Source organism: Rhinopithecus roxellana, chromosome 20 (assembly GCF_007565055.1).
Source record: "Rhinopithecus roxellana isolate Shanxi Qingling chromosome 20, ASM756505v1, whole genome shotgun sequence".
Classification (NCBI taxonomy): Eukaryota; Metazoa; Chordata; class Mammalia; order Primates; family Cercopithecidae; genus Rhinopithecus; species Rhinopithecus roxellana.
The window spans coordinates 21,725,407-21,869,585 of NC_044568.1; the positions used below are offsets into that span (position 1 = coordinate 21,725,407).

Here is a 144,179-nt window from a genome sequence, read left to right on the forward strand (position 1 = left end):
AGGAGGCAGAGCTTGCAGTGAGCCGAGATTGCACCACTGCACTCCTGCCTGGGTGACAGAGTGAAACTCCATCTAAAAAAAAAAAAAAGAAAAAAAAGAAAGAAAATAACAAGGAATAGACTTAGATTTTGGTATGTTAGATAACTAACCTAATTTCTGGCAGGAAGAAGCTCTTCACGTTTCCATGAATTTGAGTGAATTTTAGTGGGACATCCACATAGGACAAATACTACTCCTGGAATCCTTGAATAACTCTGGGAGCTTTCAGATCCCTGGGGAGGCAGGCCCGACCAGTCACCACAAATGTGGTTGCAAATATATTAGGTTCCAATGATAGAAATGCAAAGAAATTTTGGTGACCAATTATACGTGTGATCCCCAGGTAGGTTACCCATATAACCTCTGTCTACTTAAGTAGTCATGTCTTCTACTTAATGCAGTTGCATCACATGCATTTGCATCATATGCACCTGCTATGCCTAGCATCTTCGGGGTAGGGTGCAAACAAATCATTGAAAAATCAAAGAAAAAAATGGAACAAGAAAGGTAATAAAGTTTTCTTTTGTTGATGAATTTGGGGCAGTGTTCAAATATATATATATATATATATATATATATATATATATATATATATTTTTTTTTTTTTTTTTTGAGACAGAATCTCCCTCTGTTGCCCAGGCTGGAGTGCAGTGTGGTGATCTCTGCTCACTACAAACTCCACCTCCTGGGTTCAAGCAATTCTTCTACCTCAGCCTCCCGAGTAACTAGGATTACAGGTGTGCGCCACCACACCTGGCTTTTTTCTTTTTTTCTTTCTTTTTTTTGTTTTCTATTTTTAGTAGAGACATGGTTTCACCATGTTGCCCAGGCTGGTCTTGAACTCCTGACCTGAAGTGATCCACCTGCCTTGGCCTCGCAAAGTGCTGGAATTATAGGTGTGAGCCACTGCGCCTGGCCCATCCATACATGTTTTTATGGAAAATGATGGCATATTCAAACAGAGTAATTAAGTAAAGTTTAATGAAAGACTATTTATTAAAGACTATTACTTTAATAAACATTAAAGTAAAGTTTAATGAAAGACTGTGAGGTTGGTAGAACTAGGGGTGGTGTGGTGCCAGGGACAATTAATATTGAGAAGCCCTTAACACCCTTCATTACACACAGGATCTGATTTTCCAACCATATTCCTGTCAACCAGAGATTTTCCCTAAATAATGTTGTAGAGACTGGCAAACATATCAAAAGACTTTGACTAAATAGAGATCTGGGAAGTCAGAGGTTTCTTCCCAGGTCCTTCCTTCCAGTGCTGTCTGTAGTAGACAATTTTAGTGTAATGTCATCCAAGTTTATCCATGTTGCCGCATTTGGAAGGATTTCCTTCTTTATTAAGCTACATAATATTTCATTATATTTTATATATATCATAACTATCATAATTATATGATGAAACATATTAATGACATAAAGCACCATTTCTTTATTAATTTATCCATGAATGGACACTTAAGCTGTTTATAAATCCTTGTTATTGTGAATAATACCGCAATGAATTATAGCATCTTGTTAGTTTCCAATTCTGGATTGGAGATTGATTTAGCTTTCTATCTTTATCTCCTTGGTATCTACTACATTTGCTCTTAATGAACATTTGTTAATTACTGAACAAATATGGAAGCATCTGGAAGCTATTCCATGATTTTTCCAATGAATGTCAGACCCAGTATCACTCCCTTGAAATAGATTCTTCCTCTGCAACTCTCCTCCCCTGCATTACCAGGGTGGTGGTGTAGTGAAGTTTGGGTCGCACCTTAGTTGTTTGGCTCATGGTCTGGTTTGCAAGATGAGAAAATAAACCATCCTTTTTCACTCTTACGCACTCTCTCTTGAGGTCTCCCTTAGTGGTTAATGTATTTCTTTCAGCTGAAAATACAAACATAAAAATAAATGATCTTATTAGCTTGTAATTTTCATCTCCTGGGTCTGCTTTTAGTGCCTAAGGGAGAATTTTTCCCTCTAAGAGAAGTCTAAATTGGTTCTGTTGCCCAATATGAGCCACGTGCTCCAGCAAATATCTCTATCAATGACTAATAAGATAGCCCATCAGTAACTATATGGTGAGTGGAACATTCATTCATACACAGGTACCTTGTCTGTTTTGCCTGCAGTAAATTCCTCTTTTAGGGAATTTTTGAAATTACGCCTTTAAAGGAAAATAAGGTCTCTAAAGATAGCCAAGCATCAAGAAATATTGCAAAATAAAATTGTATTCTGTTAGATATATATTCTTACAATGGTCACATTTTATTTATTTTTCTAATATTCTTATTACCTATTCTGTCTGACAGGCAGGAATTCAAAGATGTCCTTGTCTCTTATCATTTGCTGAATGTAACATTTACCTGTTCTCCAGCAAACAGATACAAATAAATCTAAGTCAAATTTAATAACATGTGCAAAGTGCCAAGTCCTGTGTTCATATATAAAATGAGGGAAAATGTGCTAAGCACTTTAAGGCAGGTCGACAGAATTGTGTGAGAGTTTGGAGGAAATCCTGCCTTGAATTGTAGAATAAATCGATGTTTTAAGTCAATAAGACACAGGTTTCAAGCCAGGATATGTATTTCCTAGTTGGTAACTTTGAGCAATATGATTGCTTTGCCTGTTTCCTGAACTTAATAATCAGAGACAATGTTTGGTATAAAGAATTGTTCTGACACTTACACATTGTTGGTGGGAGCATAAATCAGTTCAGCCACTGTGGAAAGCAGTTTGGAGATTTCTCAAAGAACTAAAAACAGAATTACCATTCGACCCAGCAATCCAATCCATCCTATCACTGAGTATACATCCAAAAGAAAATATGAATAAATGTTTCTACCAATAAGATACACGCCCTCATACGTTAATCACAGCACTATTCACAATAGTAAAGACATGAAAGCAACGTAGGTGCCTATCAACAGTGGATTCAATAAAGAAAATGTGGTACACTGACACCAAGCAATACTTACACAATTATAAAAAAGGAATGGAATCATGCCCTTTGCAGTGACATGGATGCACCTGGAGAAGATTACGCCAAGTGAATTAACACAGGAACAAGAAACCAAATACTGCATGTTCTCACTTACAAGTGGGAGCTAAACATTGAGTACGCTTGAACATAAATATGACAATAATAGACACTGGGGCTCCTAGAGGGTGAAAGGAGGATGAGAGGCAGAGCTGGAACTACTAATATTGGATACTATACTCAATTAATGAGTGAGGGATTCAGTTGTACCCCAAAGCTCAGCATCATGCAATATATGCCATATACCCATCTAACAAACCTGCATATGTACCCTCTGAATCTAAAATAAAAGTCAAAACTGTATTAGAAAAATGTATATTCTGAGACTTAAAGAGATGTTATTTTCAAGGAACCTGACAGAGCACTTGGCCTGTAGCAGGTGACCAGTAAATGCCAGATGGAATCTCCTTCTTTCATTTGCGGGGCTAAGAAGACATTTGAATTGGTTTTTGAAGCATGTGTCAGATTTCAAAGTAGAGACCATGTTGATAGAAAAGATTTCACAGTAGGCTCATTTGATATAAAGGTTCTTTATTAGTTTCTTTATTTATTAACATAATAAGTTGTTAGTGTGGAATACCAGATAAGACTGCAGGTATCCAAGAATGCTGCAGTATAATCTCTTATATTTGACTTTTACTTGTTCTCACTCTCTCTTTCTTTCTCTTTCTCCCCCACTTAATTGACAAAAAAAAAAAAAAAAAAAAAAAAAAAAAAAAAAAAAAAAAAACACACACACACAGAAGAAAGGAAGTGACACAGCTGAGAAAAAATAATTCTCTCTTAAAACTTTGTATAAATATTATGAGTCAAGTCATCACTGTAATTATCTTGGTGAGCAAGCATTATAAACCATTCTATTTGAGAGAGCTCAATAACCATTTATGCCACTTTATTAGAGACATAATAATTGTCCTCTCTTTTCTCATGCCTGTGACCCACTGCCTAGCTTGACCTCGTAACTATCACACTCAAAATGTTTGCTGAGTTAGTAAATTTGGGATTGGATTTAATTTTCCTTCTCTTCTTAGGTTCATTAAGTGCAAGCCAGTTATACTATTGTCATGAAAAGTCTAATGCTGTTAATTTCTGATATACATGGTAAATAGGGTATTTGCATTCAGCCAGTGTTTGGTCTAACTTGCTGTCTCTTCAAATGAGGATTGTATGGCGAAAGTCCCTTCAGAACTAAATAGCATTGATTTTTTTTCCTCTTACAAAAGCAGCAGCGAATATATAAACTCTCCTTCCTTGGTGAAATGTTTACATGCAAGACATACTGCCTGTGTCTGTTTCTAAAACACATACTCCCAGCCCATTAGCTGTATATTTAAATATTTTACAGATTCTATTTTTCTACTAATTGACCTTCTGACTAAAGCAATTTGTGATCAGTAAAATAGTCAGCAAAATTAATGTGTCGATTTAATATGTTTAAAGAGTTTAATCAAAGCAGTTCTTCTCAGTGGAAAGCTATCTGCTATATTTTAGGAAGTTAGCAAAATGTTGATACTGAAAAGACAGGATAGATAAAAGAAAACACACACAAAGAAACTATAGCAAAATATCAGTCATGAATACAAATATATTAATATGAAGAAAATCCTAGAAAATCCTTCTCATTTGTAGGTACAGCTACATCTATATGATTTCTCTCTTACCAGATGGAGTTTGCTGCCCCTCCAAAATATTTTAGTGTTTTAAAATCTGTCCCTAAACATCTATGTAGCTCTAGATGTAATAAGAATAAAAAGGCCAATGTCTATCTCAATTGATGTAATATATTTATCATAAAGGTTTTTTGTGTGTGTCCGTGTGTGTCAAAGGATAAATATGTTAACTCCTACTTAATAGTACATCATTAGTGACAGTCAAATCAAGAAGAACAAAAAACAAATTTGTGCCAATGCAATTTTTAACACTATTGCTTAAATTCTTAATAATATAATTGGAAAGGAATAAGGAAACCAAAGAGTAACATGAAAAGACAAGTATAAGAATGTATAAAAGATTATATATGTATATGTATAATTATATTTGTGTTTATATATAATTATATATATAATTTCCATATATATGTTGACATATATACATATTATATTCACTTGAAAATTAGAGAAAAATAAATATAAACCCAATAAATTCTCACTTCCATAATAGAGGTGGACGTCAATACCAGGCCAATTCACCATGTATGGAAACCTGAGGGGGCTGATTGCTCACATCACTGGGTTTCAGGTTCTAAATTATTTGAAAAGGAGACACTAGGGTCAAATATATAACAACACATGTTCTGGTTTATACCTAAACTCACATGGAAGTTTCTCCCTGAAAGAAATTTGCGCCTACAATCATAGTCAAAGCAGCAGGACAAATACTGGCTTCCATCCACTGCTGTGACCATTCTCATAGGCTGACAGAATAGTAGAGGAGATAACATTTATCTTTGACCTCTGGGTAGGCAGGACCTCAGAAAGCCAAAAGACAAAAATCACTCATGAGCTCCTACCAAAGAATTTCTCATCAACGTATCACCTGATGGGAAGGAGAGAAAGAGAGAGAGAGCCAGAGAGAGAGAGAGCCTGAAAACAGAGAGCTCACTACTTTTCTGTCTTGGGAGACTGATATGGTTTGGCTGTGATCCCACCCAAATCTCACCTTGAATTGTAATAGTCCCCACATGTCAAGGGTGGGAGCAGATGAACATAATAGAATTACGGGGGCAGTTTCCTCCATACTGTTCTCGTGGTAATGAAAAAGTCTCGTGATAGCTGATGGTTTTATAAATGGGACTTCCCCTACACAAGCTCTCTCTTGCCTGCTGCCATATAAGAAATTCCTTTGCTGTTCTTTTGTCTTCTGCCATGATTGTGAGGCCTCTCCAGCCATTTGGAACTGTGAGTCCATTAAACCTCTTCCCTTTACACATTACCCAGTTTTGGGTATGTCTTTATTAGCAGTGTGAGAACAGACTAATACAGAGACCTATCAGGGAAAATAGAGTTGGGGCAATAGAAGGTCGACCCAAGCATCCCCTGCTTTTCCACAGAACTCCACTTTGTGCATGGTGAAGATATAAGAAATGTTGACAATTTTATAAAATTCCCTCTACTGAGAAACAATCAACCATATCCTTACCCAAAAATGGTATCAAAATGTATGGGTTCTTGAGTCCATCAGACCCTGTGTAATAGATTCAAATGTACATACATTGTTTAATATGTCTCCCATTAAGAGGTGGGGTCTATATCCCTTAACCTTATTTTATTTCTGGGCTCGACCTATGACTCTCTTTTGACCAACAGAGTATGGCAGAAGTGAGGCTATATCTTAAGTCTTTCGGAATTCTTACTCTGGGAGAAATCAGCCATCATGTAAGAAGTGTGACTTCTCTGACATTGCCATGCTGTGAGGAAGCCCAAACTAGTTACATGGAGAGAGAAAGAGAGAAGAAAGTATATGTGTGTGTGTGTGTATACATATATATATGTATATATATATGTGTATATATACATACACATATGTATATGTATATACACATATATGTACACACACACACACACACACATACCTGGAAGCCTTGGCTGTGAGACTCATCCTAGCCAAGATATCAGACAGGTAAGTGAAGAAGAAATATTGGGAATTTGAGACCTAGCAGATACGATGTGGGGAAGAACTGGAGATAGAGCCAGAGCAAGGGCTCTAAGCATATGATCCCAATGGAGCCATCTCCGACATTTTCAACTCTTTAAACCATGCCAACTGAGGCCTTCATCATAGTGGAAAAGGGATAAGCTGTTCCTATTGCACCCTGCCTCAATTCCTAACCCATAAGATTGTAAGCATACTAAAATGAGATTTGCTTCATGCCACTAATTTTGGAGATATTTTGACATACGGCAATAGGTGACCAGAACAGGTGAGTTTGAATTGTTGCTTCACTACTGCTATGGACTGAATTTTGTAATCCCAGAATTCTAACCCCTGATGTGACTGCATTTGGGCAGTTAGCTTTCAGAAGGTAATTAAGGTTGAATGAGGTCATAAAGGTAGAGCCCTGATCTAATAGGATTAGTGTCCTCATAGGAAGAGCTATCAGAACTCTCTCTGTCTCTCAATTCCTTTCTGAGGTCAGGCGTGGAGAAAAGATCATGTGAGAATAAAGCAAGAAGGTGGCCATCTGCAGGCCAAGAAGAGAGGCCCCACCAGAAACTGATTCTCCCAAACATTGATCTGGGATTTCCAACTTCCAGAACTGTGAACAATAAAATTCTGTTGTTGAAGCCACCCAATCTATTGTATGTTATTATGGCAATCCCAGCAGATTAATACAACTACCTATTTACTACGAGATCCAGGGCAATTATTTAAACTTTCTTAGTCTTTATTTTCTCATCTGTAAAATGAGAAAAAAAAAGATACTAGTTCTTTCTCATGCCACTGTTGTGTAGATTAAATGAGATAATGTATGTGAAATCCTAAACACAATACCTGATACAGAGCATAAAATACATTTAATTTAATTATTATTTTTCAGTATGTTATGCTGCTCAAAAAGTGAAGAGTCATGAGAAGAAATAGAACCATAACACTAGTAGACTTCATAATAAAATTTATACTGAAGTCAGAAATACTCTTACTATGGAGTTTCAAAGCAATTCCACATTAAAATAGTCTGAAAAATAGGCTTCATGATACCATAGCAACGTTTCAATTACATACTAACAGTTAACGATAGCATTATATTGCAGAATGGCTTTATGCCTCTCTAAAAGGGATAGCATTGTTATTTCATGGGGAAACTGTGACCTTGGTTTATTCTGATGAATGTAAGAAAGGAAGGAAGGAAGGGGTAAGGAGGAAAGAGAAAGAGAAGAAGGGGAAAGAAAAGTAGGGAAGAAGGGATTCTACCAGGGAAAAGTCATATTCAATGTGAAAATTCATTTGATATGTGCATTTGGAGCTTGAAAAACGAAGACCATTTGGCTCAGTAATTATCATTTAAAACTTTGTTCAAAAGAAATATAGAAGAGTCTTTTTATAAAAGGATATTCATTATAGTATTACTATATCAACAAAACATTGAAAATCACTTGAAATATTCAACAATAATAATTTTTGGTTAATCTCATAAAGAATATTATTATTTCATCAATCATTTATGTTTATTTAGAGTGAATACATAAAAATGAAATAATTTAAAATCAGTATGCCTAATAATAAACATATGTATGTGAAGCTTATACATAACTATGATTGGGAAGTAATTACCAAAGTATTAGCAGCGGGTTTTCAAGGATTAGCAAAATTATTGGTAATTTGTTTTATCTTTTCCCTCTTCTATATTTCCCAAATTTCTATCATGAATATATACTTATTTTATATTATAAACACATAAACAAAAACCAAACTCTCTCTACTTTCACTTAAGCAATAGCAACTTATAGAGTCATAAAATCATTTACTATAGACCTTATAAAACAAAACCCTGAGTAAAATTTCCATTGTTGTTTTTTCCCCAGTAAAACTTATCTCTCGTCTTCGAAAACCTTTCTGACAGCTTCACTGGAGATGTTAAAAAATAAAAAGATTTAAAACGGAAAAAATACAGCTTTTCTCCTTTCTTCATCAAGGTGTGTTGGGAGAAATCTTCAGAGAATTTTAGTGCAGCTCAGATTAATCTTTGTTTTTACCTCCAGATAAATAACTACATGCTACTGTCAATCATATTAAGCTATGAGAAAAAGAAGATTCTACTGAGCATATTCTCATATATTTCATTATTCATTTCCAAGGTATAGCAACATTTTTAAAGAGTTGTTTATTCAACTCTCATGCGGCCCATGCGTTACTTGACATCAGAACTTAAAACTATACGTGTTGCTTGAATCAGATGCCTACAATATTCTAGGGGATGGATAGACTCAACCTCATTGATCTGTTTCTGTGGCCCCTCTATGCCAGGAATCCTCACTTTGAATTAACCTTTCAGCAAACACAAGCAAATATTTGTAGAGAACTTTCTTGCCTGTCCAGAACTGTGACAGTCTCTACGGAAACAAAATTTCGGGAGATACATATTGGCTGCCAGATTTTAGCAACATGATTCTGAGATTACTTTGTAAAAATTATTTACAAATCCTTGCTAATATGAGTGCAGAGGAGACAGATAATCTTTAATGAGCATGTCTTTTCTCTGTATATGTTACACTAAAGATATTGAACTTGTCTTGCAAATGATGTCTTCTTTTTAGTTACTGCTTTTGAAGGTCGAAGTGTTGCCCTGTCTTTTACAGGGCTACACTTACTTTCTTTTTGTCACTATTTAAAGGTGTCTGAGCAATTAGCCTCGCTGGCCAAGCTTGTGTGAAATCATACTTATTCTTGCACAACTAGGTACTCAGTCAGGAGCATAGATAGGGTCTGATTTGGAAACTACCTCATAAAAATCTAATCAGAGACCCGCAAGTGATTCTCACAGATGAACAGTGTTAAGACATTAATCTGCATTCATGCCCAAAATGTAGTTGAAAACTTCTCTATGGTAAGTCACTTGGAAAAAAAAAAAGTATTTAGGCACTTGTTACAAGTGTGAAAAAGTTAATGCTAGGACCCCTTTATGAATAAAGATACTTTCTACAATATTAGTGGGCAACAGTAAGAGAGGAATGTCGTATCGCTACTGCCCTTCCTCTTTCTTTCCAAAGGGATTGGAGATGGGACTTAAGGCTGTTATAATATATAGTCTTCCTGATCCTTAGTCGGCACTTCAAAGTGTCCTCCAGAGACGTTCTTTCTTAATATCTCTAGGATTGAGACAGATACAATGCTCTATGATACACTTAGGCCAGGGAATTTACTTCAAAACCATAGATAACTGTTGTTTAGCTCAAAGGGCTGGAAGTAAGAAAATGAGGTCCCTATTCTTACTCATGAGTTACCATGCTTTTTGTTTTTGGCAATGAGTCCACTTAGCCCTTCTGAGCCTCAGTTTCACCATCTGTAAAATGAGGATAACAGAGCTGGTAGCAGCAACATGTGCCTGTAGTGCCAGCTACTTGGGAGATTGAGGTAGGAGGATCCTTTGATCCTAAGAGTTCAAGTCTAGCCTGGGCAATGTGGGGAGATCCTGTCTCTATTTAAAAAGATCTATTTATCTCCTATCTATCTATCTACCTACCTACTACCTACCTACCTATCATTTTTTAAAAATAAAAAAGGAAGAAAGGAAAAAAATAATATAATAAAGATAGCTCCTTCAGGCACTCCAGGTATTTGCAGATGTTAAATGAGATCTCAGCTTAAAGCCACGTTGTAGACTGGGACTCACTACATCATTGTGAGGAGATTTAATTAGGTTTACTATTAACCTGTCTTCTCCTTGGTACACGGTAGTTACTGGAAGTTATACAAATATTTTAAAAAATGGAAGAACCTCTCAAATAGATATTATATAAGAAAGATTCAATTTGGAGATCTCCTGTTAATAGGGCAGAATGTAATGTTTGCAAACCAAAGTGAAACTGTTTGCCACACTGCATTTCCTTTTCAAGCCCGTGCTTGAACCATCGGCACTCACTTATGAGCCCTAATCACTGTGGGTGGAGAGCAGAGTGGCTGCATTCTGCCATTGATTAGAATGAGATTCAATTATCAAATGAAGGTTTATTAAAGCATGTGCTTTTTTCACTAACCTCTTCTCACTACCCGGCAATTCTCCTTCCACGAGAAACACCGCCTCTGGCAGCATTATAGACAATGTTAACTTTTTATGTGCATGGGGGCTGAACACAATTTCTAGCCAGTATGTGAAAAGTCTGGAAGAAAAACACTTTTATAAAAGGAAATGAGTTTTAAGATGGAAGAATGAGATTTCAGTGTGACAGGGGTACAATTTCCTGCCTTGAATAAAGGAACAGAGCACCAATTCCTTCAGAGTTGCAGGTGACCCCAACTTGGATGGAGGATACAAAAGTAATCGCCCTCCTCCACCGTGGAATGGACCCTTCATTTTGAAACCAGGCTGGTGTGCTGATTAGTTCTGCTAAGTGACTCTGAAGAGACCCATTTGTTTAGCACTATGTGTAATTTTAAAGGAAAGGACATGTCAGCAGCAGGAAGGAGAGTCAAATGAGGTCACTCGTGAAATAGCAGGAGAAATCCACGGGTGCCTCTGCCTTGTTTTAATCTACTCCATCACTACTGACCTCTGCTCCTGAAGACTGATGCACCAGCTAAATGGAATCTTCATGTTCTCATTCCACGAATGACCAGGCCGGCTCCTCAATGCCCTCAGAAACAGATATGCATTTCTCTATTGCTGGGGACACCACAGTTAACCCTTAATGGTATAAGGCAGTTTTCACCTGCAGAGTCTCCGTTGGTACCTGATGGTTCCCTCATAGAAGGGAACCTCATATCTCCGATATGATTTTGCTGTCTGTGCATGGTAGAATAAAGTGCATGTCACTCTTGTAGAAATGGTAGAATATCCTAAGCTGACACTTTCGAGGTCCTAAACCTGACAAGCCAAGAAAGAAACTGAGCACACTGCCATTTTACAGATTACTCTCAAACTTAAATTGGTTTATGACCTTAAAATCAGGTCATAACCTGTCCTGTTTCAAACCAAGTCAATTGAATCAATTGTCATGTAAAAACAGCAGTGTAACACATGTTGCATTCTTGACTCTGATACTTTTTGTGTAAGAAGAGAAAATAATAATAATAATAAAATAAACTCCAAATGGTGAGCCACATTGTTCCCTTCTCCACAATTCCAGGATATTGAAAATGTACCAGTATCATGGTCATGATCATCTTAATTAAAAGTCTCTGGTATAGGTTTTCTTCCGATCAGTTTAAGAACCTGTGGCCAAAGACCTTTCCTTATTCATCTCCATTTTCCCAGGGTTGTAGCAGGTTAGTACGTGGCAAGCACTCCAAAGTTTGAACTAAACACATACATATTAAAAAGAATGAGTTTTCAGAGTATAAACACACAAATTAAATAGAAAACTGAAGTTACCACTCACATAGTTTTATGTGCTATAACCTTATATTTTCTATATAAAACTCTGATCTTTCTTCCCCGTCTGCTATTTACTGCCTCTGGTTATCAGTTTGTGGAGCACTTCTTTGTGAAGGTTATGATGGGCCTCACTGTTTCCGGCATTTCTGAGACACTTAAAAGGGGTTGAGTGTTTTGTTTCTTTAATACTATTATTAATAACCAAAGACTAAATATCAATAAAGACCAAAACGAGTGAAGAAAGTGGCAGCCTTTTTATTTGCAAACATGCACGCACTCTCGGGCGAGGTTCACGAGGCCGCGGAAAAGGGGCCAGTGAAGTCGCGCTGGCGCTCTCGGGTGACGTTCTCAAGTCCACAAGTAAGAGGGGCCAAGAAGGTCACACTGGCTCCTGCCGGAGGCGGACTTCTATGCATTGTTAAGGGAAAGGGGAGGGCCGTGGGTGGGACAGGGGCGTTTCCATAGGCGTGGCTAGGTAGGTTTCGGGTTTCCCAGATTGACGTCACGTGGCGCATGCTCAGTTGATCTGCACTTTCCCGGGCGCGGGCTGCATTTTCCCGTGCGCGGGTATGTTGGTGATGAAGAACCCGGAAGCAACAAGTACTGCTCCATCTTTTCACCTTCCTCCATCTTGTCCCTTCTCCCTCACCTAAACATTGAGAAATGTAAGTTGTGTGTGGGTCAGAGTCAGAGGGTGGGTAGGTCGGTGGGGGTGTAAGTTCTTTTTAGTTGCCTATTTTTCTCAGGGAACATCAACCAAAAACCAATATAGGGATTCACAATTTAGTTTTTCATTTCCTTCCTTGTGGCATTCAATCTGTGTCTCAGCATTTGCTGGGCCATGTGGCTTTCATAAATAAATCGTCAAGGATTTGAGAATGGAAATATCCCCCAGATGAGGACTGCCTATGTGAATTTTGTGCATACTGCATGTGGAGGCCACCTTTGTGGAAGGAAAAATAGGCACATAGAAAAGACCCTGGTGTATAAGTTGCCATGGGTAAGAGTCAAATCCAGCATCTGTGACTCAGCAAGGTTAGCATAATCACTTTGGGCCTCGCTTTCTTTGTCTATACAAATGGAGATAATACTTGCTTTGGGAAAAGGATTTGCATGTGTATGAATTTGTTTTTAGTGGGCTGTAGGGCACAGGGTGGTAAATGTCACCTTGGGGTATGGTTTGTCCCACCTCCCATGGAATGTCCATTCACATTCTAATCTTCCTGGAGTGGTTTTATGGAACATTTTCTTTTTCTTGGAGTTGCTCTTGCTGCCAGCAGCCTCTTCAGGTCCACTGCTGACGGGCACCTCTTCAGAAGAGAATTTGTTCTTTCTGGGAGATGCTCCTGTTGTTTGCCTCTTTGGGATCCCTACCTATTTCTTCTTTGGGTGAAGATTTCTTCTTCCTAGGAAGACTTGTGCTGCCAGTGGCCTCTTCAAGATCGCTGCAGATATAATTTGGCTGTGTCCCCAGGCAAACCTCAACTCAAATCATAAACCCCATAATCCCCACATGTCTAGGGAAAGACCTGGTGGGAGGTGATTGGATCATGGGTTGGTTTACCCCATGCTGTTCTTGTGATAGTGAGTCAGTTCTCATGAGATCTGAGATCTGATGATTTTATAAGGGGCCCTTCCCCCTTCACTGCTCACTCCTCTCTCTCCTGCAGCCTCCTGAGAAGATTCAGCTTTGCTTTGCCTTCGTCTTCCACCGTGACTGTAAGTTGCCTGAGGCCTCCCTAGCCATATGGACCTGTGAGTCAAGTAAACCTCTTTCCTTTATAAGTTATCCAGCTCAGGTATTTCTTTATAGCAGCGTGAAAGCAGACCAATGTAGCTACTGTCCAAATCCTCCTTGGAAAAGGTGTTTTTTTCTTGGATTTGGAGAAAGAGGTAGATGAGTCTTCCATTCCATTCTCCCAAGGAGCCTCCTGAGGCTTTTTCTTTTTTCTTCTTTTTGGGTTTTTCACTTCACTCCTGAACCACTGCTTTCTTCATGACTTCCAGATTATTTCATGGAATCTGGATTCCACAAAATTAAATGTTCCAATGCCAATGTACTTGTTTATCATTTCATTCAGTATTGTCAGCATTTAGAATACTCTAAGCTTTTTGTGAGTTGAAGAAGTAGTGGCATGGAAAAGCAAACCTGGAACCTACTCCTATGTGGTTTATGGTTTAGCTGAAAAAAAAATAAAAATAACAATAAATATAAATATATATATATCAGCTATTGTATAATGACAATCAGAATATATGTTTGGGAGAATGAAAATAGATATTATGGAAACAGACTGTTCACATGGAAAAGTCTCTAAGGAGGCTGACCTGAAAGAGATAACACAGCTGGTCCCCTTTCCCTAAGCCAAGGTGAGGTGTGCAAAATGAATGGACACATTCCAGATGAATAGGAGTAGGGAAAGTGCTTCAATCAAAAAGGCCAGCAAGAGTGAAGGCCCCAGTATAGCACCTTATGGTGGAGGCTGAGAAAATAAATGGGCAATACGGCAGTCAGGTATCAATGGAAGGTGGATGGTTGCTAGGCACGGGCCAGCCCTCGTAGGCTTTGTAGACCATGTTGAGTATTTTAGTCTTTATATCAAGACTGTATAGCAAATGCTCACTCCCTTTCAAATGCACTTGCATTATGCTTCTCAGTTCTAAATAGAAACAGAAATGTGTTTCTTCAGTCATATTTATGTGATTGTTTCAGTCCAACTGAATGATCTACAGTCCAGCCTTTCCATTCTGAGCACTAGTCTTGAAGGAAATTCTTCGTGTAACATTTCAAAGCAGAGTGTTCCTGGTCTTTTAGAATCCCAGAATTGGAAAGGTTGTGCACCATCCTCTTCCAAGAGTCCTGTGACTGGTTGGAATGTGCTGAGCACAAGAGGACCGTACTATCATGCAGATCTCCTGGGTCCAGATCTTCTTCCTCTGCCATTTGGTTTCTTCTCCCCTACTATTCTCTCTCTCATCCTCTTTCTGGGAATCCCCACAACGTTAAACTGAACAATCAACAGTAGAGCTATGTTGTCATTCCTCTATTATGGATAGAGAAGACTAATACATAAGACAAACAGGACACATGAACAAATGAAAGCGTAAAGAAGGATTGGGGAAATGAAAATGGAAAGCTGGGCACCAGAAGAATTGATCTTCCAAAATCCTAAACCTACTTAGGTAGCAAATCTAAATAATTCTATCATTTTAACCTTTTTAAGAATGTTCCCTCCTCCCGTTTTCACTGCTATTACCCTTGGTCAGACTCTCATAATTCTCCCAACAATCTCTGTTATAGAACTTTGGCCTTGTGTCAGTCAAGCTAACCCATATTCCTTATGCTGTCAGTTTATTCTTTCTGCAATACAAACCGGATCCTGACCCTCCCCTGCCTAACACTCCTTGATAGCTACCTTATAAAATGTGTTGCATTCAATACATGGACTTACGCTGGTAGATCTGCATAATGAGAGGCTGTAATGGATTACATTATGTGGTGTGAAAGAGCCCAGTGCAGTGGTGACTCTGACCTTCATACCTTCTTCTTTTTTTTTTTTTTTTTGTTGAGACAGTTTTGCTGTTTTTGCCCAGGCTGGAGTGCAATGGCACGATCTCGGCTCACCGCAACCTCTGCCTCCTGGGTTCAAGGCATGCGCCACCATGCCCAGCTACTTTTGTATTTTTAGTAGAGATGGGATTTCTCCATGTTGGTCAGGCTGGTCTCGAACTCCCAACCTCAGGTGATCTGCCCGCCTTGGCCTCCCAAAGTGCTAGGATTACAGGCTGGAGCCACCGCACCCAGCCCCTTTCGTACCTTCTTATGCCCAAACAGCAGTGGACTGTGGCATTGTGGTGGAGCTCACAGGATTATATTCTATCTTAATGAAGATGATTAACCCTGGAATTGTACTAAGCACTTTATGTACATTATTTTATTCTGTTTTCATGACGATGCTTTGAAGCATGTGGTGTTATTATCCTGTCAATGAAAAGAATCAAACTGTAAAATATTTGAAGAGATTCATTCTGAGCCAAGTATGAGTGACCATGGCTCGTGACACAACACTCAGGGGATCCTGAGAACATGTGCCTGAGGTGGTTAGGGCACACAGCCTGGTTTTATACAATTGTGGAAGACATAAGATGTTAATGAAATACATTTAAGATGTATACTGGCTTGATTCAGAAAGGAGGGACAACTCAAAATGGTGGCTTTCAGGCTATAGGTAAATTTTTAAAATTTCTAGTTGACAGTTGGTTGAGTTGTCTAAGGACCTGGGATCAATAGAAGGAAAATGTTTGGGGTAAGAGAAAGGATTGTGGAGTCCAAAGTTTTGTTCTAGAGAGGAAAGCTTTTAGCTAGCAGGCTTCAGAGAGAATAGATTCTAACATGTTTTCTTACTGGATTTAAAAAGATGCCTGACTCTTAGGTGATTATCTCCTGAATATGGAAAGAAAAAAAGGGGAAAGGGGATTCTTTACAGAATGTAGATTTTCCCCACAAGAGACAACTTTGCAAGGCAGTTTCAAGATATGACAAGGAAATATATTTGAGGTTAAAATATTTTGATTTCTTTCTTTATTTGTTATGTGATGTTATACCAGGGTCAGGTTGGAAAACAGGCCACATTATATAGGGTTAAATAAACCCCTCTGATGAGACTTTATAGTTTGTAGGGTATGGCCCCTCAAACCCCTTAGGTAGGAATTTGAGCAAGAAAAAAACAAGTGAGGCTTTAGTTCTCAGTCCTTACTTTATAGATACAGAAACTGAGGTTCGGGTATTGCTAAACTTCCCAGGGTCACACCATTAGTAAGTGACACAGTCTTAATTTAAATACAGACAGACAATCTCCAGAACATAGACGGTTAACCACTGTTCCATGTCCTAATCATTTCTATTTTTTTAACTTGTAGACAAAGGTTAATGTGCTAAAATCAAACTGGAGGTTATAAGCCATATAATCAAATATGATTATACCACTTCACAGAAATTATCCCTAGTTTTACTGACTGCAAAATTATTTGACTTGAAATAAGTTGGTAATATGGTTTGAATGTGTCCTCAAGTTTATGTGTTAGAACCTTAATTCCTGAAGCAACAGTGTTGAGAGTTGGGGCCTTTAACAGATGATCATAAGGGCTCTACCTCCACTAATGAATTAACATTGCTGTGGATCAGATTAGTTACTGTAGCAGTGGGTTCCTGAATAAAAATATTGAGTTATACCTGCTTTCTGGCTCTCTCTGGAGGACTCTTTTGCCATGTGATCCCTTCTTCCATGTTATGATGAAGCCAGATGAGGCCCCATTAAATTGAACTTTCCAGCCTCCAGAACTTTGAGCTGAATAGAATTGTATTTATTATAAATGATGCAATCTGTGGCAGTGATAGCAACACAAAATTGATAAAGACAGAAAATTGCTGTTGAGACATAGGTCTGTTACTGTAAAAAATTCCTGAATATATGGAAACAGTTTTGGAACTAGGTAATAGAGGCTGGAAGAATTTGGAGCAGTAGGCTAGAAAAAGCGTATATTGCCACAAATGGAACATTAAAGGCATTTCTGGTGAAGGTCTATGCAAAGACAGGAGCTGTAGGGAGAGCCTAAATCTTAGGGATTACTTACGTGGTTGTAATCAGAATGTTGGTAAAAATATGGAACGTAAAAAAAAAAAAATTCTGATGAGGTGTCCATGAGGGCATGGACAAAATCCTGAATTGTGTTCATGATTTTCCTTTAGGAATATCTTATTGGAAACTGGAGTTAAAAACTATCCTTGTCATAAAGTGGCAAAAATCTTGGCTGAATTGTTTCCATGCCCTTGGGCTTATGGAAGGTAGAATATAAGAATAATGAATTAGGAAACATGGCAGAAGAAATACCTAAACAGGAAAGCATTCAAAGTGCTCCATGGTTACTTTTGGCCACTTACAGTAAAGTGAGAGAAGAGATAAATTATTTACAGGTGAAATTTGAAATAAAAAATGAAGCAGAATGGAAGATTTTAAAAACTCTGAGCTGAGCCATGTAAAAACTTAAAAAAAAAAAAAAAACGTCCGGTTGTGGTGGCTCATGCCTGTAATCCCAGCACTTTGGGATGCCCGAGGTGGGAGCATCATGAGGGCAAGAGATGGAGACCATCCTGGCCAGCATGGTGAAACCCTGTCTTTACTAAAAAGACAAAAATTAGCCGGGCATGGTGGCATGTACCTGTAGTGCCTGCTACTCAGGAGGCTGAAGCAGGAGAATCGCTTGAACCCAGGGGGCAGAGGCAGCAGTGAGCTGAGATCGAGCCACTGCACTCCAGCCTGGTGACAGATCGAGACTCCGTCTCAAAAAGAAAAAAAAAAAAAAAAAAAAATCACGTGCTGGGGAGAATACTAAGGATGTGGCCAAGTGGCTACTTGCTAAATAGATTAACAGGTATAGAAGGAAGCCATGTTTTATTCATCAAGACAATGAGAGAATGATCCCAAAGGCACCTCAGAGATCTAAAGGCAAGCTAGGACCCTGAGGGCAAGTTTTCCAGAGAGGCACCTGTGGGACCTCAGCATCACCATGCCCATAACCTCAGGACTCTGCCGCACACATCCAGGCACAGCACTCCTTGGCTGCCCCAGATGTGGCTCAAGTGAGCTCAGGTGCATCTCCTGCCCAGCTCCAGAAGTTGCACATTAAACCTTGGCAACATCCTCCTGGGGCTTACTCTGCAGATGCATAGATTACAGGAGCTGTGGAGGCAAGAAAACCTCTGCCTAGATTTCAAAGGGTATATCAGATATCTTGAGGGCACAAGCAGATGCTTCTCATGGGGCGGAGTCACCACAGAGCATCCTCACTAGGGAAATGCATAGTGGAGTAGTGGGAGTTAGGTAGCCCTGAAGACCACGGAACTGTGGAGCTACCAGCGTGCAACTCCAGCCCGGGAAAGCTGCAGGTGGGAGACTCCAAGCAGTGAGAGCTGCTGGGTGGGCTGAGTCCAGCAAAGTCTTAGGGGCAGGTCTGCCTGAGCAGTTGCGTGCTCAATCCTCACCTCAGTGTGTTTAGGATACGGGACACAGAGTTGAGGGAGATTATTCTCCACCTTAGAACCTGTTTTCCCTGTTTGGTTTTAGACTTATTCAGAACAAGCTACCTCTTTCTTTCTGCCTATTTCTCCTTTTGGAATGAGAATGTCTGTCCTATTCCTGTTCCACCATTGTATTTTGGACACACCTAACTTGTTAATTTCACAGGCTTGAAGAAATTAGCAACTGTATGAATCATGCCTTGAGTCTCACTCATGCCTGATTCAGATGAGGCTGTGGACTTTGGACTTCTGAGGTGGTGTTGGAATGAGTTAAGACTTTGGGGCTATTGGAATAAAATGAATGCACTTTGCATGTGAAAAGAACATAAATTTTAGGAGTCAGGAGTAGAATGCTATGACTTGAATGTTTTCCCCAAGGTTTAGGTTTTGGAAACTCAAACCCCAATGCAGCAGTGTTGAGAGGTGGAAACTTTAAGAGGTGATTAGGTTACAAGGGCTCTACCCTCATGAAGGGATTAATTCTATTATTGCTGGAGTAGGTTAGTTATAAAGAAAGTGGGTCCCTGATAAAAAGGTTTCATTTGACTCCCCTGGTTTCTCTCTCATGCACCTTTGCCATGTGATAAGCCTTCTGCAGTGTTATGGCACAGCAAGAAGTCCCTCAACAGATGCAGCCCCTCAGCCTTGAACTTCCCAGCCTCCAGATCTGTGAGGCAAATACATTTCTGTTCATTAAAAATTACCTAGCTTTAGTTATTCTGTTATGGTAGCAGAAAACAAACTAAGACATTTGGCTATCACTAGATCCTTGACAACTCTGTTATACTGAAATTCTACTTAAAAAGGCTTGAACAATAGGATCTAAAATTAAGCCATGCCCAACCAGCTGCCAAATTCTCCAAGCCTCTTGATTAGTTTGCATCTTTCAGAAAGAATATTGAGTTAATGCTCATGTTTCATCCCCTACTCCCCAGAAGAGTCTTACCATCCCTTTGAGATTTTGCTAAAAGTCCAACACACCGTCTTTCAGGAGCATTATTATATAGTCTTAGTAACATGAACTGAATAAAAATGGACACATTACAGAGACTTGATTCCTCCAACAGTGATTGGAAATAGATCGAAAAGGCTGAGGCACTAACTCAACTAGCCATTCCATCATCAGCTTGTCTCAGGGTAGTAATAAACTTCTTGGTCTGCTAAATTTATGGAGTAGAAGTGTGAGCACAACCTCCCAGTGGTGCCCATGGCTTTGATCAGGTCAGTAACAGTGGTCTGGAGGTCTGCATGCTGACCATTATAAACACTGTGTACTCTCACCAATGTGCTGTCATTAGTGATTGCTTCCACGCTAGTTCCTCAGCTGAGAAGATAAATTTGGCTGCCTTAGGAGGATATTTTGCATGAGATTGCATAAGAGTATTTCTTACGTAGAAATATAAGATAAAGGGTTTAACTGCCAAATACCCTCTACATTTATATATTCCACTAGCTAAGCCAGCAACTATGGACTATAAAAGAGCTAGACTAGTGCAGTCATGAGTCACCCTCTTATCTAAGTCAAAGTATTACTTCTCCCCTTGCAAGGGAAATGGTGCCCTATGCTATGATGAAAAAAATAAATAAATAACCCTCAGGTTATGTTACTTGTGAAATGAATAAGTAAAATGTTCAAGCTTCATTCTATATTTACAGTGAATGTCATAATGTGATTGACTTTATGACTTTATGTCAAATTGGAAAGACAAGTTGTACTGGTTCTTGAAGGACCACACTCTCTCCATCACTACAACTTTGCAGGTTCTATTCCAATTGCCTTGATCACTCCTCTCTGTATTGCCTAGTTAACTCCTATTCATTTTCTTGGAGAAGCTTTCTCAGATCTGGCTGACTAAATCTCCAGGCCCTACCCCATATGAATTCTAAGTTCAGTGTAGTCAACATATTTGGTGACTCCTGGATTTATGTCTGTCTCTCTTTGCTCACTGTTATGTTCCTCTAGCATAGTTTTCAGCATGCAGTGGAAAAATAGTAGGTATTGCAAGAAAGAATATAAGAAAAAAATACTAACAATATTTTAGAAATTAAGACATATCCTATATTTTTCAAAATGTCTGCAGACAATTGTCTTTCTCAATTCTAAAACTATCCATTTATTCTCTCATTTTTTCCAAGATATTTCTCAGTCTTTCAGTAATTCCTAGACATTTGCTGGAACCTGGGTCTACAATGGTAAATAAAGGAAACAAATATATTTGTACTTTTTGTTTATATTCTTTATTTTTAATGCTTTTTTCTCATTCTCTCTTTCCTTCAGACAGAAATAAAAATATATATTTATTTACTAAAATAGATTGATATTAATCATAACACTCTATTTATGTATCAGTGTTTTATGGCAAGCCTTATGTTTGTTCTCTCCAAAAGTCCAAGAAATTAATTCATAGAAATTGATGTTTACAAATTGCTCAAATATCCAGAAAGAATTTCCTTTGGAAGGAGCTCCTGGTTTTATAATTGTTTGTCAGGATACATATGTCTTTGACATGTCTTATCAAAAAACAAAACAAATAAAGATCTCTTTCGTAGACTAACAATGATGTATTTTAAGTGACTTATTTAATGTTAAATAGGGATTTTCTCAAAGGATCAGAGCCTTTGGAAACCATTACTAGACAGTAGATGTAGTATGAGGAAAATAAGCATATGCTATTGAAAAATGAGGCATCTGAATATTCAATATATGCATGTATTTCATGTATATGATACGTTAGTACATAACAGGATTGTCTGGAGAGACAGTCGGGTGTCAGAGGAGAACCTTGGAATTCTTGCAGCAGCATGTTGAATAAAAGCCAAATGTAATAAAGTACATCCGGCTTGCTTTCTAGAGAAATCCAAGAAATTAATTTTTCTGCCAACTAGACCCAATTTATATTGAATCCTTCCATACAAGCAAGTTAAGATTGATCCTAGGTAGCTTTTACTCACATGATTTTCATTGGCCAGTTGCTTGTTTAGGGGAAATAGAGAAACAGCACAGCACAGCTCTAATAAGAGTTTACTGAGTTTGCACACCTTTATGGCACAGCAAGCCCCACCACAGGCAGTATAGTAAGGTGATTTGACACTCCAGCCTGGAATATTCATACTTATGAACAAAAATAGCTCTGCCTGGCAGCCTAAATATGAAACAGTCATATGCAATTCAACCACAAACCACATCTGCTCAAAATTTTAGTAGAACACATAAAATGGAATCCATTTCACATTTGCACAACAGCTGGAACATAATGCTATGACTTCAATGCCTTAGACCAGAGGTTCTCAAAGTACAGTACCTGGACTAGCAGCGTCAACACCACATGGGAACCTGTTAGAAATGCAAATTCTCAGGCTCCATCCCAAATCTAATGAGTCAGAAGCTTTGGGAGTGGGGTCCAGCAATCGGTATTTTAGCAGGCCCTTCTAGGGATTCTGATGGACACTCAAGTTGGAGAACACTGCTCTAGATTCAGGTAAACCAAGTTAAGTTCTGCCTCTGCAGTGTTATTATCATAAATGCCACTTTAATTCTTTGCTCCCCGTTTTTATTTCTAAATTAGAGATGCACTAAATCAGCCTAAGGTTTATTAGAGATGCATGTAATAGAGCACAGTCAGACAGGATTGGCTTCAACATCTGGAATTCCGTATGTGGGAATTACTGTTTAACAATAATAAAAGCTAATTTTTATTGAGCAATTAGTAGGTGCAAAACTCTATGCTAAGTGCTTTCTTTATCTCTCTGAGTCCTCACAAAAATACTGTAAGATAACCTTATCCCATTTTGTAGATGAATTGATGAGATTTAGAGATGTTTTGTCAATTTGGTAATTGGGATTGATACAAAGGATAATGAAGCTTACTTCAGAGGTTAGTTTGCAAAATACTAGTTAAAAATAATTCTTTTCTACCTACAAAACCTCTATAATCCTGAATAAAATAGAATAATACCAGCAACCTCATAGAAAGTTGGTGAGTCAAATGAGAGAAGCTGGATATTTAACATACTGTAGCTGCTCAAATCCTAAATTATTCTTTTCTTTTCACTCTGCGAGTATATGATATGATATGATGATACAATGACATGCATATTTAAAAGGTGATTAAAAAGATTATTGAAGCAAAAATTTAGAAATGCCATCTCCCTCTACCAATTTTACTTTTTACATATTTTGCAACCTTCATTTCACTACACTGTAAATTTAAATATTTTGGAAAAGCTTGGAGGGATTTTATGTTTACCAAGCAGGAAGACTGCTGGGAACACACACTGAGGTGGCTGCCTGTGATCCCCATCTCCTGATAGTATACTCTCATATAATACCGTCTCCTTGAGTATGGGTGAGGGTTTTGACTTGCTTCTCACTAAAAGAATATAACAAAAATGAGGAGATGCCACTCCATGATGATGTTTTATGAGGTTACCACTTTCATCTTGCTAGCTGACTCGCCTTATAGACTCATCCTTGATGGCTTTTGATGAAGCTTAAAGCTGCCATGCTTTAAGCTTCCCTATAGAGTGGTTTGTGTTGCAAGGAACTGAGAGTAGCCTCTGGCTGACAGACAAAAAGGAATTGAGGTCCTTAATCTGACAGCCAGCAGGAACCGAATCCTGCCAACAATCACATTAGCTAGTAAGCAGATCCTTCCCCCAATGAGCTTTCAAATGAGATCTCAGGCCTGGTTGACACCTTGATTGCAGTCTCTTCAGACCCTAAAACAGAAGACTCAGGTTAGCACAGATTTCTTACCCATAGAAACTGTGATGTAATATGCATATATTATTTATTTAAACCTCTAAATGTGTTATAGTAGCAATAGATAATACAAACACAAAATAATTTCAACTGTAGACCATGTGATAGCTGCTACACTCACTTCTTTCATTAAGTCTCTGTGTAGTACACTGTTTGCAGGGAATGCTGGAAATCAGAATATAATTAGGCAAAAAGAGAAGTGATTTTCCTCGGCATTAAAATAAGAAGATGGCTGGACGTGGTGACTCATGCATGTAATTCCAGCGTTTTCAGAGTCTGAGGCAGGAAGACCGCTTGAGGTCAGGAGTTTGAGGCCAGCAAGGCAACAGCCAGATCCTATCTCAACAAAAATGAAAATTTAAAAATTTGCTGGGCTTGATGTTGCATGCCTGTGGTCCTCACTACTTATGAGGCTAAGGCAGGAGGATGGTTTGAGCCCAGGACTTCAAGGCTGCAGTGAGGCATGATCACACCACTGCACTCCAGCCTGAGGGACAGAATGAGACCCTGTCTCTAAAAATAATGAATGAATAAGTAAATGAAATAAAAAAAGATAATGCTCTCTGTATAAGACAGGGAAAGCTTATGGATTATTAGAAGGCTGCTGATAATAAAACTACAGACCAAGAAAGTGGTTAACCAACAGAAATTTGATCAGCCTTCTCCTCCTGGACTGCACCTTCTCACCTGTTCTTCAAAGATCTCAGCCAAGGATCCTGTCCTCTGGAAACTTGCCCAGAGAATTCCATTCTGACATGACCCACTTCTGTGATCACATAGAGCCTGATTCCGCTCTTTCATCTAGTTGTATTCCTGCCTCCTTCATTTCATTCACCAGATACTGAGCTCTTTGTCTTTGCCTCTTCCTTTACCTTCTCCTGGCTTTTCTTTTACTCCTCCTCAACTTCATTCTTTACATGAGATTCCATATATAACACATGCTCAATCCCTGATTAGCATATGTAAACTAATTTAAGAAAAAAAATCATTGATTTCTTCTATATTTTTCTATAGAGGAGTCCAATAGGTGGGTGCTGGTGTCAGACTCAGCTAGTTCCAGGTGCTTACACTGTGTTGTCCTTCATTGTCCTTGTGTCTTCTTCTTGTTCTTCCTCCCACTTGTCCTCCTCACTGTTTCTGCAACTCTTTTTGTTCTCTTTTTTTTTCCTGTCTTTCTCTGACTTTTTTCCCCAGTCAAATTCCACATTTGTCTCCATTGTCTTCATTCTCAAGAAAAGATTTGCCACATAGCTCAATGCTGCCTCCACCAACTCCAGGATTACTGCATCTCCCAAGCTAACCTTTTCTTCATTACTGTTCTTAAACATTTCTGTAAAGGACTTATCTTCTCTCCAGTTATATAATATGTATTAGTCTGTTTTCAGGCTGCTAATGAAGACATACCCAAGACTGGGTAATTTATAAAGGAAAGAGATTTCATTAACTTACAGTTCCATATGGGGAGGCTTCACAATCATGGTAGAAGGTGAAGGAAAAGCAAAGTCACATCTTGCATGGTGGCAGGCAAGACAGAATGAGAGACAAGCAAAAGAGGAAACCCCTTATAAAATCATCAGATTTTATGAGACTTATTCACTACCAAAAAAAACAGGATGGCGAAAACTGGCCCCATGATTCAAGAATCTTTCAGTTATCTTTCAGTTATCTTTCCCTCCCACAATACATGGGAATTATGAGAACCACAATTCAAGATGAGATTTGAGTGGGGAGATAGCCAAACCCTACCATCATGTGACCACCTCTGGGTGAACTCTTTTGTCTGAGGGGATAATCTCCTCTCTGGCCAATCTTGGCAAAGCCTCTACCTTGATCAGTTGAGTTACATGACTGATTGACATAAGAGAGTGTCATGGAGTCATTGCAGGGGATTTCCAAGAGGAAAAATGTCAGTACAAATTCAGAAAAAGTAGCAGATGGCCATGAAGTAATAAGTGAAAATACAACCAGCTTCAGACACAGCCTTACATCCCATTTGGTATTTATTGACGCTCATGTCCTCAACTCTTTAGTTTTCTGTTTTTCTATACCTATCTTCTCCTGCCCGTCTCTCTTAAGAAAAGTCCCAGGCTATCTAGAACCTAATTTCATGATAAATGAACTCTTCATCACTCAACGCTTTCAAAGGTTACTTCTCCAACTATCCCAGCTTTTTATTTTTTTACTTTTAAAGCAATTTTGTATATCACAATTCCTAAATTTTCAGTCAAATTCCTTTTCAAAGGAATCTCTCACCCTTCCCTTCTCTTCGCAAAGCCACTGTTTGATCCAGTTACATTTTTACATGTAAACGTTTTAAGCAGCTCCAGTTGCTGATTTTCCAAAATATAGAAACACAGAATATAGAAATGATCAATGATAGGAGCATTTGACAGAAACTGGTAGAACTGAGCAACAACCCACTGATATATTCTTGCCATAAAAGTGATTTGTTTTGTTTTATTTATTTAACTTTTATTTTAAATTTGGGGTTACATGTGCAGGTTTGTTACATACGTAAACTTGTGTCATGAGGATTTCTTGTACATATTATTTCATCACCCAGGTATTAAGCCTAGTATCCATGAGTTAATTTTCCTCTCCTTCCTCCCACTCACTCTCTGCCCTCTGATGGGCCCTAATGTGTGTTGTTCCCTTCTATGTGTGCATGTGTTCTCATCATTTAGCTCCCACTTGCAAATGAGAGCATGAAGTATTTAGTTTTCTGTTCCTGCATTAGTTTTCTAAGCATAATGGTCTCCACTCCATCCAATCTGGGTGATCTTTAAGCTGGACCATGAAGATTCCATACAGTGCAGGTGGCTCATTCTTTTCATCTTACATTATTACGCAGAGTTGCTTGTGATTTTTCCTACACCCCTTCTCAATCCTTCTTCTGTTCCCTCTGACTTCTCCGTCCAGACTACCCTTTGTTACCTATCCTTCAAAGACTAATCTGGCTCCCCTCGCCTGGTACACTGTCCCAGGAAACTCTGCTCTGAAGCGAGGAATACTCTTGGGTGATTCCATGTAACCTGACCTTTCTCTTTAGTCCAGTTGGCTTTCCATCTTCCTTGTAAAACTGTTGAGCTTCAAGAGAATAAGCACTGTGCCTTTTGTCTTCTTAGACCTTGAAATTAGCAGCACGTATAGCACATAGTAGGTGTGTAAATATTCATTAGGTTAAAAGAATCCATAGCACCATGTAACTTGTGAGAGATACAATATATTATAGCATTTTATTCTAATTTTAAAATAATACTTGCTTGCTACAGAATATTTGGAAAATACCACATAGTATAAGGTATAAAGTAAAATCAACTCTTACTTGTGGCGTGCAGAGACAATCACTGTGAACATTTTGGTGCATTTATTTCTAAGCATTTTCTTTGTGCTAAAATAAAAATGGAGTTATGGTCTATAACACTTCCCAGCTTGTTTTTCATCACTCTCTATGCAGTACAGGGTCTGTCAATGGCCTTTTTTGTTTCCACCCTCTCAAAAATGTTCAGCCTTTTCTTAAAAAGCCCTCACCCTTCCTCCTCCTACAGAACCCTTGCCGTTACTCTTCTAGTCAATAACTCAATTGCCCTCTCTTTGTGACTCCTTGAGACCTTGAAGTTGAGTTATTTATTACTTTCTCTGTGAAGGCCCACTACCTAGTATATGCATTTCTTCACATACATTTTCTTTAAATATGTGTTCACGAGGTATTTCACTCTTTCCACACGGAGCATCTCACCTTTACCTGTCCTCTTCCTCTGTTCTTTCTGCTCCCTTTTTGCCCCTGCCACTATCGTCTTTACATGTGATTTGATATATATGATTCACTCAATACATGAATGCAAAATAAATGAACTATACCAGAGCTTCTTTCAGTTCTGTACCTGATATAGATGAGGAAAGAGAGGCACGTGCAACTTACGTCAATTGCCCAAGGACACACTGGTATGCTTCTTTCATTTTCTTGCAGGAGAAAAAAAAAAAAAATCAATAGTCTGCAGTGTCTTTCCAATAAATTAAACACACATGAACCAGTTTTACATCTAGAGTGGGAATTTCCAATATTGATGCTCCAAAATAAAATTGAGTGCTCCTCATCGCTGAAATGTCTTCACACCAGTGAGTTTACGCTTCCATCAGCCAAGAGCTGCAGTTGGACATTCCCTTAGGATTGGCTTCACTTCAGGATTGGCAACTTTTCCAGGAACAGACTCACCTTATTCTCTGAACTGGATAATCTACATAGAGGCTGAGGTGGTTTGTATCACTGGATGTGTTAGTCTTAAGGCCAAAAAAAGAAGCCAAGGAAGAGGCCTTGTCAGATAAAAGCTTCGTTCACATTATTTTCCTCCCCCTTCTCCTGACTTCGCTTTGCTGAACTATAATTGTACCATCTTCTCCTTGAGGAAGACAGAAAAATAAAAGCTCTCACTTGTGCAGATAAAGAGCCTGTTCTCCCCGAAGTCATTCCAGCAATGCACAGCAGAGCTTCCCACAAACATGAGAGAGGTGCGATCCATCTACAAAGAACATTTTCCAGATGCTGCCTTCTGTGCTTCTGGGTTGTTTTCTTGTTTGTTTGTTTGAGAAAATGACACAGAAATAAAGAAAAGCAAGAGGTACATGGGTTTTGCTCACCCAGTAATATCCAATAGATAATTCTAAATGGATTTTCCTGAAAGCAACTAAAGAGAGCTTGTACAGTTGCATGTGGAAAAAGAAAGTGCAATCGTAGAGTCCATTAATAGAATCTGTAGGGCTCAAATGTTGCATGTCCTATTCTGACAGGGTATTATTTTAACCCATTAACAGAAAATAAACTCTTTGGTATGATGGTATGATCTGTGTTCTCAATCCAAGTCATCTCTTCAATCAGTCAGCAATGTTTATTGAGTGCCTACTGTGTTCACAGATGAAAATGTTCAGTGGCTTTTTGTTAGGATGTTCACTTAGTGCTATTGTATTCGTTCAAGAATATGAATCCAGGCCGGGTGCGGTGGCTGACCCCTGTAATCCCAGCACTTTGGGAGGCCAAGGCGGGCAGGTCATTTGAGGTCAGGAATTCAAGACCAACCTGGGCAACATGGTGAAACCCCGCTACTACTACAAATACAAAAATTAGCTGGTCATGGTGATGCATACCTATAATCCCAGCTGCTTGAGAAGCTGAGGCATGAGAATTGCTTGAACCTGGGAGGCAGAGGTTGCAGTGAGCTGAGATCGCACCACTTTACTCCAGCCTGGGTGACAGAATGAGACTGTTTCAAGACAAACAAACAAACAAAAAAACCACTGCTCTATTTTATTTTTTACAGGAAACAGTTTCTCCAACCTAGGGATAGTAACAACAAATGCTACCTCCGTCATAGACTTCCCGTTCTGTCATTTAATATTTTTTCTCCTTAATTAATTGGAATTCCTTGAATGACAGTAAAACTTGAGTGAAGTATTTTCCTGGTTAGTGCACCTTTTCTCAAACATAGTTTCTCAGGACTCAGTAAAAGTATATGATTTAATTATAGTTAGCAGGGTAGAATAAGCAATATTGCATTTGTTTGCTCACATGGTTATTTATTTGTTGATTCAACACATATTCCACATATATTATTTGTCATGGTCAGATCGTGTGCTCCAGAGTGGAGATATAAAGGTAAATATGGCATAAATGGTTTTAGGGGGTCAAAATCTAGTGGGAAACGTAAGTGAATATAAAACTAACAGACATTATTGCACAAGGATAGCAGCAAGAACAAGGAAGGAGCTCCACTATGACCAGATTGGAGGGAGATGCCCAGAAATACATCCAGAGCATATCACGCCTGTGCTACTGTGGACAGTTTGAGAGTTTATGTCCGTAGTGGGGCTAGTGCTTGGCTTCTAGAATGGTGCTTTGACATGGAGCAGTTTGTTGTTGCTTTTGCTTAGTTTTCTTTAGATGCAATCGATATAGAAAAAAATTGCACACATTTAATGTAAATATTTTGATGAGTTTAGACATATGCATACGTCCATGATATCATCATCGTAACAAAGTACTATACATATCCATCACCTCCAGAAATGTTTGTGTGTTCTTTTGTGCATGTATGTTTTTTTGTAAGAGCACTGAACATCTATCCACTCAACATACAGTATTTTAAAGTTCGCAATACTGTACTGTTAACTATAGGTTTTATGAGATACAGCAGATCTCTAGAACTTATACGTCTTGTATTACAGAAACGTTATACTCACTGCAAAGCAATTTCCCTTTTCCCCCTCTCTCCCGTCCCTAGGAGCCACTGTTCCATTCTCTGCTTTTGTGTGTTTTTAGAGACCTCATGTAAGTGGAATCATGAAATACTTGTCTTTCTGAGATTCACTTCACTCATTTCACATAATGCCTTCAAGGTTCATCTCAGTTGTCACAAACAGTAGAATTTCCGGCTTTTCTAAGACTGGTTAATATGTCATTGTATGTATATGCCATACTTTCTTCATTCATTCATCTGTTGGTGGACATTTGTGTTGTTTCCTTATCTTGGCTAATTGGAAATAATGCTGCAGTGCAGCCACTATGAAACACAGTACTAAGGTTCCTTAAAAAATGAAAAACGGGGACGGGCACAGTGGCTCACGCCTGTAATCCCAGCACTTTGGGAAGCCGAGACGGGCGGATCACGAGGTCAGGAGATGGAGACCATCCTGGTCAACATGGTGAAACCCCGTCTCTACTTAAAAAAAAAACAAAAATTCCGAAAGTTAGCTGGGCATGGTAGTGCATTCCTATAATCCCAGTCATTCGGGAGGCTGAGGCAGGAGAATCGCTTGACTCCGAGAGGCAGAGGTTGCAGTGAGCCAAGATTGCGCCACTGCACTCCAGCCTGGTGACATAGCGAGATTCCTTCTCAAAAAAAAAAAAAAAAAAAGAAAAGAAAAACAGAACTACCATATAATTCAGCAATCCAATTTCTGGGAATATATACAAAAGAATACAGCAGATATTTTTGTTTATTTGTTTTAACAAGGACCCAATGAAATGATAATGGGGAGGTTAAGAGTATCTGGCTGAGAGATTGATCTGTACTCTGAATTTGAATCTTGTTCTTCTCACTTGACACCTTCATGACCTTGGGCAAGTTATTCAATTTCCCTAAGTCCCATTTTTAAATTTGTAATATATAGATAATAATAGTGTTTTGATTGTGTTGAAGATCAAATTCAAAATAATGCAGTTAAAGTTTCTTGTTCAATGACTACCTGGTACATAGACAATAGGATGTAGCAAATAGGAATAAAATGGTAATGAATATAAAAAATGTAAACACAAGTTATAATCTTACACTGATGAGAAGGCAAGATTTGTTCAATGGTAACAGAGATTTAAAATGAATCTGCACAACAGCCTTGCCCAGCATACTTGTAGAACATCCACATATTTAGTTTGCAGACTAATTTTTCCATGCAGCCTTCTGAGTTACTCATTAAAGTTTCTGTCTGAAAAGAGAACAGAAGAAAATTGTATCCAGCTAGTTCAAAGTACGTCGCAGTAACTTAAGGCTTGAGGAGTGTGAATGGCCTGGCAAACCATTTGTAGTAGCTCATCATAGGCTCCTTAACGATCTGCGCCATTTTTACTAACATCTGTAATCCTATTTTTTAACACAAGCCTCAGACACAGAAGGTGAGAGCCCATGATTACTGAATGAATAAACAATCTTAAGTTTTTGCTTTAATTTTGTTCTAATTTTTGAGTCACATTGTGAAAATGCAGTGAAGCTGAACCATACATTCAAGACAAAGAACGTAAATAAATAACATCTATTAAAATACTTTCCTCATTAGGCACACATTTTTCTTTTCTCTTTTTTTTTTTTGAAACAGAGTCTGGCTCTGTTGCCCAGGCTGGAGTGCAGTGGCGCGATCTCGGCTCACTGCAAGCTCCCTCCAGGGTTCACGCCATTCTCCTTCCTCAGCCTCCCGAGTAGCTGGGACTGCAGGCACCTGCCACCACGCCCGGCTAATTTTTTGTATTTTTAGTAGAGATGGGGTTTCACCGTGTTAGCCAGGATGGTCTCGATCTCTTAACTTCATGATCCGCCCACCTCGGCCTCCCAGAGTGCTGGGATTACAGGCTGAGCCACTGCGCCTGGCCAGGCACACTTCTAATGCTTTAATGCAGCTTCAAAAATTTCTGCATAAAAAGGCTTCTGTCCACAATTTTATTTAAATTATTGGCTTATAGTTAAGCCCCATGGTGGAGTAAAATAGTTTTAATGTTTTCTGCATTTTTTGTGTGTTTATGAGGATTAAGAAATGGTTTGCCAATACTTCAATTAATATTGAATGAAATAATGCAGTTGGCGTTGGTTTTTCTGGTATTATCATTTTATTACAATTTATGGTGTGAAACTTATAGCACTCATGAGATCAATCATTGGGATTGGAAATGGGCTCACCACATGGAATAAAACACACAGCCAGTTAGTATATAACGATAGCCTCAAGCTCTCCTAATCGTGTGCCTTTCTTTCCACTCTGTGCTCTCTTCCTATTTTCAGCCTTGAGAGCCCTTTCATATGATTTTTGCCAATAAAGGATGGCCTCTAAGCTGGCACTATCCCTACATTACGATGGTCTCTCATTGTAAGGAAACTTCAGGCACTTTTTCTAAGTTGGCTCCTCTGAGGCCAAAATGTTTCTTTGATGCTAAAGAACACATTTTGTGCCACTATACATGTTATAACCCCCCCTTTTTTTTTTTTTTTGAAACGGAGTCTCACTCTGTCCCTGAGGCTGGAGTGCAGTGGCGCAATCTGGGCTCACTGCGAGCTCCGCTTCCCGGATTCAAGTGATTCTCCTGCCACAGCCTCCCGAGTAGCTGGGACTACAGGCGCCCGCCACCACACTCAGCTAATTTTTTGTATTTTTAGTAGAGATGGAGTTTCACCGTGTTAGCCAGGCTGGTCTTGATCTACTAGACCTCGTGATCTGCCCGCCTCAGCCTCCTAAAGTGCTGGGATTACAGGCATGAGCCACCGCACCCGGCCTATAACACTATTTTTTTTTTTTTTTTCTGCAAAGGCCTTTTGTGATGTTTGATAATTTTTGTAAAATTTGCTCTTCCTGTATTTCAGTTGATAAGAAAAGTATACAATTTGAACATATATACACTGGGGTTCTGTATCTGTTTTCCAGTATGTGATTTCCCAGAATGTCTATTCTTAATTAAGACAATCTCTTTAACCCTTACCATTAACTGAGGCCCACTTTGATTCAATAATAAAGATAAACGTCCCAATTTTTCACCCAATGAAAACAGAATCTTTAGCCCATGGTTGCCTAATATTAAGATTTTGAGGCACTTGGATTCTATAGGACTATTTCATATACCTTGGAGTTTATCATTATGTTCTCGGTGGTAAAATTTTTAGTAGTAGATAGAGTAAAAGGACAAGATAGGTCAAAACAGGGAAGGTTCTGTGAGTGACAGTAAAAGGATTTAAAATTAGGACTTGATAATTTTATTAATTTAATAAATGGAAAAGTAAGTGCTTATGTCTTAATACAGCCAATTAAAATGATCTTATGATATCTCTTGCTGCTACAGAGTGAGTGATGGAGTCTCTCTTTTGTGGGTAAGCATAACAGTCATCAATTTTAATGAGAGTAATGTGTGTATGTTTTTTTTTTAAGTGGAAATTAATGAAGTGAGCACATTGAAACTTTGCACTGGCTGGAATGGAATAGTAAAAGCATCATCTCCTAGGTCAATAATGCACTAATCTGGAGGCCATTGTGTACCAGGTGCCATGGACAATGATTACCAAGGAGTTATTGAATCAATAGGTAAATCTCTAAAAATGAGTGGCATTGGCACTAAATTGGAAGTTAACTCTCATGATCACTAATATTTCAAAGACTGCCATTACTTTCATAAAGAGGCATATCTCATTTTATACAGCAGTTAAGAAGCAAAATTTATTTTATTACACTGAATAAGGTAGCACAAAATCATGTTTTCTTCTGATGAGGATGGTAACAGAAAAACTTCATCCGAATTAAATTTAAAGGAGTTTAATTGAGCAATGAATGATTTGCGAATTGGGCAGCCCCAGGAATCACAGCAGATTCACAGATACTCCAGGGGTGTCTCGCGGTCAGAACAAATTTATAGACCAAAAAGGTAAAGTGACGCACAGGAATTGGACGTGAGGTATAGAAACAGTGAGACTGGTTAAAGCTCGGCATTTGCGTTATTTGAACGCAGTTTGAGCACTTGGCAGTCTATGAGTGGTTGAATATGGCCTCTGGGATTGGCCAACACTCAGCTATAGTTACGGGTGCATACTATTAAATTCAGTTTTCAATTTTGTCTGACAATTAAGCTAGGTTACAGTTGATCCTCAAGGACTCAAATATAGAAGAACAGAGTCCTTCTCAGGCCATATTTAGTTTGCTTTAACAAGGAGATAACACACTATGCAATCTTTGTCCCTCTGGGATTCCCCTTGTGTAAGAGTACTCAGTCTCTCCAGGGCACTCACAAACTACTTTCATTCCAAAAGTCTGGGTGGAGCCTTAGAACAAGTATTTTAACAAGTACTTCAAAGGGTCGGGATGCACGTTTCCGAGGATTCCTATTATGAGCCACACTTCTAGCTATGTGGGAATTATTATTATTGTTATTATTATTATTATTATTTTGAGATGGAGTCTCTCTCTGTTGCACAGGCTGAAGTGCAGTATCTCGACTCACTGCAACCTTCAGCCTCCGGGTTCAAGCGATTCCCCTGCCTAAGCCTCCTGAGCGATTCCCCTGCCTCAGCCTCCTGAGTTGCTGGGACTATAGTCACAGGCCACCATGCCTAGCTAATTCTTTGTATTTTAGTAGAGATGGGGTTTCACCATGTTGGCCAGGATGGTCTCTATCTCCTGATCTCGTGATCTGCCCGCTTTGGCCTCCTAAAGTGCTAGGATTACAGTCTTGGGTCACCTCGCCAGGCCAGTAACTATCTTTATAATGCAAACCTGGTCTACATCGCCTCATCCATTCTGTTCCTCCCTTCCCCGGGAACACCTTTTAAAATGAAAACTGGCAAAACCGTTATCTTAGATGTTATACATTGGAGACCTATGTATTAAGATATGCTTAGTTGGGCCTACACAGTTAAAAAACAATTTTGAATATGTTACCAATGTTTAAATATGGGAGATTTCATAGAAAACAACAGATTTAAAGCTGCTTTTAAAATATGATTCCAACAGGACTAATCCAGGCCTTTGGGCATAAAACTCACCATACTTTATCTGATACACTGGTTCCCAACTCTTCCTTTTAATGATGCCAAGTCTACCTCTAGATTTTAGCTAATGGGAGGCCAGATATTTGGGGTTTCTGGAGCCTCTACAAAATATTCTCCCCCTCATGTCAAACACTGCCTTCAATGCCTGCACACAAATTTCAAGTCGAGCCAAAGCTTCAGTTTTCCTCCAAACACATTTTCTTAGTGTTGTTTAATTTTTAACTCTGCTTTCCTATAGGTTTTGCAATGAACGTCCAGCCTCCAAAATCCCAAGATAAGGTTGTCTTTTCTTTGAAATGCAGGTCTCAGACAATTAAAGTAGTGTCAATTTTTCCTTCTTTAAATTTCTATTACCATTGGTTGCTAGTGTTTAAGTCAATTTCTTAACAAATGGTGCTGTTTATCTACTTTAAACTTTACAGACCAGCTGTGGTGGCTCACACCTGTAATCCCAGCACTTTGAGAGGCAGAGGCAGAAGGATCACCTGGGGTCAGAAGTTCGAGACCAGCCTGGACAACATGGCAAAACCCTGTCTCTACTAAAAATACAAAAATTAGCCAGGTGTGCTGGCAGGCATCTGTAATCCCAGCTACTCAGGAGGCTGAGGTAGGAGGATAGCTTGAATCCAGGAGGTGGAGGTTGCAGTGAGCCGAGATCGTGCCATTGCACTCCAGCCTGGGAGACAAGAGTGAAACTCCATCTCAAAAACTTTACAGAGTTGGGGCCCTAAATTAATTACCTGTGTATCCCTAAGGCATAGACTCAAACCAGGCATGTTTTAGTTGCACATCACTATTAAATATGGCTGGATGGATGAATCTGTATTATAAACATACTTGGTACCTGTAGTTTCTGTGGGCTGGCTTCAGTTTTTATTATTATTCCACATAATCTGCAAGGGATGCAGAAATCAGAGTTTTCAGTAAGTGGTGGAAAAACAAAGATTAAAGGAAGAAGGAAACTTTGTCTAGCATGCTAGTTATTCACATTCCTTCGGGCATTTATGAAAACAAAATTACATGCAGAAACTGAAGCATATTTATATTATACACCACGTAAGGGGCAAAGGAAAGAGAACCAGAATCTAAGATAAGTGACTGTAAAAAAGTAAGTTCTCAATTAATATTAGTTTAATGATTAAATGAATAGATGTATAAATTTATGAATTTTAAGATGAATCTGCTTCCAGATGTCAAAGAATGCACATGCTAACGAGGACATGGTCAGGGTCACCATGACTAATTGTGCCAATTAGAAAAAGTTTCCAATTAATCATAAAATGCAATCTCTTTGGGCAAATACATTGCAAAACATGTGCCATTTTATTGTACTAATTAGGTTCAGCTCATGCCAAAGAGCATTGTCCAAATGCCAGACTACATTTGAGCATCCCTGACTTGTCATAAGATTCCATACAGGGCACAACCTTCATAGCTGTATGTTGTAGCCCTGTGTGTATTTATGAAAACAACTGATGTGAATATTTTGTAATGAGCTCTGACAATAAAGTGTGTCCCAAGGGGCAGGAGGAGTGCAGATAAAGGATTCTTTCTTTAGAACAAGGAGTCAGTGAAGTTTCGAAGGCATTATCTGACATCTGAAAGTCACCGTGGAGGATGAGGAGAGGTTAGGCAGTCCTGGGACACAGGAAAGGGCATTCCAGGCAAAGGGACTCAGCATGTGCTTACACACAGGAGGTGTTCAGGGAATCTTGCCAAAAGAGTGCATGAGCAGGCATGGATTTAATACATTTTAAGTGGATGTTATAGGCAACGAAGGAAAGCACATGACCTAGAGTTAGATAACATAATAATCCCAACATATAATTAACTCCTATTGAATAGTTATAGGTGCCAGGAACTATTCTAAACTCTTTATATACTTTGGCTAAGCCACTCCTCTCAACAACTCCATGAAATGTGGGATGAAAAGTACCCATAATCTAGATATTTTCTATGCACCTTCTAAATTTTTAAATGCCTGTGAGTTGAGTTCTATCGTTACTTTACAAGAGGACAAATCATACATTTTCTTTCTTCTTCTCCTTTTGTTTTTGTTTTTGTTTTTCACGGAGTCTCACTCTGTTGCCCAGGCTGGAGTGCAGTGACATGATCTTGGCTCACTGTAAGCTCCGCCTCCCAGGCTCAAGTGATTCCCCTGCCTCAGCATCTTGAGTAGCTGGGACTACAGGCACCCACCACCACATCTGGCTAATTTTGTATTTTTAGTAGAAACAGGGTTTCACCATGTTGGCCAGGTTGGTCTCGAACTCCTGATCTCAGGTGATCTACCTGCTTCGGCCCCCCAAAGTGCTGGGATTACAGGCATGAGCCACTGCATTCTGCCATACATTTTCAATTCTATTTGTTTTATCTAATCCTAAACTGATGCTTACAGTGATTAAGTGACTCGGCTAAGTTAAAACATCAAGTGGGTGATAGAATTGGCATGTCTAATCAGATTCCTGCTACTAGCAAACAGGACTGGCCCATGTATTAAACAGACAAATCACTGATAAGCCTTTGACTCCGTTGAATGACGGGTCTTCCTGGGTTCAATCGTCTGTAGCCAAGGTGAAAAATCCTGGAACAAAACACAGTTGCCAGGGCACAAGATTTGCTAAGAAAAATGAGCACCAATCATCGGAATAAGCAGGGGAGATATTTCACGTGGATTCCCAGTGGGTCTACAGTAAGGGCAAGATGTTTTTATTTTTCATATAAGCTGTGGTGATCATTTAGAGAAACAGCTGTATTTGAAAATCATAATTTTACAACACTGTAACCCAGTCCTGTTAAAATACTCTCCATTGTATTTAGATGAGAAACTCTATTAAGTTTACTTCAAGTTGAAGTAACTCTTACATTTCACCCCTGTTGGTCATTTGGTGAAATAAAAACATGCACCCAGGGAAAATTATAAATAAAAGTACAGTAGCATGGGTTTAGGTTCCTAATAACTGGAAATAAATTGAAGTTGTTTGGAAACTTTAAGAGATAGATAGATAGATAGATAGATAGATAGATAGATAGATAGATAGATATGTAAATAGATTAGAGATCTTCTACACAGTATCAGCAGAGGTTACATTACTTTGAATATCTTCCGGGGAGCACAAATATGAATAATAACTAATATATTTTGATCTTTATAAAAAACCTTTTAAGATATAAAAGTATTTATTATTACTTCCATTTTTGGGATGAGAAAATCAAGAGTTTCAGTTTAAATGGCAATCCCTAGGAAATAGCAAAACTCAGAATGGCTCTCAGAACGTTAAATGTTGAATCTCTGCAAATGCACCCCTTCATGGTGAAGAAGAAGAAGAAGAAGAGGGAGAGGAATAGAAAGAGGAAGAAGAAGGAGGAGGAGGAGAAAGGAAAGGGGGAAGAGAGAAGAAGAGGAGAAAGAGGAGGAAGAGGAAGAGAAAGAATAAGAAGAAGGAGGAAGAGGAGGAGGAGAAGAGGGAGAAGAAGAAGGAGAACAATGTGGTGAGGAGAAGAAGAGGAAAAGAATTCTTGACCTTTTTCTCAGTTTGAAACTTGGCAGCAGTGTTAGAACAATTATTATTTAATGTGTCAAACTTCAATAAATGAGCAATAGTTGGTCCTTTAACATAACATAGAGGCTGAATATCATGAAATGGATGTCTGGAATCATTGTTCTATTCAAACTGTTGGACTTCAGGCGATTGAATTGATATGCTTCTCTTGAACTTAGTGAAATGTTTAGAATACTGTTTATTCACTCAACAGAAAAATATTGAGTCATCTCTTGGTTCTAGCTGTAATAAAAGATACTAGATAGGAAGAACCTATAGCCATTGATTTTGAAAGCAAAGAGGCTAATTGGAGACACCATAAACATATGAGTGAATGAACCATACAACCTGACTTGTAACAGAGAGAGACATGTGGACTTAGTCTGATTCCATAGAACAGGGAATGTTCTGAACTGAATGTCAAATGTCAGCTAATGCAAGTTAACTCAAAAGGAGAAAGAAAACTCATCCTTGTAGACAGGGGAGTAAATGCAAGAAACAGATAGATGGGTGTATTTGAGAAACCTGAACAAGGATAACCAGTTGTTCCCTTCCTAAATAATAATAGAAAGTGCTTAGATTTATTTGTAAATATTTGGTATTTATCACACACCTATAATGTGCATAGCACTGGTTTGTACAGGTCCCTGAGGAGCAAAGGGCAAACTTCAAATACTCCAGAAGTAGCACCTGTTCCCATGAAATATATGAAAAAGAAATTGCAATACAGGATCTAAAATCAATGCAGCTCCTGGAGAGAAAGGGCATCAGGTGCGTTAACAGCAGCTTTCATCTCTCAGGAGCTAGCAGTGTAATGGACTATGACAGGGAGTGATGCCTGGAGATCTGTAGAAAACACTAAATGTCAGAAGAAACAGACTCCGAAGTCTTGCAGCAAAAGGAGAAACTCATGGTATGATAGGGGCTTCATGAACCCAGAATTTTACTACTAACAAGTGCTTTGACTTTAGACAAGGTTAGAATATACTCCTGGGACAATTTTTTTTGTGTATATTTCCTTGTGACTGCACTGCTCTGGGCAGGATGGCCATGAAGGAAAGCGTTAGCATAGGGAGGGAGGAAATATAAGAATTGGGAAAAAAAGAAATGTGCTTTAATTCCTTCCAGCATTCCTAAACACACATCTACGACAACATCTCCAATTCTTGAATTCTGGCTCTATGGCCTAGATGAACCAAAAAGCATTGCTCAAGAGCTCTGATACATTCAATGATCTGAGCAGTGGTTTAATGTATAGTGAGAAAAGTTCCATGGCTACATAGTGTGCACATGGGAGGCTGGTGGATGGATGTATTTCAATTCTTAGTTGTCCCTCTTTCTGTGTCTTAGTTTTCTTCTCTGTTAAGGGGCAATGATCATGGTGGCTCTCACATGCTACTGATGTGAGGATGTAATGATAGATGGTGGTGAAATACTTAGTAGAGGGTCTGGCACACAATAAGTGCTTCATGAGTGTTAAATCTTCTACTAGTGTTTGATATTCTCTTTTCCCTCTCTTCCTCTCTCTTTAAAATAAATCCATCTGGATTTTTAATATAAATTGAAATACCTCATCAGTACGGCTGTGATTATGGAAAAGCAGGGTGGAATAAGTCATACAGTGTTCATTGAGATTCCATGTAAGAGAGAGAGAGAAAGAGGGGAGTGAAGATGAAGAAAAAGAAGAAGAAGAAGAAGGAGGGGGGGGAGGAGGAGATAAAAGGAGGCAGAGATGAAGAAGAGGAGGAAGAAGAGAAGGAGGAGGAAGAAGAAGAAGAAAGAGAAGAAAAGAAGAGAGAAGAGGAGGATGAGGAGGAGGGGGAAAGAAGAAGAAAATTGGCTTGCTTTGTTCTTGTTTTCTATAATTGTACTCTACAGCAAAATTCCTTTTTTTCCTTCCACAGTTATTGAGTCAGTTCTATGTCCAGAACCTGTGACAAAGCCTTAATTTATAATGAAAAATCTGCTACAGTTTGTCTTTAAGAATCAGTCTGAAACATAGCTACAAAAATGGACTGATAGATATGATGAGGACACATAAGGAAGGCACATGAGCAATTCCTGGCCTGTCAGGTAACGTAGTTGCAGCTGAAATGGAGTCTGAGAATTGATGACTTTCAGCCAGGTAAATGAGTAGGTGGCAGAAAATGAATTAGGTTTTAGGTGATTGGGTTTGCAAAGTTCAACAAAGAACATAACTTGCTTTGGAAGGGTGGAAGTAGTATGATGCAGTGAAGATTGGAACACAGGAGTGATGAGTGCTTGGGGATCAAAGCAGTGGCCATCTCAGGAAGATCTTATGAGACAGAGATAGAAGTTTGGAGTTTATACTGATAGCAAGAGAAGGTTTTCAGAGAAATCACTTGGTCAAATTGCCTCTTAAATTTGATAGATAACTCTTTGGTTCTCTGTAAAGAAGGGAGAATTATACAGGGAACATTTTGAAAATTGTGATGAAGGTTTAGCATAGCCCACACTTGGGACAAATGGTGGTTGGAAAGAAGCCAAGTATGTGAATCCAAGAGAAATCTATGAGGCAAAGTTAGTAGTATTCAAAATTATGTTGGTCACAGAAGTTGAAAAGAAGGAAGAATGACAGATGACCCAAAATATATACATATGTTTCTAAGACAAATTTAAGTACAGAAGAATTGAGGTATCATCTCTCTTTCGGGACTCATGATTAAGGAGAGTTGTTAAAATAGAGTATTCAGATAGTAATTTTCAGCACATGTGGTTTAATGTTGGAGATATGTTTATTAAAAACAGATTGCCTCAGATTATATAAGAATATCATAAATGGAAATCTTGAAATTCAACTATAGGACTTGAGATCCTCTCTTTTTTTAATTCTATATTGTGTGTTTTTCTCCCAGAACTGGAATACAACTTATTTGTTTTATTCAGACTGATGGTTATCTCAATATTGTGATGATCCTTGTAAATACCTAGAATTTTCTCCAGATTAAACAAAGCTCTAGTTAAACAATCTTGCATACTCCTTACTTTAAGTCAGCACTACATAAATGCCAATTCCTAAAATAATTTGCCATGTGAGGAGTCTTGACCTTACCTTGAAACCACAAAGGTAAGGTTTTTCTCTTTTTGTTTATTTTCAAACACTATCAACATTTCTCTGAAAAGCGGAATTTTTAGTATTTGAAAATGCTTTGTTCAGGTATTTTACTTCATTTATTTAAGTGTGGCTGAATAATACTTCTTTTGATTTAGGAACAAATAACTCTGATCTTGCACTCTCCATGGCCCATAAAACTTCTGAACAGAGAATAAAGGAAATAAATGGTCATTCATCAAGTTACCTAGGGGAAAGGGAAGAGATTGCCAAATTACCTCTCCAGTCTGTGTTAACGCTGAATGTCCAAACTATGAACTTTTTAACTATGTTGCTATTCTTGTATTCAGATGTCATTTTTATATAATGACCTCTAACTATTTGAAAAATAAACCTGAATCCATAGACTTTGTGGAGGATAGAGGTAAAAAAAAATAATTCAAATAGTATTTGCTAAAATAAGAGCATGTTTTTTCTGATGATAGGTATGCCATTTTATTTCCCAAAATAAAGCCCCTGAGTACTGCCCTAGATTTTCCCAAAGCATATTCAACAAAGAACTCCTTAAGGCTCTACTGTGTGCCACACAGCAGAAGAATATAGGGTTAAATGATAGGGTTTTGTTATGGTTGGTCTATGTCCCCACCAAAATCTCACCTCGAATTGTAGGTTCCCTAATCCCTATGAGTCATGGAAGGGACTGAGTGCGAGGTGTTTGAATCATGGGACCGTTCTGGTGATAGTGAGTGAGTTCTCAGGAAATCTAATGGTTTTATAAAGGACTTTTCCAGTTTTGCTTGGCACTTCTTCTTCCTGCTGCCCTGTGAAGAAGGTGCCTTTCTTCCCCTTCACCTTCTGCCATGATTGTAAGTTTCCTGAGGCCGTCCTAGACATGCAGAACTGTTAGTTAATTAAACCTGTTTTCTTTATAAATTACCCAGGCTCAATTATGTCTTTATTAGTAGCATGAGATTGGACTAAAGAGTAAATTGTTACCAAGGGAGTGGGGTGCTGCTATGAGGATACCTGTAAATGGGCAAGCAACTTTGGAACTGGGTAACCGGAAGGGATTATAATAGTTTGGAGGGCTCAGAAGAAGATAGGAAAATGTGGGAATGTTTGGAACATCCTAAGGACTTGTTGAATGGCTTGACCAAAATACTCATAGTGATATGGACAATGAAGTCCAGGCTGAGGTGGTCTCAGATGGAGATGAAAAACTTGTTCAGAGCTGTAGCAAAGGTTACTCTTGCTGTTCTTTAGCAAAGAAACTAGGGGCATTTTGCCCCTGTCCTGGAGATTTGTGGAACTTTGAACTTGAGAGAGATGATTTAGGGTATCTGGTGGAAGAAATTTGTAAGTGACAAATCATTCAAGTGGAATCAGAGCATTAAAGTTTGGAAAATTTGTAGCCTAACAATACAATAGAAAAGAAAAACCCATTTTCTGGGAAGAAATACAAGCCCACTGCAGAAATTTGCATAAGTAACGAGAAGTCAAATGTTAATCTCCAAGACAATGGGGAAAATGTCTCCGGGACTTGTCAGAGACCTTCCAGCAGCCCCTGTCATCACAGGCCAGAGGCCTAGAAGGGAAAAGTGGTTTATGGGGAAGGCCCAGGTCCCCTGTGCTCTGTATAGCCTCAAGACATGGTCTTGCATGCAGGTCCCAGGTGCTTCAACTCCAGCCATAGTTAAAAGGGGCCAATGTATAACTTAGGCCGTTGCTTTAGAGGGTTCAAGCCCCAAGCCTTGGCAGCTTCCATGTGGTGTTGAGCCTGTGGGTGCACGTAAGTCAAGAATTGAGGTTTAGGAACCTCCACCGAGATTTCAGAGGATGTATGGTAATGTCTGGATGTTTAGGCAGAAGTCTGCTAAAGGGGGCAGAGCCCTCATGGAGAATCTCTACTAGGGCATTGAGGAAGGAAAATGTGGGGTCAGAGCTCCCACACAGAGTCCCCACTGAGGTACTGCCTAGTGGATCTGTGAGAAGTGAGTCACTGTCCTCCAGACCCCAGAATGGTAGATCCACCCTTAGCTTGCACTGTAGGTATAGAAAAGCCACAAATACTCTATTTGAAAAATAAATCTTAACCTGTGTACTTTGTAGAGGATAGAGACATTCAACACAAACACTAAACACCAGACCATGAAAGCAGCTGGGAGGATGACTCCACCCTGCAAAGCCATAGGGGCAGAGCTGCCCAAGGCCATGGGAGCCCACCTCTTGCATCAACATGACCTAAGTGTGAGACATGGAGTCAAAGGAGATGATTTTGGAACTTTAGGATTTGATGATTGCCCCATTGGATTTCAGACTTGCATGGAGCCTGTAGCCCATATGTTTTGGCCAATTTTTCCCATTTGGAATGGGTGTATTTACCCAATCCCTGTACCCCCATGGTATCTAGAAAGTAACTAACTTGCTTTTGATTTTACAGGCTTATAGGCAGAAGTGACTAGTCTTGTCTCATAAGAAATTTTAGACTTGGACTTTTGGGTTAATGCTAGAATGAGCTAAGATTTTGGGGGACTGTTGGAAAGGCATGATTGTGTTTTCAAATGTGAAGACATGAGATTTGGGAGGGGTCAGCGGTGGAATGATATGGTTTGGCTGTGTCCCTACCCAAATCTCATCTTGAATTTCCGTTCCCATAATCCCCATGCGTCGCGGGAGGGAACTGGTGGGAGCTAACTGAATCACGGCAGTGATTACCACCATGCTATTCTTGTGATAGTGAGTTCCCATGACATCGGATGGTTTTATAAGGGGCTTTTCCCCCTTTTCTTGGCACTTCTTCCTGTTGCCCTATGAAGAATTTGCCTTTCTTCCCCTCAGCTTCTGCCGTGATTGTAAGTTTCTGGAGGCCTTCCCACCCATGCAGAACTGTGAATCAATTAAACCTCATTTCTATATAAATTACCCAGTCTTGATAATTGTTCATAGTAGTGCAAGAGCAGACTAATGCAGATTTCTCAAGAATTTTTATTTTATTTATTTTTTAAGTTAGTGCCAATGGTAGTGTGATAAGATTCTATTGCAGCACTTTTTGAAACTTAATAGAGATACTATATGTGAAATAATAAAATCAGCAAGAGATATCACATGTGAAAATGCTCAGCATATTGTTTTGCACCTTGTATTAATAATATTAATAATAATAAATACTAATAGTTTTGTAATAACATATATTGGAAACTGAACTGTGATTGTTAGTTTTATGTGTCAGTTGACTGGGCCGTGAGGTGCTCATATATTTGGTTAGACATTGAATGTGTCTGTGAGAGTAATTCTGGATAAGATGAACATTTGGGTCAGTAGACTGAGTAAAGAAGATTAACCTTTCTAATGCAGTGGACATCATCCAATTAGTCAAAAACTTCAATATAACAAAAGGACTGACCCTTTATCACTAGTAAGAAGGAACTCCTCTGCCTGACTACCTTTGAGCTGGGACATCTGTGGGTTTTTTCTATTTTGCTGTTTTGTTGTTGTTGTTTGTTTTCCTGCCTTCAGACTCAAACTGAACCATTGTCTCTTTCTGGGTGTTGAATCTGCCCATCTTTGGACTGGAATCACGCCAATGTTTTTCCTGGTTCTCAGCCTTTTGGACTAAGACTGAACTATACGTCAGATATCCTGGCTCTCCAGCTTACTGACTACTGATCTTGGGAATTTACAGCATCTACATTAGCCAATATCTTATAATAAATCTCTTTCTCTATATACATATACATCTTATTCATTCTGTTTCTTTGGAGAAACTAATATATTAATATATTGTAAGTACTTGGACAAACACTTCATAAGTATTTATTTAATTCTTAAAATTGGCAGTAAATAATGTAATAGTTTTCAAATTTATAGATGAGAAATCTGAAATGTAGGGTTTAAGTAATTTGTCCCACGCTACATAACTGATTTTTAACTCATACCCAATGGTTCAAATATTGCTGTGTTTGAACATTATGCTAGACACCTATTTATAAGCTGCAATACATATATGATATTTATCTTTAGCTTGTACTTACGAAGTGACAAAGACTCTTCTGAATATGGCTCCCCTCAATATGCAGTGATTAAATCTCTTTCCCAATTAGTGAACACTTTCAAATCCTAAGGCAATTGATGGCATACTGTTTATAGACAAGAAGTAAGTTAAACACACACACACACACCCCAACCCACTAGGGCTGGTGAATGTGTCAGAAGGTTCTCTCTAACATGCAAGTGTATATAAACAGTCAGACTGTCAATATGAAACATTGTTGCAGTATTGCTAAATGATATTGTCTATTCAAGCTCTTAGAAAAATTGACTAACACTGGTTAATACTTTTGTATGTTAGATAGATACAGATATCTAGATGACAGATAAATCGATTGATCAGCCTGTTTTCCTCTCAGGAAATGTCCATCCAGGCTTTCTAAGGGTGGTCAGCTTACTACAGTTCCAGCTGAAAACTATTCACACGTGCATTCACTTATCCAATCAACATTGATTGGGCCTTTCCATGTTGCAATCACAGTTTCTAGACACTGAGACACAGCAAGTGGTGTGCTGCTAAGTGTTTAACAGACAGTTCTCCAGGAAAAACATATTTGTAGCTTTTGTTGATTCTTGTAGCTTAATACCACCTAAAATGACCGATTTTAAGCTACTGGTGTGATGTCAGCTAGAACACAAAATTCCCAAAAGTTTAACAATTCACTCTCATGACTCATACAAGCCAGCCCCAGCACATGACTGACCCAGTGAGAACAAATCAGAGTCATTCTCTTCTGAATGAACAGCCTAATAGAGAAAAAAATAAGAACATGTCTGAATAAGGAGATAAGAAAATACCAGGCAGTAATAATTTATACAAGGTAGAAGGCATTGGAATGGTGATGATGAGAAGACATTCTCAGAACTGAAGATATTGAAAATTAATTTGGAAAAAGTGAAAGTTTGTTGTTCTGAAAATAAATTATTGTAGTGTACTTCCAGAAAGCAGTAATAGCTACTTGAGAGGTCCTATGACCCACTATAGTATTAAAAAAAGTAAAAGAAGAAAGAAAAGAAAGAAAACAAGAAAGCAAGAAAGAGAAAGAAAGAAAGAAAAGAAGAAAAGAAAAGAAAAGAAAAAAGAAAAGAAAAGAAAAGAAAAGGAAAAGACAAGACAGGCCCATCTGGTTGGATGTGGATTTCACCCTTTTGCTCCAAGGGTACTTAGTAGTTTCATTCTGGCTCTGTAGTTACTGATGTGTTTCTTCTTCTCTCCTTCATAATTCGTAAGTTCCTTGAAGGCATGGCTTAGCTGTGATTCAAGTGAGTTTACTCCTTTTTCTGGTAGAACATTTGACAAATATCTCCTGGATAATGAAATGCAGATTTTTTCACATTTAGTACATGTATCGCTAGGACTTGAGACTGTTTTTGGTGGTACCTAAACAGACATTGTGGATCAGCAAATTATGTTTTGAACTGAAATGGAGAAAGTTGGTTTGATGGAATGCCCATTGTAATTTATTTTCCCTTCTTTGATTGAAGAATTGTTGACCATTGTTGAGTATTGATTTCCTATAGCTGTTCACCCTGGAACCCATTACCTAGAGTTGGCTGTGTGAGAAGCAGCTGAATGGCAAGTCAGAGTATACTTTTTGAAGTGGTTGGTCTTGTGGTTCAAACTGGATCCCATATTTTATATGGCTCTATGCTTTCTTCAATGACTATACATTGTCAATCATGTGATCCCTCTTTTTCCTGAGATTTAGCTATTCTTGTGCATGACAACTTAACAAAAGGGGAGCACACAAGGCTCCAAAGGTGAAATGTTTACTCCGCATAGCCTATATTTTAGATCAAACCATTGCAAATACAGTGTCCAAATGGGGTGAATTCTGCCCATCTGATTGAGAGAAAGAGAGAGAGAGAGAAAGAGAGAGACTTAAGATTGTTAATTCTCTTGTCCTTTATAAAAAACTCAGTGGACAAAATCTCAGTTCAGAGCTCAGAGTTTTAATTTCAGTCCTTCTACACCTCAAGTTTCAGATCCTGCCTGTTTATTTTCCTGCCATTGTGCTTCAGTCCTTTTCACATCTACAGTGGATAGAGTAATACTTTCTATAAGTAATATATTGGAGATTTTAAGTTGAAAAATTGTATAGCAAATATGCAAATAACTGAAACCTGAAAAAATCACAAAGTAGACATAATTTTTAGCTAAATATTAACATAAGGAACCAACATTTCAACCAGAAGTAGACATAATAAAATAATTCTATAGCCAGATTGTACTTTCTCTTAGTATCTTAACACTATGTACTACTGGTAATGGCAGTGATGGTAACAGAAGTAGAATTAGCAGCACTATAGATGAGTGACCACGGCATCTAACATTTGTTTGTCATTACTATCAGTTATTATTAAGTATTACTAATTGATAATCCTGGCCCTGCCACGTAGTAGCAGAGTCACTTTGTGTAACTTACATAATCTCTTTAAGCCCTAGTTATTCATCTATAAAATGGGCATAATAATAGTACTGGCTGTGTGTATGTGACTTGAGTATTCATTAGTTAGTACATGTAAATAGAACAGTTCTGTCACACAGGAAGTTTCCAGTAAATGGTAACATCAATTAATAGGCTGAAGTAGTATCTCTACTAATGAATTTTTGATGCATATTATTTTATTTCCTTATCTAACTGCTAAAAATCAGAGTGACTATGTTAAAAAAAAAAAAAAAAAACACCTTGGATTTAAACTCAAATGTGTCTGAGCGCAAAGCCTGAGGGCTAAATCTTGAGCTCTTCTGGTTTATGAACTACAGGTTATTCTCCTTGGCTCTAAGTCTATAAGACCAAGGAAGAATGATTGAAAGCAAGAGTGATGGAGCTCCACTGAACTTTATATGTGACATAATTAGTGATCTTGGTACACCTTATTTGAAAGCTGTGGGCCAATACTACAAGGAAACACATATCTATGTTGACTACTCCATAATTGAATGCTTCTAAAGTTGACCCATTGTTAATTTAAAGATCTGCTTGGCAAAGGACGCAAACTCATCCTTTTTTATGGCTGCATAGGGACATGGATGCAGCTGGAAACCATCATTCTTAGCAAACTATCACAAGAACAGAAAACCAAACACCGCATGTTCTCACTCATAGGTGGGAACTGAACAATGAGATCACTTGGACTCGGGAAGGGGAACATCACGCACTGGGGCCTATCATGGGGAGGGGGGAGGGGGGAGGAGGGAGGGCTTGCATTGGGGAGTTATACAAGATATAAATGATGAATTGATGGGTGCTGACGAGTTGATGGGTGCAGCACACCAACATGGCATAAGTATACATATGTAACAAACCTGCACGTTATGCACATGTACCCTAGAACTTAAAGTATAATAAAAAAAAAAAAAAAAAAAAAAAAAAAGATCTGCTTGGCAAAAAGAGAGCTCTGAGACAAGTCTTAAGCATCATGTCAGAGGGCATATTTCTGCATGAGTTCCCTCAACGGTTGATCTGTAGTTCTCATTCTGCTTCCCATGTTCTTGCCGAATGAGGTCTTATTTTTATAGTTACATAGTATGCTGTATTCTCCCATGGATGCTAAAAAAACATGATTTCTATTGTTGGCATTAAGCTATAATGCCATGTAAGCTATAATCGTGTAATTGGAAACAGCTGTGCACACAAGAAATATAATTTAAAGTAGTTTAATTAATACATCTTCATTGACAAATTTCACTCATAATACTGATAATATTGTATGATTCTATAATCAAAAAAGGGAGTTTCTGAATGCTGGCCATTTCCACATTATTTGGTCAACTTTTACTTTTCTAAAGAAAACTGAGAAGTATATATTGAGTGTAATTTTATCTGATCTTCCAATTCTTTTCCTGACTTCTTGCTGCAATTCCCTTCTCTCCTCAAAACCAGAGGCTAATAAAATTACGCTTCAAAATTTGTCTTCATGGTGCAGTGGATGTTGTTGCATGTACAGCCATCCCCATTTCAAATCTGAGGTGCTCATTCCCCCATCTTCCATGTTGGGGCCACTCCTAAAATTGCTTTCAGCTGAAGAGAATTGCTTTATCCAAGGCCATGGCCCCTTTTTGATGGGCAGCCTGTACCCAGTGACTGGTCAATTGTGAGTATAAAGGCTCTCTTTGCTTGTCTTCATGTGGTCCCACTTGGAAGGGTCATGCCAGTAGTGGGAATGGCTGCAACCCTAGTTTCAACTGTATCACAGATCAGTTCTCCCTCTTGCCAGTCCAGCTTCCTTCACTCCCCTGTAGATGTACACCCTGAAGACACTGTCTGCTGTAGAACTCCACCATAGCATTTGGGTTGTTTGTTTGTTTTTTGCTGTTGTTGTTGTTGAGACAGAGTCTTGCTTTGTCACCCAGGCTGGAGTGCAGTGGCGCGTTCTCTGCTCGCTACAAGCTCCGCCTCCTGGGTTCACGCCATTCCCTGGCCTCAGCCTCCCGAGTAGTTGGGACTCCAGGTGCCCACCACCACGCCTGGCTAATTTTTTTTTTTTTTTTTTGTATTTTTAGTATAGGCGGGATTTCACTGTGTTAGCCAGGACAGTCTCCATCTCCTGACCTCGTGATCCGCGTGCCTCGGCCTCCCGAAGTGCTGGGATTACAGGCATGAGCCACTGCACCTGGTCACAGCATTTGTTTTTTGAGGAACTCAACCCAAGATAGGTTTTAGACTAATTTCTACTTTATATTATTGCCCTTGCCTTAGCTTTTTGAGGCCTTTCTGTTTCTTTGCATCTCTGATGCTGACCCGTTCTCTACTGCTTGCTTTTTGACTCTACCTTTTAAAATCTGCCTTTGGTTCTCATGAATTCTTGTGGACCCAACATAGTAAATGTTATTGTTTACAAAGTCCTTATTCTAAATTCAACCTATTAGTTTATATCAAACCTGGACAGTGATTTACTTTAATGAACCAACTTCTTTTTATTAACATTTAAAACATGCATACACACACACACATCACATCACACCCACTCCCACACAGTATATACACACCACAACATACATGTGCGCGTGCACACACACACACACACACACACACACACTGTCCTACGTGGTTGAGTATTGCAGCATGATTTATTAAAAAGAAATCTTACTGTCTGAAAATTTGAATAACTTTAGAAGATAGCATTTTAATTTTTAGAAAATAAATGACAAAACACGTTATTTTTATTAGGCACATACTATATTCTAGATAACTGTCTCATACCTATTAATTAACTTACTCTTCATCCCTAGCTCCTCAAATATATATCATTATTTTTTCCTATTTTACACATAAAAATATTAAGAAAGTTATCTTGTTGCTGTATTTCACCAGAAGAAAAAGGCTATTCAGTATATTTTAACCTGTTTTTTTTAAATGAGATCATTTAAACATGGTAGCAACAGATTTTCTGTAAGACATTTGTCTCAAAATGCTGTTAAACTATTTTAAATTCTATAAAAAAATGATTAGTATACACTTTGCTGTAAAAAGTTCACATTATTGAAAACATATGCTTCTGAATGAGCATTTGTCAAGTAAGCCTTTATGTTTTTGATCTTTTACAATGCAAAGTATTTTTAATGAATGACAATATATCTGCATCATAAACTTTGTCATTAGCTAATACTACAGTTCAAATTCAATTATAATTTCCAATCAACGATCTGAAGTTAAAATGCTTATTCAAATACTAGGGAGATTACTATTCTGATATCCTTGACAACACCAGTACTCCAATTTAATACTCTCACTTAAAGGAAAATTTATTTTATTTAAACAGCAATATAGAATTTTTATATATCTGACTTTTTATTTTAATGTAAACAGTTACATTAATTGTTACATCCCAAGTCTTAATAGAGTGCTATGAACATACTGGTTTTAGGTTGGATTTATACGGCAGTTGAGAAATTTTAATAAAAATTTGTTATGATTTAAGAGTCAGGGAAAAAGAAACAGTAATGGAAATCAGAATTTCTCTTGTCAATATTCTAACCTTAGCAGTTTTCTTTTCGTTTCAAGAAAATTCTATTCACCCCCAGAGATTCACCCCAACATTTTCTTCTGTAGTGCCGTAACTGGCACTGATTTGGATAGTATGATTGACGTTTCATCTATTCCCTGACAAGGGTGGCAGAGTCACATCTCAAGTATCTTTTGATGGTGACAAAATTAGCTAATATCACTGCATTCTGTTTTACTTCAATGCTTTTAAAGATGTTTCCAATCTAGACTTTGATGATGCATAGCCAAGGCGGTCACACACTGTGAATTTCTAGGTGAGGCTTTGATTTCACATATGCTTGCTCTTTGTTCTGGTATTAGGGAGACCACGGGTTTCAGTTTTTAATGGAGTCAACTCCAGCAGTTATGCACACTTTATACCTAACTGAAATTCTGAAGCGGAATTAGAAAGGACGTAAAGTAAAGGAAAAGGGTTTTTTAGAAATAAAAATGAGAAATTAGCTAAGAACAACATTTATTGATGTTCTTATGGGGTGATCCAATGGTAAAAAAAAATGATGGTCACGGACTTGTAGATGAAATATTCCAGCCCTCATCATTATTAGAGGTAGGGAGTAATTTAGAAGGCTCAGCTATTATTTCATAATTCCAAAGGTGTATACACCAAACAGCATATGATAAAGCCTGAGTTCCACAGACTAAAGTGTGTGAAGATGTCTTTACCCAAAGTCATTAAGGACCTGTAAGATGACTATGACGCTGTTGCCCAACCACGGACATATAGGCTAAGAGGAGTGTTGAATCAGAATACAAGTGGTATTTCTAATATTCAATAGATAAAACTACACTTTTATGCATAGTGCCTGAAACAAATATTTTCCATTACTTAAGATAAATTGGAATGGAGGTTGGTTATCTCTAGATAGTATTTCTACCTAACATATATTAGTCTTGAGAACATCAAACTTAACAATTGAGACCAGATGGGTCAAAGGTAGATACTTACAGAGCCATTCACATTTTTTCTATCCCACATATTGTAGTATGTTACGGGTTGAATTGTGTCCTTTCAATACTCATTTCATGAAATCCTAATCTTTAGTACTTTAGAAAATTACTTTATTTGGAAATAGGATGTTTACAGAAGTAACAACATTTAAATGAGGTCATTAGGATGTACTCTAATCCAACATGACTAGTGTCCTTATAAAAATGGGACATTTGAAAACAGAGACACAAATATAGGTACAAAAAGATGGCCGTGTGAGCATGAAGGTGGCCATCTACCAGACGAGGAGAGAGGCCTGGAACAGATCCTTCCTTTGCAGACCTCTGAAGGAGCCAGCCCTGTTAAAACCTAGATTTCAGACATTTTAGCCCCCAGACCTATGAGATACTTGTTCATTCTATACAGTTTGTATTCTTGTGGCATGGCAGCCCTAGCAAACTAATACACATGTTGGTACCAAAAGGTACAATGCTGTTGCAACAAATACATAAATGTGCAGAAGTGTCTTTAGGGCGGGATAATTGACAGAAGTTGAAAGAGTTTTGGCATATCACACATAAAAAGCCTAGGTTGACTTCAATAAACTATTGATAGAAATGTGGATATTAAAGGGATGGTGATGAGGGCTCAGAAAGAATGAAAACAGAGCAGCCAAGCTCCATTAATGTGAGGAGCCAGGAAAACAGGCAGGAACTAATTAGCCTTGCACTGTTACTTTTCAGCACCACATTCCAAATTCTTCAGTACTGGACATTACATGGTAAGGTCCAACACAGTGTTTCCTCTCCCAGCTACCTCATGGGTTGAGTGGGGGATGGGAGGTGAAGGGGAGTAGTTCTTTGAGGAGTAATTTATAATGGCAGTTTCTTAGTGTTTAAAGCTCTTTACCATAGAGGGCATCTCTTACAAACCCATTAAATACTTGGGACTTTCTTGATCCATTATTTTTCGGTTTTCCTTATAAATACTACCTCATTAAACAGATCAGACTCCTTAAGGAAAATGAGCGCATACTCAAAAACAAGACATTTAGAACAATAACCATTTTAAAAACAAATAAGCATTCTGAATTAAGTATTTCACCAATTTAAAAATTGTAGAGCCTATGGATAAAAATATTCACCTATGTTAAATTAAACATTTAAGATGTCAGTAATATGAGGCAAGGGCAGAAAAACGTTAAAAGATAAATCTTACATGTAAAAATGTAATATAGATCAAGATATTAGAAACATATATTGAATTGAGGGAATATCTTCTGAGAAAATATCTCAGAAAAAGGCAAGGCCAAAAAATGTATTACTTTTTCTTCTTTTGAGATGGAGTCTTGCTCTGTCACCCAAGCTGGAGTACAGTGGTGAGATCTCAGCTCACTGTGAACTCTGCCTCCGGGGTTCAAGTGATTCTCCTATCTCAACCTCCCAAGTAGCTGAAATTATAGGCGTGTGACACCACATATGGCTATTTTTTTTTTTTTTTTTTTTGTATTTTTAGTTGAGACAGGGTTTCACCATGTTGGCCAGGCTGATCTTAAACTCCTGACCTCAAGTGATACACCTGTCTCAGCCTCCTAAAGTGCTGGGATGACAGGCACAAGCCACTGAGCCCAGGCAAAATGTATTAATTTGAGAGAATATCTTCTGAGAAATCTCTCCAAAAGAAAATATGAAGAATATATTAAAAGAAAACTTAGAGGTACAGAAACAGAAATATAACCTCTCTCATCCAAAGAATGTGATTCAAAGAAAAAGAGCACAGAGGAAAATTAAAATGAAGAAAAAGAAACATTTAAATAAATAATTTAATTACTTTTTTAGAGTTCTAATATTAAGAAATAAAAGGCAACTCAAATTGAAATGTCTTGTCAAGAACCGAGGAAGTGATAAGGAAAATGCCCATACCTAGACCTACTTCAGAGTGAAATTCAAGAATATTAAAAAAATTATGTGCATGTTGCAATTTTTATGGAAAAAATATGTGCAAAACAACAAGATTAAGGCTAAAATAATTTCTAACAATATTGAACACAATAAAGCAACAGATAATTATTTTCAACAAATTAGAGGAAAAGAAGGGATGTGTTAACCCACATGGTCATGCAATTGAAGTCACGTTAAAAATATTTACGGCCAGATAAAGTCTCAGAAGTTTTGTCACATGAAAACTGTGTTAGTTCATTCTTGCACTGCTATAAAGAAATACCTAAGACTAGGTAATTTATAAAGCCAATTAAAATTTAATTGGTTGATGATTCTGCACCTGTTACAGGAAGTATAGCTGGGGAGGCCTCAGGGAACTTTCAATCATGGTGGAAGGCCAAGGGGAAGCAGACACGTCTTACATGGCTAGAGAAAAAGGAGAAGAGAGTGAGTGGGGAGGTGCTACACACTTTTACTAACCCGACCTCATGATAACTCACTATCAGGAAAACAGCACCAAAGGGGATATCAATCACCTCCCACAAAGCCCCTCTTCCAACACTGGGGATTACAATTTGACATGAGATTTGGGCAGAGAGACCCAAATTCAGATGATATCAGATTACAATGGTCAAAAGTATTTTATAGAGTAATAAAATAGGATGACACAGAAATTAAAAAGATGCTGCCAGAGATATATGAAGTGAAGATGCCCAAATAACTCAATAAAGTTTGTAAACCAACAGACATAAGAAGAGACTGTATCTTTAATAGACTAGAAAATAAATTAGTACTTTTTTTCTAGGAAGAGTCGGATGATAAATATTTAGGCTTTAGGAAGCAAATAGAATATATACAACTTCTATTGATCTATTAAAATAAACATTTTTTTTTTTTTTTTTGGAGACAGAGTCTCGCTCTATCGCCCAGGCTGGAGTACAGTGGCACAATCTCGGCTCACTGCAAGCTCTGCCTCCCGGGTTCACGCCATTCTCCTGCCTCAGCCTCCCGTGTAGCTGGGACTACAGGCGCCCGCCACCACGCCTGGCTAATTTTTTGTATTTTTAGTAGAGACGGGGTTTCACCATGTTAGCCAGGATAGTCTCGATCTCCTGACCTCGTGATCTGCCCGTCTTGGCCTCCTAAAATGCTGGGATTACAGGCGTGAGCCACCGCGCCCGGCCTAAAATAAACAATTTTTAAAAACAACTATATTGTCTTTGTTGAAACTACTCAACCTCTGCCACAGTAACAAGAAAGTAATCATAGACAATTTTTAAATAAATTGTCTAGCTATTTTGATAAGCCTTTACAAAAACTCACAGCAGTCAGGGTTTGACTCAGGCTATTGGTTTCCTAATTTCTGGTCTCAAAGATGTCATCAGAATGAGAGTTGAAAATGTGAGTATAACATGAAATCTTACATTGTTATAAAATTACTTTCTTACTACTAAAGAGTGTGAATATCCATTTACACGTGATAAAATTAAGAGAAAAAATTTTACATATTGAAGTAATAAGTTAATTTCAAATTATTAATAATTGAATATAAATGGACTAAGTGCAATGAATATATATGGACTAAACTCAGAAGTTAAAAGAGAAAGATATTAGGAAAAAAATCTCAATATACAATATATACTAAATAAATAAGAAAAACATAGGGAATCGTAGCAAAGAATACTTGTAACTTTATTAATATCACATAAAATGAACTTCAGACAAATGTACAATATGTAAATATCATAATGTAACAAATATTCTGAACAAGGCAATCAATAACTTTAATAATATGAACAGAGTAGTGCTTTCTGTTTCTCAAGTTCTCATGTTTCCTTGAAATATTAACCAAAAAAAAAGGTAACTTTTCCCCCAATTATCTATCACTGGATATTAAATCACTCAAATTCAAAGGTTAAAAGAACAATAATTGTATTATCTCTCATGATGCTAGAGTTGGTACCGAGGGCTGGAACCATGTAAAGGCTTACTCATTAGCATTTGTGGCACTTGCACTGGGAAAATTCAACAACTATGAGCTAGAACAATAGTGGCTCTATAAACTTCTCCATCTCCATGTAATCTCGCCATGTGGTATTTCCATCATGGAGGCTCAGAATAACTGGACTCCTTTCTTGATAACTCAAGGTCCAAAGATTTGTGTCCACAGAGACAAAAAGAGGCAGTCAGAAGTTGTATTGATGATTATGATGTAATCTTGAAAGTCACAAAGACTATGCCCTTTATGTTCTCTTCTCCAAGGTCGTCACAAAGGCCTGCCAAGGTACACTTACGAGTGAAGTGTCCAAGAATTTATAAGCGTGTTTTAAAAGCACCATAATGTTCTAGGTCATAAAGAAAATTCTAGTACATTTCATTGAATGGATAAACAAACTGATCTTGGAACATGAATAATTAATATTTGAATAATTCATATATTCACAGTATTAACATTAAAAATAACAATAATTTATTTTCAAATGATGTAGAGAATCTATGCCTGATAAAATTAATTTATTATTAGTGGGGGAGGAGTGGCAGACAAAGCAAACTGCTTGGTAAAGGAAGAATAGAGTTTCCTTAATCTGACAAAGAAATTAAAAAAAATGAAGATTAAGTGTAATCTCAAACAAAAAATTATTAGGAATATTGCCTATAAAATCGGAAATGAGTCAGGGTGCCAGCATAATACTTGTATTTACCATTTATCTGTAATTAAATTAAGGTAAAAAAACTCAATGTTTGAGGTTGGAAAAAACATAAAACTGTTAATACAGGAGTTATTAAGAAATTATTTTTAGGCAGCCAGAAAGGGTGAAAGTACTCAGTGGAAATTTCCTTTAATAAAAAGCAGCTGCCAGACCATTTCTTCTCTTACAAAAAGCAGCCTGAAATGTCAGGCACAGATATGCAGACTAGAAGCTTTTATATGTAAATGCCGTCAGCTGCACCTGGAAACCAGGTGCCTTCAATATGGCATCTCTCGCCCTCTTTTCCTTGTCACCACATGTGCAGGTGTCATGACACCCTCCAGGTAAAACCACATGTACTGGCATCATGGCAACCAGCCAGGTAGAAGCCATATTTGCATCACAAAAGACAAGGGTGCGAGGGTCAGTCTTTTCACGGGCTATGTAAATGGCACACCTGGTCAAACCAATCTCCTGGGCTCTATGTAAATCAGTTACCTCCTCCTCAAGCCTCTGTACAAAACCGACTGCATTCTGCTGCAAACCAGAGACCCTCTATTGGACAACCCACTGTCTCAGCATGAGGAAGCTTTTTCTCTCTATAGTCTTTTTCTTTTAAACTCTGCTCCTAAACCCACTCTTCATGTGTCTCCGTGTCCTGAATTCTTTCTCGACTGAGACCAAGAACCAGAATATCTACCCCAGACAACACAGCCATTTCACTATAATTATTTACAGAAGATATGATTATTTATGTAGGGACTACAAGAGATATTCAGAGTAATTGTAAAAAGTAATAGGAAATGTGGATAGGGTAAGTGGGCATCATACTAACATGATGGAAGTGGTTGAATTTCTATCAAAGAGCTAGAAATGATTACAAAATACAACTATAAGACAGAATGTATGACAGCACCAGAGGATATCAAATGCAAAATAAATATAACAAAGAGGTATAGTACCTCTATAGATAAATGTGTAACATTATATTCAAAAGATCTGAATAAATGAGAAAATAATACTATGTACATGGGCAGGAAGTTTCTAGCATAAGGGTCTCTATTTTACAGAATTAATCCCACAAATTCAGTGTCATTTCAATTAAAATACATTGTGGCTTTATGATGTTACTTGACTCTGAAGTGTAAATGGAGAAGTAAAATAATAATATCAAGATGTTTCTGAAGAGGGTAAGGGATTGATCAGCATCAAGGAAAGCTTTGCTACACCTTGGTAAGAATTTGGAGTACTGTATTTTTGTGATTATTTTGCAATGAGTATACATTTTGGGCTCATTTTGGGGTTGCAAGGAGTTATCTGTTCTTTCTAGTTATTTTGTAAATGAGGCAAGAATAGACAGAAAGTAACCAAAGACTCCAGCAATTACAGAGGCAATGGTGAGAACTGGTCAAATCTGACATATGATTTGCAAGTGGGTTTACTGATGTTTTGGATATGAGATGTGAAGAAAACAGAGGAAACCATCATACATTGTCAGTTTGGGTCCTGAGCAACTGGGTGAGTAATGATGTTATTTTTTGAAATAGAGAACGTTGGGAGAGGGCAGGAATTTGGAAAAGGATGAACAGTTCTCTTTTGGCCATATTGAGATTTCCAGTAGATAAGAAACAAGAAACCAGGCAATTAGATATATGAACCTAGAACTTAGGGGAGAAGTAGGGGATAGGGTTTACATTTGATAGTCACCTGGGTCCTGTTTATCAACCAGCTGTGCTAGTGCTGTACAGGCAGAAGGTGAGGTTCTAGCTCCTCTCTCTAGAACTGACCACCTCCCCATCTAGTGCATGTATCTGTCAGGGCTTGCCTCTAGAGAACCCGAGAGAATAAAAAGGTATTAAATATCCAGATTATTAAAAATACAACCCTTTAGCCTAACAAACAACATCGTCTAATTTCTACTGGGTTTGCATTAGAATTATGCCATGAGGAAACATCCGTCTATAAAGTTTTGATATTTTGTTCTTTTGGTTACTTCCAAATCTTTCCTTAAAAATTGAGTCCTTATCCAACTTTATCTCTTTGGAAGAATGATGATCAGAAAATCACAGGTTCATTCTCAATTTAAGTTACAATTTCGCTAGACTTAACGCAGTTTTAAGTGGGATGATTTGTGCTCTCAATTAGCTGTGTCTAAAATATTCTTCTGCCACCAAAATGATTCCTAGAATATTTACATTTAATATACTTTTTAATAGGTTCCAAATCACAGAATATTAAATGTGTAAACTTCTTGGAAAATAAATAACATTACTAAAATGGAAAGTGTATACACTTTAATTGCATTATCTAATTTCTTTTAAATATGTTTTAGGAGAGAATGTTTAACCTAAAATTATACAGTGGTGCCTGCATCCCTGTATCTAACAGGATGTGTCTCAAATTTATCTTAAGAATATAGAAAAGCTGCTTAAAAAACAAACAAATAAACAAACAACAACAAAAAAATCTCTGCATAGTAATCCTGATACAGATTTTTTTTAAAAAATCTATATTTCTCACATATTTTCTGCAGTTGTGTTTACAAAGTATCACTAGTTCTATGCCCTTGAATAGATTTCATTTCTCACCAGATCAGATTTCCACATACATAAACTTGGAAATGACAGTGTCTGCTTTTTCAATTCTGTCTTAGTCATATAGGTTGAGAATGGTGAGAAGAGCTGGGTGCGGTGGCTCATGCCTGTAGTCCCAGCACTTTAGGAGGCATAGGTGGATGGATTGCATGAGTCCAGGAGTTCGAGACCAGCCTGGGCAAAGTGGCAAAACCCTGTCTCTACAAAAAATACCAAAAAATCAGCCGGGTATGGTGGTGAATTCCTGCGGTCTCAACTCTTCAGGAGGCTGAAGTGGGAGAATCACCTGAGCCCGGCAGGCAAAGGCTGCAGCGAGTCACTATCTCACCACTGCACTCCATCCTGGGTGACAGAGTGAGACCGTATCTCTCTCTCTGTCTCTCTCTCTCTCTCTCTCACACACGCGCACACACACACACACACACACACACACACACACACACAAGGAAGAGTGAGTGGTGAGAAGAGAAACTAGAAACTTATTCTTTCCAATACACACACTGTTTAATATTGGATTAAGTTAATAAATAATTCAGAAATTTATAGAAAGTGGGAGGCCTCCTAGCATAAGGATCACATCCAGCATACCTAATGTTGGCTTCCTTGATTCCTAATTGCTGAACAAGAGGGCTCCTGATGACCCTGATAATGGGACATCTTTGTAGTTCATCTTCGATTTCTTGTTTAGTCACAGTCCTTCCTTCACTTGGAACTTTTCATCATCACCCAAGAAGCAATTATACAAGAACTTACTCCTCCTGCCTATTAAAACACATTCAGCAGTAGCTAAGCTGTGTTTTGTGGGAAGAAGAGCAAGTCGCTGTGCAGGTGTCCTGGGATGTCACACTGCTTTAATAATGTTGGTGAGCCAGAAAACTTGAGGTCATGAAGAGTTTGTTTGAAGTGTTTTAGTCCTTAAACAATGCACTTCAGGGAATTTGACTCAAAAGTTTGAATAGATGTATGTTATGCAGAGTGAATGGTGAGGCGTAGTACACAAAGGTCAACGTGAAGTGAGACTGTCGAGTCAATTTCCTCATGCTTATAATTATTGTTGGGGTTGATAATAATTTGCAGATGATGTTAAGTACAGTTATTTCTTCCATCTCCAGGTGAATATTTAGGTTTGTTCTTCATGGCACATGTATTTATGACTGGTGAAAAGTACAATTAAAGGTCAGTAGATGTATTTGTAGCAGTAAGGTAATGCCTGCCTAAGCTTCACGTTTACTGTGAACAGGTAAATGGCTGCATAAATAAATGGCTGATTTTAATGAAAATGTAAATGAGTTTACATATATAGTTAATATTGTTAAACTAAAGATTTTCCACAGTTTATCAGTCACAGCTTCAATAAATGAAATCACTTAATTGGTACATGTGTCTTATTTTTCTTTTAAAAATAGGCTCATGAGGACTTTAAAAAATATTAAGTGAAAAGAGATAATCATTTTATTCATTAAGGAGTGGGAAGTGTTTAGGAATTTCACTATATATTCCAAAGGGAGATGCTGGCATTAATGAATTCATTAGTTGTACATATTTAATTACTTTTACTATACATCTTATTCACGTTCTAAAATTATTTTTCTGGTTATGATATAAGAAGTGTTTAAGGATTTCAGGGTATATCTTAAGAAGTGACATTGGCATAAATAGAAGCAATATTTTTGAAAATCGTTATTGTTGTTCTAAAATGATGGTAATCTAATGTAAAGTTACGAACAGAAAAAAAATAAAAATAGAAAGCAGAAATAAAAACACTACAACCGAATTCCCCAGGGAGAATACTACATGAATTAGTGCATTGTCCAAAGGTCTTCATTTGTGTCTGTGTCAGTCTGTCTTTTCCTGTCAGTCTGTCCATATCGGACACTCTGCTGCCTTCCCCTCTTATATCTGTCTGTATCTCACTTTGCGTATGTCTTATCTACCTAATTGCCTGACCTTGTATCTCTCTTTCTTGCTTTCTTTCTCTGCCCCTTTCTCTTTCTCTTTTAAATGTATGCTTATATGTGCAAGTAAAGTTACAATTATATATATTTTAGCAACTTTCATTTTTTATTTAACAATATTGCATAGACCTATGTAAAATATTTACTGAAAGTATTTCTGCCTTTATCCATGGGAGATACATTTAAACAGCTGTAGTGGATGTCTGAAACGTCAAACCTTATATATACGGTGCTTCTTCATGTATATACATAAGATGATAAAGTTTAATTTATAAATTACACGTGGGAAGAGATCAATAACAATAATTATAAAATATAACAATTATAACAATATACTGTAATCAAAATTATGTGAATGTGGCCTCTCGCTCTTTTTCAAAGTACCTTATGGTACTGGACTTACCTATTTTTAGACCTCAGCTGACTGCAAGTAACTTAAAGTGTGGAAAGCAAAATTGCAGATAAGAGGGGACCGCTGTATATGTAAATTATCACTAGAAATTGAACAAATGCTGACTATTTTAGAAAAGACATGTATCAGCAACACATTATACACATATAGAAAGCCATAGAAAACATATGAGGACTGCACACCTCAGTGCTTTATCAAATGCAAAGATATTCTACCGACAATTCAGACATTTAAGTAATCACATGCAAATATGGAATTGATAGTTTCTGAATACCCCAACCCAACATGCATGGCACTGCGTCTCATTGTAGTTGTATTGATAATAGGGTGTTTTCCTGATTATTAGGAGAGTTGAGAATCTTCCAACACATACTACTATTCAATTGTCATCTTCCATGAATTCCCTTTTTATTTGTTTACAACAACATTTTTTAGAATTTCTTTCTATAGTGATTTTTACAGACAATTGTTAATTAAATTTACCAAAGAATGTTGACAGTTTTTGTCATTGGTGCTTTAAAGGGAGGCCTTCTGGGTGGTAACTTCTATTTCTCCTCCTCTTCCTCCTCCTTTTTCACCTTCTTCATCTTTTGTCTCCACCTTCTTTCTCTTCTCCTCTTCCTCTTACTCCATTTCTACTCCCCCTTCTTCTCAGAAATCCCCAAATTTTACCTTCATTTTTTCTTGCACCTTACATTTTAACTTTATAGTTGTATTCTACAGTTTTATTAGTATGTATTTGGATGCACACAATATAGTATTAATCCTCTTTAGACTCATAGTGTCATTTCAATTCAATCCGGCGTGTTTTTCTTCATTTCTGAAAAAAAAAATCAGCTTTTTAAATATTACGCCTTTTAATTTCCTCTGTTCTTTTCTCAAATAATATAATTCTGCAGTAACATCTCAATCTCTCCTCCATGTGTCCTTAATTTTAGTCCTGCATAGTGGACTCTGTGTTTGCTTTTCACCAATTCTATCCTCTGCTCTGTGCAATATCAACATTGTTTTTGCCTTTTATTTCAATTACTGTATTCAACATTTAGAGCATTTTGTTTTTGTCTTTTTCATATCTTCATATATTCATGTTCTTTTCTACTGTTCTTTTGTGGTTTCTTTCTTTCTTTTTTTTTGATTAAATTACCTCTCCCTTTCTCTGAAGATTTGGGACATCGTTAATTTTAAGTTATTTTATGTCTGTTTTTGATGGATTCATTTGTTTCCTCATGTATTTAATGTTTGTGATTCTTTACATATGTTGACTTAATATTTGTGATCTTTATGTTAGTATGGTTTATATTTTTTGTAGGCTTATGTTGACTAAGACTCAAGCAGTTTCTCTCTCTCTCTCTGTCTCTCTCTCTCTCTTTCTATCCTCATTATCTCCTAGGGGTTTTGTCAGGGCATCGATCTTCCTCCTTCCCCCTCCCCTTTGTGGCAGTCCTGCTTCTGAGGTCAGAATCATGGCATTTCCACTCCTCTTTGATAATGGGGATGTGACATAGGCTGTCACTCTGCCCATGTGGATTGATCAGTTCCTGGCTGTGAGGCTGCTTGTGCTTTCCATCCTCTTTTTTTCTACATTACATTAGCCAAAGCTGCAGCAAATTGCAGCTTTCATCAGCATCTGTTCAGGGTCAGAGATGTGCCTTTCCAGCCTGTGGTCTCAAGTCATAAAGTCTGACTCCAAACCCAGCCATGTGTTGGTCTCTTTATTCCCTATTGCTTGACAAAAACCAACAGTCTCTGCCATAAATGTTTGCTTCTGAACCAGGAGCCATGCAAGACCCCAGAATTAGCTCTGCTTGCCTTATTACATTTCTTGCCTTACTGCCTTTCTGTTCTAATCTGCTCTGTGGAAGTGGTTTTTGTTTTTTCTCTTGTTGAATGCTACAATGTCTTTTCAAATTTCTGTTTCATAGTTTATATAAAATTGCTAGGATGTGTTTAGTGCTGGCTGCAGTATGGGGATTTAAAATCTGAATTTAGAATGTTTTTCTGGCTGTAATTTAGGAATGCCCTTTGAATGCACTTATAATAATGTCATTGCTTCCATTATTTTTCTATTGTTTCACGTATTTGAAGTGAAACTTTCTACATTAAAAATAGTAAAAGTTTCTTTGTTGTGTGTGTTTTATCCTAACTATATCTTATGTAAAAGGATTTAAAGACATGCAGCTTTTAAAATTTTTAAATGCTTTTAATGTTGTCAGACACCAATTTTTACTTTTATAATTTATTGGCTTGATGATTTGCATAGAAAAACTTATTTGCAGGAAAATAAGAAGATAAGACTTCTTCTAGTTTGTTCAAATATTGTTTTGTCTCTATAATTTATTTTGATAAATAAAAGAGTGACACAAGAATTCTCTCTCCCTATGAGGGTTTACCAGTATACCAACATAATTTTTAGTAATTCATTATTTCTCCCTTTTTTTAAAGTGAGAAATAGCATTTTCTCATGTGCTAAGTTTGCATACATATTTGTTGAATTTTTGGACTTTATTATCTTCTTTCGATTGACCTATTGTGTACTTTTTGGTGCTATAGCTTTATAACTTATTAAAATATTTAAAATATCTGGTAATGCCTTGTTATTCTGTTCCTTCATTCTTTTTTTCTTCCTAGCTAGTTCTACAATTTTGACCTTTTAAATAAATTTTTAAATTTAGATTAATTTTTCATGTTTCCCCTGCAAACGTTTTTATACTATTGTTAAAGCAATGTAAGCAGCAGACCGTTAACCTGCTTTTGTTTCTGTACCAGAACTCTTACACAAATATATGTGAATTTAACTTACAAACATTTATTGTAACTGACTTGAAAACAAAACAAAAGGCAAAGAAAGAGTTTCAGTCAATCATGAACAGTCAGCTAACTACAAAAAGAAACCTCCCATCAGACCATAGCCAAATGGGGCAAATGCATCACGACACTATATTCAAATAAGGGAAAAGCCTAGCTATAGTCAATCAAGTAATTTCTTGCCTTTGCTTCCATGTTCAGTCTACTAAGGCTCACTGCTTATGTTACTGGTACAAAGCTCTCTGAACTTCTTCTGGTTCTGACTGCTGCCCAATTCATGAGTTGTTCCTTACTCAAATACATTGTTGAATGTATTTTTCTAAAGTTTTTCTTTCAATAAAATTCATGACAAATTCATTTAATGTACATATCAGTGCAAGAATTCATAAGTTGAGTATCCTTATACACATTTTAGATCTCTCTGTAACCAAGTTGATCTTTATGCTCTTTGCTAAATAAAGACTATATGCAATTCTTGAGGTTAGCAATTAATTATTGAATGATCTTTATCATTATGAGGATTTTATTTCTTCTTTTATATTTTTAGCCAGCTGTGATTTATGCATAAAGAAACCATTGGTTTATTTCACTCATTTAATAGTCAACAACATCAGTGCATTCTCTTAATATTTCAATTTTTAAAAAATTTATTACCCATGTATTTTCCAATAATACATTTCTATAATTTCAAAATGATTATAAACATGCCCACTTTTTTCCCAAAATATGCCAATTAGATTTCTTTCTCTTTCCTATTTTCTTCTCTAGTCCTTTCAAACTAGTGTTTACCACTGTGGTTATTATGAACACTTGCATCTTTATTTTTACCATAATAAAAATATTTTAACATTTCACAATCATGCATGATGCAGATTATTGACCTTTAAATTTTTAAAAAGTTTTAATTCCTATTAAGATGACGATATTATAAAATCTACCAAAACCACATCATTTTTACAGTTTTGAATTAAACCTCAATTGGCCATGATATATTACTCTATTATGGGATTCAATATGCTAACAGGTTATTTTTCATTTCCTGTTCAGAGATGAGATTGGAATCTAGTGTTTTTACTTTTGTGTTATATTTAGCAGGCATTGGTGTTTGTGAGAATACACCATTTGAGAAATATTATTTCTGCTGCCCTACATGGGAATAGAGTTTAATTTTGAAAATGACTTTATTCGGAATGAAATTATACAAAATTGAGACCCACTGGTTTGATTTTAGAGTTATTCATGAAATAATTCCAAATAAATGTAGAATGTGAGGGAAAAGGAAATTGCTGCACAGAAAACTTTAATTAATTATAACTCAATAACAGATATTTACTATGAATGTTTTATATACCAAACACTATTCTAGGATATGGGAATAGAAAGAAAATAGTATTTTTGGACAGGCGGTTCCAGCTTTTAAGAAGCTTACATTCTAGTGAGGGGCAGTGAGAGTAAACAAGTAGACTGATACCACTATTTTAAAGTTACTGTATTTATATATAAACTCTTACGATAGAAAATGAGCCAAGTTAGGTGAGTCAAAGGGAATGAAAGGTGAAAAATGAAGGATGACATCCATTAAGCTGTTCAGGAGAGGCCTCCAGAGGTGATATTTGAGCTGATATATCCAAAGCACAAAACAAAATTACTCAAATGGTATTTTTATGAAATAAAAAGGACAAACAGGGCACTTAAAATTATCTCTCCTTTCTGTCTTTGGCACACACAATAAATTTTAAGTTTCTTTAGTAATAAATATTTAAAAAGATTTTCATGTATGAGACACAAAGATATGAATGTTTCTGGTATTTACACCCGAATCTGTGCATGCAAGAAGCAGAAGCCATCAGAGTGAGTCCCTTGGCAAAGTTTACACATATTTCAGGCAACGCAGCTATGACTCAATATATTTAGAGACTCATCTCTGGATATTACTCCTACAGTTTATGAGACATAAGAAATTGTGCTTCGCTATTTTGTATTCATACTGGATTGGGACTGCACATTAGCTTGACAACAAGCCCAATTTGCCAATCTTGGCTCTGAGTGACTAATTTTAGATGTTCACAAATGTTAGCGATGTTGCATCCAAACAATAATAGTTTACATAATTGTTCTGGCATCACAGTATAAAATGGGATGCTTCTTCCCACTCCAGGTACCAAAAGAATGATTTGTAAAAGCTTTTAGGAATACCTCAATAAGGAATCTTCCCCTCGAAAATAAAAATAATAATAATAATAATAAAATAATTCTAATTATAAGCTCTTGAAGGGAAGAGTTTGTGTTTTCTCATTCATTTTTTAACCCTTAGTTTTAACCTGGCCTATTGTTTGGAGTTCTCAGTAAATATGTGTTCAGTGAATGAAATATTCTAATTCTATGTTTAATAGCAATTGTATTTGTTGAGAAGTTACTGTACCCTGCAGAGTAAGCTTTGTTTAATATACCGCAGAGTAATCTAATGAATACATATTTATTCAGATTACAAATAAAGCAATTTAGGACTACAGGGAGAGAGATCTGGTTTTTAACTATCTGAATATTGCAACTAGAATAGCTTTGGTGAATTCCTTTGCTAGGAGGGGCATTGCAAGTGAGTCAACCAGTATTTAAAAAACATTAATCATAGATCTTGCTCTAGGAGTTGTGGATACAGCAATGAGGGCTAATAGGTCCTTGCCCTCAAGTAACTTCCTCATATTCTAATGTCCTCATTGTCTCATATTCTCTTTTCTCTCTTGTTCAATATTTACAGCTTTAAAAATATTTCCAATCTAGTCTTCTTTCTCTGCCTGGTGTAATTACTTCTTCTTTTAAAGATAGAGGGATACTTTCAGGAATCTGAGTTGAAGCATGCTAAATATATAAATAATTGCAGATATCTCATTTTCTTTTCCAGCTACTAGTCATAGTTTAATCTTTAATATAGAGAGATATTTTCAATAGAACATAAAGTATTTAAAACCATTTATCTGTTGCTTAGACAATAGCATTCTTTTGTAGTACTAGAGCTTCTGGGGAGACAGAAATCACTACCGAATGGATGATTTATGCAAACCCTCGGAGTGAAATGACCTATGCTTATGCAATCTGTCAAAAAGTTCTGATGTGAGAGATTCTGATGACCTTAGTAGAGTGTGAAGAAAAGGAGAATAGAGCTGAGAATTTTCTTCTAAGTAAAGATAACATGGAAGCTACAATTCTGTAAGTCCCTCCTTTGTGGTTTCCTGGATCCCCCTCTCATATTCCTGTCCTGTTGTGGTAATCATCAGTGACAGCTTGTGATAGTTCATTGTCTTGTGGTGATAATTCTTTTTAATTGATTCTTATTTATTACTCATAGGCTTTAGAAATACTAAATCCTCAGTCAGGTAATAAATTTTTGTTAATAATGACAGTAACAAATAGAACAGTTCAACTCTCTTAAAATTAGCTTTCTGAAAACATCTGATTGTCTTGAGCAATAGTATCATCCATTATCCAAACACCCACCTATTCATTTTCTTATTCTTCCTTTAAACAAATATTTAACTTCCTATCAAGCACTGGAAGTTGTGTAAATAGTTCAAGGTTCCCTACAGAATTGATTGTTCATTAGTATGTATTAAGAATTTTGAAAGGGAACAATCCAAATTTGTATGTGTACCTTTATGTACCTCATAAATAAATAAATTATCTTCACTTTATCAAACTTATTTGCCTATTGTGCTCTTCCACAATCCATTTTGCTAATGTGCCATGGGCTTGGACTATGTTAAAATTTGTTCATACAAGTACATTGTGCATTTGAAGGCAATTCCTTTCAAATTATCACTTATCATTATGGAAAACTACAACCCAAGATGCATTCATACAGAGAGTATTTAGGAAATACATCTGTTTTGAGTCTCTTGAAACTGTTAGATATTGCTAGTGTGGCTTCTTAGATTTGTTTGCTAAATTAACCAGGTATAGTAATGAGAACAATAGACTGAGTGAAAAGTGTGTGGCAATTAATTTCCAGACATCTGGGAATCATCCACTAGTTTGCAAGCATCCTGAGGGAAGAAACACTGCCTTATTCAAAGGTATGTACTTCCAGGGCAGGTATGGTGCTGAAGATTATTTGCTGAATTGAAATCTATTGAAGAAAATTGCTATGTATCTCACTGGGTTTGTCTCTACGTAAAATGAAAACACTATTCTCAATGGCCAGAAACATATTATCTCATTGCCCTGCTGACCAATCTGACTTCTAATCTCCTAAAGCCAGACCTTGAGTTTAAATGATTATGAAAATAATTATAAGTGGCTATTCATTTACTTCCTTAGATAACACCAAACATAATTATGTGTGGGAAATTTAATACACACAATTGCATCCTTGAGTTTTCAGTTTTACATTCCCGCTAATTTTATTCTAGTTGTCATGCCCGTGCTCTTTCCTCAATGTTTTAGAGAAAACGTCATGAAATCACAACAAAGAGAACTTTTTTTTCCTTAGAGGAAAATTGTTCTCATGCCCAAAGGTCCCAAGCCCAATGCAGATATAAATCATTTCAGGCTTCGAGAGCACAGACTTACTTTGATTTACTGATTTTTTTCTCCTCGATTCCCTTATAACCTTTCAGTGAGATTATACAAGTTATTTTTCATTATATGCCATACTCAGGGAAAAGTCCTCTGTTTATGCAACAATCTTTATAAGACAAAATTATTTCCTCTCATTGCTTCACAAACTCACAAAAAGTAGCCTGATTTCAGAAGCCCAAACATTAAATTTCTCAGGCTCAGGTGTAAATTGGAATTAGAAAAGGTGTGAAGCAATATAACTAAATTTTTATACTAACAAAAGAAATTAAAAAGAAAAGAAAACTCAACTTCTCCATATTAACAAACTCATAACCATTCAAGTTGAATTCGACTTTGGGTTAATTGCACTTTTGAATGCACGCTTGATTATGAGAGATGCAAATTAGACATTTGTATTGTTCTGACTTTTGTACCTGGGGAGTATTCTGTTTGTCTGAAAGAAGTTTCTGTTTGATATTAAGTTTCTTGGAACTGTTCTAAAGCATCAGAATTTTTAGATTTGTGTGTCTACTGTTCAACATGCAGGCAGGAAACAGCATGAAATGATTGCTTAATACTCTAATGTCTTTAAATTACAGTCTTTATAAAGCTGCTTCATTGAACTGGTAGATGTTTTTCATCATTTTATTAGACAAATTGGCTCACATTGAAAATGTATAGTATATTAAGTCCACAGAGCTAAAATAGTCAACTAGAGTTTGTGCAATGATTATGAATATCCCAGTATCTAATTTAAAGTGTTATCATTATAAATAAATAATTGAAATACCCAAACAACTCATGTTTATTATTCAAATTATTATTTTTCTGTGCACTTGCCACATTATTTATTCATTTAATAACCAGAGCTTCTAGGCCCATGCATGTTTTTATGAACCATCATAAAATGTTGCTTTGTGATATACAGAGCCAAAAATGTATTTCAAGGTTACTGTTTCTCAACAGCTAGTAGATCTTAATTACTAGTTGTGTGAAACAATGTCTTAGATATGCAAGTTTTTATTTTCAGAATTGCCTCATATGTATTCAGTGATTCAGACTTCTAGCCAAGTGTTCTTATAGAAAGATGTAAATTAGTTTGTACGAGCATTACGGTAGAAGAATCTGATCTATATTTGCAGAACTTCTCAGTGACGAATAAAGCCTTGATGTAAGGAGCCTGTGCTATGGTAGTTTGTGTTTATTAGACACAAATTATTCCATTGAATATACATTTATTTGTATTCATTGAATATGGACTAATTATCTACTAATAGTCAAGCACTGTTAGTTGTGGCCACATACGTAATCACATTCAAATCTCACAACTGTGTGAGAAAGATGCTACTATTCCCAAATATAAACAAAGCAATTTATAGTGAAAAGGAGAATCTTCTTGGAGTCCAAAAACACGTAGTTTTTAACTAGTATTATCACTTACACCTTATACTGTATAATTTTGGAATTGGTAGTCAATGTCACCGAGCTGATGTATGTGAGGTTGACCACATCACCTCACATATGGGAGATTCCGTGTAAAGAGATGAGAATGTTAATCTTTAGGGTGTTTTAGATATAATTTTAGATAAAGTAGCCTAACAAATGCGGAACACTTTGGAGAATTTGTAGTATGTAGGAGAGTATCGATAAATGTTTGTTTCCTCCCATACTTCTCCCCATCCGTGGCAACCATTCAAAACAAGATGATGACTTGCCCACAATCATACATCACGTGAGTGGCAAATCCACAAGTACAACTTTTCATTCTAAGTTCAGAGCTCTGTTCAGTGGAATCAACTGCCTGCCTACTGTGGGATCATTGGTTTTTTATTTCAACATTTTAGATTTAAATATTCTGTATCCTGTCCATCCTTTTTGAATGGTGGCAGTGCCAAAGAATTGATCATTTTTAACATAAATACTATTTTTAGGAAATAGAAGAAATTTTTCTCTACCTATCTGTGATAGTTAATTGTATGTGTTGACTGGACTGAGCCACAGGATACCTAGATGTTTGGTTAAACATTATTTCTGATGTGTGCGTGAGAGTGATTTTGGATAATTGGAACCTGTAGACTGAGTAAAGCAGATTTTACTTTCCAATGTGAGTGGAAGTCCTTAAATCTGATAGATGCCTGAGTAGAACAAAAGGTGAGGTAAGAGAGAATTTCCTTTCTCTACCTGACTGCTCTTGAGTTGAGACATTGCTCTTTTCCTGAATTCAAACTAGAACTCATACCACCGACCCTCCTTGCTCTCAGGTCTTCAGACTCATACTGGAGCTATACCACAAGCCATCCTGGCTCTCCAGCTGGCACATAGAAAATTATAGTACTACACAGATTTCATAATTCCATGAGCCAATTCTATATATATATATGTATAAACAATCTATTGACTGGGTTTAGGGAAATAGTGTTGGAATAAAATAATTCCACTCAATTCTCTAAACGTTTTTGAAATAATGATATTTATTAGACATGACTTCATATACGGCACCATGTTCTGCACTATTGTTATAACAATGCCCTAAAGTCAATGAGATTCCTAATATCATAGAGTTTACATTTTCACTGAAAAGATAGTTTGTAATCAAATAATAACATACACTAAAATAATAATGCAAAGTAGCATAGGATAAGTTCCACAAGTAGAAATATAATGAGACATGAATATAAATATATTGGGGACCTGACCTGGTCTGAGAATCCAGAGAGAATTCTCTGGAAAAGACTTCTGCAGTGAGTTGTGTAAAGTAAGTAAGAATTAAGTAGACAAATTAGTTGGGTAGCAGGGGTTAAATGAAGCATAGGTTAAGCAGATACGAAGACCTAGAGGCATGGTAAAATGTAGTTTGTTGGGGAAAAATAAAAAAGAAAACTAAAAGAAGGCTAACAGACTTGGATACTCAGGGAGCTGATGTGGGAAGATCACTTGAACCCAGGAGTTCAAGTCTGCAACGAGCCATGGTTTGGTATTATCAGAAACATTTTTTGTTTAAAGTAAGGCCAAGGGCTAACAGGGTTTCTAAGTTTTTTTAACTTACAGAGACATATTTTATGGCAAAATTTAAAGATCCAATTTAATAAAATTACTTTACTGAGTTCCAAAATCAGCCAGCCAAGGCATTTAAATGGGAGATATCAACTATTAGATATAAGCCTTGTTAGTCAAATCAACACAATTCAATAATTTTGCAATTTCATTTTTATCATCAATTATATCTTAATTTCTGGATGAGGTGATTAGCTAGCAAGGAATGTTGGTTAGAAGAAAGATAATGAGGGTGACTGAGAGACAAAATGGTCTCCTGAATTACATTATCAAAATATTAGAGAGTTCAAAAGGAAAATGAGAACACTTAACTCTTTTTCCCTGTTAGGCAATATGGCACTTTATGGACTTAAAACTATTTCAGAGGACTGTCAGTTTAAAGTTGAAACTTGCTGGTAGATTCTGAAAATACCTCTTGTGTCATCTCAAAATAATACTTCAGAAAATTCTCCAAAGAAACCCAACAAAATCTAGACCATAACATTATGTACTAAAATTGAGAGCTGGCTATTCCTAAATTTGAGATGGTTGTCTGCACATTGTAATGACAAGGCATACTGAGCAAAAATAAAATTATCAACAGCAAGGATCTTCTCTCTACATTATCAGATAATTCAGTAATCAACCAAAATTAGGAGAGAAATAAAGGGACTTTGGTGAGACTAGTGGTTACTGGTTTCCTAAGAAATATGTAGTGCACATGATGAATAAGACATTGTTGGGTGACGTGGATATAGAAAACATGCCAAATCTTTATTTTTTTCTGCTCTCTATTAGTTTGTACTCTACACATTCAGAGGATCAGTTAGAGAGCGGGGCAAAGGTTTTCTTTCCAGCCCCCAAAGGCAAGCAGATGAAAGGAGAATTTGCATCTTGTACCTATTGGAAAAAAAATATTAATCTGGATATATATTTCCTTATTCAACAAGACTGAATAAAAGAACAAAACCTAACAAATAAAACTTGAAAAACAAGAGAAAAAGAAATTGATAGTCAGGTGAATACGCTTTTGTAGTGGACATGCTGAAAACCACAGAATTTTGTAGGAATATGTTTGTCACTTTTAAGAAAAGACAAGAAGACAACTTCTTGAAATTATCATACAATGTTACAAAATATAATGACACAGAAGAAAAGGCAACATGATAGTTATATTGGGAAAAGGAGAATTAATGATGCCTGAGCCACCTTTTTTTACCTTCTACCAAAATATCCATGCAACACAGGTGAACAAATGCACAGCTCTACTAATTTGGGGAGTTAAGAATATCATGTTACTAGAATCAGTTTCTAGTAACCAAATTGTTAAGACACAATAGGGGCCCAGAAAGAAAAATGGTTAAGAGTTTGTACTTGAACCTAGATAATTAAAGTTCTAATTTGGAGGATTTGCTTCGAAGTAGCCCAATTTGCAGAATTTGCCTTCCAGGACAAGCTCATTTTATATATATATATACACACACATACATACATACATACACACATATCCCTATTGCTTTCTGACATGTGAAGGTAGAGGCAGGGTACAAGGCTGAGACAGGGGTTACCCAATAATGGTGCACATTGGTGGTTTTGAGCAGTGAGTAAAAAACAAAAAATATTTCAATGGACTCCCATTGTTCCTCGTGCACAGTCAATAGAATATACAAAGGCAAGAGAAGATCTTTTCTTGATCCAGGAAAGCTACATTTTAGAGATGAAAACTAGATACTTAGAAATTGGATGAGGTTTTGTGCATATGGAGGCAGAGGAAAATTATACTGGAGAACTTCAGTAACCTGAGAGAAAGCCAGGCCTCTCCACCCATTCTGCTTAAGGACCTCCATAGAATAGGCACCCACTTAATTAAGGATCCATAACAAGATATGGGAGGCAGGGTAGCATTAAACTTAGGAGAAATTTCTGCAGTCTAAAGGAAGAAAGCCTTTAAAGTCACAAAAGGCACAGTTTTGATGAAAATTTTCTATACAAATAGGAATGAATTGTGGAAAGAAAATTATTACCATATAGCATACAACATAAAAATAATATTTTAATTCTGTCATATTAGTGTGTACTGGAAACTCCTGGAGCATAAATGCTTTGACTTTATCTAAAACATACACTGAAATACATTAAGTATAAGTTACCTCTAAATGATTTACCTTCAGTGGAAGCCCATATTAAAGCAATTCACAGGAAAACCATCTTATTAAGATTCTGCCACAGGAAATTGAACTTATGGAATGTTAAAATTCATATAATGATATTCATTCAACACATATATATTGGTTTTTTTACTCTAGGTCAGACAGTGGTAGACACTGGCAAATTAACTATAAATGGAATATAGCACCTATGAGAGGCAATGTGACATTTTTCTAAAACCTAGAAGGCAGAAGCCTGCCTTCACATTCTGACTCTGCTACCTTCTCTGCCATTGTGACCACGGAAAAATTATTTAACTTCTTTCTACCTTAATTCCTCATTTGTAAAATAGTGATAGTGTTTTTTATATTTTGTGTATTCATTTGTACTTTATTATATTCATTTATATATCTATATTGGTGTATATCTGCATATCTATGTAGACATGTACATAGTGTATATCTACATATCTATGTATCTACATGGTGTATATCTACATATCTATGTATCTACATATATGTAGATACATAATTGCACATGATTATACTTACTTATCCATACATATGATTATATCATCACCTGGAACATAGGAAATATATTAATTATTAATTATTCATATGTATATATATATGTGTGTTGTGAATATATACATGTGTATGTATCTATACACAGGTATCTATATACACACACATATATAGATACACACATATAGGTATCTACACACACACAAATATAGATATCTGTATATAGATACACACACATATGTATATGTATATGTGTATGTGTACGTATATGAGAGAGACAGCTAAGAATTGTATTCAGCATGTTTTAAATGCCCTGGAAATATATAAGAATAATCATCTTCCTTAAATATCTTATAATTTAGGAGGTGAATATGGTGTTTATATTTTTAAATATAAGATTATGAATTGTAATGGGTAGAAACTGTTGTGGGATATCAGAATATGTCATTTTATTGGGGAAGTATGAGATAATTTCATAGACATTGAAAGGTTTTGGTGTGGTGCTGGTTCTTTTGATTTTTCCAAATGAAAAAGAGGAACATTAGTAATTAAAGAATGGGTTGTGGAATATTCAGGGAATTGTTATAAGCTCAGTAAGACTCATAAGACATTCGGGAGAAAAGTAACTGACTTGAATCTATGGTGGATATTAGTGACATAGTAGAAATGTTATATTTCCTTGAAGTTGTTTGAAGTTTCTTACTGTACTCTGCAAAATTATTAGAGGACTTAATCAGTCTAATATCTGTTCTCAGTAGTTTATCATACTGTTGAATTGATTTGACATCAATGTTCTTACCAGGAAAAAAAAATCTCCGTCAACTTTCAAAGATGGGCTTCACATTTCTTCTTACTCTTAAAACTGCTATTATAAGTTTGCTAAGTTAAATTCTCTCACTTTGCTAAGTCAAATTTATTTCATGATTTGTTGAATGGTCCATGTAAGATGTTATTAAATAAGGGCTTTTAAACAGCAAGTGTTTAATACCTTTAACTTATTCAACATATATTCAATAAATGAATATTATGTTGTTTTAAATATTGAAAATATAAATACAGATAAAATATGTTCTCTAGCATTGAGGAAACCATTGTTTTAGAGACCATGCTTGTAGGTGATCTCTAAGGATCTTTCTGGATATGAACTTTGATAGTTCCACACAATTTTTAGTGTGATAAGAGGATTTTATCAGACAAGTATCAGTATTCAGTGATGGAATATATTATCAAATAGATTTGATACCAGTTTTTTTTACCTGGAAACAAATCCATGCTAAGCTGTTAAATATGTTTAACATTTCCCCTTACGATTAAAACTTTTTGACTCACCAAACTTTTGAGTTTGACTCAAACTATTGATTTCATAGTCTTCCTGTTCTTCTTTTTTTTTTTTTCTTGAGACAGAATCTCACTCTGCCACCCAGGCTGGAGTGCAGTGGTATGATCCTGGCTCATTGCAACCTCTGCCTTCGAGATTCAAGCAATTCTCCTGCCTCAGCCTCCCAAGTAGCTGGAATTACAGGTATGCGCCACCATGCCCAGCTAAAATTTTTGCATTTTTACTAGAGAAGGGGTTTCATAATCTTGGCAAGGCTGGTTTTGAACTCCTGACCTCAAGTGATCCATCCACACTGGCCTCCCAAAATGCTGGGATTACAGGTGTGAGCCATTATACCCCGGCCCTAATTTAGCTGTCTTCTTTGCATAGTTTCTGCTTTATCTGAGCACAGAAGAATATAAAAACATGACTGAATGATAAATGGGGAATTTGTGACTCTCAAGGAAGAAGTAGCTCAATGACAGATACCTAGAATGCAAAGAACTGGAATGGGACAAATTCTAAATTGGAAATTCTAATTTCCACTAGAAGATCTTTTGCCTGTCATCTTCTTTGGTACCATTCGTAAGTGTGAACTTTGGCAATTTCTTTTCTGTATTTAAATATATTTTTAAAATAATAGTAAATGTTTAAATTAAATAAAGAACATAATTTTTCTTCCTGACCACTTCTTGTTCTCAGAGCCAAATCTCAGTAGTGAAGTATCCACTTATATCATTGTTTAAAGTTAGTGCCAGATCTTCCAGGTTTCAGAGCGATTCTAGGAATCCATTGTGACTCTCTCTTTTGAGAAATCACTGGGCAGTAAGACATGTCCACTTCTGCTGCCATCAGACAGGAGCACAGACATCATGATGAATGTGAGGTGCTAAAGGAGTGTGCTCAGATTACACAGAGATATGAATTGAGGGGTATTTTAGAATTTACTAGTCTTCATTCATTTTCCAATCTGAAAAGCACTGTTTGAATCCATATTTTTTCTTATCTTCATCTATTCTACTTCTCTTGCTCTTATTCTTTCTTTAATTCATCAGACATTTGTAAATTCCTGCCAAATAGCAGAACTATGTTGGATAGGAGGGAGGGTGATGATAACTATATTAATGATAATGTACTGGGTGGGCACAGGCATAAGAATCAATTTCTCTGTAACTATGTGATGAATTCAATAACAGAGTGGCTTTCACCTTTTTACCTTGCAAGTCTGTCAGTTTCCCCCAACAGCATGTATCCTAGGATTCTCTTTGAGACATGACTATTACATCATCTGCTGAATGCATACTTTGAGTCGTCTGTACTTTGTCTAATTACCATTATGATTCTTCTTCACTTGTGCTAATAATGTACAGGGTGATTTCTGTGACCGTCAAGTAAGGAAGATGAAGTTTTGAAATGGGATAGTGTTCCATTCCTCCTGAAGTTTGATGTCCTAGTTCATGTTTTTACTGTTCTCTGATGAGCAAGGCCATCCAGCGCTAATGGATTATAATACATTAAGTAAACACATGGTTAAAATGTGAGGTGGAGTAGAGGATAAAGGGCATGAAGAATCAGGATAACTTTATTGTTAGTTCTGTGGGCGTCCTTGGGCAGATAGGAAAATCTTTCTGGGTCTGTCTTCATCTGTAAAGTGTGGGTAGCCAGTGCTTTTCCTCTCTTTCCCATGGGCATATATTGAGAAAAGCTTCTGAAAGCATGATTCCACATTGCATTCCCTGCATCTAACACAGACATTGTTACTGCATATGTGTTTTAAAACTATGTTAAATAAATGAGTAATATATACTTTGAAAAGCAAAAAATGCTGTATAGTATACATATAATGGATTATTAGTACTTTATTTACCTAGAGTTTGTGCACTTAGGGATGTTTGGAATAGCTGTAAAAATGGCTTCTCATACTTTCAAGTTGGTAAAATGGTTATTAAATCAGTTCAAGGGTAAGAATGACATTATGCAATGAGGACTGAAGCTCTGGGATCTGATATTCATGCATGGAGGTTCCCACAATAGCCAGGGGCATGGCACCTTCATGTATCAAAATAATGGAACAATGTTGACAATAATGAAGATGAATCGCATGATTGTAGGCATTGATAGACTTGTATTTTCAACCGTGAAAGTGTAGGTGATCCTAAGTATTGGCCAAGGCAGCTTCAAAACCGCTCAATAATTATACATCCAACTATATAGGAAATAAATGTATATGCTTATTCTTCTAAAAATGTTTTCCAAATGGATTGTGGACATCACTATCACCTGGTGCATTATTAATAATTAAATGAGCAGGATAAACTTTGATGTTCACATTTTGTTTTTGTTGTGCTTTTGTGGGCTCTGTGGAAACTGAATCTTTTCTCATGAGTGTCTTGAAATACCTAAGTGATTTTCATCACCCAATACTTGAAGCTTAGAATAACTATCTTATCAACTCCTAGCTGTCTAAACAGTGATTTGATATTAGATTCTCCTGTGTAAAAATACCTGGTGGACCAACATAACTTATCTAGGGAGAATACAAATGTCCTTAGCATAGCTTAAAACATTCATCTCATGTTGACTTCAGCTTGACTGTTCAGGTATGTTATCTCAGTTAACCTTTGCCCCATACCTAGGAGTGAATGGCTATTCAAACTACTGGCAGAAGGAAGAGTTCCTACCATTGATAGAGAGACTTTGCTGGGATCAGAGTAAGAAGACGAGCATTAGCAAAAAGTGTGGGCTAGTGGAATAGCTTGATATCTGGGGATTCCAAATGTAAAAACAAAATGTGTGACCTTCTAATTCTGGAAAGATGGAAGAGATGTACTTTGCCCTATTCCTCCCACTAATTATAAACATTCACCCTACAGCTTATATTTAAAACAAATGTGAAAAGATTCTGAAAGCTGAAAGGAAGAAGACAAAGACTAGGGATTTCAGGACTTAAGGAATGACATGGTGGTGAGTTTCCTGATTTTATTTTTGCTCAATAAATTCCAGAAATGGAAATGAAGATGCAGGTAATCTGGAAATGTCAATACATAGACAAAATACTATCTAAAAAAAAAAATCTACCCTTTCCAGTAAAAAGACCAGGAAAGAGGCAGCCAAGGAAGACAGAAAACATTCAGTAATAACTGTCCCACTGCAGCCAAATAACTCATATGCACACAAACCCATGCACACACTCTGTGACTCCACCCCCAACCCCACCAACAAAGGTAGAGTGAAGAGCCTAGACTTCCATCCTTTCCAGGTTGAAAGAAGATGCTCTAACCTTTCTGCAGAGAAATTTGAGAAAGTTTCAGAGTTTTCCCCATTGCCCAGCAGTAATAGCCTAGACTTTGACTCCCACCTGGCAGTAATGGTGCAACCCATTCTCCCCATTGAGGTGGTATCAGAGGAGATTGAGTAAAGAGTCAGGATATTCCCCACTGTCCATTGATAATCATACCACATCCATATGTGTTTCAGGTCATCTGAACGGAGGATATCACTAGCAGTATACTCAAAAAAAATCATAGTGGCACCAAAATTTCCAAACTTGACAAAATATATACACCCACAGATTTAAGAAACTGAATAAACTCTAGACAGCATAACCCCACCCCCACCAAGAACCACACAAAGATACATCATACCCAAACTTGTGAAAACTAAGGGCAAACCAAATGAAAATATTGAAGGCAGCAAACAACTTGCATTTGGGGGAACAATTCAAATGACAATAGATTTCTCACTGGAAACTGTGAAGGCCAAAAGAAAGTAGCACATCAATTTTCAGGGGGAAAACTGTCAACCTACAATGCTTTCAAAAGAAAGCAGGGGGTGGCTATATCAATATCAGATAAAGTAGACTTGAGAAGAAACAGAGGAAAATTATATAATGATAAATGATTAGTGTCTCAAGAAGATATAACAATCCTAAATGTTCATACACCAGGTGACAGAGTTACAACATATTTAAAAAAAAAAAAAAACAAAAAAAACTGACATAACTTAAAGGAGAAATAAACAAATTAACTATTGTAATGAGAGACTTCGACACTTCTATCTTTATAATTAATAAAACAACTAGATAGAAAATTAGCAAGGATACAGAATAAGTCAACTACAACATCAATCAATAGGCTCTAATTGCCATTCGTAGAACACTCCACCCAACAACAAAACAGACATGTTTTTAAACTTTTCTTGGAAGGTATTTTAGAGTAGACCACATTTATTACATAAAACCCCATCCAACAAATTTAAAAGAACTGAAATGACATGCAATGTTACTAATATTTGACACACAGTGAAATCAAACTAGAAACTAATAATAGAAAGATAGGAACATCTCTAAATCCTTGGAAAGTAAACAACACACTTCAAATAATCCATGGACCCTTGGAAACTAACAACACACTTCAAAATAATCCATGGGTAAAGGAAGAAGTCCCGAGGGAAACTGTAAAAAACAAGAGCAATGAACTGAATGAAAATAAAAATGCAGTACATAAAAACTTGAGGATCACAACTAAAACTGTCTTGAAAGGGAAGTTTATTATACCAAATGCATACATTAGAAAAGAGGAAGCCTCGAAACAAACTCTAGGCTTTCACTTGAAGGTCCCAGCACAACAGAAGCAAAATAAACTCAAAGCAGCAGGAGGAAAAAAAATAATGAAGATAAAAGCAAAAATATCTGAAACTGAAAATGGGAAAACAGTAGAGAAAATCAATGAATTGATGTTCTGTTTTATGAAAGAAACATAAGTAAAATTGAAAAAACTGTTGCCTAACAGACAAGAAAAGAGAGAGAATACACAGCGTATCAACTTCACGAGTGAAAGAGAGAGTATCACTATAAACCCTGTAACAAATAAAGGATAATAAGAAAAAAACAGGAACCACTCTGCATACATTATTGCATTTGTTTTCTCCTTAAGCTGCAACTGCGAGTTGTCTTACTCTCTATTTCAGGGCCTGATGGGATAGTCATCAACATTTTTATTCTTGCTCTATTTCTAAGGATGTCTTGATTCCCTTCCCAACCCCTACCCCCAATAAATGAACCTAATCAGAAAACCATTTATCTCTCTTAATCAAGAAAGTCTGTTCCTCTATTTCTTCAATGCCCTCTTGGTCTTAAGCAGAAAATCGAAAATCCAGATTTCCAGAATCTAAAATCAAAATCCAGAAAATGAGACAATTCGGAAAGTACTTTTCTTACCGTCCAAGTTCACCATGTTCTGTAGCCCTACAAACACCCTCAATCAAGCGCGTCGGAAAGCATGAGATTGCACTGTCAGGAATGTCAGTCACGGCTTACTTCACTCCCTGGTTCACTCCTCCTCATCTTCTGATGGGCTCATCACTTTGTAGTATTCATTAAATTATTGTCCATCTCCTGTACTGTGAGACTCTTGATGATAAAAACTTTAAGTTTTTTATTTTGCATATCAACATCTCAGCATATTGCATTTTATGTTGGTTCACAAAGGAAAACACTTCCAGGAATTACTCAAGGAACTTCTCAGAAATACAGATTATCAGGCTTGATCATGAGATTCTAATTCCATACAACTTGGAAGAGGCACAGAAATCTGCATTTCCATAAAGTCTTCATGAGATCTTAGTGCAGATATCCCAAATTTAAGAAGAATTAGTCTAAAATAATGAAAAGTTATATAAAGAATGAAAATAGAAAATTAGCTGTATTCATCTTATTATTCATTATAAATCCTTGTCCTAAATCTAAAAATAATTCCAGCAAAACAACTGTTTAAAGTTCCCTCCCAAAACATAAATGATGTAAAACATCAAGACTATGTGTTAGCTGTAAAGGAAATAACAAGTCAGAATGTTGGTTGGTTGGTTAGTTTAATAGTGACGCTTCTTTGAACACTTATCTTTCAAGTTGATAGCTTCCTAACGCTTAATTGTTAACTAAACTCTTAACATCTCCACTGCTTCTTACCATCTTCACAATAACATCTAGAACTAGAAAGGCGAGGAATAATTTTTCTTTCAGATACATGTGAAGAAAATAAAGCTTAAAAAGGTCAAGAGACTTACCCATTAAAGCAAATTAATCCCATCAGCTTATTACAATAGTTATTTGTGATTTTTAATATGGGAAAATCAACCTTTTTCAGGTGCATACATGTATATCCATAGCTACAATCAACATAAATGTATGTTTAACTCTGTTGTTTTGTATTAGTTTTTCATGTTATTGCAGACTTTATAATTTTTATTTGTCTTTTATTTATATATTTTTATTAGTTGATACTCATCCATCCTGTTGAGGAAACATGATTTATTCATCCATTTACCTGCTATTGATCATTAGTTCATATCCACATTTTAAACTGTATTTTAAAAATATTCTTATAATGAACATATCTGTGCCCAAGTACCTATAACTGTGTGTGTGTGTGTGTGCATGTGTGTGTGTTGTAGGCATTTGAGATTTGAAAGCAGATAGCCTGACTAGAACATGAGAAACTATTTTTCTAATTTTAATTGTAAGATTTCAGCCAGACAGAGTAAAGACGCTAGTTTTTAATCTTTCACCACAAACCAGAAAATTCATCATTTGAATGAAATATTAAAATCCTCAGCAAATCTTCCAGTTTTCTTCTGCAGCATATAGTAGAGATCTATCAAATTTAAAGTCCCAGCCTTTCTCAGAAAAATATGTTCATATAAACTCTCCATTAATGAAGAGGTCTTATATGCATACAAGTATGTTTAGAATATCTAGGGGACTATATCTATTACACAATATTTTTGCTAAACCTTAGACAAAAAAAAAAAATCAAATTTCCAAATTCAAGATATAGGTAGTATGGAAAAAGCAAAAGTTATATAATAATTTGGGAATGAAAGGAAATATTTATACATAGATTTTTGACTGAGACTGTTACGTCTCGACCACAAAATAGATCTTTGGGCTTTTAAAAGCCAAAGATTATATAGGAAACACGATAGATATCTAGTTTCTAAAACTATTAATATTCATAATTATAATTTGCATTTTGGAAACTGGGACTCTAAAAAATGCTAATAGTGAGACTCAAAACACTGAGACGCAGATAAAATTGGCAATGCACGCAAATCAATCACACAATGCCAGGCTCATTGTTGAAGTTTGCTATTGTACCTGCAGTAAAAGTTAGATGTTAAAATTGCCGAGATAATACCGAAAATATGAGTCAGCAAGCAGAGTTCCCTAATAACACACTTTACAAAAAATGTTTAAAAATAACGTGAAAAGATGAGGTTTTGCTCTGTTTTATTTTGTTGTGACATAACTTCCTTATCTAGAAATAAACTAACATTGAGATGGGTTTAATAGTTAAGATATACACATAGAGTTGGAGGGTCTGTGAAACAGATTTGATCTCAAAATTCTTTAATGAGCATGGTTTCTAAATTGAGGTAAGAAAAGATCAAGAGCCCAAACAGTAAGCACCATTGAAATAGAGAGATCATAATTAGTAATTTCAAGGAGAATACAATCAGGAAGAACTGGATTTCCAAAGCTGGCCATTAGTAAGCAATTTGAATTGAAATAACCCTAACACTGGAATTAACTATGTACTACATACAACTTAATTTTGAAAACAAACTTGCCTAAACACATGATAGAACAATGACAGCAGGCAGGCCTTGAGAGACTGAAATGTTGTGAAAAAGTAAATACACGGGTAAGCTCTACACTCACCCCATCCTTTCCATGAGGTTTCGTGCCAGTTTACTGCAAAGTGCAATGAAACTCAAGGAGAAAGCTCAGTCTTGTTACTGAGGAAACAGAGAATAGAATTCCAAAATGCCAAATAAACTGGGTATAGTTGCAACATCTCTGATAGAAGAGAACTGGAAAGAAGTGAGGCAAAAATTCTGTGTATAGTATCTTCTTGAGGAACTGGCCAATTCCAAACCTGCTCCAGCATGAGACAAGACCAGGTAACCCAGAATAAACCAGCATCTGGAAGACCAAAGAACTTAACAGAAATGTTAGCATTCAGTTGTCGATGAGAAGAGGAAGGTTGGCATTAAAGCCCTGCAAATGTAACAAGAACATGGTGACTACAACTTAAGAATAGAGAGAAAATGGAAACAGACCAGCCTGAACAAAGCCAAAACTAACCCACAGCAGCAGCAAGAGAATCAACTGGTTCTCTCTGCCAGCCAGGAAAAAATAAAAATAAAAAAGTCTTTTTTGAAGTGTGTAGTATTGTTCATGGCGTCTACAGTTTTTAATTCAAAATATCTAGCATCCAATAAAAATCTATGGAACTAAGATTGTCAGAATACAATGAAGACATTAACTGCTGCATATGACTGTTGGATATGACAGTATCATCACATTACACCAGAGAAAGCCTGTGTATTTGGAATTGGGACACTACATATATTTTTTTCAAGACTGATTTTGTGACCTTGAAAAATTGCATAACTTCTTTCTTAAGAAAATTAAATAAATTATAAAATATTTTAGAAATGAGCATCACAATCCCTACTTGTCCTTTCTGATAGGCTGCTGTGGAATCAAAAGTTTAAATTGCATGTTCATGTCAATTATAGAACAGAATTTCTACAGTTCCATTATCTCCTTTTTTTTCTTTAGTTCTTCTAAAAAAATGGGATACATGTGCAGAACACGAAGGTTTGTTACAAACCATCCTGGTTTGCTGCACCTATTGACCCATACTCTTAAGTTCCCTGTCCTCAACCCCTACCCCGCAACAGACCCTGGTGTGTGTTGTTCCCCTCTCTGTGTTCTTGTTTTCAATGTTCAACTCCCACTTATGAGTGAGAACATTTGGTGTTTGGTTTTCTATTTCTGTGTTACTTTGCTGAGGATGATGGCTTCCAGCTTCATCCATGTCCCTGCAAAGGACATGATCTCATTCCTATTAATGGCTGCATAGTATTCCATGGTGTATATGTACCACATTTTCTTTATCCAGTCTATCATTGATGGGCATTTGGGTTGGTTCCATTTCTTTGCTATTGTAAATAGTGCTGCAATAAATATACGTGTGCATGTATCTTTACAGTAGAATGATTTATATTCCTTTGGATATACACCCACTAATGGGTCAGATGGTATTTCTGGTTCTAGATCCTTAAGGAATTGACATACTGTCTTCTACAATGGTTGAACTAATTTACATTCCCACCAACAGTGTAAAAGCATACCTATTTCTCCACACCCTCGCCAGCATGTACTGCTTCCTGACTTTGTAATAATTGCTATTTTGACTGGCGTGAGATGGTATCTCATTGTAGTTTTGATTTGCATTTTTCTGATGATCAGTGATGTTGAGCTTTTTTCCATATGTTTGTTGGCTGTGTAAATGTCTTCTTTTGAGAAGTGTCTGTTTATATCCTTTGCCCACTTTTTGATGGGGTTTTTTTTTCTTGTAAATATGTTTAAGTTCCTTCGAAATGCTGGCTATTAGACCTTTGTCAGATGGGTAGATTGCAAAATTTTTCTCCCATTCTGTAGGTTGCCTGTTCACTCTGATGATAGTCTCTTTTGCTATGCAGAAGCTCTTTAGTTTAATTAGTTTCCTTTTGTCAATTTTGGCTTTTGTTGCAATTGCTTTTGGTGTTTTTGTCATGAAGTCTTTGCCCATGCCTATGTATTGCCTAGGTTTTCTTCTTGGGTTTTTATGGTCTTGAGTTTTACATTCAAGTCTTTAATCCACCTTGGTTAATTTTTGTATAAGGTGTAACAAAGGGGTCCAGTTTCAGTTTTTTGCATTTGGCCAGCCAGTTTTCCCAGCACCATTTACTGAATAGGAGATCCTTTCCCCATTGTTTGTTTTTGTCAGGTTTGTTGAAGATCAGATGGTTGTAGATGTGTGGTGCTATTTCTGAGGTCTCTGTTCTGTCTGCTCCATTGGTCTATGTGTCTGTTTTGGTACCAGTACCATGCTGATTTGGTTACTATATTCTTGTAGTATAGTTTGAAGTCAGGTAGCATGATGGCTCCAGCTTTGTTCTTTTTTGCTTAGGATTGTATTGGCTAACAGAGTCTTGATTCCACATGAAATTTAAAATAGTTTTTTTAAAATTCTGTGAAGAATGCCAAAGGTAGTTTGATCGGAATAGCATTGAATCTATAAATTACTTTGGGCAGTATATCCATTTTCATGATATTGATTCTTCCTATCCATGAAGATGGAATGTTTTTCCATTTGTTTGTATCATCTCTTATTTCCTTGCGCAGTGGTTTGAAGTTCTCCTTGAAGAGGTCCTTCACATCCCTTCTTAGCTGTATTCCTAGGTATTTTATTCTTTTTGTAGTAATTGTGAATGGGAATTCATTCATGATTTGGCTCTCTGATTGCCTAATGTTGGTGTAAAGTAATGCTTGTGAATTTTGCATATTGATTTTGTATCCTGAGACTTTGTTGAAGTTGCTTATCCATTCAAGAAGTTTTTGGGCTGAGATGATGGGGTTTTCTAAATATAAAATCATGTCATCTGCAAACAGAGACAACTTGACTTCCTCTCTTCCTATTTGAATACCCTTTATTTCTTTCTCTTGCCTGATGGTCCTGGCCAGAATTTCCAATACTGTGTTGAATAGGAGTAGTGAGAGAGGGCATCCTCATCTTGTACCAGTTTTCAAAGGGTTCCAGTTTTTGCCCATTCAATATAATATTGGCTGTGGGTTTGTCATGAATAGCTCTTATTATTTTGAGATATGTTCCGTCAGTACCTAGTTTATTGAGAGTTTTTAATATGAAGGATGTTGAATTTTATCCAAGGCCTTTTCTGCATCTATTGAGATAATCATGTGGTTTTTGTCTTTGGTTCTGTTTATGTGGTGGATTACGTTTATTGATATGCGTATGTTGAACCAGCCTTGCATCGCAGGAATCATGGTGGATAAGTTTTTTGATATGCTGCTGGATTTGGTTTGGCAGTATTTTATTGAGGATTTTTGCATCAGTGTTCATCAGGGATATTGGTCTGAAGTTTTCTTTTTTTGTTGTGTCTCTCCCAGGATTTGGTATCAGAGTGGTGCCATAATTCTCATTCATAACTCATTCATAAAATGAGTTAGGGAGAAGTCCCTCTCTTTCAATTGTTTGGAATAGTTTCAAAAGGAATGGTAACAGCTCCTCTTTGTATTTCTGGTAGAATTCAGCTGTGAATCCATCTGGCCTTGGGCTTGTTTTGGTTGGTAGACTATTAATTACTGCCTCAATTTCAGAGCTTGTTATTGGTCTATTCAGGGATTCAACTTTTTTTCTCTTTTAGTCTTGGTAGGGTGTATGCATCCAGGAATTTATACATTTCTTCTAGGTTTTCTGGTTTATTTGCATAGAGGTGTTTATTGTGTTCTCTGATGGTAGTTTGTATTTCTGTGGGGTCACTGGTGATATCCCCTGTATCATTATTTATTGTGTCTATTTGATTCTTCTCTCTGTATTAGCCTAGGTAACAGTTTATCTATTTTGTTATTTTTTTCAGGAAAATAGCTTCTGGATTCACTGATTTTTTTGGAGGATTTCTCGTGTCTCTATTTCCTTCATTTTTTCTCTCTTCTTAGTTATTTCTTGTCTCCTGGTAGCTTTTGGATTACTTTGCTCTTGCCTCTCTAGCTCTTTTAATTGTCATGTTAGGATGTCAATTTGAGATAGTTCTAGCTTTCTGATGTGGGCATTTAGTGCTATAAATTTCCCTCTTAACACTGCCTTAGCTGTGTCCCAGATATTCTGCTACATTGTCTCTTTGTTCTCACTGCTTTCAAATAACTTCTCAATTTCTGCATTAACTTCATTCTTTACCCAGGAGTCATTCAGGGGCAGGTTGTTCAATTTCCATGAAATTATGTGGTTTTGAGCGAGTTTCTTAACTCTGAGCTCTAATTTGATTGCATTGTGGTCTAAGAGACTGTTTGTTATGATTTCGGTTCTTTTGCTTTTGCTAAAGAGTGTTTTACTTCCAATTGTGTGGTCAATTTTAGAATATGTGCCATGTGGCACTGAGAAGAATGTATATTTTGTTGATTTGGGGTAGAGATTTCTGTAGACATCTACTAGGTCCACTTGATGCAGAGCTGAGTTCAAGTACTGAATATCCTTGTTAATTTTCTGTCTCATTGATCTGTCTAATACTGACAATGGGGTGTTAAACTCTCCTACTATTATTGTGTGGGAATCTAAGTCTCTTTGTAGGTTTCTAAGAACTTGTTTTATGAATCTGGGTCCACCTTTATTGGATATATAGTCAGAATAGTTAGCTCTTCTTGTTAAATTGTTCCCTTTACCATTACATTGTGTAGTGTCCTTCTTTGTTTTTTGTTTATTTGTTTTTTTATCTTTGTTTAAAGTATATTTTGTCAGAGACTCAGATTGCAACCCCTGTTGTTTTTGTTGTTGTTGTTGCTTTTTGCTTTCCATTTGCTTGGTAAATTTTCCTCCATCCCTTTAGTTTGAGCCTGTGTGTGTCTTTGTATGTAAGATGGGTCTCCTGAATACAGCACACCAGTGGTTCTTGACTCTACTCAGTTTGCCAATCTGTGACTTTTAATTGGGACATTTAGTCCATTTACATTTAAGGTTAGTATTGTTATGTGTGAATTTGATCCTGTCATCATGATGCTACTTGGTTATTTTGCACACTAGTTGATGCAGTTTCTTCATAGTATCATTGGTCCATACATGTTGGTGTGTTTTTGCATTGGCTGGTACCAGGTTTTCCTTTTCATATTTAGTGCTTCTTTCAGGAGCTCTTGCAGGGCAGGCCTGGTGGTAAGGAAACCCCTCAGCATTTGTTATCTTGAAAAAATTTTGTTTCTCCTTCGCTTATGAAGCTTAGTTTGGCTGGATAGGAAATTCTAAGTTAAAAATTCTTTTCATTAAGAATGTTGAATATTGGCCCCCCATCTTTTCTGGCTTACAGAGTTTCTGCTGAGAGGTCAGCTGTTAAGTCTGATAGGCTTCCTTTTTAAGTGACCTGGGCTTTCTCTCCAGCTCCCCTTAACAGTTTTTTCTTCATTGTGACCTTGGAGAATCTGATGATTATGTGTCTTGGGGTTGATCTTCTCATGGAGTATCTTAATGGTGTTTTCTGTATTTCCTGAATTTGCATGTTGGTGTATTTGCTGGGTTGGGGAAGTTCTCCGGGATAATATCCTAAAGTGTGTTTTCTAGCTTGTTTCCATTCTCACCATCTCCTTCTGGTATTCCCATCAATTGTAGGTTCGTTCTTTTTATGAAGTCCCATATTTCTTGGAGGCTTTGTTCATTCCTTTTCATTCTTTTTTCTCTATTCTTGTCTGCATGTCTTATTTCAGTAAGGTAGTCTTCAAACTCTGATACCCTTTCTTGTGCTTGGTCGATTTGGCTGTTGATACTTGTGTATGCCTCACGAAGTTCTTGTGCTATGTTATTCAGCTCTAACAGGTCGTTTATCTTCCCCTCTGAACTAGTTATTCTAATTTGCAATCCCTCTAACCTTTTATCAAGGTTCTTAGCTTATTTGCATTGGGTTAGAATATGCTCCCTTAGCTCAGGGTTGTTTTATATTATCCATCTTCTGAAGCCTACTGCTGCCAATTTGTCCATCTGATCCTCCATCCAGTTGTGTGGCCTAGATGGAGAGACGTTGCAATCATTTGAAGGAGAAGAGGCACTCTGGCCTTTTGGGTTTTCAACATTTTTTGTTTATTCTTTCTCATCTTCATGAGTTCATCTAGTTTTGGTCTTTGAGGCTGCTGACACTTGGATGGGGTTTTTGTGGGGGCCTTTTATGTTGTTGGTGATGTTCTTGTCACTTTCTGCTTGTTTGTTTGTTTCTTTCAATAGTAAGCTCCCTCTTCCATAGGGCCACTGCAGTTTGCTGGGGGTTCATTTCAGGCCCTATTCATCTGATTTGCTTCCGTGCCTGGAGATGTCACTCAAGGAGGCTAGAAAACACAAAAATGGGTGCCTGCTCCTTCTTCTGGAACCTCTGTCCTCAAGAGGCACCAACCTGATGCCAGTAGGATCGCTTCTGCATAGGGTGTCTGACAACCCCTGTTGGAGGGTCTTACCCAGTTGGGTTGCACAGGGAGCAGGACCCATTTAAGAAAGCACTTTGTTCCTTGGTGGAGATAGTGTGCTTCACTGAGGGGAAACCCACTTGTCTGGGCTGCCTGGATTCCTCAGAACAGGAGGAGAGGGTAAGTCGTTTGGCCTACAGAGACTGCGGCCACCCCTCTCTCTAGGGTCTCAGGCCCAGGGAGATCCGAATTCTGTCCCTGAGTCTCTGGCTAGAGTTACTGGAGATCCTGTAGGGAAGCCCCACCCAGTGAGGAAGGATGGGTCAAGTTTAGGCCTGAAAAGGCATTCTGGTAGCAGTCTGCCACAGCCAGTGTGTTGGGCTGTGGGGAGAAGTCTTGGAACTAAGCTGTCCAGCCTCCCTGCCTCCAGCAAAAGAGAAAAAAAAAAAAAAGCCTGGAGCTATAGAATTTAGTGCCACCCTTCCCCCGCCCAGGGAGCTTAGTGTGTTGGCAGTTGCCAGTAGTAATGCTGGCTGCTGCCCCTTCCCCCAAGGAGCTCAAACTGCTTAGCCATCAGGCAGCCACAGCTGGTGCTTGTTGTCTCTCCCCGCAGGAATTCAGCAGGCTTAAGCAGATTGTAGCTGAGAGGCTATAAGAATCTGTATGTTCCAGGGTTGGGATGCTAGGCCCCAGTGGCTTGGGTTCAGGAGAAGAATCTTCCAATCCATGGGTTGCATAGTTCCGTGGAAAAAGCACAGTGTCCACGGCTGGGTAGCACGCTCACTCACTGCCTTCCCAGCTGGAGGGAGGAGGTTTCCCTTCCCCGTGTGACTGTCAGGTAGGCTGTGGCAGCACCCTGTTCTTCCTTCTCTCCGGGAGTCAGGCCAGCCTTCTGGTCAATTTTGATGAGAGAACCTGGATATCTTGGTTGCCGGTGAAGGATTCACATGCTTACTACATTTCTTTTTTGTGTTTTTTGTTTTGTTTATTTTTCCAGTTGGAGCCTCAGAATGCGGCTGCTTCTCGTCAGTCATCTTGGCCCTGCCCCCCACTTATCTTCTTTTTATGGAGGCTGAAGGTAGGATCCCACTGGGGAAAAGGTGCTTCATGTCTATGTTGCTAGCTCAAGACAAAGCCCACTTCAGAACTTATGCCCAAATTAATACTTCTTTTTCACATATTCCATAAGAATGAATGATTGTGGTTGATTGTGGTGGTATCCTCGTTATCTGAATGTAATCAGATTGATGTTTTCAAAATACTTTATTCAACTCAACTCAAGGGGTAAACCAGTTTCTGGATGGTTAAATGTATAGAGATAAAGAATCATGCCCATTTCATCTATTGAACAAATATTTGAGTACTATCTTGGAACAGGCATTGTTTTAAGTGCTCAGGATACATCATTGAGAAAAACACAGTAATTCCTGCCCTCATGGTGCTTGCATTCTAACAAAGGAAAACAGCAGGTATAGACATAAACACAAAAATAAGAAAGCTATATATTAGGACATGATAAACGTTGTATGGTAAAATAGATAATGCAGGATTTGGTCATGACGTAAGTGAAGGTAGAGATTGTCAGCCATTTTTAATAGGCTTTTAAATATTACTTCATGAAGAAGGTGACATTGTAATTTGGGGCAATACTTGAAGGAGGTAAAATGTTTGAAAAATGATGAGGATACCTAGTGGACAGGAGTAATCCATGCAGTGTTTCTGAAGAGCAGCCAAAGTGTTAGTGGCTGGGGCAAAGTGAGTGTGAGATTAAGACTAGAAGATGAGACCAGAGGGTAACAAAGGGGCCAAATTACGTAAGGTCTGATAGAATTTGGCTTTTATTGTGAGTGAAATGAGAAGCTGTTGTAAGATTCTGAACAAAGGAACAACATGATTTTATTTAAACATTTAAATAATCATCCAGTTTTCTATATTGAGAAAAGATTCAGGGATAGGATGGGACAAGAATAGAAGCAGAGGAGGCTGGAGGTTGGCTAGTTGCGCAGACCCACGCAGCTTATCCTGGTGCTTGGAACTATGATGGTGACAATGAGAGTGGGGTAAATTTTTTGGTTCTAGTTACTTTTTGAAGCCAGAGTCAATAAGATTTCCTACTGAGTAGTCTGTGGAACATGAGAGTAGAATGGTGAATCAAGAAGGAATCCAATTTTACTGGCCTTCGTATCTAAAGGGAACTTCCAACAGCTGCGTTGAGAAACACCACAGGTAAAGCAACTTTGAAGAGGAAAATCAGAAGTTGTCTTTGGGGCATATTATAATTTAAAAAAATATTAAATAATTGGATGGAACACTCAACCCATTTGTCATTCATTTCAACATAAAAAGATGGAATACATTGATTGTTCTCATTTTAGCTTTCCTAAGCATTCCCCCAAGCAATACAGGAAGTGAACTTAATAGAATCAGTGATATTTATTGCTTTTTTAACATAAATCTTCACATGCTCTATTTGAAATGAGTAGTGTGGTCCCTTGCAATTACTTTTTTATTCCAACCTGTTCAAATATTTGAGTGGAAAATGGTCTTATCGGGTCATCATGGAGCCTTTGCTATTGCTGAGCTAATAATACGTTTTTTGAAAACTCCATTTAAATGGTGCAGATGAAAATCTATGCTTCCTCTCTATGTCACTCCCAAACACATTGGAAGATGAACCACAGGGGAAGCCCATATGTTAGAAAGGCATGCTTCATTTAGCTATTGCAACACACTGGCTGAAGGGTGCTATAGATGGAGTTGCTTAGAAAAGATTACATCTCTTGGCTTCTGGCAAAGGAAAAAAAGCATTAAAAAAGGCTGTACTGAGGGCTAAGAGCTTTATTGAAATTCTACAGGAGGCTTACCGAAATGGTGAGCTTCTGACTTGTTATCAGGTACCAGCATTTGGGCATCTTGACACTCTATAATTGAAATTCATTGCTTGACCTTTAGTCTATAAAAATGGTATGCTGTCATTAGCACTGACTGCTTGCTGTATTCTCCTGTCACTCCTTAGACCAGCTTAAACCATCTCAGATGAAATAGCCTATTTCATGTCAGACCTCAGAGTTTGCCACTATTAAAGTAGAAAGCTAAAGCAATGTTTAGCAATGTGGTAAAGACTAATGCAGTAGAATTGCTAGAGAAGTAGGAGTCTTTTTTTTTTTTTAATTCCCTTTAAAAATTAATGCTCTCTGGTAAAGGTACCATCTCTATTACACTACTCCTGTCAGAGTGAGAACCATTACTTTCTCTAATTGCATTTTAATTTAACCTGTGAATGCCACACTGTCTACCTTACATTTGACAAAGTATTCGAATGTTAGTTCACAAAGAAGACAAGTTAATGTAAGAATTACAAGGTAATATTTCACACTCATGATGTGAAGAATTGAGGCAATTATGTGGATATTTTAGAAAAAAAAAACATGCTGCCATAATTTTTTGCAAATTTTAGGTAAGAGAGAAATTGATGGGTTTGGGTGATATAACCCACACTTTATTCTGAGAATGACTTTATTTGTCACTTGATGTCATCAGTTCCAGTCCAACGGTCAGAGAGATGTTAGTTTTTCTGGGTATCCATGTTATAAGAGTAGTCACCTCATTAACTAAAGAAATGGGATGACCTGGCTGTTGACAGCTACAACTCTTGAACTGTCTCAGATCACCTAAACACATAGAGCTAAAGAGGATTCATCTTCTTGGTGACTTAAGAAACTAAATTGTAAAAACATTGAAAATCATTCTACTTCTCTCTCTCCAACTAACAGACTTTAAAAACATCATTGTGAAATAATTGTGGAAAAATCAAAGTGCAGTGTTTAGAGTGATGGAAATACTTATCTCAAGTCAATACCGTATTCTGTTCTAGGTCATTCATAAACTTAACATGTGCACAACTGCTGAGAATTATCTTTCCTCCCTCTCCTCCATATTTAAAAGAGCTTTTTATCTCTTATTTTCTTAAACAAGTCAAACAGCATTGGATTAATACTGGAATACCAATATCGATGCCTTGGTTTATTTTAAAGAATTTTATTTATTTTTTCATTGTAATTTGTTTTTATTGCAATAACTTTGGGGATATGTGGGGGTTTTGGTTACGTGGATAAATTGTATTGCGGTAAAGTCTGGGATTTGAGTGTACCTGTCACCTGAATAGTATGTATTGTACCTAATAGGTAGTTTTTAAGCCTCACCCTTCTGCCACCCTCCCCGCTTCTAAGTCTTCAATGTTCATTATACCACTCTGTATGCCTTTGCATACCCGTAGCTTAGCTCCCATTTATAGGTGAGGCCATGCAGTATTTGGTTTACCATTCCTGAGGCCATTCAGTATTTGGTTTACCATTCCTGAGTTTCTTCACTTAGGATAATGCCTCAGTCCCATCCATGTTGCTACAGAAGAAATAATTTCACTCTTTTTATGGTTGAGTAGTATTCCGTTGCCTATACATACCACATTTTCTTTATCCATTCATCACTTGATAGGCACTTAGGTTGATTTCATACTTTGCAATTGTGAATTGTGCTGCAATTAAAATATGTGTGCAGGTGTCTTTTTGATATAATGACTTAATTTGTTTTGGGTAAATACCCATTGGTGGGATTGATTGATCAAATGATAGATCTACTTTCAGTTCTTTAAGAAATCTCCATACCATTTTCCATAGAGGTTATATTAATTTACACTCCCGCAGGTAGTGTGTAAGTGTTCTCTTTTCACCACATCCACGTCAATATATGTTGTTTTTTGTCTTTTTAATAATGTTCATATGTTCATTCTGATTGAAGTAAAGTAGTATCTCATTGTGCTTTTAATTTGCATTTCATTGATTAGTGATGTTGAACGTTTTTTCATGTTTGTTGGCTATTTGTATATTTTCTTTTGAGAAATGTTTATTCATGTCATTTGCCCCTTTTATTGGGATTATTTGTTTATTTCTTACTGATTTGTTTGTATTCCTTGTAGATTCTGGATATTAGTTCTTTTTCAGACTCACAGTTTGCAAATATTTTTCTTATTCAGTGGATTATCATTTTACTCTGTTGATTATTTATTTTGCTGTGCAGAAGATGTTTAGTATAATTAAGTCCCATTTATTTATTTTTGTTTTTGTTGCATTTGATTTCAAGATCCTAGTTACAAATTCTTTGCTTAGGCCAATGTACAGAAGAGCTTTTTCCCTAGATTTTCTTCTAGAATTTTTGTGGTTTCATGACTTACATTTAAGTCTTTAATCCATCTTGAGTTAAATTTTGTATATGGTGAGAAATAGGGATTCAGTTTCATTCTTCATGCAGCTATCCATTTGTTCCAGGGCCATTTATTGAAAATGGTATCTTTCCCCCAGTTTATGTTTTTGTGTGCTTTGTCAAAGATCAGGTGTTTGTGGGTATTTGGCTTCATTGCTGGGTTCTCTATTCTGAACCATTGGTCTGTGTATTTTGCTTGTACCATGCTTTTTTGGTTAATGCAGCCTTGTGGTATAATTTGAAGTCAGGTAATGTGATGCCTCCAGATTTGTTCTTTTTGACTAGGATCGCTTTGGCTATTAGGGCTCTTTTTTGGTTCCATATGAATTTTAGGATTTTTTTTTCTAATTTTATAAAAAATTACATTGATATTTTAATAGAAATAGCCTTGAATCTGTAGATTGCTTTGGTCAGTATGGTCATTTTCATGATATTGGTTTTTCCAGTCCATGAGTATGAGATAGATTTCCATTTGTGTCATCTATGATTTCTTTCTTTCGTGTTTTCTAGTTCTCCTTGTAGAGATCTTTTGCCTCCTTGGTTAAGAATCCTCGTATGAATTTTTTTTTTGTAGTTATGTAAAAGGAATTGAGTTCTTGATTTGATTCTTAGATTGGTCATTGTTGGTCTGTGTCAGTTCTACTGAACTGTGCACATTTATTTTGTAAACTGACGCTTTGCTGAATTCATATATCAAATCTAGCAGTCTTTTGGAGTAGGCTGTAAGGTTTTCTGGGTATACAATCATATCATTGGCAAACAGTCGTAGTTTGAGTTTCTATTTTCTAATTTGGATTTTCCAATTTTGGCTATTAGGGCTCTTTTTTGGTTCCATATGAATTTTAGGATTTTTTTTTCTCATTTTTTAAAAAAAGACATTGATATTTTGATAGAAATAGCCTTGAATCTGTAGATTACTTTGGTCAGTATGGTCATTTTTTGTTATTTTTCTTTTTTTTTCTCTCTTGCTGATGGCTCTGGCTAGGACTGTCAGTACTATGTTGAACAGAAGTGGTGAAAGTGGTCATCCTTGTCTTTTTTCAGTTCGTAGGGAAAATGCTTTCAGATTTTCCCCATTCAGTATGATGTCCGTTGGTTTATCATATATGGCTTTTATTATTCTGAGGTATGTTCTTTCTATGAATAGTTTGTTGAATGTTTTTATCATGAAGAGATGCTGAATTTTATTGAATGTTTTTTTCTGCATCTATTGAGATAATCTTATGTTGTTTTTAATACTGTTTATGTGATGAATCACATTTATTGACTGGCATATGTTGAGCCAAACCTCCATTCCTTGGATGAAACTCACTTGATCATGGTGAATTTTTTTTATATGCTGTTGGATTCTGTTTGCTAGCATTTTGTTTAAAATATTTGCATGTATGTCCATTGGGACTATTGATCTATAGTTTTCTTTCTTTGTTATATATTTTCCTGGCTTTGGTAACAGTGATACTGGCTTTGTAGAATGAGTTGGAGGAGGATTTCTTCTTCTTGATCTTTTAGAATAGTTTCAGTAGGATTGGTACCAATTCTTCTTTGACTGTCTGGAGGAATTTAGTTATGAATCAGTCTTGGGGTTTTATTTTGGCAGATTTTATATTATTGATTCACTCACACTGCTGGTTATTAGTCTGTTCAGGATTTCTGTTTCTTTCTGATTCAAGCAAGGGAAGTTGTAGGTTTCCAGGAATTTTTTCATTTCCTCTAGATTTTCTAGATTGTGTGCATAGAGGTACTCATAGTAGTCTCAAATGATCTTTTGTATGTCTCTGGTATCAGTTGTAAAGTCTCAATTTTCTTTTTTAATTGGACTTAGGTGAATCATCTGTCTTCTTGGTTAATACAGCTAGTGTTCTATCAATTTTGTTTATTTTTTCAAAAAACCAACTTTTTATTTTATTAATCTTTTATATTATTTCAATTTTGATTAGTTCTGCTCTTATCTTTGTTGTTTCTTTCCTTCTGCTAATTTCAGGCTTAGTTTGTTCTTGTTTCTCTAGTTCCTTGAGGTGTGCTGTTAGGTTGTCAATTTGTGATCTTTCTGACTTTTTAATGTTGGTGTTTAGTGCTATAAACCTTCTTCCTAGCACTCATTTGGCTGCATCACAGAAGTTTTGATATTTCTTTCAATGTTATCAGTAATTTCAAATTTTTTAAAATTTTCCTCTTGATTTGATTGCTAAGCCCAAAATCATTTGTAAGCAGACTGTTTAATTTCCATGTTTTTGTATGAGTTCGAGTGTACTTTTTGGAATTGATTTCTACATTTATTCCACTATGGTAAAAGAAGATAATTGATATACTTTAGATTTTTAAACATTATTGAAACCTTTCTTGCGGCCTATCATATGGTCTGTCTTGGAAGATGTTCCATGTGCTGATGAAGAGAATGTATATTGTGCAGTTTTTAGGTAGAATGTTCTGTAAATATTGTTAGGTCCCTTTGTTATTGAGTTCAATTTAAGTATGGTGTTTCTTTGTTGACTTTCTGACTCACTCATTTGTCTCATGCTGACAGTGGAGTGTTGAAGTCCCACATTATTACTGTGTTACCTATTTATTATTTTATTGCTGTTTATTATTTTCTTAAGAGACAAGAAATCACTACTACTATTTATCTAGTTATAATTATTTTATGACACTGGGAGCTGCACAGTTAGGTGCATACATATTTGGTATTGTTATGTTTTGTTGAATTGATACTTTTATTATTATGTAATAACCTTTTTGTCTTTTTTTTACTATTATTGTTTCAAAGTCTGTTTTATCTGATATAAGAATAGCTACTTCTGCTCACTTGTGGTTTCCATCTGTGTGGAATGTCTTTTTCCAATAGTTTCCCTTAAACCTCTAAGAATCTGTATATGTTAGGTGGGTTTCTTGAAGACAGTAGATATACAGTTTGTGCCTTTTTTTATCCACTCTGCCAATTTGTATCTTTTAATGTGGCATTGAAACTATTTACATTTGACATTAATATTGAGATATGAGGTACCGTTCTAGTCATAGTGTTGATTGTTGCCTAGTTGCTTTTTTTCTTCATTGTTTTACTGTTTTATGATTTGAAGAGTTTCTATACTGGTGTGTAGTGACCTTATGTTTCAACATTTAGAACTTCTTTTAACATTTCTTGTAGGGCTAGTCTAGTGGTGACAAATTCCCTCAGCTTTTGCTTGTGTAGGAAAGACTTTATTTTTCCTTCATTTATGAAACTTAGTTTTGCTGAATACAAACTCCTTTACTGATAGTTATTCTGTTTAAGGAGACTAAATATAGGACCCCAAATCTTCTGGCTTGTAAAGTTCCTGCTAAGAAGTCTGCTGTTAGTTTCATAAGTTTTCCTTTATAGGTCTTGTTGCAATTTTTTTGTCTCATTGCAATTAAAATTCTTTCTTCAATGTTGACTTTAGATAGCCTGATGACTATAGGCCTTGGTGATGTTCTTTTTATAATTAATCTCATGTGAGTTCTTTGAGCTTCTTGTTTTTAGATGTCTAAATCTCTAGCGTGGCCAAGGAAGTTTTCCTCAATTATTCTCGCAAACAGAATTTCCAAACTTTTCACTTTTTCTTCTCCGTCAGGCACACCTATGATTCTTAGGTTTGGATATTTTACATTTTACATAATCCCATATTTCTCAGAGACTTTGTTCATTTCTTTTATTTAATGTTTTCTTTATTTTTGTCTGATTAGGTAAATACAAAAGATTTATCTGCAAGCTCTGAAATTCTTTCTTCTACTTACTCTAGTCTAATGTTGAAACTTTCCTCTGCATTTTGTAGTTTCCTACATGTGTCTTTTACTTGCAGAACTTCTGATTGATTTTTCGTTAAAATATATACCTCTTTAGAAACGTTTTCTTTTTATATTATGAATTGTTTTGTTAATTTCTTTATGCTGGTTTTCAGCTTTCTCTTGTGTCTCATTGAATAACCTAATAATTATTCTTTTCATTTCTTTATCTGGTATTTTAAAGATTTCATTTTGGTTCATATCCATTGCTGGAGAGTTAATGTAATTTTTTAAGGGGGAGTTCTATAATCCCATTTTTTCATATTGCTAGAATTATTTTTCTGGCTCCTTCTCATTTGGATAAATTTTTTAAAATTTATTTTTGATTACACTGGGTTGTTTTTAAAAAGTTACTTTTCCTTTTGATGATGTGACACCAATTTTTATAATTTATCTCCTAGCTTTGATTCAGTGCATTCAGTGACAAATACTCTATGTGACTTCCTTGGTTATAGAGAATCTTTGTGCAGTTTCTTTCTCAGATACTGGTTGTAGTAGCAATGTTCTGGGTGTGTGAGTAGGTTCACTGTCTCCTGTGGGGCCAGAATGGCAGAGGTCTCATGAAGCTTATATTGTTCCCCAGTAGTGTGCACTTTTAAAACTTCTTTTCCCCAATATTTTATTCATTGGATTGAACAGTTTAGGCTTCAGGCCTTCAGGAGGTGTCCACAGGTAAAAATAGACTGTGGCTATAGCAGGGTAAATACAATATCCCAGTGATGGGAAGAAATCCCAGCTTTGGCAGCAGGAGCTGGCAAAGCTCTCACTGAAGTGCACTGAGGTCTTTTCACGCAGAAGGGAGGGGAGCCACCTCAGCTCCCCTTCTAGGCCAAGAGGAAAGAAATCTACCTCCCTGTCACACTGCTGACCCAGTGTTATAGCTCTTTAGATTGAGTAGGCAACCACTTTCATCTTTAGGAGTACTGATGTTCCATTTTGAGATGGACTGTGCCTCTACCATTCAGTCAAGCGTGAACCTGGAAAGCACTGCTCCTGCAGGAATGCAGTCACCCTGAAGTTTTCCAGAAAGGTCGTCTATAGATGCACTCATACCAAGCTTCTGGGGGAGAAGCCCCAGCTGTATCTATAGTGATGAGTGATGGAAAGAAGAATCCCCCCTTTTCAAGACCCTTCACAATCACAAGGGCTGCCTGACTGTTGGGATAGAACTACAGTCTTTCTCCAGAGTCCAGCACTGCACCTGTGCCTCTGCTGAAAGAAACTTCCCATAAGCAGAATGTTCTGGGACTCAAGGTCTTAAGTCTGGTTTCTTTTGTCCCATAGGGTGCTCCCTTGATGTGTTGCACTCCAACTTCCCCTATGAGTAGCAGTCCCTGAGGGCCAGACTACTGTGAATCCTGCTGTCCTTCTGTGTATAGCTGCCCTATGGGGCTGCTATACTCCAGATTGGTGCTGGAGAATGTCTGCAAAGAATCCAATGATGTGACGCTACAAGAGTTGAAGGACCCTGAGCAGAACAAAGTTTCACAATGAGTGCACACTCAGTACAATGCCTGCTACTACAGCTCGGTTCTGGGGGGACAGACAAGAACCTTTTGTGAGCCAGATAATGCACTCAAGAAGGCCCCAAATTGTTGCCTACTTCAGCATTTGTGCTTGTGCGTGCAAGAAACTCTCCTTGATCTTGGAAACCAGCAGTCTGCCACAGGGGCTAGAGAGTCTGAGAGGACTCCCACCCACCCTTTCCATGGAATACTAAATCTCTCAGTGTTTGATCTCTGCCAGCTTCATGTTACTTTCTTTTGTGCATATGTGTACATACTGTGACTTCTTCCAGTGAACTCTCCAATAGACTCTAGCACTCTCCTGGTAACATTCCATTTGGGCTATGATTATACACCATTAATTTTGGTTTTTGTTTCTTAGGAGAATTGGTCATCTTTGTCTCTTGCCAGCCAACTAGAGAAGCTCTCTAATGCCTTAGTCTGTGAATAGGTCTATAGGATGTGCTGTGGCTTGGGCTCCACTCTTAGCTCCAATGTTGGGTGGAGCTGGACCGAGCTGACACTTCCTCTAGTCTCCCAGCAGTGAGTACCAGCATCAGCTTTGCTGGGGGTGGCAGGTAACTGGTGTAGACTCTGAAAGATTTTCTTGGTTTTATATAGCCTTAGTGTATTGGCTTTCTCAAGTGCCACCTGTAGTTGTAATATACTGGGCACATGGACAGGCTCAAGACCTCCTGGTTAGCCAGGGTGATGTAGGCAATTATAGTAACTGAGGTTGCACAGAAGTTTTCTTCATCCTAAGCTCTGTGTTATCGTGCCTACAATGCTGCAATGGGCTGTGCTAATTGGCCTTCAGCAAGGAGGTGGTTCTTGCAAAAGGGTGCCAGCTGGAGTGGCAGCAGTGGGATTTGTGCTTGCCTTATGTTACTTAGGGTAGGTAATCTGGTGTCTTAGGCAAGGGGTGGGGCTTTGGAGCTTTCAAACATCCCTCTCTATTGTATAACATTATTAGGACAGGTGGAGGGGCAAAGTTGGGTGGAGGCTGGGTCAGGCAAGGTGTGTCCTGGCTCCCCATGTATGGGTACAATCAGCGGTTTCAGTGGGGATCAGAGGGCAGTTCCTTGGCTGCTGGGGTAATATTCCAAGGAGAAGCACAGCACAGAATTCTCTGCACTGGGAAAGAGAGGGTACCAAGCAGCTGCCCCACTCAGCTCCCACATATTTAATAAGGCAGGTCTCACACCCGAGGTATTCTGCTAGCAACAGCTAGCTGGGTTCCAGGCAGCCTGTGCTTAGAATGCAAAACTGCCCAAGGCCACAAGGCTTCTCCACGGAGACAAAAACTGTCAGCTTTCAGGCCACATCCCTCCTAATTTACTAGCAAAGCAGGGGCACCCAGCAACTGCGTGGCTACAGCACATTTTTTGCTCATTCCTTAGTTTTGGACAAGGGGTTAGTCACCACTCAAGATCATATCATAAATCTCAGTGGGAGCTTCTCTCAGTTTGTGACCACCACCTGAGTTAGCCGGCAGACTTCCAGGAGTTCTCCTATTGAGACAGAAAGGGGGAAGGGAAGTTCTGGGAAGGGAAGGGAGTGGTCCCTGGTCGGGGTTCCACCCCAGGCCTATGCCCAGGGACCTAGATGAGGACAGGCACTCCTGCCTTTGCGCCCAAATGTTGCATTTCCCAAGACCACCTTGGCCTGCCACGTCCCCATCCTGTGCCTATAAAAACCTCAAGACCTTAGTGACTGGACGTTGAGGGAGCACGCCGATGCAAGAGCATACGGACAGATGCCAGCACACTGGCAGGCAGTGGACTGGCAGAATGACGTGGAGTTTGGCTGGGGCAGTTGGAGGAGAGCCCAGGCTGTTGAGCGGCCCCACTCCAGGGGAAAACCATCTCCCTTCTGGCTCCCCCATCTGCTGAGAGCTACTGCCACTCAATGAAACCTTGCACTCGTTCTCCAAGCCCACGTGTGGTCTGCTCCTTCAGGTACACCAAGGCAAGAACCTGGGGATACAGAAAGCTCTCTGTCTTTGTGATAAGGCAGAGGTTTAATTCAGCTAACACAAGCCACTGCCGGACGGCTGAACTAAAACAGTACCCTGTGACACACGCCCTCTGGGGCTTCAGCTGTAAACATTCACCCCTAGACACTGCTGTGGGGTCAGAGCACCACAGCCTGGCCTTCTGTATGCTCTACAAGAGGTTTGAATAACGAGTCACTGAAGAAGCTAGCCGCACCTGCATCGCGCACCATGAGGGGGATCAGGGAACTTGACATTTCACTATGAGTAAGTATCAGGAATGGTTTCCCTCCCTGCTGGGGTCTGGGAATGCATGTAAAGCGTGTCCCTATTCTACTTCTCATATATTTAGCGCAGCTGATTAAGTCAGCACCAGTGAGGTGCAGGGGCAAGGTGCTGTCACGTGGCCTGAATTACCCGGCTCCCTAGTGGGACTGTACCTCATGGAGACAGTCTCTCACCCTTTCATGCTCTGGAGACACAGCTCTCCGCCTCACTCATAGTGTAGGCTGCTGCCCACCACTTCTTTCAAAGTGTCTGTGTTTTCTTTCAGTTTTTCTGTTGAGTTCCTGGATAGCTTTTGGCTTGAAAGTTCACAATGCGAATCTCTACACACTAGTTTTGTCTTTCCAAGTAGAAAAGACAGACTAACAATGCCTCCAATCCACCTCTTGGAGGGAAATAAAAGCCTTGGCTTAGCTATTAATGATCACAGTGATCCTAATATGGGTCCCCTTTTTATCTAGTCCCAGAGTCTTTACACTCTAAAATGAATAGTTTGTATTTAGTAATCTAACAGATACTGTTTTCTCTCTTAAGCTCTGATTCTCAGGATTTCCAGGAATTGTTTTTTGTCCTTGACTAGTGAAAGAATGCTTTGACTCACCCTCCCCATTACTTAAGTAAACTTTAGTGGGACGTCTAAACCTATGAAACATGCCCCAATGGAGCCATATGGTGGTTCTATAAGGACTCTGACAACGTTCTCTATGGTATCCCTTCTGAAATTGCCATCCTTGAACCAATAACCTACGTGAAGATGAAGACTGCCACGGATGACGAAGCTTTATAGGCAAAATGTGATAAAACCATTGGATTTTGCTACCTAAAGAAGAAGTGGGAGAAGGTTGGTATGTTTTGCTGATGTGGTGCTTAGAGAGGTGACTCCCAGGAAACAAGGGTGTTCAAGAGATTGTGCTACAATATATTTCACTACAATATATTTCACTGCACTTAAGAACACCTTAAGTGCAGTGAAATCATACTTTGTTCATCTCAGTGTCCCTACTGTCTAGAATAGCACCTATATTACCGTGAGTGCTCCATGAATGTGTAGAGAAAAGAGAAAAAAATAAACAGAGATTAAAAAAGAAAAAAAAGGAAGTGAAGGTAATAGAAAGGCTGAGAAGAGAAAGGAAGAGAAGAACTCAGCACAAGTCATCACACTTTCTTTGTAGTAATCCATCCTTTCCTAAACCAGAAGACCTTGACATTGCTAGACTTGACCAAAGGATATTCTTTTTTTCGTCTGTCTTCTTATCAAAGACATTCATCAGCTCCTGTACAGACCATCGTTCCTCCATCAAAATGATGAGAAAAACCTGGATCTGATTCAGAGACCACCTGTGTTTCTCACATTGCCTACTTGAGAGGGTGCTCTTCTAGGGATGACTAATCTTCTGGGTGCTCTTTTGCCAAAATACTACTCTGGTTCCCAGTTTCCTGTGTCAAATTACAAACAATTTGTCATTCCTGCAGTCACACTTTTCAGACCTGTCAGTTCTGCTAAAGAGTCATTTCATCAGTACAGTTTTCCACTCCCTAAGCAACGTTTGGACTTTCTACTTCCATGCAAGCAATTTTTCACATCTTAAGTTTTCTCACAAGTTTCAATTCAAAAACAATCCTATTCTGCTTTAATTCTTCTTTCGTTGAAAATGTCTCTGTAGTCAGAGGATTAATGTCCAAACTTCCGCTATTACATCTTTTCTCTGTTTTGACACAAAAGGTCTTCCAGCAGAATCAATTATGCTTTATTTAAACTTTGACAACAAATTTCTTTTTGAATTATATGTAAAAGGGGTAATGAAACTGCTGCTTGTGTTGTTGACTATGTCCGTGGTGTGATAAATAAAGAGTTTCTCACCTTTTCTGCACTGTACCCCAATGCCAAAGAGATCATAAAGAATAAGAAATGGGAAAGGACACTAAACCTAGAGAAGTGATTGGATTGATCTCTGACATTTCCTCTTCACACACACACACAGACACACAAACACAGACACACACACAGACACACAAACACACACAGACACACACACACACACACTTCACTGCATCTTTTAGATAAATTAATCAGTTTATTTGAATCGTAAATTCCTTTTCCATGGAGATTATATTGTATGTACTATCTTTCCTACGAGATAGATTAAAAAATAAAACAACTAAAAATACTCTGAACTCTCTTGTTGAACCAAAATTTTATGTAAATGAGTTAGTAAACTGAGTTTCTACTTTATAAATAATTAAAATTCATACTATAGTGGGTGTTTTCTGTTTATTATAACTGCTTATTCTTTTAAGTAACCTATTTCTAATTATTGAAATTCTTTAAATTGAGATAAACTTGGACCAGCATTCCAAACTTGTTTATAAGTGACAAACATATTAGTGGGATATTGCCAGTAACTAAATTCATGGGTAACTTCTGAATTCATGAAATTGTGTTCGTTTTCCAATATAAAATGAGTGTGACCAAACAGGACTGATCTATTTAGTCTGCCAATTAAATTCAAGCACAATATAGATAATATTATAAATCAGAAAATTCTACAAGATTATCTCTTCAAATATCGAGAAGTTATCTCAGTGCCTTATACAATGGTGCAGTGCATTTAAGTTCTTATAGCCTGTTATAAAGAGTAGTAACTACTATTTGGTAGAGTGTGTATATTATCTGATCAATCAACTCAAGATTCCAAAAAGATATTTCAGCTCTAAATAATAAGATAAAAAAAGAAACAAATATTTACTAAAACTAATTACCTGTCACCTACTTATTTGTCATTATCTCATCTAACCTTCATGGTAATCCTAGGTTTATCTTTATTTTAATGGTAAGAACATTGAGGATTAGAGACATGAAATCGTTTGTTCTAGGGCTCACAATCTGTGGGTAAATGCTTGAAATTGTATTCTAGGAGACAGCTCCATCTGGCATAAATTATCAAATTTGTTTTGATATTAAAATGGTCTGCACCACACTTTCTAAAGGTAAGAAAACACAGCTTGACTATCTTTACATTTTTATCATTGTCTCGGCCATTTGTGATTTCAAAGGGGTGAGGTTTTGCAGATCTTTTTAATCTCCTAGGATTGGGACTCTGATGTTGGCAATGCATTCGATTCCTCACCATCATAAACTTCAGACTCTGCAATTTTCTGTAGCTTTTATCTTCATCCAATTTTTCAAGCAGATGCCAGTTGCATAAGTAGTATCTACAGCCATTGCTCAGCAAATTCTTCCTCAATTTTACAGCATCAACTGCTTTCTATGTTTCTTACTTATGGTCAAGTTTGTAGGAACCATAATGTTGAATTTAGTCCAAAAAAATGCTCATCCACACCCTTGTACTTCCATGCTTGAAGAAAACTCGCAGCACTGATATATTGCCTGTACATTGGAGTTTCTTCTGGCAGGAAGGATACAGATAACTTTATTGGAAATACAAAGCTTCATTGAGCTCCTTCCCTCAGAGAGACTCACAGTAGCCTTTCCCTGAGACAACTGGATGCACTCCACTTATAATCCTTCTTCAACAATGTTACAAAAAGAGGTTTAACAAAGAGAAAGAGTATCAGCAACTATTAGACCTGTTTATTGTTGTTGGAGGCTAATAGGCCTAATCCCTTGAGCTATCTAATGAATCTTCAGCAGGCAGCATAAAACATCAGGAATATGTCTATAAGGAATAAATAAATGGTGAGATTCTATTGTCTCCCATTGTTCCCATAAACTACCAATCCTTTCCCATAATACGTGTAAATACATTATTGAATCTACTCTTGGAATTAACGGCTGAACCCAGTCTCATCATACTGATACACAAGATCACATTATGCTAATAGCCCAGCATTAGTGTTTATTCTTATTCTCTCAATTATGTTATTTCCTTAAATTTTGGCCCTTATTTTTATTCTATCACCAGGCTTATGACCCCTTGACTATATTGACAAAGCTGTTTCTTCCTACAGATTTATTCTTACGGGTACCTTCCCAGAAAGAGTGTGTGTGTGTGTGTGTGTGTGTGTGTGTGTGTGTGTATGTGTGTGTGTTTCAGTGGTGGCAGGTGTAAAAATTATAAAGTTATTGTTTACTCAGAGCTTACGATAAATTAGAAAACAGTGACTCTATATAAAGGGAATACTTGGAATTTGATATCAGGCAATCATAGACTTGAGTTGGCTTTAGAAAACATTTTCTGTAAATGGCTAGATAGTAAATATTATAGGCTTTGTGCACCACATGATATCTGTTACAACTATTCAACTCTGCTGTTGTGCTGTGAATGTGGGCATACATAATGCATATGTGAATGGTCATGGTTATGTTCCAATACAACTTTATTTACAAAAACATGAAGTGGGTCAGATTTGGCCTTTTGGAAGTATTTTACAGAAACTTCTCTTACAGGAATTGGGGTTCAGGGTTGTATGACATCCTGTTTCAAGAAAAACTGGGTCACTAGATCTGTCTTGGGGCAAGCATGTTTAAAGTCCCAGACGACAAATAGTCATTTTCCAGTCAACAAAAAGGAGAGTGTGATGCCAATCTATACAAAATAACAAGTTTATGTGAGTTTGGAATATCTGGACAGTGCAAGTAATTTGATTTAGCTGTAGAACAGAATTTGTGTGGGTAACGTTAAGAAGACCAGATGGGGTTTGATGTAGCCAATAAATGATATTCTCTTGTGTTCCTCTTGAATTAGACACAATTAGGTTAGATAACAAATACATTGAAATGGATCACTACATATTAGTTTTATTTTCAGTAAAGGCTGGAGTACAAGACAGCTTATAAGTACAATCAGCACTGGGCATTTCAATATTTCTTCAACTTTTATCACCAAAGCACCCCAACACAAACACACACACACACACACACACACACACACACACACACACACACTCTTAACAGGAACTTTGAAATGTTTGAAATGTACACAAAAAACCAGAGTCTCTGTCTCCCAGTTGTCAGGGATGGGGGTGTGGTAGAGGGAATAATGTAACTGTCAACCAAATTCCTTGCCTTGGGGATTTGAGATTGATATTTTCCACCAAATGCAGAAAGGTGAACTAGTGACTGTACCTACCAACAGAGTGACTGCCTATGTCCACAGAGAGGAAAAACAAGTGGAACAAGAGGATAGAAATGTCTAGGGGGGGAAATATGTCTTCCTAGAGAAGAAAAACTAAATATCCCCTACCACCTACAGCATGCAGATGTTAAATATGAAATCCCTTGAGAAGTATATTGAATAATTTATTCCTTGCTACATCCGATATAAAAAATCCTAAAGTAGATAAATTGTTAAAATGATTTATATTGTTAATTTCTCATAGCAAAAATTTTATGACTTTGTGTTAAATCTGTTAACACAATCCCTGTTACTAAATATCTATCCAAGTGGTGTGATGATGAGAAAATGCCATCCAAAAACTCCAACCTATCTGAAACGATTTAAAAGCAAGCAAAATAATCATAAAAGATCTAAGAGTTACTATTCTCTTAGACATCCATTTAAAGTCCCCAAGGGAAGCTTTTAATTTAATGCTTCACATTAAAAACGAGCCTTGAATTGTGCATTTGCCTTTGAGCTACTGCAAATAAATAGAAAGTGTGCCATATATCTTAGTCAAGTATTCTCCATTAACAAATAGATCCAAGTACCTCAGCCTCGTTGTTTGTCCCCTGGATTTCAGAAGAATTTGTCACATTTACTCCCAGTCGCCACAGACTGAAATTCTGGAGCACTGCCATTAAACATATATCATAAAAGATTTTTTTTTTTTTTTTTACTAGATCAAAATTCCCATTTTCCCTTCAACAAAATAAGGTGATGAAATTCCTTAAGACTGCTAAGCTTTCCAAATCCAAATCTTCACGTCACTGGTTTTAAAAATATTCAGGAACTCTAACAGTTGTGTGTGGCTGAAATGCAACAGACAAATCACAGCTCTGGCATTTTGCAGTAGGCAAAAAAGGTGCTTATTATAAAAGGATGCTCTCTCTGTCCTATAGGAAATGTGAGTATAAGTATACTAGCGCCTATTTTTTGTTCATTTATTCATTTTTCAAACAATTTTTAATGTCTAAAAAGTAACAAGAGATAAGCACCTAGATGGAAATACAAACATGAAAACAAACAAAAACATAATACAAAATGCTAAGCATCAAAATATTATCTAAATAACATAAATTTCTAATAGTAATATTTTCTTGGAAACAAGGTTACATAGAAATAATGGTTTCATCTAGTTTTTCATTCATTTACCAAATATTTACTAGTGGCTCCTGTGCCAGGCACTTGCTAAACTCTGGGGATGAAACGATAAGTAGAAAGAACTTTTATCCTCAGGCAGTGTATAATTCAACACAGTGATTACAATCTTTTACTTTCTAATCACACACTGAAGAGCAAGATATTTTTAAATGGTAACAAAAATACATATATATGTATTTGTGAAGAAAATGTATACATTTACATCCTATAATATAAATACTCTGTAAAGCATTTGCCATATGCCAAAATGCAATAAAATACATAGTAAGATGGAATTGTCTTTAAAATATTGTTTTATATATTAACATTATACACGCTTTGATATCACTATTAATATAATGAATATATTTGTGTAGGTAATTGTATCATACCACTTCTTCAATTAATAATATGTTTAGTGAGAACAAATGTGTTTGTATATGTTTTTTTAAATGCTTTGAATGTATGATAGAGATATTTAAAGATCTGATTCCAATTACAGTTTCTCTTTTATTAACTTTAATGTCAACAATAAGCCCAACAAGATACGTTTGTGTGTGTGTTTGTGTTTGTCTGTACACGATATCTAAGCTCATGATATCTGTTCTCCATTTATGTAATTGGGAGTGGGCTGCACTTTATAAATGCCAGTTTCCTATGATATTAAACAATGATTGGTTTTAGAATCCAAAGAACTTTTAGAAATACTTATTAAGAAGAAATTGTATTTTCTGTGTACTTGTTTCTTATCCTTTTTTTGGTAACATGAACGTATATGAAGGTTTAACAGAAAATACATACATTTACAACAACAACAATTCCATAACTATGGGGAATATTTCCAAACAGTTGGTTTTGATTCTCTTTCAGTCTGAATTTAATTTTTAAAGCATTAGATTTATCATTTACTGCTTAAAATATCACCTGTATTTTAAGACTTTTAAATCCTTAAGTGTTCCCCATATTGTCCTCAGCACCTTAGCAGGCTAGTGTAGGGTTGCAACACTCATACCCAGGGAAAGGGGAGACAGGTCAAGTGCTGCAGAATGGAGAATAGAGTCTTGAAAAATAATCTCTAAAAATTAAAAAGGAGAAGGTCTAGGATACAGTGTAGTTCCAAGGGAAAGGATTGTCTGTGATTATATGAGAAAGCAGCCTCCACAACCTCAGACTATAGGGTGTAGCTTTGAGCAGGGTACTAAGAATAGCACATGTCATGGGGAATGGGGCAGTCTTGGGAATCTGCGATTCTCCAATGAAAGAAAATGGTACCACTGGAAGAGTCAGGGAGCTAGTGTCCTATAGGCTGAAATGATGCAACAAGCTCTCAGGTAGTACCCAATTCAAGAGTTGATTTCTGTACCCAGAAACAGAACTAGTACATTTGTTCCCCAGGGTGCCTTCAATGTCAACAGCCATAATTGTGTTACCTATTTGCTCTCATGGAAGCTACTATCTCTGACATGAATGTCTGCCATTGCAATTATCTATTTAATTTCCTTTTCCAGATAAAGAAAGCCTTCATGAAGGGCCAGGTCTGTGTATGACTCTCTCCAAGCCCACTCCTTTTATTTAAAAAAAAAAAAAAAAAAAAAGTTCCAAAATATGTATTGGATTGACAATTTAAAAATATTTTCATTGATAGTTTGGATTGTCTATTATTGAATATAAGATACTCTTCTTAGAGATAATCTACCTTGAGAGTACTTCATCAGTTTTCACTGTTTTAGTCAATAAAGACAAATACATAAATATAATTATACCCATAGCAATACCAACTGACATGGTTTGGCTGTGCCCCACCCAGATCTCATCTTGAATTGTAGCTATCACAGTTCCCATGTGTTGTGGGAGGGACTGGTGGGAGGTAATTGAATCATGGGGGTGGGGCTTTTCCTTGCTGTTCTAGTGATAGGAAATAAGTCTCATGAGATCTGATGGTTTTATAAAGGGGAATTTCCCTGCACAATCTCTCTTCTCTTGTCTGCTGCCATGTGAGACATGCCTTTCACCTTCCTCCATGATTGTAGTCTCCCCAGTCACGTGGAACTGTGAGTCCATTAAACCTCTTTTTCCTTATAAATTACCCAGTCTCTGGTGTGTCTTTATCAGCAGTGCGAAAATGGAGTAATACACCAACAAAATCAACCAAATAAGCTTAAGCAAAAAGAAAAATTTTCTTTAGCTCAGGTAGCAGACAGATCCAGGTTGAGGATGTGACTGGATACAAGGGTTCTGATAACATCAACAGATCCAGTTTCTATCTCCCATTTGCAATTATTCAGGTTGACCCTATTCTCCTTGTGTTGTGAAAAAAAGTGGCAAAAGAAACTTCAATTCTACATTGTCAAAATTGGAAATCTAGTGCAGAAAGACACTTTTCGAGAAGTACCAGCAAATCTGATCATATGTCTATGTGTCGTGGATTTAACCCTGAAACAATCACTGTAGCCACAGAATGGTATTATGCTTCTTTAGGATCAATTCCCAAACAAAAATTGAAAGCTATTGCTATATAACTAGGAAAATGAATGCTGCTGAAGTACCAGCATAATATCCCTTGTAGAATAGAAAAATAACATCTTTAAACCATATATATTGTCAAGCGCTAAGTTTCTTTGTAATTGTCATAATTCTTCCAACTTTCTGCAGTTGCGGGTGTTTTTCACTAATGATGTTTTACTGCCAAATACACCATATGTTGATATTCTCTAACAACCACTCTTAAGAAAAGGAGATCTAAGGGGGCAGCAAGAGCCATTTAAACCCACTTACACTGAAACTGGATTCTTTACTGTCACACAGCTGACACTGACATATGTGCTAGAATTCCTTTCTGAAATGATGAAATTGTTTTGACAAGTCTTAAAGCTAGAGTAATTTTTACAACTCCAATGGCTATTATTCCCAGAATTCAGTATGATTTGCAGCTATCTATACCTCTCTTGATACAAAAAATTTCATAGAAAAGGAAAAACGTAAAACTCCTTTCGTTCTATTGTATTTACCTCAAGCTTTATGTACTTAAACTTTTTGTTAACTCTAATCTTAAAATACATTCTAAGCTTCAATAATTCTTTGAACTTCAATATAACCAGTTTATTTTTATCATATTATAGTAAGAACACCTAGCATGATATCTACACTCTTAGCAAGTTTTTGAGTGAACAATACTTTATTTTTGACTATAAATAGGTCCAATATTGTGCAAAAGATCTCCAAATCATATTAATCTTTCTTGACTGAAACTTTAAGACCATTGATTAATAACTTCCCATTTCTCCCTATCTCAGGCCCCTGATTTTATAAATTTAACCATTTTAGATGCCTCATATAAGTGGAATTATGCAATATTTGTCTTGATGTGACTGGCTTATTTCACATATATAATGTCCTGAAAGTTCATTTAAGTGCATATTTCAAACTTTTTTATTTTTAATGCTGAATAGTATTCAATTTTACCATATTTTCTTTTTTAATTCATTTTATTTTATTTTAAGTTCTGGGATACATGTGCAGAAGAGTCAGATTAGTTACATAGGAATACGTGTACCATGGTGGTTTGCTGCACCTATGGACCTGTCCTCTAAGTTTCCTTCCCTCAACTCCCACCTGGCAACAGGCCATGGTGTGTGATGTTCCGCTCCCTGTGTCCATGTGTTCTCATTGTTCAACTCCCACTTGTGTTGAGAATATGTGGTGTTTGGTTTTCTGTTCCTATGCTGGTTTGCTGAGGATGATGATTTCCAGTTACAGTTACATCCATATCCCTGCAAAGGACATGATCTTGTTCCTTTTTATGGCTGCATGGTATTCCATGGTGTATATGTACCGTATTTTCTTTATCCAGTCTATCATTGATGGGCATTTGGGTTGGTTCCATTTCTTTGCTATTGTAAATAGTGCTGCAATAAACATATATGTGCATGTGTCTTTATAGTAGAATGATTTATTTTCCTTTGGTTATACACCCAGCAATGGGATTGCTGGGTCAAATGGTGCTTCTGGTTCTAGACCCTCAAGGAATCACCATACTGTCTTCCACAATGGTTGAACTAATTTACATTCTCACCAACAGTGTAAAAGCATTATTTTTCTCCACAGACTTGCCAGTATCTATTATTTCCTGACATTTTAATAATTGCCATTTTGACTTGTATGAGATGGTATCTCATTGTGGTTTTGATTTGCATTTCTCTAATGATCAGTGATGTTGGGCTTTTTTTATATGTTTGTTGGCCACATAAATGTCATCTTTTGAGAAGTGTCTGTTTATATCCTTTGCCTACTTTTTGATGGGATTGTTTTTTGTTGTTGTTTGTTTGTTTTTATTTTTTGTAAATTTGCTTAAGTTCCTTGCAAATTCTGGATACTAGATCTTTGTCAGATGGATAAACTGCAAAAATTTTCTCCCACTCTGTAGGTTGCCTGTTTACTCGAATGATAGTTTATTTTACTGTGCAGAAGATCTTTAGTTTAATTAGATCCCATTTATTAATTTTGATTTCGTGGAAGTTCCTTTTTTTTTTTTTTTTTTTTTTGTCATGAAGTCTTTGCCCATGCCTATGTCCTGAATAGTATTGCCTAGGTTTTCTTCTAGGAATTTTTTTATGGTTGTGGGTTTTACATTTAAGTCTTTAATCCACCTTGAGTGTTTCCTGTTTAAGGTGTAAGCAACGGGTCCAGTTTCAGTTTTCTACATATGACTAGCCAGTTTTCCCAGCACCATTTATTGAATAGGAGATCCCTTTTCTTTACCTTTCATCTATCAATGAACATCTAGGTTGTTTCCACATCTTGGTTATTTTGGCCAGTACTGCAATGAAGATAGGAATGTTATTATCTCTTGGAGAACTTGATTCTCTTTCTTTTGGATAAATAACCAGAAGTGAGATTGCTGGATTATATGGTGGTTCTCTTTTTGCTTTTCTGAAGAACTTCCATACTATTTTCTATAGCAGCTGCACCATTTTGCATTCCCATCAGCAATGTGCAAGGGTTCCAATTTCTCTACATTCTTGTTGTTTGTTTGTGTGTATGTGCGTGTGTTTTAATACCCATCTTGACAGGTGTTAGTTAATATCTGGTAGTTTTGATATACAAACAGAAGATTAGTGACCTTGTGCATTTTTTATATACCTGATAGTCATTCGTATGTCTTCTTGGGAGTGATGGCTATTCAAGTTCTTAGACCATTTTTTTTTAACTGAGTTGTACATTTTTTCATTATTAAGTTTTAAGAGTTCCCCATACAGTTTGTATATTAATCCCTTATCAGATGTATGAATAGCAAATATTTTCTCCCATAGTATGGTTTATCTTTTCACTTTGTTGATTGTTTCTTTTGCTATGTAGACAATTTTTAGCTTGATGTAGTCCCATGTTTGTTTATGTTGCTTGATTTTGGTGTCATCTATGAAATCATTGCCAAGATCAATGTCATGAAAGATTTCCCCTGTGTTTTTTTCTATTAGTTTTATAGTTTCATGTCTTATGATTAAGTATTTAATCCATTTTGAGTTGGTTTTTGCATATTGTATAAGATAAAAGTACGGCCGGGCGCGGTGGCTCAAGCCTGTAATCCCAGCACTTTGGGAGGCCGAGGCGGGCGGATCACGAGGTCAGGAGATCGAGACCATCCTGGCTAACCCGGTGAAACCCCGTTTCTACTAAAAAATAAAAAAAATTAGCCGGGCGAGGTGGCAGGCGCCTGTAGTCCCAGCTACTCAGGAGGCTGAGGCAGGAGAGTGGCGTGAACCCGGGAGGCGGAGCTTGCAGTGAGCTGAGATCTGGCCACTGCACTCCAGCCTGGGCGACAGAGCGAGACTCCGTCTAAAAAAAAAAAAAAAAAGTACAATTTCATTACTCTGCGTCTAGATATCCAGTTTTTCCAATGCTATTTCTTGAAGTAACTAAATTTTCCTTATGCGTATTCTTTGCCTCCTCATTGAAAATTAGTTGACTGTATCCATAAATTTATTTCCAAGAACTCTATTTTATTCCAATGATCGTTACGTCTGTGTTTATGCCAGTATCATACTGTTTTGATTATTTTCGTTTTATAATTTTTTTTTTTTTTTTAAAAGAAAAGTGTGCCACCTTCTGCTTTGTTCTTCTATATCAAGGTTGATTTGACTATTTATGGTCATGTGGATTTTGAATGTTATTTCTGTCTTTTGAAAAATATCATTGGAGTCTGATAGGGATTAAATTGAATATGTATGTTGTTCTGAGTAGTGGGGACATATGAATAATTCTGTTTTACAATCATGAACATAAGATGTCTTTTCATTTCCTTGTGTCTTGTTTAATTTGTTTTATCAGTGTTTTGCAGTTTTTATTACTTAAGTCTTTCATGTCTTTAATCAAGTTTTTTTTCTAAGTATTTTTTTGTTGTTGTTTCGGTGCTATTTTAAACAGGAACGTTTTCCTGATTTTCTTTTAAGATTGTTGGTTAGTTTATAAAATTGCAACTGAGTTTGCATCTTGAATTTGTATTCTGAAATTTTACCAAATATTTTTATTAGTTCTAACCTTTGTTTTTTTCTTTTTTTTTTTTTTTCTTTTTGTCTTTAGTGTTGTCTTTATATGAAGTCATATTGTCTGCAAACAAGGACAATTTTACTTCTTCGTTTCTTATTTGGATGCCTTTTATTTCTTCTTCTAGCCTAATTGCTTTGGCTAGGACTTCCAGTACTTTGGTGAATACAAATGGCAACAGTGGGCATCTTTGTCTCATGCGTAGTCATAGAGGGAAAACCGATTTTTTCCACAATTAAGTATGGTGTTAGCTGTGGGCTTTTTATATATGGTCTTTATTACTAAACTGAGGTAAGTTTCTTTAATTCTAAGGTTTTAGAGTGTTTGTATCATGAAAGATTGCTATATTTTTTCAAATGCTATTTCTACACCTATCGAGACAGTGGTATGATTTTTATTCTTTATTATGTTAATGTGGTATATCATATTAATTGATTTTTCATATACTGAACCATCCTTGCATACCAGGAATAAATAGCACTCAGTCATGGTGTATAATCCTTTTAATATGCTGCTGAATTCAGTCTTGCTAGTCTTTTCTTGATAATTTCTGTGTCAATATTAATTATTGATATTGATCTATAGTTTTATGTTTTTCTGGAGTCTTTGTTTTCCTATGATCTCAGGATATACTGACCTTGTAGAATGTGTTTAGAAGTATTACTTCCTCTTCAATTTTTGGAAGAGTTTGAGAAGGATTGAAATTTGTTCTTTAATTATTGATGTAATGCATCAGTGATGCCATCTGGTTCTGGACTTCTGTTTATTGGGAGGTTTGGATTACTGCTTCAATCTGTTTAGTTGCCATTAGGCTGTTCAGACTTTCTGCTTCTTCTTGATTTTGTCTTAGTAAGTTGTATCTATTTTTCTAGATTATACAGTTTGTTGGTATATAATTATTTATAATAACCTCTTATAATCCTTTTTATTCTTTTGGCATCAGTTGTAATGTCTTTTCATTTATTTCTGACTTTATTCATTTTAGTATTCTGTCTTTCTTAGTTAGTCTATTTAAGGGTTTGTCAATTTTATCATTCCTAAAAAACAATTATTATTGCTTCTTGGTCTTTTGACTAAGATTAAATGTAAAAATCAGCTCAGCTTCATTATTTTTGTTTTCGATATTGGAAAATATTTTGTTGCTTTTGGCTTAAATGTTTGTTATTTACTTGCTTCTGCGACCTTTGGACTTAGTTTGTTCTTGTTTTACAGCCCTTGAATTATAAAGTCAGGTTATTTGTGATTTTTCTTATTTATTTTAGAGAATTGACTAGCTTTTACATTTTGAAATAACTTTAGAATTACAGGAGTTACAAAAATGGTACAAAGAATTCCTGTATAAACTTCAGATTCCTCAATTGTTAACATTTTGCCACAGTTACTTTAGTCTGTTTTTTTCTGAAATATTTGACAGTGTGTTACAGACACAATGCCTTTTTGCTATGGAAGAAGTCTGTGTATATTTTCCCAAAAACATAATTGCAGTACAAAAATCAAGAAATTAGTATTAATACAGTGCTACAAACCTTATTGAATTTTTTCCAATTGTCCCACTGTTGTGCTTTCTACTTTTTTAATGTAGGCTTTTATCACTATGAACTTCACTCTTCATACTGCTTTTTCTGCATCCCATGTTTTGTTATGCTGTGTCGTTATGTTTGTTTGCTTCAAAGTATCTTCTAATTTCCTTTTTAATTTATTCGTTGATCCAATGGTTATTCAACACTGCATTACTTTTCATTTATTTATGAATTTTCCACTTTTTACTTTGTTGTTGATTTCTTGATTAATTTCATTATGGTTGGAAAAGATACTTGGTATGATTTCAATCTTCTTAAATTTTAGACTTTTTTATGACTTAACATGTCATCTTTCCTGGGAATTGTCTCATGTTTGCTTAAGAAGACTATGTATTCTGCTGTTGTTGAGTAGAGTGTTTTGTATATGTTTGTTAGATCCATTGCTTTAAAAATCCAGCTTAAAATAGTAAATTTGGCTTACATGGATCTAAATAATCTGCAGTATACTTTTCTCTGAGGCATAATTTCGAGTCATTCTATAATATCTCATTATATCCCAGTCATCCTGGTCTTCTCTTTATTTTCAAACAGTCTAAGCTTATTTCTACTTATTTCTGGGGGCATTGTATGTTCCATTCCTATAGTTTAGATGACTCCTTGCCATCATTTAGAATTAAATTGTAAAGCATTTACATTGGGACACCTTTCTTAGTGTTTCATAATATCATTGTACCCTGAACTTTTCGTCTGTAGCTGTTGTACAACTGTAATGATGTTATTTTATGTCCTTTTGCGTGCTTACTTCCTGCCACTGTTTTTGTTCCTCCCCTTAAACACCTATGCAATCCATTTCAAATCCCTTTTGACTAATGGAGTACATTTTATTAAGTGTTCGATAATTATTTTTAGGCTAAATAAATGAATAAAAAAATTAAAGATCAAATGACATAGTATGTTTGCCAGCATGTTTTAATGCAAAAAAAGTGGAAAACCCAATATATATGAACAAGAATTATAAGATAAAACAGGCTGTGTTTTACAAAAGACATTAATACATTTTTTCCTCTAAAAGAATTTGCATTTTTCCAAAGATAAGAGAAAGATAAAGAATACGTTTTATTTTTTTCTCATAAATTATAATGTGGAAATATTTTTGTAGAAGAAGAAATGAAAGCCCTTATTTTCATAAAAGTATCCTAAATGTACAAAAGGGATCATTGAGTTATTACATATTTTTTCAAACAGAGTCTTTGACGGATGAATAGTTGACTTATTTGAAAATTTGTATTAAATATCTACTATGATCTAGGTGCTAAAGGAGACTTTTCTACAATAATAAACAGCATGCAACAAAGCAGAGATGTAAGAGAGAGAGCCTGTCAGAATAAGGAAATGAGAGTTTCCCTCTGGAAGGGGAATAGAATATGAGGCTTATTAAGAGAAGGTCAGTGAACCACTTGCCTATGAAAAACATGAAGAGGCAGAAAGGAGGATAAGCTTATTTTAGAGCTTTGCGGACTGAGTTACCAAGTATAGTTAGAAAATAGGACTGAATCCAGCTTGTCTAACCTGAGACCACGGACCACACGCAGCCCAGGACAACTTTGAATATGACCCAGCACAAATTCATAAACTTTCTTAAAACATTGTGAGATTTGTTTTGCTTTTTTTTTTTTCTTTTCTCAAGGAAAGCCAACAGATTGGATACCCCTAGAAATGGCCAAGTTAGATATATTTTGCATATTGGACATCATTCATACAGGATGCAAATGGACATCCCTTCGACTAGTGGTGCCTTGACTAATTACTTAAACCTCATTATGATGGATATCCAGGTGAACTAGCAGCTCTCAGTGATCTATCTGCATTTATTCATTTATTTATTCATTTATTTTACTAATATCTGTTGAGGTTATCTATTAAATGTATGAGTCTAAAATATATGCTAGAAATAATCAATAAACAAAAATGTGCTGGTCCCTGGATATTGTGCAATTTATAGTGGAAAATGGAAGAGTGTATTGTGGGAGAAAACTGACACGGACTTTTCTCTATCCTCTGAAGTCCTCCGTTCTGCCACCTACGGAATTCTGTGCTAGTCTATGAAGCTGAATTTTAGATATCCAGAGGAGTATTCCTTCCTCTTGACTGCTTTCAGAATACTCTTGGCTGTTTTCTAAGGGTCTTCCAGTGTTTACACAGAACATACAGGATCTTCCTGCCCCAGGAGATGGAGGACCTGGTATGAGTCTTGCAGCATTGTGACCAGTAAGAGTCAGTTTCTAGGAGAGGCAGTCTTCTCTTGAGAACTCCAGAGGCAGTTTTCTCTGCAGAGGCATCGGCAGTTTCACGGATGATTCTGGTGTTCTTTTGTAGGCATCCAAAGCCATCTAGAAAGGAGAAAGAAAATACCCAGGCCTGCTCTGCAGAGGACTTTTGTGACATTATAGATATTTCCCAAAATTCCAGTGGAGGACTTCGAGAAGTGGCCCAAATCACTGAAGCTGGAATGAGTTAGGGGATTTGTATTGCATCTCTTGATAACATTGTTAGAAATTTGAAGAGACAGCCAAAGAAGAAAGGATATTCACTTATACTCCCCAGGTGCTAAAATCGGTATTTGCATTTATAAATATAGCTTCCAATGTTTTTCAACCTAAAAATGATTCAAACCATAATACTTTTGCATTCTGCCTTTTAAACTTACTATTATACAAAGAGAATTGTTCATGGTTTTTCCAATTCATAATTACCATAGTGAATGTCTGTGCTATTTTCTCTTTTGAAGACAAATAGTAACTTATTTAAGGTGTTCTCTACTCTTAGGCATTTTAACAATTTCTATTTTATATGATTATAATTAGTCATGCAAAGTAAAATATAATGTGCATATTATATTACCACTTTTGCGATTATTTTTAGTACCCTTTCCCAGAATTTGATTCATTAGGTCAAAATATTTTTAAGTTTGCAAGCCAAATCATTTGCCAATAAGGCAGGCTATTTTTAATACAGCATCCTTATCAATTAAATATTAATTGTTTGAAGTTTGCCAGTTGAATAGATGTTAAATGGAGCATGATTACTTTAAAAACTTTCGTTTTATAAATTTACTAATGGTTTCTGGAATATAATCCATTTTACAAACTAGAGTTTCCTCTTAAACATCTGGAACTTGATGCATCTCATAGAAATCTCAGTTTCTCCTGTTCCTGGAACTACTTACCTGATGAAATTTAAATGTTTTCCCCTGGTGGGTTGCCTTATCTGTCTTGTTAACTCTCATTACTATATCTCTGAGATAACCTCCAAACCCAAAATATGTGGAAAGCTATCCACTGAGGTAATCCTCTTGTCTATATGTTTCTGGATTATTATTTTTCATTTATACAAATGTCACATGTTCCTATATTCAGACAGGAAATAGTCATGCTAGAAGGAGCATTAGACTGAAAAATAAAATAAGCAGGTGAGAGGAGCCAGGATGGCCAATGAGATGCAGCTGGGAACAGCTTCCCCTACTGAGAGACCAGGCCATGAAGAAGACAAGCACACACTGAACAGATCTTGAAAAAGAAGGCACTGAGAGTGGATGGATGGAAGATGCATATCCTGGGCTGAAAGGGGAGGAAGTTTGTAACCCTGCACAGGGTTGCTGAGCACCAGAAGTTGTTTCTGGCCCCAGGTGGCTGCTGGGGAAAGGGGGAATCAAATAGGTGTACAGTGGCCCACTCTCTCCACAGACCTCCAGAATCCTAGCTGCAGGAGACCCTATGACCAACATGGACATTTGAGCTGTCAGGGAGAACTGCTTGGAGAGTTGGCAAAAAAAAAAAAAAAAAAAAAAAAAAAAAAAAAAAAACTCCAGACTGCATGGAGCCCAGAGAGCTGGATGAGGTGGCACACATTCCCCAAGGCTTGTCATGCTCCTCTAGGTGGCTTTAGCCTCGTTGATTGCCTGACCTGGACAAAGCAGGTCTATCTTGCTCATGGAACAAGGCTGATCTGATCTGAGCCCCCACCCCCCATATGCCAGCCTCTTCCAGGGTTCCTGACTGAAAGTACTTGCTTTCAGAGCAGCATTAACTGCCCAGTCATAACACATTCCAGCTGCCACCATCATAGTTCTTTCACTGGCAGACTGTGCCTAACAGGATTGCTGTTGCAGACAGAATTCCACCACTGTGCACCCACTGGCTGCCTTCCCCAACCACTGTTGACCAACTGCTGCCCAGCCAGCCAAAGCACCTTTGCCAGCACCCCCATTGGAGGTTGTTGCCAACAGACTGGGAACACTTTGGCCCTTACAGCACAGCAGTTGCTCAACCTCAGTGGGTCAGGGAATAAAGCCATGGGCCAAGTACCAAGCCCCCAGGATTAGAGAATACAGCTTAGGAGTGTGGAGGAGAGCTTGGCCCTCTAAAAATCATTTAGAAATAAAGCCAATTGACTAACCTCAACTTTTACCACAGTCAAACCCTCAAAGACATCAAAGAATATAAAAGCAAAAAGCCCCATCTAAAGGATAGCACCTTCAAACATTAAACACTAGATAAGGGGGAAAAAAAAACATGCACAAGAACACGAGCAACTCTAAACTCTACTTACATTTGGATGTAAGAAGACACTTACATCTAAATGATCACACTAGCTTCCCAGCAATGGTTCTTCATCAATCTGAAATAATTGAAATGACAGGCACCGAATTGAGAATCTGGGTGTCAACAAAGCTCATCAAGATTCAGGGGAAAGTTAAAACCCAATCAAAGGAATCTAATGAATCCAAGGAATCTAGTAAAATGATACAAAAGCTAAAAGTTGAAGTAGCCATTTTAAGAAACAACCAAACTGATACTCTAAATGTGAAAAACTCACTGCATTAATTTCATAAAATTGTAAGTATTAACATCAGAATAAACCAACTTGAGAAAAGAATCTCAGAGCTTGAAGATTGTTTCTTTGAATCAACTCAGTCAGATAAAAATTATAAAAAATAATTAAAAAATGAAGAAAACCCCTGAGATATATGGAATTATGTAAAGAAACCAAACCTACAACTCACTGGAATCTAAGAAAGACAGAGAAAGAATAAGCAACTTGGAAAACATATTTGAAAATATCATACCCAAAATCTTCCCCAATTTCACTAGAGAGGTTAAAACGCAAATTTGGGAAATGCAGAAAACCCCTGGGAGATATTACATCAGATGACTATCACCAAAGAACAGTCACCAGATTATCCAAGGTCAATGAAAATGAAAAAAGTATTAAAGGAAGGTAGAAAGAAAGGATAGGTTATGTACAAAAGGAAGTCCATTAGACAAGCAGTAGACCTTTCAGCAGAAACATTACAAGCTAGAAGAGACTGAGAACCTATATTCAGTATATTAGTCCATTCTCTCACTACTATGAAGAAATATCTGAGACTAGGTAATTTATGAAGAAAACAGTTTAAATTGACTCACAGTTCTGCAGGACTGGGGAGGCCCTAGGAATCTTATAATCATGATGGAAGGAAAAGCAAACATGTCTTTCTTCACATGGCAGCAGGAGAGAACAGAATGACAGTAAAACAGGGGGAAAATCCCTTATAAAGCCCTCAGATCTCATGGAAACTCACTCGCTATCATGAGGACAGCATGAGGGTAACAACCCCCATGAACCAATTACCTCCCCCTGGATCCCTCCCATGACACATGGACGATTATGGGAACTGTGATTTGAAATGAGATTTGGCTACACAGCCAAAACATCTCATTCTTCCCCGGGTCCTCCTGAATCGTGTCCTCACATTTCAAAACACAATTATGCCCCTTCAACAGTCCCCCAACATCTTAACTCATTCCAGCATTAACTCAAAAGTCCAAGTACGAAATCTCATCTGAGACAAGGCAAGTCCCTTCTGCCTATGAGCCCGTAAAATCAAAAGCAAGTTAGTTATTTCCCAGATACACTGGAGGTACAGGCCCAATAAGAGTTGGGCTCTCACATCCTTGCACAGCTCCTCCCTTGTGGCTTTGCAGGGTACAGCTCCCTTCCCGGCTGCTTTCATGGGCTGCTGTTGAATGTCTGTGGCTTTTCCAGGTGCACAGTGCAAGCTGTCAATGGATCTACCATTCTGGAGTCTGGAGGATGGTGGCCCTCTTCTCACTGCTCCACCAGGCAGTGCTCCAGTGGGAACTCTGGGTGTTCCAATCTCACATTTCCCTTCCACACTGCCTTAGCAGAAGTTCTCCATGACAGCTCTGCTCCTGTGGCAAACTTCTGCCTGGACATCCAGGTATTTTCAAACATCCTCTGAAATCCAGGCAAAAGTTCCCAAACCCCAGTTCTTGACTTCTGTGCACTACAGGCCCAACACCATCTGTAAGCTACCAACGCTTGGGGCTTGCACCCTCTGAAGCAATGACCTGAGCTGTACATAGGCCCCTTTTATCCATGGCTGGAGTTGAAGCAGCTTGGATGCAGGGGATCATGTCCCAAGGCTGTATAGAGCAGGGGGCCCCTAGGCCTGGCCCACAAAACCATTTTTCTCTCCTAGGCCTCGGGCCTGTGATGGGAGGAGCTGCTGTAAAAGTTTCTGACATGCCCTGGAGACATTTTCACCATTGTCTTGGAGATTACTTATTACTTATGCTTCTCATTACTTATGCAAATTTCTGCAGTGGGCTTGAATTTCTCCCAGAAATTGAGGAGTTTTTTTTTCTATTGCATCATCAGGCTGCAAATTTTCTGAATTTTTATGCTCTGTCTCCACTTGAACACTTTGCTGCTTAGAAATTTCTTCTGCTGTATACCCTAAACCATCTCTCTCAAGTTCAAAGTTCCACAGATCTCTAGGGCAGGGGAAAAATGCCACCAGTCTCTTTGCATAGCAAAAGTGACCTTTACTTCGGTTTCCAACAAGTTCCTTATCTCCATCTGAGACCATCTCAGCTTGGACTTTATTGTCCATATCACTACCAGCATTTTGGTCAAAGCCATTCAACAAGTCTCTAGGAAGTTCCAACCTTTCCCAATCTTCCTGTCTTCTTCTGAGCCCACCAAACTATTTCAACCTTTGCATGTTACCCAGTTCCAAAGTCACTTCCACATTTTTTGTTATATTTATAGCAGCATCCCACTCCCCGGTACCAATTTACTGTATTAGTCTGTTCTCATGCTGTTAATAAAGACATACTCAAGGCTGGGTAATTTATAAAGAAAAGAGGTTTAATTGACTCAGAGTTCTACATGGCTGGGGGAGCCTCAGGAAACTTACAGTCATGCTGAAAGACACCTCTTCACGGGGCAGCAGGAGAGAGAATGAGTGCCCAGCAAAGGGCGAAGCCCTTTATAAAACAATCAGAGGTTGTGAGAACTAACTCACTATCATGAGAACAGGATGGGTGAATCCACCCCCGTGATTCAATTATCTTCACCCGGTCCCTCCCATGACACATGGGGATTATTGGAATTACAATTCCAGATGAGATTTGGGTGTGGACACAGTGAAGCCATATCATTCAGCATACTTATACAAAAGAAATTCCAAACAAGAATTTAATATACAGCCAAACTAAGCTTCATAAGTGAAGGAGAAAATCCTTTTCAGACAAGCACATTCCCAAACTCCTGGCCTAGAGTGATCCTCCCACCTCAGCCTCCCAAAGTGCTGGGGTTACAGGTATGAGCTACCAGGCCCAGCCTAGACAAATAAATTCTGAGGGAATTTGTTGCCACCAGACTTGCTTCACAAGAGGTTCTTTAGAGAGTGCCAGCCACAGAAATGAAAGACCATTACCAGCCACCACAAATATACTCATAAGTGCATAGCCCACTGACACTATAGAGTGTCAATAAAGATGCAATAAAGTCTACATAGCCAGTTAACAACACAATGATAGGGTCAAATACTCACATATCAATACTAACCTTGAACACAAATCAGCTAAATGCCCCATTTAAAAGGCACAGAGTGGCAAGTTTGATAAAGAAGCAATACTCAATAGTATGCTGTCTTTAAGAGACCTATCTCACAAACAATGACACCCACAGGCTCAAAGTAAAAGGTTGGAGAATGATCTGTTGATCAAAGAGAAAACAAACAACCAAACAAAAAAAAGACAGGTGTTGCTATTCTCTTTCAGACAAAACAGACTTTAGCAACAATCAACAACAACAACAAAAAGAAAACCAAAGAAAGACATTACATAATGATAAATACAACTTGCTTCTGACTGATGTTAAATTAAGACAAAAAAAATTCATCAAAAACTAATGAAAATCAACAGACAAGATTCAGGAATCTCTGGAACACTGCTAATGCCGTGTTCAGAAGGAAGTTTACAGTACTAAATGCCTCCATCAAAAAGTTAGAAAGATTTCAAATTAACAACTTAATATTATAACTAGAGGAACTAGAAAAATAAGAGCAAACAAACCCCAATGCAAGCAGTAGAAAAGAAATAACCAAAATCAGAGCTGAACTAAATAAAACTGAGATGCGAACATCCATAAAAAAGATTAACAAAACCAAAAGTTGCTTCTTTCAAAGAATAAATAAGATTGATAGACCACTAGCTATACTAAGGAAAAAAAAAAAAAAAAAAAAACAAGATCCAAATAAAAACAATTAGAAATGACAAAGATGACATAACCACTGACCTCACAGAAATACAAAAATCCTCAAAGATTATTATGAACATCTTTATGCACAAACACTAGAAAACCTAGAAGAAACAGATAAAATTCTGGAAACATACAACCTCCCAAGATGGAACCAGAAAGAAATCAAATATCTGAACAGGCCAGTTATGAGTTTTGAATTTGAATCAGTATAATAATAAGATAAAACTACCAACCAGAAAAAGCCCTGTACTAGATGGATTCATAGCTAAATTCTACCAGATGTTTAAAGAGCTGGTACCAATCTTACTAAAACTATTCCAAAAATTTGAGGAGAGTCTCCTGCATAACTCATTCTATGAGGCCAGTATTATACTGATACGAAACCTAGGCAGAGACAAAACTGAAAAAGAAAGCTTCAGGCAAATATCGCTGAGGAACACTAATGCAAAAATCCTCAGCAAAATACTAGCAAATCGAATCCAAAATCACATTGAAAAGCTAATCCACCATGATCAAGTAGCCTTACTTCCTGGTACACAAGGTTGATTCAACATATACAAATCAATAAATGTGACTCATCACATAAACAAAACTAAAAACAAAAAACACATGATTATCTCAATGGATACAGAAAAGGCTTTAGATAAAATTCAACATCTCTTCATGTTAAAAACCATCAACAAACTGAGCATCAAAGGAACATAGGTCAAAATAATATGAGCCATTTATGACAAACCCAAGTCAGCATTATACTAAATGGACCAAAGCTGGAAGCATTCCTCTTGAGAACCAGAACAAGACAACACCTAGTAAATACAGTTCTGGACATAGGCCTTGGCAAAGATATCATGATGAAGACTCCAAAAGCAATTGCAACGGAAACAGCATTTGACAAGTGCAACCCAATTAAACTAAAAAGCTTCTGCCCAGCAAAAGAAACAATCAACAGAGTAAAAAGATAGCTTACACAATAGGAGAAAATATTTGCAAACTGTGCATCTGACAAAGATCTGATATCCAGAATCTATAAGATACTTGAACAAACCAGCAAACAAAAACAATTTCATTAATAAATGGGCCAAGAGCATGAAGAACACTTGTCGAGAAGACATATGTGAGGCCAAAAAGCATATGAAAAAATGCTAAACATCACTAATCATTGGAGAAATGCAAAGTGAAACCACACTGAGATGCCGTATCATACCAGTCAGAAAGGATATTACAAAAACGTCCAAAAATAGCACCTTGGTGAGTTTTCAGGAAAAGGGAATGTTTATATACTGCTGGTGAGGATGTAAATTGGTTCAGCCACAGTGGGGAGCAGTTTGGAGATTTCTCAAAAAACTTAAAGCAGTACTGCCGTTTGACTCAGCAATCCCATTGCTGGGTATATACCCAAAGGAATCTAAATTGCTGTACCTTAAGGCACATGCACATATATGTTACCGCAGTAGCCAAGACATAGAATCAAGCTGGATGCCTATGAGTGGTAGACTGGATAAAGAAAATGTGGTACATATACACCATGAAATACTGCACAACCGTAAAAAAGAATGAAATCATTTGCTTTGCAGCATCATACATGCAACTGGAGGCCATTATCCTAAGGGAATCAACAAAGAAAATTATATACTGCATGTTCTCACTTATAAATGGGAGCTAAACATTAAGTACACATGGACACAAAGAAGGGAACAACAGACACCAAGGCTCACTTGAGGGTGGAGGGTGGGAGGATGCTGAGGATTAAAAAACTACCTATTGGGTACTATGCTCATTACCTGGATAACAAAATTCATTTGTACACCAACCCCCAGCAACACACAATTTACCCATGTAGCAAATGTGTATGTGTATCTCCTGAACCTAAAATAAAAGCTGGAAGCAAAAATAAATCAGTAAAAAATAAGCAGTCTCTGCCCCTACAATGCTATGTCACACGTGTTAAACTAATGACCCTTTGGGGTCTACCTAGATCCACTTTATTAATCTAAGAAATTAGATGGTGAATCTATGTGATTTTATTTTTTTCTTCTTTGAAATATCTATTTGTTGAACTTTTATTGAGTTGGATATACATTTTTTCCAGTATTTAATACTTTCAGAATGAGAATAAGTCTTTTCACAGGTGTCAAAAGCCACACAGAGGAATGAGGGATTGATACTGACAGCAAACAAGCTTAGTGTTATATGCAGGTATCTCATTATATGATTATCTACATGACTGAGGCAAGCTGAGGCATTTGAGTGGTGGTGCCCCATAGGGATGAATTTTAATTTAAACTTAATTTTTTAATTGACACGTAAAACATATTTTACCAGATTGTAACAAGATGCAAGATTAAAATGACAATCATTTTGTGAATAGATAATTTCTAGTCACATGCCAGGCAATGTGATTGAGGAAAATAGAAATGGTCAAAGCTCTCAGAATAGACCATAGACTTCAAAGCTAACAGAAGTTGTTTTCAACAAAATATATACCATCAAATCTTACTTTTATACTAGTTTAAAAGCTTCCACCTTCCTTTAGAGGTAAGTTTTTCAATTTTAAACGGTATATAATGTTGAATTATTGAATTATCCCTTAGTTGTGAGGGAAATAATAAGATCATAGATTTACTTACAAATGAAAAACAGGTGAAAATCCTGGATTCTCTTATATTTCTTTAAATGATATTTTCAATTTGAGTCATTGAAGATACAAGAAACAAAAATACAGATATCACCGAAAGCTGCATATGCATACATATCAGTATATAATATAACCAAAAGTGAATCAGAAAAAGTTACAAATACTAAATTAAAGGGACATAAATTTGATACGTAAGAAAAAGGTCATGAGCAAGTAATGACTTAATTCATTCATATTCAGTAGCAACAACAAAAGCTAGTGATTAACATAGTGTACTTTTAAATATTTTTTCTGGAAAATTCTTTTTTACTTCATCTTGCATCTCAATAAGGAAACACTTTTATGATTCTGTCCCCTTAAATATTATAAATACATATCAACCCTTGAAATTTAAACTACTTTAGCTTTACAAGGATCTCAGTTTACCTACTTTTTATTGTAAATAAAGCACACTTTTATAGTATTTAAATAATTGCCTTCCATTTTATATGAGGGTGTTTACATATTTTCTGGAAATATTAAAAATTAAGAAATTTGGAATTATTCAGGAGAGATCACTATTCAATATATTGCTTGGAAGTGATAATCAATAAGACTAGGGAAAAGTGGGTAGTACAGAGAAGGGTTCTAAATAAAGATTAGTCACCCCCAAGTAAACTTTTGTCTATAAAAGTCCAATGGTAAATTATTTTAATAAAAGAATGTTACTGAACTATTGAACAAGTTGGAATGGAAAACTGGGAAATGTTAGGTAAATTTTATAATCATTATGCTTCTCTTTCTATGCTTCTGAAACATAAAGAATGTTAAAATGATTCTAAAAATATCATCCAGTTGTTAATATAATTTCCTCACATTCTCTGATCTTTTGACACAATGCCCAGCGATCCCACCATGTGGCTGCCTCAAAACTTACTCAGGTTGCTGCCCACTGTAGATCACACATTTTTATTCAACAGATTTCTTAGAAATAGCTCACTCGTCTTCCCATTTGGCTCTTTGTGTGAGGACCCCTCTCCAAGTTTCTCTGAGAGGATTCTCTGTGCTCTGGTAATTAGAGGAGTAAGTGTACTAAATATATTTTTGACAGCAAAGAACTCTGCCAGATAAATAAAGTAGCCCAGGTGTAAGAGAAGAAGGAAATAAATACTGCAGGAGGTGCTGCTGGCTTTGTTCCCGCAGTAGAATTTTAAGTGCTTTCCAAACCTTTTAAAATACCTGGATAGTAACATTCATAAGGCTTTGTAAAATTTAATTGGAGCAATCGCATTAAACGGAGAATAGTTCAGAAGAGTCATGAAGAGAAGTAAGGTTAGCTAGGGAAGTGAAAGCACACTGCTGCAACTCAATTACATTAAAACTATATTAAAGACTAATTTGTTCTTATGTTTCCCCACAAGTACAGCTATTTAAAAATCCATGTTAAACGTAACTACCCCAAAATGCTAAAATTGAGATTAATCTTTAAAAATGTAAAATTACACATGAATGCCATAAAGGAAAGAAGAATACTAGAAGACTAGGTAAAATATCTAATTGAATTGGAAAATGGCTTCAAATATATCCAGAGGGGAAGCATCACATCCCTCTACTCTATTCTGACATCATTGAGGCAGGATTTGGTCCTCTTCTTCGTCTTTCCCAATCTCTGCAACGGGCACCTATGAATCAGGGATACCCAGAACTCCCTGTTTTCTGGAAGCAGCCACTTTTCCCAGCCTTGCTGAGACCAAGTAACCCCAAACTCTGGCTCAAAAATACTGTATCAACAAATAGTTCAAGTAGAAACAACCAGATAATTTTCTGGCACTATGGTCTGAATGTATGTGTCTCCTCAAAATGCATATGTTGAAATCCTAAACCCTAAGGTGATGGTGCTAGGAGGAGGGGCCTTGGAGATGATTAGGTCAAGAGGGTAGAACCTTCATGATTAGCATTAGTACCATTATAAAAGAGCCCAGAGAGCTGGCTAGCTCCTTTTACCATGTGAGGACAAAGCAAGAAGGTCTCATCTGTGAGACAGTGGGTCCTACCCAGACACTGAATCAGCTGGCATGTTGATCTTAGCCACATTTCTGTCTCCAGAACTATGAGAAATAAATTTCTGTTGCTTATACCTAGTCTTTTGTATTTTGTTATGACAGCCCAAATGAAGTAAGGCACCTGGATATCTGGAATGGATAAAAACACCAACTCAATCTAGCCACATTATTTTGAAACTGGCAGGCAATGATCTTGGAAACTTTCTTTGTCATGTCCATGAGTAAAGGGGAAATAAATACTTCAGTAAATTTGATGATAGAGGGCACAGAGCATGCAGAAAGATCTTGATAGGGAGAGAAATATGATGATGGTTTTGTCCACAGATCCAGGTTTTCCTAAAATGAAACTGTAATGTTGCCATTAGGCTCTTTGAGAGATTTTATTACCTTTACAGAAAACTCCTTAATTATTTATTTTAAAATATTCTGGGTTTATTGTTTTGAAATCTAAATTTACCATGGTATTCAATAAGACAGAACAGCTAATGTATATAATTTCCATTATTCCTTATTGCAATTCAACCATTGTGTTCTAAATAAGTCTCTCATTGAAGAAGTTTAATTTGGGTTTCTCTTATTTTAACTCTAAAGGGAGTTAACTAGTATTTAGTGACACATAGTATATACTTATCTAATATTTGAAAAATATTGACTGATAGAATAAAACCAATGATTGACATGCTGACACTTTAGGCCACATGTTCTGAGTTTTAAAGGAGAGAATAGGTAAAATTTTAAGAAATAAGCATAATGAGAAGAGTACTTCAAATGAAAGGATTCCATCAGTCCAAGTAAGAAACAGAAAGACATCAGGCATGGGAGGGAATAAAGGCAATTTAGATGAAGGGCGATATTAAGATAAAAATATGATAGCATACAGGAATACATAAGTGTTTGGGGTTTAGGTTTAGGAGGGAAGGGAAAGCACAGAATGTTTTAGGGGTTTGGGAGTGAAGGAATCACATCTGTATTTTAGGACTGCTTTTGATTTTACATATAATATGGTAACAGGAACAGAGAGTAAAGATGCCAATACTAGCTGAATAGCTTAGTTATAAACTGCCCAAGTTTTGAGCTAGCAACGGAAAATTAGATGAATAAGTTTACTTAAACAAAGCAGAGACTGGAAGTGGAGAGAAAGGGAGAGTAGACTTATAAAGGACTCCAGAGTCTTTTTTAATTGTTTTTTTCCTCCAGAACTGTTTCATCCTGCATAGTTTCATAACTGAAACTGTACACTTTGAACGACATCTCTCCATTTCCACAACCCCAGCCCCGGAAACCACCATTCTACTCTCTACTGTTGTGACTTTGACGTTTTGAGATTCCACATATAGGTGCTATCATGCATATGTGTCTTTCTGTGCTTGGCTTATTGCATGTAGTATAATGTCTTCCAGGTTCATTCATGTTATTGCAAATGACAGGATTTCTTTCATTTTTAAGGCAGAATTATATTTATATAATTTGTTTCTATAAATTTTATAAATTTTTAAATTTATATTAATTATATTTATATAGTTTGTACATGTGTTTGTGTATTATGTTTTCTTTATTCTCACATCTGTTGACATTTAGATTGAGTCAATATCTTGACTGTTGTGACTAATCATACAATGACCATATGGGTGCAGATACCTCTTTGACATACTGATTTCATTTGCTTCGATGTATACCAAGAAGTGAAATTGTTGAATCTTATCTTATGGTAGTTCCTTGCTTTCTTTTTTTTTTTTTTTTTTTTTTTTTTTCCGAGACAGGGTCTCACTCTGTCACCCAGACTGGATGCAGTGGTGTGATCAAGGCTCACTGCAGCTTCAACATCCCCAGGCTCAGGTGATCCTCCCATTTCAGCCTCCTGAGTAGCTGGGACTACAGGTGTGTGCCATCATACTTGGCTAGTTGTTCTGTTTTTTTGTAGAAATGGGGTTTTGCCATGTTACACAGGCTGGTCTCAAACTCCTGTGCTCAAGCAATCCATTTGCCTCTGCCTCCCTAAGTGTTGGGATTACAAGTGTGAGCCATTGCACCCAGCTTAGCTTTTGTTGTTGGTGGTGTTGTTTAGAGAAACCTCCATACAGTTCTCCACACAGTTTTCATACTGTGTGAGCCACTGCACCCAGCATATTAATTTTTTTAGAAACCTCCCTGCTGTTTTCCATGACTATGCAAATTTTCATTCCTAACAACAGTGTACAGTGGAAAAACAGTGTTCCGTTTTCTCCGCATCCTTGTCAACACTAGTTATCTTCGTCTTTCTGATAATATCCATTCGAGCAGCTATAAGATGATACCTCATTGTGTTTTGATTTGCATTTCCCTGATGATTAGTAATGTGCATATTTTCTTTTGGAAAATACTGATTCGGATTCTTTGTCCATTAATTAGGTTATATGTTTTCTAGCTATTGAGTTGCTTGAGTTCATGACACACTTTGAATATTAATCCCTTATACAATATGTGTGGTTTGAAATATTTTTCTCCCATTCCATAGGTTGTCTCTTCACTTTGCTGATAGTTTTCTTCACTATAAAGAAGCTTTTGGTTTGATGTGAATCCATTTGTTTAGTTTTGCTTTTGTTTTCTGTGCTTTGGGGATCATATCCAAAAAATCATTGCCCAAACTCATGTCAAAAGCTTTTTCCCTGAGTTAACTTCTAGTACTTTGCAGGAGTGTCCAAACTTTTAGCTTCCCTGGGTCACATTGGAAGAAGAAGAATTGTCTTGGGTCACACATAAAATACGCTAACACTAACAATAGCTGATGAACTAAAAAAAAGTAGTAAAAAAAATCTCATAATATTTTAAGATAATTTATGAATTTGTGTTGGGTCACATTCAAAGTCATCCTGGGCCACAAGCAGCCCACAATCCATGAGGATGGACAAACGTGTTTCATAGTTTCAGGTCTCACATTTAAGGCTTTATTTCATTTTATTTTTGTATATGGTATTAGATAAAGGCCAAATTTTACTCTTCTGCATGTGGATATTCAGTTTCCCTAACATCACTTACTAAACAGTCTTTTCCTCATTGATATTCTTGGGATCTTTGTTGAAGATCAATTAATTATAAATGCGTGGGTTTATTTCTGAGCTTTCTGTTCTGTTCCATTGCTCCATGTGTCTGTTTTTATGTCAGTACCATGCTGTTTAGATTACTATAGTTTTGTGATATATTTTGACATTGGATAGTGGGATGCTTCCAGCTTTGTTCTTCCATCTCAAGATTGCTTTGGTTATTCTGGGTCTTTTGTGGTTTCATATATATTTTAATATATTTTTCTATTTCTGTGAAAAAGTCATTTGGAATTTTGATAGAGATTGCATTGAATATGTAGATTGCTTTGAGTAGTAAAGCCATTTTAAAAATATTAAGTCTTCCAATCCATAAACACAAAATATGTTTCCATTTATTTGTGTCTTTAATTTCTTTCATCAATATTTTGTACTTTTCAGTGTATAGATCACTCACTAACTTTGTTAAACTTATTTCTATTTTAATTTTTGTTTATTCTATCCTAAATAAAATCTTTTTTTTTTTAAATTTTGAATAGTTTGTTGTTAGTATATAGCAATGCAACTAATTTTTGAATGTTGATTCTGTATTCTACAACTTTACTGAATTTGTTTTAGCAGCTTTTGGTAAAGTCTTTAGGATCACCTACATATAAGATCATTTCATCTGCAAACAGAGACTATTGCACTTCTTCCTTTCAAATGTGGATGTCAGAGAATTCTAGAGTCACGTGGACAAAATAGTTATTCTATAGGGCAAATTTCAGAAGTCAAAGCAAAAGCTATTTTTGAAGAAATATATGTATGTTGTAAGTTCCATTTTAGACACCTTAAGTTGGCATGTCAGAATGGAGGCGATTAGTGGGCAGAAGGAATGTATAAATGATGTTAAATAAGAAGTTACTGCAATATAAAATGGTAATTATTAAGCCAAATAGAGAGCTATTAATTATTCTATTATTTCCAAATGTAAACCTAGTACCTTTCTACAGGACATATCCTAGAATTGAATATACATATTTCATTTACATTTACTTTTAGTGAAATATGACATGCTAAATCCAAAATTCCTCTCACTATAAGAAAGTGATTCATTGCTGAAATTATAAAAAGCCCAATTCTGTTGTTTAGGAGGTAAATGTATGCCTCTGGGAGAAGGTATTTTTAGAGGGGTTCTCTACTAACATTTGCTGAATAAATGAACAATATTAGAACTATAGGAGAGGAGAGAACATGTTGCATATTGTGTAACTCAGATCTAAAACACAGCTGATGTTTGAGACATGCTTACCATTAAATATATTCTTCCATCAAATCGTGAGTCTCAAGCTTACCCAAGGCCAGACCATGACATATAAGGGCTGCCAACAGGTTAATGATTTGAGATCTGAAGTGGGAAAACACATACATAACTGGCCAACTTTTCTTCCTTCTTTTCCTCCCTCCCTCCCTCTCTCCCCCCTCCTTCCTTTTCTCCTTCCCTTATTTTCCTTCCTTCTTTCCTTCCTTCCTTCCTTCCTTCCTTCCTTCCTTCCTTCCTTCCTTCCTTCCTTCCTTCCTTCTTTTCTTCCTTCTTTCCCTCCCTGCTTCCTTCCTTCCCTCCTTCCTTCCCTCATCCACATTAAAGTATTTGTAAAATTATGCAAAAATTCTTACATCTTCTGGTTAAGCTGATAAAAGAGGAAGTGATTTTCATTGTAAGACTATCTGAGTTTTAAGATTAAAATGTATGTTTGGTGGTCTAATCATTCCAGTACTGAGACACTCCCTATCTGCGGATGCAGAGGGAATAAATCTGTGCTCTTTTTGTGGTATTTATTTTATATTTTTCCTTCAACTCTCATCTGTTAAGGATTATTATGTTATTAAGTTATTTATTAGTCATTGAAGAATAGATTGCCTCACAATCTGGTAAGACAAAAATGAAAATACAAATTAATAATGAGACAGTATAATGGTTATCAAAATGGAAGATTCCACTGTATTCACCAGGCTCACCCCTAAAACGTTTCAGGCCTGAGGCAAGCATACACCTGGAGGCCCATCTGCCTTATTTCTAAATATTTAAGAGTAATAAATATAGTTAACAACAGTTCAATAAAATATTGAATCTTGATAAATACATGGTCATAGCAAAAACAGAATGAATACTTGTTAACTTGTTCCTTTTTCTCCCTCAACCTTCTCTTCTAATTTCTTAAGAAATCCACAGAACAAAATTCTACTTTATTTTCCTCTTTGTTTTTTGGAGGAGTAGGTAGAAGCTAATTTCTCCCCCTGTCCAGGATAAGTTCACAGTGCTCCCTCCTCCATTTTTGCTGGGTTTCTTCTTCCCTGGCCAAGTTCAAATGAATACACATCTGTAAGGGACTCATAGCCTGTATTCGCCTTGGTTACCTGAGATTCAAAAGCCAGATTTAGATTTACAATTCTCAACTTATTGGCACAAAATAAAGCACATAATTGGCCTACACCCTTTCTGTTCAGATATCTAACCTCATCTCAATTCTCTGTGGTCTCTCACACATCAATTTAAAACCAGGAGCACACTTGGAAACTCTAACCACAACTCCCTACTCTGATTACAAGAAATTCCCTCCAAAGGGCAGACGTGAGAAGATTGTCAGCATAGGTCTCAGATGTACATTTCTGGCCATTTGGGGGTGGAATTCTGGAGCCTCTGAGTTATGGTCTAGAAGAGAAGGGTACATGGGCTCTAGTTGTAAATATTCCCTAAGCCATCAGATTCTTCCCTTAAAGAGGAAAGGCATTAATGCTTCTTCTGATGCCAGGGTCTCTGATGCCAGGGTCCTGGCCAAAGGTGAATGCAATGCAGTCCAATACAGAAGCCACTAGCTACATCTGGCTATTTCAATTTTAATTGTAATTGATTAAATGTGAAGAAAATTTAACATTTAGTTATTCAGTCTCACTAGCCACATTTCAAATGCTCAATAGATACAAATGGCCAATAGCTACCACTGTGGTTAGTGCAGATGTAGAACACCTTTCTCATTGAACACAGTTCCTTTGGACAGCATTGAAGTAGGCAAATCTCCAGCAGCTTGGTTTGACAGCCATGCTACTGAAACACATTGACTCAAATGAAGTAGAATTCCATCTTCACAGATTATTGGTTTAGAACAAGTTATCATACTAAAGAGAATTGAGAAAAAAGGTGACAAAGCATGTTAGGATATAGGAGGAATTTTATAATTTATCTAATGTTGGAACTTTGTCTTTATAGAAAATAAAGACCATATCTTATTTTCCTTTAGTAGTATTCAAATCTAGCTCCATTCAAGTACAATGATATATATGAGAATGGTAGGATTGTGCCCCTTAAAGAAAAAAAAATAGAATGTGACTGTTTCAAGGAATGAAATGGAGGCAGAGGGGCATTGCTATGGGCTTAAAGTATAACTCTCTTCCTTGAAACTATTCAGCCACTTCCTCTTTTAGTAGAGTGAATATTAAAGTCCAAATAGCTAAGATTGAGAGTGAGCTCCTATTTTAAGAGTCTGTGTGTAATCTGATCGTAATTTACCTCTCATGGGTAATTGCTAGCTTTTCTGTCTCTTTCCCAGTTACTCTTCATTTCTTTCAGTACCTCAGAGTGTGATGCTCTCTTGATCTCTGTAATAGTTGATATTATGTGTCAACTTGTCTAGGCTATGATTCCCAGCTGTCTGGCCAAACATGAGTCTAGATGCTGCTATGAAGATGTTGTTTAGATGTGATTAACATTTATAATCAGATTACCCTTCATAATGTTAGCCATTTGATCAGTTAAAGCCCTTAAGAGCAAAGAAAGGGATTGCCCAAGGAAGAAGGAATTTTCAACACTGTAACATTAACTCACATCTGAATTTCCAGCCCACTGAGCTGACCTACAGGTTTGAGATTTGCCAGCACTCATAACCCTCACACAATCAGGTGATCAGTTAGCCAATTCATTAAAATCAATCTCTCTCTCTATACACACATACACACATCTATACATATATACATCTATATATGTACATAGATGTATATGCAAGTATACACACATGTATGTGTCTATACATATTACATATTATTGTGTTATATTTTATATATGTATACAATATTATATATATTATATTTTATACATGGGTATACCATAATACACATGTGTACATGTGTACAAAATACACATACATAATACACATATTGTATACACATACATAAAATAAAAATGCATATATACATGTATATATACAAATAAACATACATATTGTATACACGTTAATGTATATGTGTGTATATATACATATACATGTATATATGAACAAATATTAAATATGTATGTTGTATGTTTATATGTATATGTCATCTACTATTGGTTCTGTTTCTGTGGAATAGAAAGCCCCAATACAATGTCTTTATCTGCACTTTCCCATCATCCCATCGTATTCTCACCACCATAACCTCTCCCCACACTCTCAATTTGTCTCACTCCTGTTCATCTTTGCATCTTTCTTTTGAAGCCATTTTGTCCAGGAAGCATTTGAAGACTGTTAAGATGGTTCAATACGTAACTTTCTTAGTGTTCCCAAAGTATTCCCAAAGTTCATCACCCTAATCCTTCCAATGTGGCTATGTAATTACTACAAGTTATCAGAAGACAATTTTGTTTGTCTGTTTGTTTTTTTGCGGGGAGGGGTATTTTTCACAAGACCTGGACAAAAGAGATATTCAGTAAATGTGTGCTGAGAAAATGAGTTAATTAATAACTAAATGAATAAGTACATAAAGAATGATAAAATGGTAGGATAAGAAATACATACAAAAAAATCACAGGGAAAGTTTTCCAGAATATTAGTGAGCTGAATTTGTGGAAGGAGATCAATCAAAGACATAACCATATATAATTCCAGTGAGATGGAAAAATACTAACTGTTATGATTATCATCACTTGATGCCTACTGTGTCCTTGATATGTGCAGACATGATTCAAAGCACGTAGTCACTTCATTGCATCTTCTTAACTACTTCATAAAATACATGTTATGATGATCTCAAACTAGTGATTTTCCAAACAGTTGATAAACCTGAAACGTAGAAACATTGAAATCATGCACACTTGGCACAAGCTCACCCAGCTAATAGGCAACAAAGACAAGATTTAGTCAGATCAGATTGGTTCCAGTGCCTGGGCTTGCAATCCCTTCATAATATTGCTTCCAGACCCCTTGAAAGAAATATAATCTTTGAAGAGGGCTGAATTCCACACTGTGTTTGCTTCCAAGCATAGCACTTGAACTCGTTTTTTATGTATTGTGTTAAGCTTTAAATTGCCGATAACATTTCTTTTCCAACCAGTTTTCCATCAGTAAAGCTTGCCTCTGATTCTATAACCATTACCATCCATTATAGTCATATACATATGAGCTTCCCTAAACAAGTCAAAGCATTCAGAAAACGAGAAGTTTTCTCAGGTACTGCCAGGAGGAAATGACTGTTTACCAGGAAATCATTATCAGTATGAAATGGACTGAAAGTGGATGTTATTTAGCATGAAATCATGTAGAATGACCCTGAAAGATTTTAAAAAGTAATCAACAACATTGCATCTGCTCCCACCGATTCATAATAACTGGGAGTTCACCTTTCCAAACAAGAAGACAGATTCTGAATTTATAATAGTTTTCCATAGCACACAGAGTTCTAACAGGTTTGTGACCATGAGCCAACCTAAAATGAATAGAACTGTGATCAGGTTTAAGAGTTCTTCATGGCTTTAAAAGAAATTTTAACATGACATGAGTTTCTTGAAGAAATAAGAAATGGCTGTCAGGAAACATTAGATATGAAAATAATTTGATAGATGCATTGTGTGTATAATAACTACGAATGCAATAGAAATAAAATCTATTGCTAAAAGCTCATCAATTTTTGGCCAGGTCTGGTGGCTCACTCCTATAGTTCCGGTGTTTGGGAGGCCAAGGCAGGAGGACCACTTGTGGCCAGGAATTCTAGAACAGCCAGGACAATATAGTGAGACCTTGTCTCTACCAAAATTGTTTTCAAAAATTAGCCAGGTGTGGTGGCATGTGCTTTTAGTCCTAGCTATTTGGGGGGCTGAGGTGGGAGGATCGCTTGAATCCAGGAGTCGGAGACTGCAGTCAGCTATTATTGCACTCCCGCCTGTCTCTAATACAAAATAAAAAAATAATATGTTTCGGTGACCTCATTCATTGTATCTGAGTCTTCTGTTTCTTTGATTCCATAAATTCCATGTTGAGTATACAGGGTTGTCAGTAGCTGATTAATGGTGTCAGGGACTCTGAGGGCCAGGGAGGGGCACACTTAGCTCTCCTGTGTTGGCTCCTGCTTTGTGTTGCACTTTGCTTTTGATACCCTTGCTAAAACAAATTGAAACTTAATCCAGTGCTAAAATGGCTGTATGCATATTATATTCAAGAAAACATTAAGAAAGCACAACTCTGCAGGGTGCAAGGACTAACCTGTATCACCACAAAATTCCACAGATGTCAGCGCATCCATTTTCTATCTAAGCAGGAAGCTGTTGTCTACTTCGCAATATGTGGTATTTATTCTTTACTCATCTGTGCAATGACAAATCTGATCCATCATGCAGATTTAAAAGGCTTAGTAGATTCTTATGAATTTTCAGGAAAGTTTACGTAATGACTCACTTTCCTAAACTCCAAAACGGTATAATAATACACACTTCATAGAAACATGATAAGAATTAGAATGAGAAAATACTGGCTTATTATAAACATTATCATCTCAATATTCTTAAGTATATTTCAATGTCTTTTTAAAAAAACCTTTAAAATATTACCAGTTTGATAATCTAACACTATGTTTCAATACTGTACATAATTTGAGTTAAAACGGAATTTACATGGAAATATTTACATGACTTAAGTTCATTTTATACCAGACCACAAGGGTGTCACCCTGTAAAACCTTTTGTTTTACACCTTTTGTTTATACACCTTTTGTTTTACATCCCTGCATTCTAAACCAAAACCAAAACCAAAGAGGAAAATTTACCTTTTGGAGTCCATTGTTCAATGATATGTAATGTGACTTAGTGATTTTTGTTATCAGATTCAAGCAGGCCCTAGTAAGCTATTTTGACATTCACATGCCAGCCAGATTTTTGAATTTTCAATAAATGCAAAAATGTTCTATGGTGTATTTTAATTCTCCAAATGGATTCAAAAATGGATTTCTTTCCTGCAAAAAGTGTTATTGAAATATATTTGAAAGTCCCTAATGCCATTAATATGATCTAACTTAGCATGAATAAAAGCTTTCCCTTAATAAAAATGGAACTACTATGGACAATTACTCTAGCAATGATCCCAGCAAGAAAGATATTTAATTATGTTAACAAAGGATATTCATTTTCCCTTGTTCCCCCCAATTTTTTTTTTAACTGCTTTCGTATTTGGTTCACAGAAGTAGTTTGTTTCCTCACGCCTTGCCTTAGAAATCATTATTATTAACTGCTACAGGTCAGCTTAGTGGGATCCACTCAGCTATTCTTATAGTCTCAACTGACCTTTATCAAATTTTAATTTTAGCCAAAACTTCTGATTTTTCCATGCCTCAGAACAAATTCACTAAGTGAACAAGTCAGAAACGCAGGTTCTGTTGCTGTTTTTGACTTTCCAAACCAATCATAGAAAATAAACTGTGGCCTGGGAGTAATATGATTTTCATTCTGAGTTTTTATTTATGTGTGCTTAACTGGAAAATGACAGAGCCCTTTTTATACATTCAGGGTCTTCCGTCAGGGCCATTAATGAGCACCATGTGCCAGTGATGAATTCTGAAGCTGAAAGTGGCACTTTTTTTTTTTTTTTAACCGAGACTGATATTATCCTACTTAGACAAATTCCTATGTGTTCATGTGCTTATTATATTTTGTAATTTTGGTCGTTTTCAAGCATCAAATATACACACGGGAATGAGAAGCTAAATTCAGAGCAAATACATGCGGTGAAGTTTGTCTCAGATTCTATTCCACCAATGTTGCAGTTGAAAAACAGGTGAACAGCCTGGGTAATACAATAAAGCAGCGGTCCTCCGCCTTTGGGTGGAAGACAGTTTTTCCACCGTGCGGGGCGGGGGCGGGGCCATGATGGATAGTTTCAGAATGAAACTGTTCCACCTCAGATCACCAGGCATTAGATTCTCATAAAGAGCGGATGACCCAGATACCTCGCATGCGCAGTTCGCAACAGGGTTTGCCCTCCTTTGAGAGTCTAATTCTGCAGCTGATCCGTCAGGAGGCGGAACTCAGGCGGTAATGCTCCCTTGCCCGAGGCTCTTCACCTCCTGCTGTATGGCGGAGTTCCTAAAAGTCCACGGACCCAGATTGGGGACCCCTGCATTAAAGGACTTTCCAAGGGTATTTGCGTGATTATCTGTAGCTTAGGCTTGCCTAAATACCAAATCATCCTTGTATAAATGAAATCAATGAGCAACTGAGTTTTGCAGATGTCAGTGAGAACATTCTCCTACGCAAACAAGCACTTGTGCAGATTACCTATATTTCTAGGTGGAGAGCAGTAAAAGGCTCAACTGTATGTTGCATTTTCAGTGAGATTTGAATTCCCATGGGGAACCCAAAGACCAAGAAAGGGAAGAGCTGATAAGTGATAGTGGTTAAGATTGCCTTTAAGAAAACTATCTCTGGGACTGCTATTTGAACTACTGACATTGATGAATTTGAGAGGTAAAAACACGTAAGTAAAGGTCCATCTCTTTTCTAACCAAAGTGTTAGTGTTTAAACTCTCAAAAAGAAACGACTGTTTATTTCAATATTAATACACGTACATTTTGCTACAGAGATTATTTTGACTATGTAGCTGGACATGGTGTCACGTGCCTATAATCCCAACTACTCAGGAGACTGAGGGGGGAGGATTGCCTGAACCCAGGAGGTCAAGGCTGCAGTGAGCCATATTCACACCACTGCACCTCAGCCTAGCCGACAGAGTGAGACTCTGTCTCAAAACAAAACAAAACAAGAAACAACAACAACAACAAAAATGTATCCTGGTCAAGTCTTCAGGAAATGTTCCTTAATGTATCCCTTTTCTTGGTCAGTAGCTATGGGCATTGTATATTAAAGACTGAAATAAGCCCTGCAGCAAATGTATCTTCTTAACTTTGTTTAAGCAGCATTTTATAAACTTAATTATCCACAAAACACTCTTTTTCCAGGAATAACTATTAACATTCCATTAAATGTATTCTTCTGATGTTTATATTTCAAAAATAAAATTAAAAGGGTGGACTAGGTGACGTTTAAGGACACACTCAGCCTTAAATTTCAGGACCTCTGCTTTGTAAGAAAGAATATAGCTCAGCTCCACTCCTTTGCACTGCTAACTAGTTTCAGCATTTATTATATTCAAGGGCAGAAGCTCCTCTACTTAGGACCTCAGTCTCCTCTGCTTTAATGCAAATCCCTTCTTCTTTTCTAGCTCCTCCTTGAACTTTGAGAGCCACTCCTAAGGCAGCATCCTAATCAGAAATAACCTCTGTAATTAGTTAGAAGGCCACAAATGTCACCTGTCAGATTCTTTCAAATACATATTAGTTCTTTGATGCATGCCTTCATCCCTTAGAAGATCTATTCTCCTATCTTGGTGGCCTAATTTTCTTTCTTTCTTTCTTTCTTTCTTTTTTTTTTTTTTTTTTTTTCTGCCTCAGTCTCCCGAGTAGCTGGGATTACAGGTGCCCACCATCGTGCCGGTCTAATTTTTGTATTTTTAGTAGAGACAGGGTTTCACCATCTTGTCCAGGCTGGTCTTGAACTCCTGACCTCATGATCCACTCGTTCAACGACCCAAAGTACTGGGATTATAGGCATAAGCCACCATGTCCGGCCCTAAT

The 144,179-nt window shown here is 36.9% G+C and overlaps 1 long non-coding RNA gene across 1 annotated transcript; it reads left to right on the top strand.

Annotated features, from left to right (window-relative positions):
• The first annotated feature begins 12,669 nt into the window (after positions 1–12,669).
• On the top strand, positions 12,670–91,882 carry LOC115895165. The gene is made up of 3 exons (XR_004055329.1): positions 12,670–12,772; positions 13,778–13,826; positions 91,806–91,882. It is a non-coding gene; the product is annotated as an uncharacterized LOC115895165 (long non-coding RNA).
• Positions 91,883–144,179: the final 52,297 nt, after the last annotated feature.